Source organism: Pinus tabuliformis, chromosome Q (assembly GCF_031772625.1).
Source record: "Pinus tabuliformis cultivar Carrire ecotype Pingquan chromosome Q, CPIR1, whole genome shotgun sequence".
Classification (NCBI taxonomy): domain Eukaryota; kingdom Viridiplantae; phylum Streptophyta; class Pinopsida; order Pinales; family Pinaceae; genus Pinus; species Pinus tabuliformis.
Genome location: NC_142296.1, coordinates 6,157,095 through 6,297,362, shown reverse-complemented (window position 1 = coordinate 6,297,362; position 140,268 = coordinate 6,157,095). Strand labels below are relative to the sequence as shown.

Here is a 140,268-nt window from a genome sequence, read left to right as displayed (position 1 = left end):
TGTTTTTGATTATCTAAGGAACCTCCTTATTGTTTTTCCCAAGACAAATATGGGGATAAGAGGCAAGGGAAATACTTGGTGAAAGAATTCCAATACCATCAAGAAGAAGAAAATGAAACGGTGGTAGAATTTAAGAAGAGGTTCAACAAATTCTAAGGGACATCACTCAAGATTACAAGCCCCTTGAAAATATTGTATTGGAAACATATCTTGAGGCTTACTATGTAGGAGTCCAATGTGAGATAAGGTAGGCTCAACCCTGCACTTTTTTAGTGTTGTCCAAAAAAAACAATAGAAGAGTTAGAAAAATATAAAAGGGCTTCAGGTAACTTGAGATCCCTGGTTATGAAAAATCTCCAGTCAAAATTAAAGACGAATCAGATACAGTGAAAGAATTTAAAAAATTGGTTAGGGATATGGAAATTAAACACGCCAAATAGATAAGTGACATGCAAAATCAGATAATACAAATGGAAAGGAATGTCAGGATGCTAACACAGAGTATGCCTCCCCGAACAACAACAACAACAGAGGGAGCGATAAAAACCAGTAGCCAAAAAGGAATTCCGCAAATGATCAAAGGACCTCCTACACCGCTCGAGTCTGCCAACGTAGTTGATGAATCTGTTCCTTTTTGCAAACCTTGTGATAGTTTTCACGAAGAAAGTACATGTGCTTTGGCATGAAGAATCTTGGAAGAAAGAATATATCAACGAAGTAATAACGCAAGTCAAGGCGAATCAACTAAAAGCTTGTGCGCCAATATGATTTCTTCAACTTTTGCAATAAACACCTTCAATGAAGAAAATGACCCCATTACTCAGGCATAAGGTGATAAACCAAACAGGAATAAGTTCTATAACTTGCAAAAAGTAAGGGTTACACATATCAAAGGAAGGGCAAAGGTCAAAGTCAGAACAAGCAGGTTCCCGCTGAAAGATACAAATCTGGTTTGAACATGGATTAGGCCCTCTGCATCATCTTTTCGGCCCACCTAGTCTGGCCATTAGCCCTTCCTATGCCTGTGTAGGCCTCTCTCTTCCTTTTCAGCCCTCCGTCCAACCTTCTCCTCCTCCTCACCCTCTCCTTTATCCCCTTGGCCCTCCTCCCTTGGCCTCCTCTCCTCCTACCCTAAGTCGAAACACACTAAGGGCATGCGGCCCTTCTTTTTGTGGCCTTTAGGCCCTAGGCCTTAGGCCTTAGCCTTAGCCCCATAGCTCTATTTTCCCAAATGCTAGCCTTTTTGGGCAAAGCGTTGGTCCTTCTTGGCCTTTTCCAGCCTCCTTGAGGCTCGATCCTTATAATTCTCCAAATTTTGGCCTCTTCTACCCCAAAATTGACCTAAAACTCTAATCTGAAGATTTAAGGCTAAATACTTGCCGCTTTTGCAGGATTAAGGTCCCAAAATTCATATCTAACTAGCGGCAAGGTAATTCCAAAGTTTCAATGATTTTCAATGGTGGGATCTTCAAGGCCTTGAGCCTAGGGTTTGACCTCCAAACCCTCATTTTGCTTTAGTTTCATTACAACAGTAAAATCATTAATTTCTAGGCTCTAAAATCATACTCTAATTGGTCAAAATCAATTTAAATTACAAAATCTAAGTTTTCACAAGTTTTGGCCACTTGGGCATCTTTAATTTGACCTAGATCTAACATTTTAGCTTGCTGGAATTTACTGTGAAATTCAAATCTGAAATATTTCTTAAGCATATACTTAATTAGGACTAAAATTTTGAATTTTTAGTTCCCCAACAAAAACTTACTATTTTTAGACATTGGGGGCAACATATTCAGTATTTTTAGCTTGCTGATTTGTAACTAACTTATTGTTGTAATTAGTTTATCAGTTCTGAATTTTATGAATCATATTCACTAAAAACTCAAAAAAATAATTTTTTCAATTTTGGTGAAAAGTTTCTATTTTTAGAAAGTATTGGGCAACGATTGTTGGCTGAATTAATTGGCTGATCTGTGGTTAATTCACTGTTGTAACAATCATATCAGAGCTAAAAATTGCTAAGGCAAACTCACCTAGAGCCCTAAATTTGAAATTTTCAAGTTCTGGTGCATTTTGTTATTTTTGGGCATATTGGATATCTAGTTTGGGAAGTTTTTATCTTGCTGATCTATCTTTACTTACTGTTGTAATCTTAAAATCAGATCTGAAATATTGTTGAATACTCCATTGTAAAGTGTGCTAAAGAAGTTAATTTACATTGCTGGTTAATTTGGAAATTTAATGCTTCAATGTGTTGAGTAATTTTCATTATTTTGGAGTGGTTTATGCATTGTTGTTATACATTGGTAAATCTGAATTTTCTGAAGTAGTAGTGTTGATATAAACTGTCATCAACATCTTGATTAACTCTTGTTATCATTTGGCATCTTGGGTTATTTGATATCTTGTGAAATTTGCACTTGTATCCATAAGCAATGTATCTTGTTTAAGATTTGCATTTCGCTATTGTTAAGTACCATTAAGAGGTCTCTAATCAACGTACTTAAACAACTCAAGGGAATCTTAACTCAAGATAAACCTCACTCATAATCTCTTGCATAAGCATCTCACATAGGTAGCGGGTGTCCATCCGGTCATTTGGTTCCAATTCATAAGAAGCAAGAATTTGTGACTCCATTAAGGCACTGGTCTCATAATAGAAAATCTAATTAAATCATAATCTTGCTTGATTTCAACCAAGTGGCTAGGCCACTCATCTGCGTCTCCGAAGCGAGTTGATTCTCAACATGTTTCCTTCACTTCATTCCTTAGGGACTACCCCCAATAGGCTGTTATTGGGAGAAATCTAGAATAGAGTGGGTGGAGATCAAAGTGATAGCCCTCGTCCTAAGCGTTGTCGCAGTGCCTGTACAATCCGGGCGACAACATTTTTTGGCACCGTTGCTGGGGATAAGTTTGACTTGTTCTTGGCGCTTCAACGACATCCTCTTTCATCATATCATCTTGTGATCTTTCATTCTTCATTCATTGTCTCCTCAACGCCACAACATTTGTTGGCACCTATCTCTCATCATTTTTCATCTTCTCATCACCTTATCATTTTTTCTTTCACTAATCTTCTCATCTTGTTCATTTTCACATTTAGCACCTGGACATTTAGGTTGGTTTCCGGTTTGGGTGGCAACTCCAATTATTCATCCATTCACTAGAACGTACTCTAAATGGAATCCTGGTAGCCTGGTTAAACCCGCTCCCGATCCTAAAAGGTTCTAAGAGCTCAGTTAAACAAGTTAGATTCTAAAGATTGTTTAAATTTTCTCAGACAAGAAGCTCTCCTTGATCTCAATTTGCTTTTCATCAATCCTCCAAATCAAAACATCATGGGTGACTATTATGATCCTTGCAATTTCATCAACATCCAGGGGTATCTGCATAATTTGCCAAATGAGTCAACTATGAACAAATTACCAATCTTTGATGGGAATAATGCTATGAATGTTGAAGAGCATATAAAGAAGTTTAATTCATTTCTCCATAGATATGCTCATGCTACAGACTATAATCAAGAAGAAGTCAAGATGAAACTCTTTGTCATATCATTCGAAGGTAGTGCAATTCATTGGTTTCATGACAAGGCTAATAATGCTTTTGATTCTCTAATGACCCTTCTTGATGCTTTTCGAGACAACTACAGGGTTAAGAGGGAAGGGAAATACTTGGTGAAAGAATTCAATACCATCAAGAAGAAAGAAAATCGAGATCACTCACCCAATTTTGGGTAGCATCGGATGTGCTCTAGCCATTAAAATTGGTGGAGAGGCTAAAGCACATGAGGTCTCCAAGACCCAGAAATGGTTTGGGAAAATTCTTCCTGGTTTAGGAGATATTAAAATAATTAATATTTTAATCGAGTTTCTAAGTCTAAACTTAGGAAAAATAAAATATTAATGGGTATTAATATAAAACAGGGTTAGAAAGTTCCAAAAGACATGGATCAAGCCAAATCTAATCTTAGCCGTTGATTAGCGACTTAATCTCGGTTGTTGAAGACTCAACAGAAAAAGTATAAGAGGAGGCTTGAGGGTCAGTTGGAGATACACCAAGATTGATCAGTCAGTTCGATTTTCTAGAGCGGAATTTGCTATGTAAAGTCGAATCAGTGATCAGCAGTGAGGGGCAATGAGTATTGGACAGAGAGGTAGAGATAGTTTCAAGAGACCAGCGCAGAGGCAGAGAGGCAGACGCAGAAGCCAAAGTAGGCCACGCAGAGCCCAGTTGAGACAACGCAGAGGCAGAAGGGCATGCATTATCCACGCAGAGAGCAGCAAGAGTGACGTAGAAGGTCGTAGAGGCTGCGCAGTGCTCAGAGGGCTGACACAGAGGCCAGGAGGGCTAATGCAGTGCTTCAGTGGTGCTGGAGAGGGTTTCGCGAGGCAGATTTTCTGAATATCTGCTTTCGAATAGAGAGGTATTATTGTCAGTTATTTTTCTCTGTTGGGTGAGCCAGTTTAGCACCCAATTGTACTCAAGGACAGATTGCATAATAAAATAAACCCTCAGAATTGTTGCATCAGTTTGCTCGCATTGTGTTTTTCCGGGGATGAGTTGTCCAAAAATAACGGTGTCACTTGTGTGTTTGCTATTTCTTTCAACTGTTGATCTGTAGATGGTTGAGACTGTATTGTGTGTATTTCGATGTTTATATGTTTAAATAACTTGTTTGTAATTAACAAGTAGGAGAAATAAACCAGAAGAATACAGATAAAATTTCTAACGGATAGACTTAGAGATTTCAACAAATTGTACCAAGACCAGAGAACAGGTCAGTTGTGGGTTCAAGATGGATCTACAAGACCAAGTATGCTGTAAATGGCAGCATAGACAAGTACAAGGCTAGGTTCGTCGCAAAAGGTTATGCTCAAAAGAAAGGAATAGACTATGAGGAAACCTTTGCCCCAGTAGCTCAGTATACCTCTATCAAATCCATTATATCTCTTGCAGCACAGATGGGATGGGAAATTCACCAAATGGATGTCAAGACAGCATTCTTGAATGGGGTGATAGAAGAAGACGTATATATCGAACAGCTAGAAGGTTTCGAAACACATGAAAAGAGAACTCGTGTGTGTAGGTTGAAGAAAGCCTTGTATGCACTAAAACAAGCACCTAGAGCTTGGTATGGTCGAATTGACAGCTACTTACAGCAGTTGGGATTCATCAAGAGCGATGTCAATCCTATTTTTATTATCTACTGGTAGAAGGTGAGCCGCTAATTCTGGTATTGTTTGTGGATGATCTATTTTTGACAGGATCATCCAGACTCTGAAGATTGCAACAAGAACCTGGAAACAGAATTTGACATGAAGAATTTGGGGCTGATGCACTATTTTCCGAGATTGGAAGTTTGGCAGCAGGATGGTGAGATCTTCCTTGCCCAAGGTAGATATGCATTAGAAATTCTAAAAGCATTCAGAATGCAGGATTGTAGACCTATGGCTACGCCTATGATTACCAATTGGAAGAAAATAGATGATTCTGGAGACAACAAAGTGGACCCCACCTTATACAGACAGCTCATTGGTTCGCATATGTATCTGGTCAACACTGGGCCAGAGATATGTTATGCTATCAACACACTTAGTCAATTCATTGTGGAACCAAAAGGGTGCACTAGGCAGCAACAAAGCACATTCTCAGGTATGTGTGGGGAACAATCAATTTTGGATTAAGATACACCAAGGGCGATGATATCGAATTGAGTGGATTCACTAATGCAGATTGGGCAGGAAGTTTAGTAGACAAGAAAAGTACCACTGGGTATTGCTTCGGTATTGGATTTGGGATGACCTCCTAGTGCAGTAAGAAGCAAAAATCTATAGCATTGAGCTCTGTTGACACTGAGTATATGATAGCTACCAAAGCAACATGTGAAGCTATATGGATCAGGAAACTGCTTGTAAATATATTCAGGAAAAGGATGGAAGCAACAAATATTTTCTATGATAATCAGAGTCGTATCAAGCTCTCTGAAAATCCAGTGTTTCATGATCGCTCCAAATACATTGATATTCAGTGTCACTTTACAAGGACTACGTTCAGTGTGGGGCGATACAGTTGGACTATACTCCCTAAGGATATCAGGTAGCATATGTACTCACCAAGGCTCTAGGACGAACAAAGTTTGTTCAATTTCGGGAACAAATGGGTATGTTGGAAAATCCCTTTCAAATTTCAATAGCGTGATGCAGCACTTGAGAGGGAGCTCTAGTACAGATGCAACAATGGCAGTGGCAGCGTCATGGGCAACAATACAGTAGCAGCAGCAGCACAGTGTTGGTGGAAGCAACAGTGCGAAAACAGGATGCTTCAAAGACAAAGTAGCATGCAGTTGGACATTGTTGCTGGAGCACTTTCGTGCTAAGAGGGAGTGTTAGTTTTGGGTAGCATCAAATGTGCTCTAGCCATGAAAATTGGTGGAGAGACTAAGGCACATGAGTTCTAAAGAACCCAGAAACCGTTTGGTGAAATTGCACTCGGATTGTATTTTATTAAAATAATTAACATTTTTAATGGGGTTCCTAAGTCTAAACTTAGGAAAATTAAAATATTAATGGGTATTAATCAAAATATGGGTGAGAATAATCTAGAAGGGGGATCAAGTCAAGTTTTAATCTTAGCCATTGATTAGAGACTTAATCTTGGTCGTTGAAGTCTCAATGAGAAAAGTATAAAAAGGAGGCTTGGGGTTCAGTTAGAAACACACACAGAGTTGATCAGTCAGTTCGATTTTTCTAAGGCAGGGTCGCTAAGGAATTTGAATCAGTGATCAAGTAGTAGTGAGGATCAGAGGCAGTACTGGAAGGAAGTGATTTCCAGTTCTAGTGAATATACGTCAGAGAAGACAGTGAAGAGTAATAGAGCCAGCGTTGAGCCAAGGAGGGACAGCGCAACAACTGGAGGAGATTGACGCAGAGGGACAACGCAGAAACTAGAGGAGGTTGACGCAAAAGTGTTGGGGGTAAGCAGAGATCAGTGCCAGGAATCACTGTGAGTGATTGGCAAGAGAAATCTCGATTTCTCAGCAGCAAAAGCCCAAGTTGACGCAGTCAGAGGGAGTCTCCATGCAGAAGTCATGTAGTGGCTGCATAGGCTCACATAGAGACTGTGTAGTGGGTCATCCAGGAGTTGCGGACAGGATAAAATCTCCAGAATCAGTGTGAGAAAATTCTCAGTTATCTTCTTTGAGTGGATTGCCATTTTCTTTGGGGCATCCAAATTGTATTCAGATATTTACTGCCAATAAAAGAAACCCTCAGATTTGCTGCACCAGTAATCCCACATTGGGTTTTTTTCCGAGGACGATTGTCCAAAAACAAGTGTCAATGTGATTGTTCATATGCTGACGTTTCTCTTGCCTTTTAATTTTAAGTTCGTAATTTGTGAAGTCTGCAGCTGAATTTATTTTGACATTTACTGAAGCATTGGTGAATAACTTATTATAAATAAGTAGGAGAAATAAATCAATTACTACAACAAATTTTCACTGTCGGAATTAATTGATAAATTCGAAAATTCATCAAAAATAAAAAATCAAAGGCCAAAATTAGAAGATCTTGAAGTATTTATCAACAGCCAAGATTATTTTGACAAGGATCAAAGAAACTAGCCGTTATTTTTCCATTTGGAGGATTTATCTATAAATTAGAGATTCATTTAAGGCATTAGTCATCTTGATCTCTAGCTAGAATTGTTGTTGAAGCATTGTGTAAACTATTGTCCCGCTGGGAACTATTTTTTTTACCATAATAAAAGACTTTGGGGCGCAATTCAAAGTGTTATTGCTTATTGATTTGTGATATGTGCTAACTACGGACATCTCTATATGGTGTTGAATATTGGTAAGATTTGTTTTTATCATTAGATGGATATAGAACCATAGTATTGATAGTTTTGTGCTAATCTTAGGTGGTTTTATTCCTCACGTGATCTAACAAATTATTTTGAGATAAATTCATAGTGCTTGCAGGTACTTCAGTCCTTGGCCTCCAAGTTCACAAACTTGGGCAAGAATCATTGTTGCTTGGATCTCTAGTTTTTATATGGTGGATTTAATCTTCGCTTGGGCTATAGTGAATCATTAATTTTTCTGAAGCATTTTAGTCATTCTTTCAAGTAAAAATTATTGAAAATTTTATTTTCTCAAAATCCATTTAAAAACCCATGTATATTTTGTAAATTAAATTGTAAATTTAAATTGTAATTTATTTTTCTAACTTGGGTTGGGGTTTTAGATTTATTTTGTATATATTTGGAGTTTGAGTGTTTCTATTTTTATTTTTGCAAGTTAGGTCAAGGAGTTAAGTGGAAGAAGAGCTAGATGTAGTCCCTTAGGGTAAGATTCTTGGATTTTTTTGCAAGTTTCCCACAGAAGAATTTTCAGAAAATGAAAGAGCAAAAGTATTAAAAAATTTCAGAGCAAGGGATTTTAGTTTTTAGCTCGCCCGGGGCCAGATCTACCCCCTCCAGGCCCAGCGTCTCTCTCTCTTGGCCTGCGTCAACCATCCTTGCCCTCTGCGTCATCTTTTCGGCCCTCCTTGGCAAGTCATTAGCCCTTCCCAGGTTTTGCGCAGGCCTCTCTTCCTTTTTGGCCCTCCGTCCAGCCTTCTCCTCCTCCTCTCCCTCTCCTTTATCACCTCAGCCTCCTCTCTCCTACTCTAAGTCGCAGCCCTATAAGGGCCTACGGCCCTCCTTTTTGTGGCCTTTAGGCCCTAGGCCTTAGCCTTAGCCCCATAACCCTATTTTCCCAAATGCTAGCCTTTTTGGGCAAAGCGTTGGCCCTTCTTGGCCTTTTCCAGCCTCCTTGTGGCCTGATCTATCATCCTAGCCCACTTATCCCCGCAAATTCGCTTCCCTTGTCCTAGTTCTCCAAATTTTGGCCTCTTTTGCCCCAAAATTGACCTGAAACCCTAATCTAAAGATTTAAGGCTAAATACTTGGCAGTTTTGCAGGATTAAGGTCCCAAAATTCATATCTAGCAAGCGGAAACATAATTGTAATGTCCCAAATGAAAAAAAATTGGAACAACCCCTACACATAAAATTTCTACTCATAAATAGAAGATTGCCATCTAAAATATAACATATAAAATGCATTCAATTCTATAACACGATAAGTAGAAACAAATTCAGCTTTATCATAATATAAGAACTAAGGGTTTTACATGCTAGAATAACAAAAGAGTTGAGATAGCTGGCCTCAACAGATCTACAATAATACCACAATGTGCCTCCCAAAACAAATTGAAAATCAAATCACTGCAACTTGTCAACCCTGAATGGATCCACCAAAGGAAGAGATGGGTACTCACCACTCTCACTGAATCACCCGAGGGTTTCCATCCTGGGGCTACTGTTGAAGTAGAGAACCACGTTCTCAAACCTCTCCAAAAAAACAATACTCAAATCCAAGATGTCTCCAAATGATCTTCTCCTCCTCTTTTATAGATCTGATGGATAGATCTCCAAGCCTCTAGAAGCATCTTATTTTATTATTTTATTATTATTTTAGAAGCTCCTCCATTGACTTTATCAAGTGACCTTTTAATTTTATTTTATTTCACTTAAGTCACTTTTGGCCCTTTTTCTCCAATTAATTATTTTTCCTTAATTAAATGACTAATTAAAATCATTTTTAACTAAGGAAAATGGCAAATCGCCCACCATATTCTCTTCAGCCAATGGAAGTCTCTTCTAAGCATCTCATCCTGTAGATCTTCTCATACTGGTTCCAACGAGCTATTACACTAAGGTGTTCCATCAATTAATCTCCCTGAAATGCCACCTCGAGCATAATTAATTAAGTTATGCCCAATAATAATGTTGATTTTTGAAAGTTGGGGGAATGTGATGGAACGAAAGGCAAACTGTGCGGATGATGGAATATGCCAAGCGAATGCCATCCAATTCCATAAAAACTCTTCAAAACTCCATCGAGACCCCTGATGACATAAACTTGCTCCATTGACTTAGCCATCTCCTACCCTAGAAATCCTCCTTTCTATACTATGAAGAAGAATAAAAATGGGAACATAACAGTAATCCCAAAGTTTCAACGTTGAGAACTTCAAGGCCTTCAGCTAGGGTTTGACCCAGTGTTTTAAAAACCGGTCAGTCTAAACCGGTAACCAGTCAAACTGGCCGGTTAGCAAGCCCACCGGGTCAAACCGGCTTAAAAACCCGGTTTACCTCCTCATTTCGCCTTTTTTTTGCCCTAACCGGTCGGTTTGTGGTCAAACCGGTCGGTTTTGTCCTAAACCAGCCGGTTTATTGCCAGGGCAACTATAACCCCCACAAAATGCATTTTTGTGAGTTTTGAAGCTGGTTTGAGGGAAATTTGGGGTTGTTTTCCTCCAAAAATAGTCCCTCCAAGAAAAACATGCCTACCCTCTCATTTTCCTAACACATCTCAACCCTAACAATGTTGGCAATTAATGGTAATGTTAAATTTTTAAAGTAAAAGTGACATTTCCTTTAATTTTCGTTTTCATCCTTAAATTTTTAACATTACCATGAAATGAATCAGGATGTTTGAGAGTGGTTTCAACCTTGTTGGATTTCATATGCAGAAACTAGAATTTTAGATTTCACTCAAAATTCAACAGACTTAATGGTTTTCAGGATTTCATGGTTTGGGGGTTTCAACTCAGCCTCCAAGCTCATCCTTTTTCAACTCGGCCTCCAAGCTCAGCTCCTCGACCCTCTAACAGCAGCTCGGTTAGCCCTTATCTCCCTCGCTGTCCTAGCCTTCTTGCTGCGGCTTCCATATAGTTACCTTTCTCCCTTAGCCAAGTTCCTTGGGCTCCTTTGATGAGCTCTTGTGATGCTTGTTTGGGCTGCGGCTAGGGCTACCTTCTTAGGACTGCGTTAGTGTTGCCTTAGGATAGCGTTAGCACTGCCTTAGGATAGCGTTAGGGCTGCCTTCTAGGACTGCGTTAGGGCTGCCTTCTTTTCCTCCATCGTCTAGGGCTTCCACTCCTAGATTTCTCTTCCACTAAAACCCAAGACAAGTGGAGAGAAATCAAGATGGAAGTGTGTGTGAAATGACTCTCAAATCATCTCCTTTTATACTAAAACATTGAGCACATGTAGGGTTTATTTGGTGGTCAGCCGACCTTGACGAATTTTCTTATAAGTTATAACACAAATAAATTCATAACTCCATGAATACTTATTGGAATCGGATGATCTTTAGATCAATCCTACACCTCTCGAGGAGAGGGATCCAAGAAAAATATCAGCTACCATAAATAAGATGACCCACATGGATTTTGGCCCTAGTTGCCAATTTTAACACAGTAATACCTCTCTTCGGAAGCAGATATTCAGCAAGTTTGCTCCACGAAAATCTCTCCAATGCTTCCCTCAGGCTCTGTGTCAACCCTTCTGGCCTCTACGTCAACCTGGAACCCTCTGCGTCAGCCTTCTGATACTTTGCGTTGGCTCTCTGGCCCTCTAGGTCACTCACGCAAGCCCTGGTAGCCTCTACGCAATCCCTTTGGCCCTTTGTGTGGTTCTTGTTGGCTCTACATAGCCTCTCTAGTCTCTGCGCTGGTCTTCCGGCACTATCTCTGCCTCTCTACTATGCACTCACTGCCCCTCGCTGCAACTCTGATCACTGGTTCGATTTCTCTCAGCAAACCCCACTCTAGAAAATCAAACTGACCCTCAAGCCTCCTCTTATACTTTTTTCTGTTGAGTCTTCAACGGCCAAGATTAAATCCCTAAGCAACCGCTAAGATTAGATTTGGCTTGATCCATGTCATTTAGAACATTCTCACCCAATTTTATATTAATATCCATTAATATTTTAATTTTCCGAAGTTTAGACTTAGGAACTCCATTAAAAATATTAATTATTTTAATATCTCTCTAACCGGGTGTATTTCCCCAAAACATTTCTGGATCTTGGAGATCTCATGTGCTTTAGCTTCTCCACCAATTTTCATGGCTAGAGCACATTTGATGCTATCCCAAATCAACAAATATAAGATTGGTGTCCTTGGAGTTGGTGCTCCTGAACACAAGGTTGGTGCCTTGGATAAGATAGGGTTGGAGCCCTAGAGGATTTGAGTCCTCAAGAAACCAGATCAGAGTTTGTACCATAGAAGGGTTCATGCCCTAGGGGTTGGAGCCTCTAAACGCAAGGTCGGTGCCTTAAGAAGATAGGGTTGGAGCCTCACAAAAGTCCAAGTTGGTGCTTGGCAACAGGTTGGAGCCTGGGAGATTGAAGATCGATGTCTTCATCTAGGGTTGGAGCCCTATATACATTGTACTTGATTTATTGTGAAAAAGAAATTAATAAAAGAATTTATTCTTATTGTTCATTTTGTGTTCTAAATATAAATGATCTAACTGGTAAAAGTAACAATTGAAAAGAAATACTGATTCACCCCCCTCTCAGTATTTCCAACAATTGGAATCAGAGCTAGTACCTTCACTCAATGCCTAACTGCTTGAAGGTTGATCATTAAAACACAAATGGCAAAGCCAAGGAAGAATGTTTGCAATCCTCCTAAAGATGTGTCTCCCTCAACCACCGAAATTGAAGTCAATCAATTTGTGAAGGCTCCATTGTTCAATGGAAACTTTGATATATGGGAGGCAAGAATGAGGAATTTCTTAAAGACTCAAGGCATTGAAGTTTGGAAATCGGTGATTGTTGATAGCATGATGGATGGAGAATCCAAGGAACATAATACAAGAGCAATGAAAGCAATCTTGAATGGGCTACCTGATTCTATGAAGGCCAATTTTGAAAAATGTTCGTCAGCAAAAGGCATATGGGATAAACTTCATGATCTTCACTCAAAAGGAGCGTTGACAATGATCTCTAGTCAAGAAAATGATGGAAAACAAGAAGGAAATCCAGAGCCCATCAAGGACGCTGAAGATAAGAGTGATAACATGAAGGTTAAAGAAGACCTAGAAGATGAAGAGAATGAAGAATATTTTGAAGAAGATCTCCTCACTAAATATCCTCACTCAAAGATCTCCATAGAAGAGATTGATAATTTGAAAAATGAAAATGTGGAGCTTAAGAAGAAAGCGCAAGTTGGTGACTAGAACAAGACAAGGAAGGAAGTTGACCTTATCAAGCTTCAAGTGCAAGAAAGAGATGAGGAGCTCGCCAAGATTAGGAATAATTTCATCAAAACAAGAGAAAGCATCATGAAGAAGTCATATCCATGATAAATCAATTGGATAAGGCAAAGAAACGAGAAGATACCTTGTCAAGCCACGTTGAACAAAGGCACAAGAGCTTGAAAAAATTTGAAGCAGAGATTGGTCAATACAAGGAAGAGGTCTCCTCCCTTAGATCACAACTAGAAGAAGCAAGGAAACAAGCACAGGGAACTAAGAAGGCAATGGAAGCATTGGCATTCATAGAAGGACAAGTTGATAAAATATAAAAGGAGAGAAACACCATGACATGCCAACTAGAAGAGAAGAATGATGACATCACCAAGTTAAGATCAGAAATCACTTCTCTTAAGGCCCAATCATGTGAAGCAACCAAGATGAAGGAAGAAATGGAGATCATACTATCAAAGAAGGATGAAGAATGCAAGAACATGAAAGAAGAAATTGTCTTTCTTAAAAAGGAAGTTGACTTGCTGAATAAGAACTTGAAGAGTTCTCAAACCCTAGATGACATCCTAAGTCATCAAAGGTCTCCCCTTGATAAATCAGGTCTCGGCTATGTAGGTGAATCCTCAAGCAAGAATGATGCAAACCCTAATGCTTCAAACAACAAGGATGTGAGGAAGCCTGGAAGAAATGTTGATGCTCCCAGTTCCAGCAAAGGCAAGGAGAAGAATCAAGAACACATTGAAAGAAATCCTACTCCAAGAAGACTTGCAAATGGTGTCAAGAATACAAAAGGCAATGAATATCATCAAAGAATCCCAAGGCAAAAAGACTTCAGAAGTACATCAAGGAAACCTTCTTCTCCCAGGTACCAAAGTATATTTCTTGGTTATTGCTATTCTTGTACAAACTTTGGGCACATGGCAAAAGATTGTAGGGCATATCACAAAGACATATTTAATGGTCCCCGTCAATCTTTGAGAAGCAATTTTGCGAGAAGTCGTGAATTACTATTCATGAACAACATAGAGTGCTTCAAGTGTCACAACATTGGACATATGGCACGTGATTGTAACCTGACTTGGGCCCCTACACAAGCTAGAACTGTGCCAAAGAAGAAAGTTACACAAATATGGAGAAAGAAGCAAATTGGATCCGAATGTCTCTTGGACACTCTAGCCAACAACACATGTTGTTGATTTGATGAAGACATCAAGATGTGATATCCCAAGTGTTTGATGATGAGACTCTGAAAAAAAAGAGACCATGCATTAAGTTAGAGGGAGTTCTTGATCATTCTTGTCTAAAGAAGCTAGAGGAGTTTATGCAGGCAGGGGGAATTGGTTCATGAAAACATATCTATCATGGATCACATTGCCAGAAGGAAGAGCACCATGACAGGGGGAGTAACATACCTATGAAGAACTACTATTGATGAAGAAAAGAAGTAGCCTTACAGGGTGAGAAATTGAGTACCCCATTTGCCATTGATGTCAAAGGGGGTGAAAATGTTGGAAGGACAAGAATATTGCCATCAATAACAAAGGGGGAGATTGTTAATCAAAGTTGTCATTGATGTCAATATGGCATTGTTCGTGATGGAAAATTCTTGTGAGCTATGATGTTGCCTAGATTCCCTTTGATCATAGTGCCCTAGATGTCCTTCAACTAACCATGAAGATGCCATAACCTCATGCATATTATGATATCCTTGCTCATCAAGACAAGCTCTTCTTGATTGATAAGGATGCCTAATCCTAACGACATTGTATGGAGCCCTAATCCTTACATACGAGCCCTAATCCTTACATACAAGCCCTTGCCCTAACTAGCTCTATTGAAGAACAATGACAACACATTACATTTGATGACATGGACAATGATTGGAGACATGACATGAAGGACTTGGAAATCACTTGATGGCAAATTGATGGATGCTGCACTATGACATATGGATGACATATCACTGCACTATTATTGGATACATGATGCTACACTATCAAGATGACATATATGATGACACATTATGATGAAGAGCTTGGAGTCATAACAATAAAGAAGCCCTAATGACCTTGCTGTCCTAATCACCTTCTGCACATAAAAATTTAAGGACAGTCACAAAGAAAAATTATTTTGGACACCTTGGAGGCATCCTTTCAAAATGGATCCTAGACCATCTTAAAGAGGATTTTTTCCTCTTTCTAACAAGCCTTTATTTGTCCCGAAACTCCCAGTAGTTTGTGAGATATTGAATTTTTAAGCTATGAAAAATATAATTAATGTTGAGCCAACCTATGCTCAAAGACACAAGTCAGCCTACCTCCAGAGACGTGTCCCTTCAATCAAGCAACAAAATGTGTATAAATAGAGACCGCAGACCCTCATTTCTAACACAAATTTCGGTCAAGAAAACAGAGAACACGTCAAGAAAAAGGTGAAGAATTCAGATCTGAGATAAGAAGTTGATTAATGAAGGAAGACGTCAACTGTGATTGGTTCTTTTTTTTGGACGAATTTTTTTATTTGCAGCCTGAAATTTGTGCAGATTTGTGGCAAGTAATACAGACCTGCGGTTCTGAAACCTTGGACCTGTAACATTTCTGCAATTTTGGGTCTGTATAAGGTCTGTAGCATCTGAAATTGCGGGCCTGTGGAGTTCCTGCTTCAATACTGTGCAGACCTTTATTTCAGCCATTTTCTAGAACTGTGCAGAGCTTGAATTTTGGCTTTGTTTGTGCCTCAGTCCAGAAACAAATCTGCGTATTTGTGCAGCACCTTGGAACAGTCATCTCTATATAGTATAATCTTTTCATGGAAATTTGAGCAGTTGGAGCAGACCTTTCAAGCAGCCCTTGGACCAGAACTTGGTAACACTCATCAACAGATCTGTGGAGCATTTCTTCTTGGCTTGAATAGCTCAGTTTGAAAGCCTTTGGTGAAGACTGTTTGCCTCAGCCGTTGGATAGCAGACCTTGTAATTTGTTGTGCTTGTTGGAGTCAGATTTGTTGTGCTTGTTGGAGTCAAATTTGTTGAGCTTGATTGGGCATATTTGTTGGGCTTGGACAGACAGAGCTTGCTGGAGTCTCCTCCTGTGAACATAATAAGGACTTGTTGACTTGAAGAGTTGTTGAAGACTTGGTGAAGCACACTTGAAGATCAGCTGAAGCACTTTTGGAGATCAGTCAAAGCATTTTTGGAGACTTCTTGAAGTATCATCCTGAAGCTTGTTGAGGACAATCTGAAGCAGGCTTGAACAACCTTATTGAAAATTTCTTGGGCAGACAACCTTGGCTACTTGTGGAGCATTTGTTGAAAACTTATTGGAACACCATTGAAACATTTATTGAAGCACCATTGGAGATTTGTTGAAGCATCTTGAAGGCTCTTGTAGCAGTATATTGAAGATCTTTTGAAGAATTGATGCAGACATGTTAAAGCTGATTTTGGAGACACCCTTGAAGACCATGATCAATAAACCATCATGAGGTGACTTGGAGAATCTGATTGGGTACCATGAAGGACAGCGGAGACACCTTCATGTGAAGAGATCAAGGTTGTCATTAATGACATACCATGTTAGACTAGAGTGAAGCTGAAGATTGACAAGGCTCAGTGAAGAAGACCTTGGGAGCCGTGAAGTACAACCAAACATACTTTGACAAAATGAAGCGATAGGGTTGGAGCCCTTGGGGTTGGTGCCTCAGAATTGACAAGGTTGGTGCCTTGGAAAGTCCAAGTTGGTGCTTCACAAATATAAGATTGGTGTCCTTGGAGTTGGTGCTCCTAAACTCAAGGTTGGTGCCTTGGATAAGATAGGGTTGGAGCCCTAGAGGATCAGAGTCCTCAAGAAACCAGATCGGAGTCTGTACTAGAGAAGGGTTGGTGCCCTAGGGGTTGGAGCCTCTAAATGCAAGGTCGGTGCCTTGAGAAGATAGGGTCGGTGCCCTAGAGGTTGGAGCCTCACAAAAGTCCAAGATGGTGCTTGGCAACAGGTTGGAGCTTGGGAGATTGAAGATCGGTGTCTTCATCTAGGTTGGAGCCTTATATACATTGTACTTGATTTATTGTAAAAAAGAAATTAATAAAAGCATTTATTCTTACTGTTCATTTTGTGTTCTAAATATAAATGATCTAACTGGTAAAAGTAACAATTGAAAAGAAACACTGATTCACCCCCCTCTCAGTATTTCCAACGAAGTTACCCACTTTTTTTGGTGGGTTAACAGTCACCAAGATTGCTCTTATTGCAAACAACTTAAATCCAAGCCTTCCAGAGCAATCCATAAAGCAAAGTCCAAAATAGAAGACATTGCAGAGCCTTTGACTACTTCTGCCTGTCCAAACAACCCAAATAGCTCAATTTACCATTACAGTGTACACAGCATACTTCTTGTGTTTACTGTGCAGATATTGTAAATAGTAATCCTATAAATCCATTTGACATGAACATGATTCGCCCCACCTTGCCTGCAGAAAAGCCCACTCAGGTTTCTCCTATTCCAAAAAGGGCCCTGACACAGTAACTTCCAGCCTAAGTTTAAAGATGGAAATGTTATATCAGATCTAGACTTTATGCAAAATAGAAAAGTGGATGAAGATAAACCTATTTGTCTGAGATTAGGCTGATGAATTATTCAAAGTATCAATCAGTCTGCCTTCTGCAAAATGTGGATGATGTCACACACAATGGCTTGCAAACTACAGCTCTTGTCCTGAAACTTCATAGTGATCTTGTTAGAGTAACAGATCATAGAACAGAATAAGAAAAGGAAAAGCCAATATGCTCTATTCCAGATCCTCGACGATAAATTAGCTTAGACAATAAATGTAAGATTGGTGAATCCAAACCATATACATGCTCTATTCCAGATCCTCGACAATAAATTAGCTGAGACAATAAATGTAAGATTGGTAAATCCAAACCATATATGCTCTGTTCCAGATCCTCGACAATAAACTAGCTGAGACAATAAATGTAAGATTGGTAAATCCAAACCATATATATATCGGTGAAAAAGAGAGAGAGAGAGAGACAGAGAGACGAACATTCATTTACATAAAATGGATTTACGTTGACATATGTGTGTGTGTCTGTCAATGTAAATCAATTAGATTTACTTGTGTGCGTGTACATTGGATTGACATCTACATACATGAACATTCATTTTCGTCAATATAAATCCAATTTATATATACATTGGACTTACATTGTACATGAATGAATGAGTGTGTGTGTCTATCTATATATATATATATATATATTGGATTTACATTGACATATGAAAATATATATGTAAGTGTGTGTGCACACTCCTGTACATCATTGTAAATCCAAAACATTTGACACCAGATATGCAAATTTTGCTCAAGTATATAGCATATAATGTGTCTGTCTGTGTGCACTTGGCAGGTGGAAACCTAGAGGCCTCGTGTTTACATGAGGAGGAGCAAAAGCTAAGGCCAAGCGAAGATGACCTGCAACTACTGGGAGGGGATGAGGACACTCTGAGTAAGGAGGTTGATCTGCCAGCCTCAACACCACCTTCTAGACAACGTAAGACACACACCAGAGTGAGAAGCCTGTCAAGGACAAGCCATTACCTTTTCCTGTAAAAGGGGCAGAGGGAATTGGTAGATAGCTGCTAGATTTATCACTGTATATGGCTCATGATCATGCAATACATTTTTTATATATTTGATATAATTTTCTACTTAGTTTTGAGCCTTAAATAGACAGCTATCAGGATTCAGTATCTCAATCAGATCTCCGAACAGCCTTAACAGTCAATAAAATCAATTCTCATGCTACAGTCTAAAAATCATGAGCCTTACCACACTAATAGATTGAGGATGGAGAATCTTGACAAAAACAGTTCCCAAAATTACTGCTGTAAGAGGCCCCGCCACTCGCAAGAATCTCAGCTTTTTATGTTTTTTCCCCTGAAAGTAAATTAAGGAACATAATATTTAATAAACATCTGTTTGAACTTATGTAGTAAAGCCCATTTATACCAACTTATCAACCAAACCGAAAATAGCAAGATATGATGAAATATTCACGAATCAAACAACTCTAAGAGACCATCGTTGATTCTATATATTATTGAAGAATTAGTAACTACTCTAAGCCCGGAAAGCATTATAGCAACAGGCCCTACCAGCTGCTTCATTGTCAGAAGAATGGCCAGCATTATGGAACCCATAACAAATGGAGGCCATGAAAACTGCAAAAACAAAGCAATGTTAGAAAGCAATAATTAGAGAAAGGGTAGTTTACAAGTACATATGAAGCAAACATATACTTTTCCAATTGAATTTGCAATAGCAGAACACTACTGCCCAAGCATTCTTGCATTTCATAAATGAATTAGAAGCAATATAAAACAAAGTAAATCATCAATCCTTTCTCATAATAAGATAGTAAAGAGAAACTCTGGTTTCTTTGCCTTCAAAAACTGATATGTAACTAGGATTGTTATTTGCCAAATTACGAGATTGGTAAATGATTTTCATCAAGATTCTCCAGAAACATTACATGTCTCCTCACTACTATTATGCACCCCTGTGAATCTCTAGAGGGTCATTTCCACACAACACATGGTTTATCATAGTTTATAAAGAGTACCATCGGGGTGAAGCAGGGAAGTCGGGGTGTGAGACCGGAAGTCCTGAAATTTGAATCTCCAGTCAGCAGGAGATCCGGGAGAGGTGATGTAGATCCCCGGAGAGGCTGACGCAGCTAGAGCAAGCATGGGGCCAGCAATCCAAGGCTTGGATCAGTGTCGGATCGCGAGTGATAGTGTGAGGTATTTCTCACTGATATTCTACCAGTCAAATTCTCTGTATTGGATATCCAGCAAGGCATCCAAAGATTGTATTCAGAAAACTACCACTTAATAATACAAACCCTCAGTTGTTGCACCGGTTTTCCCACACTGGGTTTTTTCGGGGACATTTGTCCAAAAATAACTATGTAGATGTGTGTGATGATTATTTCTCTCTTGTGTTGTATTTAGGTTCCGCGGTTTTTGTTTTTGTAGGTTGCAGTGTATTTAATTCGATATTTGTCGTAGCACATAGCAAGTAAATTGCTTAATCAAAATAACAATTAGAAGAATTAACATCAATTACTGCAATAGGAATCGGGTAACCGATTCTTCACATGGTATCAGAGCACAAACCGTGAGCAGAAGAGCTCAAAAGCAGAAAGGAAGAAGAGTTTGAAATTACTACAAAGGCAGCGATTCGAAATCCCAGAGGCATCGCAATTCGTGGGCCAAGGAGGTTGAAGTTTTGAGGGGAATTTGATTTCATTGAGTCAATCGACAAAGAAATTCGATCTCCATATCAAAGCTTTCTAGAGGCAGAGGTGAGCAGCGTATTTTCCTTACAGAGCAGATCTTCAACTGGGATGCAGTTATTTTGCAACAATTGCTAGCAGAATAGCGTCAGAAGGAGAGGGGAGCACATTCTAAGGGAATTTCTTCCTCGAAGGACTTCTAGCCAAGAAGTCTTAATTCTCCTTTGCTAAGTAGCAACAAGGAGCCGCTGATCTACTAACACCAGTAGGGAGTGCGTAGGCCAACCTAGTAGCAGCGTAGAGGAGAGAGGAGGTAGTTCGACATTTCACTGGCAGAGATGGCAGCATCAAGATCGGTTGGAGGGTGCATCCAACTACGTGATCTGGAAGGCAAGGATCTCATGCCTTTTGGATGAGCACAATCTCAAAATCTATGTCAATAGTGTGGTAGTTGTACCCGCGGATCCAGATCCGCTCAAGAATTACAAGGTCGAGATGGCAAAGGCCAAGAGGTTGATCCTCGACGGAGTGAGGGATCACGCAGTGTGTCACATTGTCGACAAGGATACTGCCCGACAGATGTGGGAAGCATTGCCCATGTTATACAAAGGATCTTCTGAGTAATGGAAGATGTACTTGGAGCAGAATATGTGATCCACACAGGATGCAAAAGGGGGAATGCATTGATTTGTCCCTTACAAAGCTTCAGGAGATCCGAGACTCGTTGGCAGTTGTCAGGTCAACACCTCAACCTACCGAGATGGTGAGGTTGGCCCTGAACTCAGTCTTAAGAGACTGGCAAGTGTTTGTCTAGAGTATCCTAGGCAAAGAGAGATTGCCAGATTGGGAAGGAATGTGGGTCGCTTTTCAGCAGGAAGAGATGAGGAGAGACTTAGTCAAGTGCAAACTTGATAGTAGTAGCAACAACAATGGGACAAAGCCAAAGGAGGAGGAAGAGAATGCAGCCCTTGCATCTAAGGGGAAGCAGGAGCAGCGGAAGAAAAAGAAAGATGTTTCGAAGATCAAGTGCTTCCTATGTGGTGAACTTGGTCACTACGCTACACAGTGTCTTCTCAAGAAGAAGGACAAGGACAAGAAGCATGATCCAAAGGCTGCATCCGCAAAGATCGAGGAGGAAGAGTTTGCCATGGTTGCCCTGATACCTCCAGGGGAGAGGTCGGGTGATCTAGAACTGTAGTTCGAAAGAACTGCAAATGGGCAAGATTCTTGAGGAGTCCACCTGTTGGATCAATACCCTGCTATAGAAGCCCAAATCAAAAGTAGCAGGATGGACCAGTGTTAGTCGGTGCAGAGGAGTGTCGAAGTGACAGTTGTAGTGGCTAGAAACCCCAGAGACTGAGCAGCGCAGAGCAGAGTTGGCAGCAGTGTAGTTGGCACAGTGCAGAGTTAGCAGCAATGCAGAGGCTTATGAGGGTCAGCGCACAGACTAGCGGCAATCAAAACACTAGCAACATATGCATCATGCTGAACACCTGTTCAGTAATTTTGGGTGCTTTTCCGTTGCTGATGCAGTAGCAGCAGCAATTGGAGAAGGTTGCAGTGCAGATGCAGTGTTGGCAGTGGCAGTGCCAGCAGCAGCACAGATGCAAAACTTATGAGGATTGCAATACAGATGCAATGTTGGCAGTGGCAGTGTCAGCAGCTGTACAGATGTAGCATTTGCGCAGTAGTTGGTGGGCATCGATATTAGGCATCAATAGCACAGAGGAAGATGTTACAGAGAAGGGTGATGCTTCAGCAAGTTGCATTACTAGAGCACATTCCTCGCTAAGAGGGAGTTTTGATTTTTGGTAGCATCGGATGTGCTCTAAGCCTCAAAATTTGCGGGGAGGCAGGGAACGACCCCAGTAGCGCACTCCAGGCGGGAGCACATTGGAAGCAACCCCAGGAGCACGCTCCCTAAAAAAAATCGCTCCCTGCCAATTCAGGAGTGATGGAGGGAGCTATTGAGGATTGGAAACAAGAATTTGGCCCTAGTGTTGATATGTAGTTCATGGTAATGTTAAATTCTTAAAGTAAAAGTCACATTCTCCTTTATATTTCATTTTCATCCTTTTTAAATTTTTAACACTACCATGAAATGACTCAAGATGTTTGAGAGTGGTTTTGACCTCATTAGATTTCATATGGAGAAAGTAGAATTTTAGATCTCACTCAAAATACAACAGACTTATCATTTTTTCAAGATTTCAGGATTGGGGGGATTGCAATGTTGTCAGTGGATTTTGAAGTTGGCATTTATAACTCATTGGCAACGAATTATGAATATAATGCTTCATGAAAGTGGAAAGTTGAAACATTTCATTTCATGTTAGATCCTTTGTTATAATTTGGTTACTTGGTAATGATAATGGTTACAAGTAGAAGTTACAACTTTTGTGATCGATGATGATAAATGTTATATATCGAATTTTGAAAGCTTGAAACTTTTGAGATTGATGAATCATGAGACTTGATATGTTGTATGTTACTAACTTAAGATTATAACTTCTAGATGATTGATGTTATATGGTTCAATTCATGTTTTTATGCTTTTTATATCTAATTCATCATTTTGCATGCTTTTGTTGACATATATGCATCAAAATATATATTATATAAAAAATTGCTCCTGATTTGCTCCTAAACTGGAAGCTTTTGAAAATGTCGCTCCCGCTCCCAAGTAACCTTGGACTGTCCCCTAGAACATCATCCAAGCCAAGTTCGTTGCCCACCTTTCCAAGTCAAGGCCATTTTTGCTTCACTTTCACTACTTCACTGAGTCTTGAGCTTTGCTGATTCAACAGTCAGTAGAGATTGATGCCCTTTACCTTCTATACTGCTCCTTAAAGCCTTTGGCCATTGCCTCAACTGGCTCCTCCCAACAAGTCCATTGTCGATTTGTTCGAGCTTACGCACATATGCCAATAAATAGGCATCTCAATGGACAACCTTCCCCTGTTTGGATACTCCCTGAACACCGTACGCCATCTTCTGTTGAACAACCAAGAACTAAACAGGATCATTAGGGAAGATGTCTATAGACAATACATTCAAGTCAGCTACAGGTAGATCCACCTTGTAGACTCAAGTTCAAGATGGCTTTCTATGCATAGCATCATGGAGATAAAAGATGGCCTCATATCAGACCAGCTTATACTCTTCACCACTAGATGCAAGCCATCAAAGTCCCTCTTGGCCAGTTCCGAGTTCGTTCACATTGGCTTCAGGTGGAAACCAGTCACCATATTTCACAAGCGGACAAAACTTGTCAACTTTGCTATATATATAAGACTGACAAAAACAAGCATTTCATTTTCTGATGCCACATCTATTATGAGATCCATAGTCGATCTCCACCGCCTTTTCAGGGAGACCCAACACTCCCTCTCCATCTTCCTCCGATATCCAGACCAGTGGTGCTTGTCATTCTACACAAGGGAGGCCTTTCAGGTTCTGATCATCTATGCTTTGGACCACTCACACTACCAGACACTACCAGGATGATCATGGAGGCCCCAAGAGGCATGCAGACAGCAGTTTCACCACCTCAGTTCCCACATCCAGATGACATCAGGAATATCCTTGCCCTCCACCCATCAGACCTTTACAACAGTGTTGGGTATTGGCCAGAGACAACTCTTCTGTTCACAGCAAACACCCTCTGTCCCATTATTCCATATCTCAGCAAAGAGCAGCCTGGGGAGAAGCCTCTTCCCGGCAGCACATTGTATCCAGATTCCACATCTTCCAGTACTTCTAGATCATCAAGTTCATCAGGACAGTCCTCCAGTCAGATTTAATGCATAACGAAATAGCAAGCAGAGTTTACAATTAAATTAGTTCTTCATTTTAATATCCATGTTGGTGACATAGACATGCCATAAGCCTACAGTCTACCATTTACAGATTTCATTCAGTCAACATTCATCAGCCATACTTTCCAGAATATGCAGCAATTCATGAGACATTATATGATTTGGAAGTAAAAGATCATTTGAAGATCTGTTTAGAATACTCTTGTCAGTTAGACAACAATTGGTATACAGAATTGCAAAATGCAAATAAAATTTAGTTTCAGACTTCAGTAATAAATTCTGACAGAATGATAATGTACAAGTGCACAGATATTTCTATGTAACAAATATTTTAGGTTATATACACTCTACTTGCAGTTATGTTATGAAAGGTGATTCCTTGAGGAATATGACTGAATGCCTGTCAAAGGGATTGGCCTAACAGGAAAAATAGTGACATGACCATAATTTCTTTGTTGGACTTATATTCCTATGGTACTCATCTCAATCTGTATAAATGAGGAACGTCCCAAATTTTTGGATGGTAGCCTTTCAAAACAACATAATTACAGAAAAATATTGATTGTATTTAAACATCAGTTTTAACCAGTGTTATTGGAACTGGACCAGAACCAGATGAACCAGCTGGTCCAACAATTTTGAGGCCATAACCAGTCCAACCAGTGGCACAGCACCAGAAAAGGCTGGTTCAGTACCAAACCAGCCCTTTTTCACCAAACTAGCTGGTTCAGTACGGAACTGGCCAGTTCCGTACAATGCAACTAAGGACGCTTGAAACACAAAATCTTTTTTTTAAAAACAATCATTTATGAGTGCTGCAAACTAATATTCAACCCTAGGACCCTACATTACCATTAATTGTTTCACGATGTTTGAGAGTGGTTCCAACCTAATTGGATTTCATATGGAGAAAGTAAAATTTTAGATCCCACTCAAAATTCAGCAGACTCAACAATTTTCAGGATGGGGATTGCAACGTTTCCATTGGACACTGTCATGCATGAGGGTTCGGAACTAGCATTTAATCAAAAGCACCAAGCCCTCTATGTATCTTGATGTTGGTGGTATTGATTGTTGAACTCCTCAGTCATGACCAGAGACAAAATGTACCCATCACTCAAACAAAATCTCGATTCGACATGCTAAGCATTTTCGATCTTAATTGTATACTTCGAGGGTGATATTAATGATGAGAATCCCAATATAGACAATGATTTTAATGATATTTAGGTATTTGTTATAGCATGATTTTTTTTAGACTATAGAGGCCATTGAGATCCTCTTTGTTGATGTATTTTTGGTTTAGAGAAGGTATGCACTTGATGCTACTTTGGTTATATATATATATATATGAACTTTGCATATTTGTGTATAATGGTTTGGATTCATATGGATGCACATGAATATATATGAATTTTTTCAAAATTTGCATATTTATGTATTTTTTGGTAGACCGGTTATTTTCTGGTTCCCAGTTTTGGGGTCAACCAGTTCCATGACTGGTCCAGTTCTGATAACATTTGTTTTAGCACACCTCTTTCCCAAAAAACAAACTTCATACACAACATAATTTTTATTGGGAACTGAAAAAATCTCCAGTTCAAAAAGAATTCAAACAGAAAGCATTGACCAAATCAATAAATACCTTGTCAGCACCAGCAATTATGCTTTTAACAAGCGGTATTATTTTGCTGCTGCGAGTGATACTATATCCGAGGAAATATTTTGCCTGTGACAGGGCAATGACTATAGCTGAAGATGTGGTGAAACCTGAAATGACAGAATGGCTTATAAAACGAATAAGCCATCCAAGCCTAAAACAATATAGGTAAACATTGCTGTTAGAATCTCTTGTTTGCATTTTTCTCTTAACAATCTTAAAGCTTTTAACCAGAATGGAAACATGAGATGAGAGTTTCTATTAATTTAACTAACAAATCATTTTCAAGATTTCAAATTTGATTTCATATTGCACCGAGCATTGATCATTCTAGATCAATTCACCAATGTATTTTCAAAATACTCCATACCTGAGAATTCCCATTAAACACTCCAAGATGCCAACTAGAAGAGCCAACAGTATTGCAAGCTCTGTGTATAGGTCATCAGTTGAATCCACAATACTGGATAAGGTGTTAGAAACCAAAAGTGAAACCAACGCTACGGGTCCAATGGCAAGTTGCCTCGATGAGCCAAAGATTGCATACGCAAATACAGGAACAAAACCAGAATCTGCATAACCAGAACAATAACCACATAACTTAAGGTGCATTTTTAGCAGCAACACGCATTACTTCATGAGAACATATTTTGTTCTGAAGTATTATGAGCACAAAAAACATTAATATCATTAATTTTCTTGAAGCATATGCCTTGATAAAAAGGATGATTTAGGACAAATTAACTTGCAGGGGTTGACTTCAATTGATTACTCACAAAGTCCATAAATTGGGTGAAGTCCAGCTAACTTTGCATATGACATTGCCTGCTCCCAAATAATTTTATATCAGTCACTAGCATTTTAATGCAACAATTAATTCATACGCATATACCAATACAGTGCACTGGAAAAATATATACAAATACGTTGCACCTAATGTTTAACACTTTCACTGAAAAATAAGCAACGGTGTTCATTAATGAAGAGAATATGAAAAAAGAATCTACAGAACCCACAACAACAAAACAATTGCATTATCTATGTGCATAAGCTGTATTATAATTTTAGCATAGTTTTAAAAATCATCAGAACCAGTCTTCAAACCAGCCACCTATCAAACTGGTCTTCAAACAGAATTTGAACTGGTTTTTTAAAAAAATCATGAAATAGGTAATTTTTAATGACAAAATTATTTTTAAGATTCCAAACCAATAGAGACAAAATATGTAAATTTTCCTCATCTATATACCATGTAAGTGTGAATATATCAAAATGCCACCAAGTGCAATACACCTCAGCAACCAAATACATAATAAATGAAGCTCTAAATGGCCTCTAGAGTCCAAAACCATGCTACAAGCTACTGGGTTACTAGCCTCCTACAAACAACTGATCAACATGACCTCTCATCAAACTCATCACCATACTAGCAATGGGATCATCAACATCATCTGGCTCAAAGTCTTCAGACTCCTTGGATTCCTCAACCTTATAATATGGTAAAAAAAATTGAACATGCCTAACCAATGATTTTGGTTTGAGTGAAGAGTTCATCTCCTCCACCTTATAATATGGTCGAAAAAGTTTAACATGCCTAACCAATTATTGTGGTTTGAGTGAAGGATAAATTTTTGTTAAGGCCATGGCAAAGGAGTTCAACAATCACCACCAATATCAGAGGAATCGAACAATCAATACCACCAATGTCAAGGTACATAGAGGCCTTCATGTTCTTGATTAAATACCAATCCCATGCCCTCATACATGAGAGAACTCAATGAATATGTTGTAATCCTACCAAACCTAAAATCCTGAAAACTGTTCAAGTCTACTGAATTTTGAGTGGGATATGAAAGTATTTTTTCTCCATATGGAGTCCAATAAGGTTGGAACCACTCTCAAACATCCTCAAACAATTAATGGTAATGTTAAAAATCCAAGTAAAAGTTGACATTTCCTTTATGTTTCCTTCAAAAACTTAAGTAAAAGGATAAAAGGGAAGATAAAGGAAATGTCAAAAGGAAACATAAATGTCAACTTTTACTTGAAGAATTTAACAATACCATTGCTTGCTAGCATTGCTAGGGTCGAGTTAGGTTTTTTGTTTAGGTTTAGGGATTACGAGAGGGGGGGTTGGTTTTATATCCAAGGGGGGTTCTTTTGGATGGAAAACAGCCCCTAGTCTATAACCACCTTAAAAACTGCTATCATGGGCATTGGACTCCTCCCACATGTGTGGGATCTAACTAGCCGGTTAGGGTCAAAACTGGTCATATGCCAAACCAGTTAATTTGTCCCTAACTAAATACAAACTAGCCCTTTAGTCCAATCACTTGGCAGTTCAATACTGCACCCGGTCTAACCAATCGATTTACCACTTCTAGTCCGCACCATACCAATTTTGAAAACTATGAACTTTAATAAACAACCCCTAAGCAGGGGAGAGCTTGGTTTAAAATAAATTCTAAAAAAATATCATGTAGTAGTGAGTTTGTTTCCAAAATGGTTAATCATGCATTTTATTGTCTTTGTGTTCGAAAGCTTAAAAGAATTGCTCACGAATCAAGTATTCAAACAAAAATTTACTTTGAGATTGTTGGATGGCCCTACAAGGTTTGTCTCGGCTCATTGTTACATGCCAAGTAAGAAGAGTTTTCTTTTGTGTTATTTTACCAAAGTTTATTTAACCATTGTGATGGTATAGTTGTTTGATGAAATTCTTTGTCATGAAGATAATGGAAAAAGGAAAGAAACCACCACCTTTGAATCCAAATGCATGGTTCACAGATTTAGTGCTTTCACCACATATTTCTTCAAATCCATAATTTTCGCATTATATTGTTGTATATATATATAGATGTTGCTCACCCACCCAAGAAGGTAGTTAGATGCCTAATCCAAAAAGGTTATGGGAAGGAACGTGAATTGTCATTGGGAGTCCAAGTGACCTTGGAATATGAATCCAATGGTCATAAAATGTATCTATATGTCTCATTTTTATGGTAATGCAATCCACACTTATCTTACATTCCAACTTGCAATTCAACAATGGTATCAAAGAAGGCCATTCATTCAACTCCATGATTCCTACTACTAAAAAATGCAAGTTGCTATTCTCTATCCTCTACCATTCTCTGTGCTTATTCTCTATCATATCTCCAAGAAGATTTCATTTGGTATTTGTGTTGGTACTATTAGTCAATTCCTTGGTCCCTGTCTTGCTCTACCTGCATGAAGTTCATTAAGGTGTTAGAAACTATTGTTGTGGCATGTTACCCACCAAAATGGTTAACCCCATAGGAGAATTTTTTTCTCTTACACTTGATAGCCAATAGTCCCTAAAGGCCACCACTAGCTGATGATATGCCATATATCTCCACCACTTGCATCAGCCATTTGCCTCAAACCCACCTGGCATGAGCACATGAACAAAGGTGGGTTTCCACTCAAAAGGTAATTTGGTCATTTTGCAATCGGGTGTGTTGACCACTCAAGTGTCAACTACATAAATTGCCAAATAATCCATGCCAAAGCATATTTTAAAGTTTTCCATCGAGGTTAGAAAGTTATAATTTTAGAACTTCATCATCATCATGTAGCTTCTAGTCATCATGCTGTAATCCAAATTTTGTTACCTTGTGGGGATGATGTAAAATGATTATAGTATGATGAATATAAAGCCATGTAACACATCTAGGTAGCTTAGGATTTTGCTAGAGAGTTTTCACTCTAGTGAGTTTTTTTTTTCCTTAACTAATTATCTGTGATTATCAACACTAAATAATTGGTTAAGTTTTTCTCCCACACATCCCCCAAAGCTAGAGTGAGGCTTCACGATAAAGTCTTAGGTGAGTCATAGTGTATAGAGTCGATGTAAATTGTCATACTAGATCATGTCTAAAGTTTCGAGGAATTTGGTTGTGTCTAGGGGTCAGTTTTTAATAGTCGAAATTTTAGGTTGATCGGAATTTTTTTATGTAATTTTGATGTAATATGTAATACGTGTTGTGCAAAGAAGTTGTAGGGGGTATGAGTACTCAAAATTAGACTTCAACACCTCAACTTTCTAAAATGAGAAAAAAATAAAAATTCTCCTCAAGTGAAAATTGTAAAAAAATAAGATGGAAATTCCCAAATATTAAAAAATTGTGGAAATTTCATTTTCCAAAAAAGCAGTGGTCCAAGAAAAATTTTGATGGTCCCGAAAAAAGGCCCATGACCCAACAAAACTCGATTTTTCAAAGGAATGGTCCATGGAGGTTATTTTGAATGAGGGATTTTCGAAGAGAAAACTGAGAAAAATATTTTTGTGGTCCGGGATCAAACCTTTGGTCGATCCAGCGCATTCCATAAGGCGAATCGAACTCTTTCCTAGAGATCTACGCAGGCAATCAAGGGATATGAATTACTGGAAGGATCTAGCCATTTTTCTTTGTGGGATCTGTTGACCACTGGAATGGCACCAAGAGACTTTTTTGAATTCTCCATGCCCAAGGATATGTCAAAGGCCTCAATGTAGCATCAAAGTTCTTATTATCATCAAAGTTTTTAAACTCTAGCTTCTTCTTATCTTTTTCTGTTGTACTCAAATTCCACAAGCCCTATGAGGACAATGTAAAAGTGGTACTGGTATGAAGAGTCGAGTCATGTAATAGAGTAGGTAACTTGGGACTTTGTCATCAAGTGAGTTAATTATCGTATCCTTATGAGGACTTAATAATTAATAGAGTTTTTTCCTCCAAGCATAACTCCAAAGCCGGAGTGCAGCTTGATGGTGAGGTCTTGGGTAAGTCCTAGTGTCTAGAGTCGTTATATATTACCATAGAAGATCACACAAAAAAATTTGTGGAATTTGGTTAGGTCTAAGGGATCACTTTTTAATTTTTAAAATTTCTCATAGGGTGGAAATTGGAATAAATTTTGTATATGAAATGTAAAAAGTGATGTCTAGAGAAGTTGTATGGGGTATTTGTGATCAAAATTACACCTCTCACCCTCAACTTTTTACTATGACACACTTTGACGGGTTAAAAACCTGTTCTAGACCCTCAAAACTCACTTTTCCTAAGTTTAGTGGAAAATTTGGCAATAAATTAGATGGAGAAAAATAAATAACTCCATGTAACAAAATGACATGGAAATGACTTGGAAATTATCTCAAGTCAAAAAAATGAGTCAAAGGACAAGTGGAAGATGATTTTGCACCTTGCATCATAAATACATGGCCCACTCAAGAAAATCGAATTTCTGGCAATAAATGAGGAAGTTGCTTACTTGGAAAATTCGAATTTGTGAAGTTAATGCACATTTGGGTGGATTGGGAGAATATTTAGAAAAGATTTTTGTGAGAAATTGTCCCCACATGGGTCCCTACCCTTCTACACTTGTCATTTTATCATGGAATTTGATTTTGCTTGAGGGATTCTTGATGCCACTTGGGAAATTCGAATTTGCATGAAGGAGCATTGGGATTGTCACCCATTTGCTTTGGGATTGTCACAATTTGCCTTGAGATTGGCTCCCAAACTTTTATATAATAGAGACATGGACTCTCACTATTTATCCATTGAAAACGAGCTATTGTGCTTGGGAAAGCTCTGCTCTTATGTACACTCATAATCTATTGCAATGAAAGACTTTGGAGTTCACATATGAAGTGTTCTTCTTGAGTATGGTAATATCTTGATCATTGTGTTTCATTTTCTACTGACACTATTGTGTTCATTAGTTTCCATTATGTTTTTTACATATTTGTTAATGTGTAGCTATCTCATATTGGAATTTGGTTTTGAGAGTTTGCTCTGGATAGAGAAAGTTTTAGTTGATGTTCCACTAAATCTATAAGATCTCTTTATCATTGTATTTCTTTTAACCCATGTGGATCTAATGTGTATTTGAAGTTGTGTACAGAAATATCTTGGATCAAGCCTCAAGTGGGAGGAGAAATTATGGGAGGAATCATCCCACTCTTGAGCAAGTTCATTGAAGAACACGCATTTGTCATCTCCCAAGGCCGCATCTTATGATTTTGTGTTGCAGAGATCTTTGCCCTTTAGCTTGTATTTCAAAATCCAATTTCATTTAAAATCATTTGTCTCAAATTCAATGTCTTGTTACTTGTATTTCAAAATCCAATTTCATTTAAAATAATTTGTCTCAAATTCAATGTCTTGTGCTAATAACAATTTTATTTTGCTATTGAAGAGCATGTTGAAAATAAGGCAAGAATTGGAGTTTTCCTCCAATTCCTTAGTCAAAATTTGTAAAATATTTGTAGATTATATTTGCTAACATTTCTCTCTCCTTTCCACTAAGCTTGAGTGTTCGTTTTGCAAAGAAAATTCAGATTTATTTATGGACTATGCTCACCCTTTGTGTTAACAGGATTGAGGAAGCTAAAACTTGAAGCATTAACTATTTGTTGTAGGACCCCAAGAGCACATGAGCATCAATTTTAAGGATGCTTGGGCAATCTTGGACAGCAACAAATTAGCTTGGCCATTGTGGTTGCCACTTTTTGAAAGGAGATATTGGTTCCTATAGACTCCTATTTTGCAATTTTCCCTTCTATCTTTTGGGCAGCCATTAAGGGGCCCTCTACTCATTGTAAAAAGCTAATAAAAGATCTATTTTTCTTGTGGGAGCTTAGGTTTTACCCATGGCATTCCTTCTCTCCATTTAGGGAGAGAAATATGTGGAAGGATTAACTTTTTCATTTTCTTGGTTTCCATTTTAATTGTATGCTTAAAATTTACACAACCTCACTCATCACATTTCTATTTTGTTTAGATAAGTTTGCTACAGTTCAACTTAAGGCTTTGCATTCTCTATTTTATCTATCAATTTGAACTACAAGCATTTTACTTTGAGCAATCTACTCTTCACATGCAAGCATTTCAATTTCTAGCAAACTTTAATTTTGTTTACTAATTCATTTCCATTTAGTGTAGCAAATTGTTTCATGTATACTTGAATTTTTGCTTCATTTCTAAATGCTACATTGTTATCTTGAGTATTGGAGCATTCTATTGTCTACTTGAAACAACTTTGTTTCTCAATCAAATTGATTGCATCATTCTAATTTACTTACAAGTTAATCTCCATTTGAAAGTTATGTTTGCAATATATTCTCGAGCACCACCTTCCTTACGTTGAAGCATTGCAAATTTCATATATTTCTTTGGGAGAACTTACTTGCATTTCATTTAATGAAATTTAGATTAGCTTACATTTCTAATTTACCTCCAAGCATAAGCTTAGTTGATAGACATTATAGGGAAAAACTTTCTTGGAAAATTCTTCCAACTAGTACGAAGTAAGGTAAAGAGTGTGTGACCCTGCAGTTATGGAGGTGGCTTGTCCCCCTGTAGGAACAAAGGTACATGCTGGCTTGTAAGACTGAGGGGAAGGGTATCGTCAATGACACCGTCGTGTCCTCACCCCCTCTTCCTTACAGTCACCCCAATTTTTACTCTTTGGCAAGAGTTCAAAAGGAAGATCTCTCACTTAGATTAGGCATCTAGCTTAAAATTAACCAAGATAATTGCATCTAACCTTAGTTAAGTGCATTTAATATTAACACATTTTACTTTTCAAGCTATTTTACATGCAAATTATTTATATACTTGTTATGATGAAAATGTTTTGAATTGATTATCTCACTTGGGCAAGTACCATATTGTTCATTTTGCAAAGTGAAGTTTTAGCTTGTTTCATGTTGCAACTTATTTTATTTGCCTCCTTACATGCTCTAACTTGTGAATGATTATATTTTGAAAGCGTTTCTTTGGAAGCAATTTTAAATCTTGCTAACATCTTCTTGATTTACAGGGTTACTTGTGTTTCACTTTGAAACATTTCATTTTAGAGCAAGTGTTATTTATTTTAAAGCAATATTAAAGGCACTAGTCTTATATGCTCATCTTTGATTTATGTGTTGATAGTTATTGAAGTATATTTCATTTCATATTGTTCATCATATTTGTTCATAATCTCAAGTAATCCAAATCAACCTTGACATCTCCTAGAAACCTTACATCACTTTTTTAACTTAGATTTTCATTTGTTGAAAAGTGTAACTAGATTCAGTTTTCATAATGACCTATAAATATGATTTGATGTAATGAGATGTAAATAAGAAAAATAAAATTATAAAATTATTTTATTGACTTGCTTCATGGGTTTCATGAGCAAGGGATTTTGTTTTTGAGTCAAGACTCCCATTGAGAGTCTTTAGGATTTATTTGTCATCTAGTCATAAAATGTAAAAGTCATTGTCATGTAATGAAGTCATGTTAGACTTTGTAAAAGAGTCAGTCTTGTCTATGTAAAGTATCCTCCAAGACCTTGTCACCTATCCTCTTCAAGTCGGCCTACAACAATGGGAGAAATTGCTAAATGAAGTCGGCCTAACCTCAAGTGAACATGTCAGTCTAAAGGACATGTGTGGAGGTGTATAAATAGCCCAACTCGGCCTCACTTGAAGACACACAATTTTGATCAAGAAACTAGACTTGATTTCGACAAGCAGAAGTGTGAAGTAAAGGGCTAAACAGAAGTGTAAAGTAGAGGTCGAAAAGAAGTGCGAAGAAGTAAGGGAAGGTTTCTTCTGGGGCAGTGCGAAGGAAGTTTCTTCTGGGCAGTGCGAAGATAGGTTTCTTCTGAGGTAGAGAAGTTTCTTCTGGGCAAGGATTCTTCTGGGAGGCCGAGATAGAAATCTAGAGACTGAGTTTCTCTAGAGGAGACCAATGAAGACCTAGAGACCGAGATTCTCTAGAGGAAGTCAAGGAGCAATGTGAAGGATAGAGACCAAGTTTCTCTAGAAGGAGCTGAGGAGAGCATTTCTAAATCAAGAAGAAAGTTGAGGAAGGGAAGAGGCAAAGCATCAAGGTTAGTGACAAGATTCTTGGGAGAATACTAGAGTCAAGGGATTATGTCATGGTCTTAGTACTTATCAATTGAAGATCTAGAAAAAGAATTTTGATCGGGTTTTCCTCTCTGTTAGCACTCGAAATTTCACCTCAGGCTGAAAAGGCAAATCTCAAAGCTACATCAAACCATTCAGCCTCGTAGCTAGCCCTACGGGGCAGGAGAAGGCTCTCTCCGGTCAATCTCGGTAAATTTTCAATAGGAAGAGATGACCAATCAAGGTAACACTGATATTAGGCTAGTAAACTGATTTAAAGATCGATTTGGGGGTTTTTGGGGTTTTTGGTGGCAAATTGAGGAGCTGCAATTTAGGGTGCGGGGATTGGACACAGTTTCTGCAGGGGGGTCTTTGGGGCAAGGTAGGAACCTGTATTGATGTCTTTAGCTGAAGTGGATGATTAGGAAGAAAGATAAGAAGGCTAAAGAGAGCAAACAATGGATTTGAATTCTCTTTAGACAGCAGAAAACATAGAAATTAAACAAATTTAAAAGTAGAGCATGGCAAGCATGAATTCTAACTTTATCACTTCATTTGTTTAATATGCAGCAGTATAGAAAGGAAATGAATCACATAACAAAGCTTACAATAACATGAAGAAACACACCATCAACACATGAGTCCACAAGAATCCCAAAGATGACTGCAAAACCCTGGTCTTCCTTAGCCAAAAATTGCAGAGATACAAGTGATAATATACAATGATAGCTTCTCCCTCAAGAGTCCAACCATGAAAATGAGCATGAAAGTACATAATATAGATGATCTAACCTCTTTCCCTGCCTCCATGGGTCGAGCTCACTATCCTAGGAGCTGTTTGAACAACTTCTAAACTAAGCACTACAAAATAGGCAGTCAAAACAACTTGCCTCTAAAAACTTGGAAACCAGTTCATACAGTCAATTTTACCCTTTTACATGAGAGAAACTTCTAGAAGAGTAAAACAAGGGTAAAAGTATCCAAAAAGTACCACAAGTACAATCAAAAGGACCACCATCGACCTCAGAAAGTCAAACTGGAGCTAAACTGCAAATTCTGGGCTGAACTGGTCAAATCTGGCACAAATTCCTCAACGGGTCGTGCACATCCTCCTCAACGGGTCGCGCACTTTGGAGCCCTATTTGGAGGCCTTCCCGGTGTCAGAATGAGGTGCAGGATAGCTCGTTGGAAAGGTCTCTGAGTCTACTTTCCAACCCAACCGGAATTTTTGGATTTGGATGTCATTTGCCCAGTCAAAAGTCAATTCTCCCAAGACTACTTCTGCAGCTCAAAAAAGGGGCAGAAAGTCAAAATTTGGCTGTATTTTGACCTTTTGGAGGCCCAAAACTCCATGAAAACTCAAATCCATCCATAGGCATGTGTAACTTTGCATGACAAATCTAGCAATGCTGAGTTTTCGCAAAACGGAGCTACGATGACAAAGGGTCTCACCGGGGGTGAGACCCGTTGAGAAGCCAAAACCTGTAAATTTCCCAAAAATGCCAAAAATGAGCCAAAACTTCCAAAAAATTTTGTGCTTGGTGCTGTGAAGAGGCTAGTGGGTGTCATGATGAGTGAGAGAAGCCTCGGACAAGATGCGGAGGGGGTTGGTCTTCTTCTTCCTCTTAAGAGCCTCAGTCAACCTTCTTTGGAACATTTTCATCTTTGCTTTACAAACGTGCATCCTAGCCCAATAGTGGTTTTTCATGTTCCTTAGCAGCTTTTTCTCTTGGTTGGCCTTAGCCAACAGCCTCTCCAAGTGGGCATTCTCCTGAATAAGCAATGACTCCCGGTCAACAGGCAATGGGTCACCGGGCCTCCTACGGTTTAGGACTCGGTCACTACGAATCCTCCAAATCTCATCAAGTGCCTTCTCCTCCTCCAGCTGTGTGTTCCGCTGCTCTAGATATGTGATGGTCCATTGGGCACCCTCAAGTCTCCGCTGCAAAACATCATTCTCGGCCCTGAGCTGCTGAATGATCTCCTTTGCCTCTTGGCTAGGAGAACTGACCTCAAGATCAATCACCGGATCCTCATGAACCATGGGCTCTTTGCCCCTCTGCAATACCTGTGCTGGCGAAGAAAACGAGGCCCCTTCCACCTGCTGTGGAGATAACACTCGCTGCTCTGAAGATGAAGGCGAGACCCCTTCCACCCGCTGTGGAGATAATACTTGCCTAGCTGCTGCAAATAAGGCCCTTGGGCCTTTCTGATAGGTGACCATAGGAGTGGAGCTGACATGTCGGGTGATGGGAGCATCAGGCTGCTGAGATGGTCCTCCCTCCTCATGAATAGCCTCCTGATGTGGCTGAGGTGGCACTGTGAAAAACTCACGGGAGATGAACTCATCCCATGAGATACCCTGCTGAATCAACTGATGAGAGACTATAAGCTGGATCAAACCATAGTGACAAAGGCTCCTGTACTGCTGGGCCGGGGTCTTCCTCTGCAACATGGGCACCATCCTCTGAATGTTCTGAAACAGGAAGACCGGGAGGTTCATCATCCTCACCCGGGTGAAATGCATCAACAGGCGAATGTGATATGAATACACCTGTAAAAATCTGCCCTCACATGTAAAATAATGCATGATAAGTCTCATGAGGGGGGCATACTCATTCCGAAGAAATCTGAATGGGAAAACACCCGTCAACAGTCTCACGAATGATGGCCGGACATAAGGCTCAAAGTGAACAAAATCAAGTAATCTGCGCTTAGGCCACACCTCACCCACATTTGGTATCCCTGTAGCCTCTGAGATCACCTCGGGTGTCAATATGAAATTCACCCCTGCAAGAGTGACATGTCCATCATGGAGGTGTAAGACAAACAAGCGGGCCAACTCTCTATGATGCTGAATCTGAGAGAGCCTCTCACAAAATTGATAGCATGACATGTACCGGAAACAATTCACTGCCAAAGGACAAGCCTGTAATTCTGCCAAAGAAGTAGGCTCCTCCCTCTTATGATGGCCTCCCTTACCTCCTCTACGAGGCCTCCTCTGTTCCTCAATCTCTGTAGATGATGAATGGTCATCACCTTGCTCATAAGTCTCGGTATCTGACATGGTTTTGGAGCAAGGTGGGCAAACTGAAGGACAAATTGAACTGCTGCCTCTGCCTGCAAAAGTACTGAACTCTATGCTGTTTCAAGGGGAAAAAACATGAGGAGAATGTTAGGGGAGGGAACTTCTTAACGAGGAATGGGAATATATGAAAATAACAGGGAATTTTCAAGGGAAACTTTACAAATTGTCATGCATATAGGAACACATTTTAACATTGGGAAATCATTTGCAAAGAACATCTCATATGGGACAAAAACATGTATGATAATGAACATGGAAGGGGCATACATGTATCAATAGGGACATAGGGACACCATACACCAAATTTGCTTATAGGAGTTCATGTGTGTCATAAGGCAAATTTTTGCTCTTTTTGTTCTTAAGGAGTACATGCACATTGTTTTCACATAGAGGGAAGGTTTTCATGTACAAGGGGATGTCAAGGGTATATAGGGGTTATGTACATGCCTCTAGATATACAGCAGCATTTATTTTCACATGACTCTTTCTTTATTTACAAATGTATCTTTTCTTTTTGTTTTATTTTTTTGCATGTGTATGGTAGAGGGAATTAGAGTTTTGTGTGCTTGTGAGAGGGGTAGGGTTTATAGCTTAGGGATGGGGGAAAAAGTCAACATTTTATGTACAAATAGTATGGGACAGAGATGCAAGCATGACTATGAATGAAAGAGGAAAAGAGGGAAGGGACCAAATGGGACGAAAACACTTGAAACAGTCACAAAACCCTAGCATTTTACAAACATTAGCAAGCAGCCATATTAATCCATTCATTTGCAAATTTAGAAGATGAAATCATAGCATACATCCTTATTTTCAACACCAATATCAACAACCATGCATGAAGAGCCTACCTCGACCGATTGAGCAAATTTGAAGTGGAATGAAGGAATTTGATTGAAGTTTAGGTGGCAGACAGTTGAACGGGTCGCGCACGCTCCCCAACGGTTCGCGCACAGCCCAACGGGTCGCGCCCGTTATAATTTTACACTGCCGGAGTGCGCTGGACGGGTCGCGCACCGCCCAACAGGTCGCGCACAAGCCTGGACGGGTCACGCACCTGCAAACTGCCCGAAACCGTTGCAATTTCGCCTCCTTCGCCTATCACTCTCTCACAATCTCTTTTGCAAGCTTGAAATGCACAATGAGAGTGAAAGGAGGGAACATTACCTTTTATAATCTCATTTGAAAAAAATTTCATCCATAAACCCACTTTATAAAGTCTATTTTGACACTTTTTAAAACACTGATTTTCTTGGTTTCCTTTATCCTGAAGTTGACTTTTTGAGTGCTTTGACCTGATTCTTTTTGCAGGTAGATCATCTGAAGGACTGTGGCAAGGGGACTAGGGTTGTTGCTGCCTTTTTGAAAACATTTTGGAAAATTATTCTTTTTACAAAAATTATCATGACCTTGGCTTTAAAAACAGGGTTTTTAAATCCAAGGTTAAAAATGAACTGTACATGATGAAAATTTCAAAGGAACATGTTTACCATCCTCCCTCTGGCTTGCTGGTCACTCAAGGACTTTCAGAGACATGACCTTGCTAAGACAACTGACCAAAACCCTAGACCTAGAATTTTGACATTAAGACCAAACAAGAGCAGCTTGACAAACTCAATGACTGATATGACCTGATTCAGCAAAGCCAAGAGGGGTATGAATAGACCAGCTCCTCCATCAGGGTTATGGCATGCCTAACGGGATGCAAACTTTGACACTGATGAGACACCTACTAATGCAAATGCAAAGAGCTTTGATCACTGATGGAGGGCTTTCAAGACCGACACTAACACTCTCAAGAGGTCAGATGTTTTGACCTTGGCTGACAAGCCTACATACTGTGTCACTTGCCTTTATTGCGCGTATTGGTAATTGTCTTGATGAGAAGAACAAATTAATAAGCTAACAAAGAGAAGACTATAAGTTAAGAAGTAAAAGTATATCACAAGCAATTATCAAGCAAAGAAATCTTGTAACTCTAAATGCCCTAGATTTCTCAACATCATTTAGGGACGACCCCCCTTAGCTTGCCTAGGAGAGAGCTTAAACGAAGAGAGTTAGGAATAGGTGACAACCCCATCTCTTAGTTTTGCCACCAACCACACCCTGTGGGGTTAAGGGCTTTTATCACTAACTTAGGTGTGTGTGACAGGAGGCAACAACATTCTTTTCGCGTCGTTGTCACGGACAGGCCTTCTTGCACCTAGAAAATCGACTAATTTTTTGCTTTTTGCATATTGGGCTTTAGGATTAGATTTTTGCTCAAGTGGCGATTCCACTCAATTCAAATTCTGCAAGAGTTTCTACTAGGAGGCATCCAAGTGGTCTAGTTAGCCCCACTCTTGAGCCTGAAAGGGTTTTTAGAGAGGAGTTAAATAGACTCTCTCATAGTAAAACTCTTGTTAAGCTTAGGCAAGAGGCTATTTCTGATATCCATTTGTTCTTTCAAGAACAAGTAGAGCCAAGCATCATGAATGATTTTTTTGCTCCTTGTAACTTTGCTAACATAAATGGCTATCCTAACAATATCCCTGACAATGCTATTGAGAAGTTGCCTTCCTTTCAAGGTAACAATGCCATTAGTGCTACATCACATGTTAAGAATTTCAATGTTTGCATTTTCAAGTGGTGTAACACTACTAACCATAAGGATGTAAAGATGAGACTTTTTGTTCTCTCTTTAAAAGAGGATGCTCTTGATTGGTTCACTGAGCAACCTGCTAACTCTTATGACTCCTTATAGGCTATCATTACTACTTTTATGGGAAAGTTTGGAGAGAAGAAGGAAAATAGGCACTTGATCAATGCTATTAGCTTTATGAAGAAGAATGAAAATGAAACCATGGAGGAATTTAATAAGAGATTTAATGATTTGGTGAAAAGCATGTCTGCTACTATTAAGCCTCCTGACGAGTTTCTTTTGTGCTCATATTTGGATGTTTTTTGTGTTGACACTGCCTATGAGATAAGAAGAAAAGAGCCTGCAAATTTGGGTGCAGCTCAAACTGAAGCTTTGAAGATGGAAAAGGCTAGGCAGAAATCAGGAAAATATGAAATTCCTGGTTTTAATAGAGGGTCATCAAAGTCTCATGACTCCAAAGGGAAGGCCAAGGAAGAAAATGCACATGATCCTATCAAAGAATTAACCCAACTCATTAAGACTATGGAAGCAAATCACACTACTCAAATGAATGCCATCCAAAATAGATTGGTGGCCATGGAAAGGAATCAAGCTAGGAAATTCCAAAATTGAGGAAATTATATATGGCCAAAGAATAACGGCACTCCACAATATTATAGGCCTCCAAATCCATTAGAACCCACCAACATGGTAGATCAAGTTCCCCCTTATTGTAGGTCATGTGATGAGTTTCATGAGGAGGCCACATGCCCATATGTGAAAAGAATCGTGGAAAGTGGCATGTTAGGAGGTGAACATGTAGGAACACGGGTTCAAATCAATATGTTCTCCATGGAGGATCAAGTTAACACCAATGAAAGAAATCAAGAAATTGACTCCATGAAGAAGTCCCAAAAGATGAAGACTCCATGACAAAGAATAAATTCATAACATCAAAGGAAGGAGCTCTTTAAAGCGGCTAGTTATTCCATGATCTCCACATGAGGAGCTGTTGTAGGTCCCTAGTTAAGAGGGAGCCTGAAAAGAAGTTTCTTACTTGGAAGAAACTTGGAAATTCCTAAGGCAAGAGGGAGCTTAGGTACATTCATTTTGTAGGAATGAGTACATTCCTTTATTGGAATATGTCCTCCCTATCTGAGAGGGAGATATAGACACATAATTCTGATCCTCACCTGGGAAGACGGAATGGAGGATTGGGTAATTATTTTGCATCCGATACTCTTTGAGGATGAGATAGGGCATCCAATAGAAGAGTAGTTGTGGAGGACCGATATTCTTTGAGGACTAGGGAGTCCAAGATAAGAATAGTCCTCATGGAACACACCCTGAGTACTCGGGTAGGGGATGTTCTGAGAGAGACAATGATGAGAGTGTCTATAAATCATTGGTCTCGCCAACATTGAGCTCAGATCTTGTGGAGAGATGGAGTTGTTAGTCAAGGCCTTGCTATGTGACAATGCTAGTTGATATGATGCTATACAAATGAGTTACCAATCCGAATTCTTCTTATGAGAAATTCTTCAGATTGAGAAAGTCCAAGTACCATTATGAATACCTCCCTAGTTAAGAGGGAGTGTTGAAAAATGAAACTAGGTTCGGTCTTCATAATGACATGTAATTATGAATTTATGTAACAAGATGTTAAGAAGAAAAATAAAAATCATTGTATTGCTTGCTTCATGGGTTTCATGTGCAAGAGGTTTTATTTTTGAGTCAAGACTCCCATTGAAAGTCTTTAGGAATTATTTGTCATTTAGTTATAAAATGATAGATTCATTGTCATGTAATGAAGTCATGTTACAATTTGTAAAAGGTCAAACTTGTCTATGTAAAGTATCCTCCAAGACCTTGTCACTTATCCTCTTCAAGTCGGCCTACAACGATGGAAGAACTTGCTAGAAGAAGTCGGCCTAACTACTTGTGATCATGTTGGCCTAAGGGACATGTGATGAAGTGTATAAATAGCCACACTTGGCCTCACTTAGAGGCAAGAAACTCAACAAGCGTTCAGTGAAGAAGAAGTACGAAGAAGAGGCCACAAAGAAGAATTGCGAAGAAGTGGTAAGGAGAATTTCTTCTGGGCAAGCGAAGGAGAGTTTCTTCTGGGCATAACAAAGGAGAAGTTTCTTCTGGGGTTAGTGAAGGAAAGTTTCTTCTGCGGTCAGTGAAGGAAGTATTCTTCTGGGATACTTGTTCTGGGTGACCGAGCTAGAGATCGAGATCATAAAGATCGAGATTCACTAGGAGAAGTAGAGAAGAAGCAGTGTGAAGGATAGAGACCGAGTTTCTCTAGAAGGAGTCGAGGAGAGCAGTTTGAGATCAAGAAGAAAGTCGAGAAAGGGAAGAGGCAGAGCATCAAGGCTAGTGACAAGGTTTTTGAGAGGATACTAGAGTCAAGGGTCTTTGTCATGGTCCTGATACTCATCAATTGAAGATCTAGAAGAAGAATTTTGATCGGGTTTTCCTCTAAAGAGGTGAGAGGTTTTGGCCCTCACTGACAAGCCTACATACTGTGTCACTTGTCTTTTATTGTGCATATTGGTAATTGCCTTGATGAAGAGAACACAATAATAACATAACGAAGAAAAGACTATAAGTTAAGAAATAAAAGTATATCACAGGCAATTATCAAGCAAAGAAATATTTTAACTATTCATGCCCTAGATTTCTCAACACTCTCAACTAGGGAGAATTCCACCTGCCAATCATCATTAATCATCATAACATCCTGTTGCCATGAACCATCTCTGAGTCTCATCTCATTTCTGCTCTGTTGAATACTGATATGAATAATGAAGAAGAATCGATCAAGAGTGAGTCAAAAGACCTTACCACTCTTAGCCCAGAGGTAAAACCTCAATCATACTTGATCCCATATCAAGTTGTTGAACACCATGCATCCTAAACATAGGGAATACGGCAATACACGATGTGCCCATCGGTAGTGCTATGGTCCCTATTGAATTTTCCCAAACTCATTGGCCAGATGAGAGGTACTTCCCATGTCTTCTAAACTACATGGGTAGGATGATGAAAGAACATCAACAAGGCAAGAATATATCATATCTTGCTCAGAACCACTTGTAGGGAAAGGAGAAACCACAGCCTACAAACTCATGTCATAATCACACATAGGGAAAGGATGAACCACATCCTACAAACACATGTTGCAATCGCACGTAGGGAAAGCATGAACCACATCCTACACGCATACAAAACACCCAGAGTAGGGAAAGGATAAACCACGTCCTACATGCATGCAAATCAACAATTGTAGGAAGGATCCTACACGTGGGGAAAGGATGAACCACATCCCACTAACATGTCTACCACAAATCATAAGGAATGATCTTACACGTGGGGAAAGGATGAACCACGTCCCACCAACATGTCCATAGATGCCTATTTGCATTTCTCGCTGGAGTATCCACGGGAGAAGGTGAACAACTCATCCTGCTCATATGCCATAGGAGAAAGTGAACCACTCATCCTATGTATATGTCATCAATAGTAGGGGAAGGTGAACCACTCACCCTACATACATGTGTCTGCAATCATAGGAAAAGGTGAACCATTTACCCTACACACCTGTCATTCATCACAAGGGAAGGTTGATGCAGGAGCATGTGACTTGGAGGGAAAATCTTCAAACTTATTGCAAAAATCAAAAAAAATCTACAGGCAAAGGAGTGGGGTCCTTTAGCCAGAAGTTTCCATGCTTTTCTAGTTTAAGATAGGGATAGAATTAAGAATAAAAGGATTCTGTAATAATCGCTTATGGATGAGCGATAATAAGTTTTTATGCATGATTGTTTTAAATCACTCTATGTAAAAGGCATGCTTTTGTATGGATAAGGACCGAGAGGGCTTATCTATTATTTATAAAATGAAATAATGGGACGCTCAGGTGAAGGTGTGCCCGGAAGCATTATCATTGACAAAAACTCTTTCTGTGCATCTGATTGATGGTTCTCTGTTAAACTGTTATTTTTATGCGTGTATCAGTTCCGGTTCTATTATTCCCTGTGTTTCATTAATGGTGATTCAATCTTTGTTTCCCAACTAACACTTAAGCTTAGGCCTGTTGGGTTGTTTTCCATATATCGGCGCATCTATTTCCTCTTACACACATTGTTGAGCTTCCAAGCAGAAACTCTGTTTTACACAGAGAATTGGTGAAATTACTTAGTCACGGTAGAATTCTAGACTTAAAATTTTATAAGCTCTGGTTCATTCCCGTATCGGGTCCGAACCAATATCGCATCGCATAGTCACAAGTGGACTAGAAAGGGTCGTTCGAACTGCTGAAGTCCAAAACTCCAACTGTGCGGACCCGAAACACTATAGAGAGGAGTGGAAAGGTTGTCGGGTCCATGATTGTTATCGCATCGCTAGATTGGAACAAAAGGAGCCTAGCATTAGAGTGTTGGAATCGCCTGTTGACCACTGGAGTGACACCTGATGATTATATGAAGACTCCATGCCCAAGGATGATCCAGAGGACACTTGTACTATCAGATATCATCAGTCAAAGAAGTTTTTTAGCTCTACTTCTATCTTCTCATCATCTTTCTTGTATCCAGACTCCACACCCTATGGGGAATTGTAATAAGTGATATTAGTAATGATGAGTTTTGATTTTGTAACAGGGCTAGGATGTTGGGACTCGATCAGCAAACAAGTACACCTTTGAGTGTTTTTTTTATCTGGTTAATTATCCCTTCTTTTTTAGAGGCGGATAATTTTCTAAGTTTTTTCACTCACGTTTTACCCCAAAGCCGGGGTGACAGTTTGAAGGTTGAGCCCCTGACACATCTTAGTGTCTAGAATCGATGTATATTACAATACTAGATCACACAAAAAATTTCATGGAATTTGGTTAGGTCTAGGTAGTAATTTCTTAATTTTTTAGATCTCCTGCAGGTCAAAAATTGCAAATAAAATTGTATTTAAATTATAATAAGTGTAGTCTAGAAAAGTTGTATGGGATATGAGTAATCAAACACCTCTCACCTTCAACTTTCTATTATGAAACACTTTGAGGGGTTAATAATGTGTTTTGGACCCTCAAAACCCACTTTTCCTAAGTTTAGTGGGAAATCTGACAATTAATTAAGCCATAAATTAAATAAATGGAGAAAAGTAAATATCCACACATGCTAAATGTTGTGGAAATGAAGTGGAAAATTATGGGGGAGTTAAAGTGAAGTCTCAAGGTGATGTGGACTCCTAAAATCAAGGAATGGACATGTGCTCAAATAAAATCGAATTTCTGACACTAAATGAAAACGCTGCTTGGAAATTCGAAATTGTGAAGTTAATGCACATTTGGGAGGATTTGGGAGAATATTAGGTGGAGATTTTTTGGGAAATTGTCCCCACATGGGTTACCACCCATATACACTTGTCATTCCACCATAAAATTCGAATTTGACACATAAGGGAAGAAGAAATGATGTCCACTTGCCAGAATTCGATTTTTACACTTGGCATTGGAGTTCCATTCAACAAATTTGAATTTCTCTTTGCGATTGTCACCCCATGCCATTTGTCAATGTCATTCTTCATTGGGATTTGCTCCCAACTCTCTATATAAAAGAGCCATGGGCTCTCACATTGTAATAAGATTATTACTAGCTATTGTGCTTGCGGAAGCGCTGCTACCTTGTACACTTTCAGAAATATCAATAAAGACTTTGGGGTTTCATTCATGAGGTGTTCCTCCTTTTCCAGTGTGATGAATTGTTGAGCATTGGTATAATTCATTTTACTCATGCTTTGATCTAATTTGCTTCCATATGCTCTTGTAGATTTGTTAATGTAGAGCTATCTTGCATTAACATTTGATCTAGAAGTATGCTCTAGGTATAGAATGCTCTAGTTGGTTTTAAATAAATCTATAGAGTTCCTTATCATTGTTTATTGCTAAATCTTTATGGAATTAATTCTTGATTGAAGTTTTGTACAAGGAACATCTTGTTGGGATTACAAAATCAAGCGTGAGGGGCAGTCTTTGGAGAGACAAACCCACTCTTGATACATTCTTAAAGGAGCTCTCATTTGTTCTTTGAACCTTCATAGTCTTATCTTACAAAGCAGTTTTGCAGAGATTTCGGCACATAGCTTGTACACAAGCCGAGAACTTCTAAATTTAGATCTCTTTTAAAAAACATTGTACTTCATTTCTTTCACTTGCTATTTAAGAGCTTGAAGATGGTTAAGCAAAGATGAGAGTTTACTCTCACTCTTTAGCTTAGCCTTTTGTAAATTATAATTGTACATATACATTTTATCTTGTTGATTTTTCCATTAATACTTAACTTATTTTGCAGTCATTGTTTGAATTGTTTGCTAACTCTTGTGTGGCAGATTTTCAAGAGCAACTTCCCGCAACATCTAACAAGTGTTTGCAAGACCTTTGACAAGTGTTGGGGGTTCGATTTCCAAGGATGTCATGAGCCATCTTTGAGGCTTATTTTGGCCAAATTGAGTTAATTAGAGGGCTGCCCATTTTCCTCCCTAAGTCGTGGGCATTTGGATGAAACTCACATCTTATTTCCCTTGCATAAGTTTTGTGAGATCTTGTCACTACTTTCTCAAAAAAGGAGGTCTAGTGTCCAAGTTTCAAGCAATTATTGTGAGGACTCTCCTTGAAGTATAGTTGAGAACTTTGAAGGGCCTTCTTTTCATTGTAATATTAATAAAAGATCTAACTTGCTTGTGGGAGCTTGGGATTTCTCCCATGGTATCCTATCTCCCCATTTAGAGGGAGGCTTCTCTTGGGTGGATTGACATTTGCATGGTTTAAGCTTTCATACTTCATTCACTTACATGCATGCTTTAATTGGGAATTAACACAACCTCACTATCACATTTCATTAAGTTAAAGTTTGTTACAATTTCATTTGAGCTTTGCATTCTCTATCTCATTGTTGCTTGAAGCTACAAGCTTACACTTTACTTTGGGCAATTCATCCTTTACATGCAAGCATTTTATATTCTTAACAAACTTTGATTCGTTTCCATTTATCTTCGTAAATTGTTTCATGAGCACTTGAATACATGCTTCAATTTTATGCTACATTGTTATCTTGAATATTGGAGCAATTTATTGTCATTGTCTATTTGAAACAAATTTTACTTTCAAACAAATTACTTGTATCATTTTAATTCATTGATGAAACACATGAAACAATTGTAAACTAATTTTATTCCTCCAGATGAAGTTATAATTGCAACTTATGTTGAACACTATTTCATCCTCAAGCATTGCAAATCAATCTCTTTGAAGCATTTGCATGTATCATTATTTTAATTTGGGGAATTAACACAATTTGCATTTCATCTAAGCATTTTAGTGTAGGAAAGCCCCAAGCCTCATTAAAATTTTACCTCCAACATAAGTTGGTTGAAGTAGACATCTTAGGGATCCTCTACTCCTCTATTGACTCCTCACTGTGAGATCCATATCATTGGACGAGGGTGAAGTATGAGGATTGAAGAGTTAAATTGTAATCTTGTTGTAGAGTTAATTAATAAAATTAACCAAGAGCACTTTCCATTACATTTACTTTACTTGTCTCTTGATGGTTTGAGTTTTCATATGCAAAGTCTATTCCAAAAGCAAGTATTGTAATCCTTTCAAACAAGTGCTTTCTTTTACATTTCCAAGTTAATTACTAATTTTTGGGTTTTGGCAAGATATGTTTCACATGTTTTGATTTATAAAGTTGATTATCTCAAAATCATTTTCTATCTTACATATCTTGTGCTAACAATTCTTTTTTACATTTCAGGGTGACTTTGTTTTCTCTTTTGAGGGCATTGTATTTTACTTTGAGAAAATATATTTTAAAAATGGTTGATCAAATTCCTTATAAGGCAATGGTTTTATGGTTTTTAATCATACTAATGATTGGCATTGTTATCTCAAGTTGTTCACTTCATATTTTCTCATAAATCCTTAAAATTAATCCATTTTCACTATAACACTCTCCTAGAAGCTCACATCTTTTAACTTAACTTTTCATTAGGGATCACCCCCCTTAGCTAACCTAGGAGATAACTCAAATGGAGAGTCGGGATTAGTGTCACAGCCCCTTCTCTGAGTTCCCTGCCACCAACCACATCTTGTGGGGTTGAAGGCTTTTCTCACTGACTTGTTGGTAGGTGTAGGCGGCAGGGTCAACATCTTTAGCGCCGCTATCGGGGACAAGCTTTCTTGTACCTAGGAAATACGACTAACTTTTGGTTTTTGCATGTTGGATTTTAGAGTTAGATTCTTGTTCAAGTGGCGACTCCACTTATTTCATTTTCTGCAAGGATTTCTACTTGAAGCTTGCTTCTTGTAGATTTCTTGCTAATCTTGGATAGGAGCCTCTCTCTGGTATCCATTTGCTCTTTTCAGGGTCAAGTGAGCATGACATCATGAATGATTTGTTTGCCCCTTGTGATTTTACTAACATTTTAGGCTATCCGAATTTCATTCCGGATGAAGCCATTGAGGCTATTGAAGAGTTGCCTAGTTTTCTAGGTGACAATGCCATCAGTACTGAAACTCACCTTAGGAATTTCCACCTTTGTGTGAGCAAATGGTGCCATGATACTAACCATGAGGATGTTAAAATGAGACTTTTCATTTTTTCATTAGATGGCGATGCTATGGATTGGTTCATAGACTTACCTGCTAACAGTTTCGATTCTCTAGAATCAATCATTGACACATGAAAGGAAGATCAAAATGTAAGCTAATGAGAATGATAAGGATCTCATCAAGGGGTTGACTCAAATGATTAAGGATATGCAACTCAACCAAGTTCAACTCATTAAGACTGTTGACCTCTACCGGTCAACTACCCATGCAGTACACCCTCTTTTCTTGGCAGAAAGAGATAGCACCTGAACGACGTGTCCGTGCCAGCCTACAGTCATCAGCAGCTTGATCATTTCAATTGTAAACCCAGTCTGCATGTATGAATTGTAAATAATCTAAGCAGATCAGAGTCATGTATGTAAAATTGCCTAGGTGGACCTAACTTTCTATGATAATCTATGTCCCGGAAGGTTTTTGTCTCACCGATCCATGGATCGGCAGAGTTTTCCTTCAAACCTGACCCCAAAGCCGGGATGCATTTTGTCATTAGAACTTTAGGAGAATCCTAGTGTGTTAATCTGCTAGATTATAGTTGTGTCGCAGAACTGGGTGTTTTGGAGGGTCTGTATTAAGTGGGTTTGTCCCCTTGAGATGTAAATTGTAAGAAGTCATCATGAAATGTGTCTTGAGGGTTGAAAATGTTTTAAATCCCCTCGTGAGTCCTAAGTCCTAGGTCCTAGGTGATGTTTCCAAAGGCTTAGTTCGATGATCCATTTAAAAAAATGAAATAAAATAAATAAAAACTAAGAAATTTAAAAATTTAAAAGAAAAAAAAAAATGAAATAAATAAAAAATAATAAAAAAAATTTAAAAATTTTAAAAATAATAATAAAATAATAAATAATAAAAAATTTAAAAAATTTAAAAATTTAAAAAATAATAATAAAAAATTAATTGAATAAATCGACGGATGAGATCAAGAGATGTCTTGATCCTCATCAACGGTCGAGATCATTTCTACATGGATCATTCGAACTAGCCGTTGGGATCGTTTCCTTTATATAGAGTCTTAGGTGGTCATTTCAGATTCATTGGATCTGTGAGTCAGATACTGAAGAAGCTCTCTTGTAAATCTGTTTCTGGTTAATAAAGAAGACTTTGGGGTCCATATCTTGCTGGTGTTACTCTCTTAAAATGCTGTGAGATTGTTTCATTTTCTGCATATGTTATTTTCAGCCATTAATATTAGCTTCTTATAGAGTATTGTGAGCACAGGTATCTTGTTCACTTGCTAGGGTTTGGGTGCTGTTAGGGTTTCTGAAGTAATGGCAGGTATCTCCATTACTGTTTGAGATCTAGCAGCATTTTTGCCCTCTTTGTTGACGGTTTGTTTGAGCTGTGCAGAAAACATTTTCTGAAGGAATTTTGTGGGCGTCCGGGGAAGTTCTCGGCTGAACCAGCCAACTCCCGCAAGCATTTTTTGCTGAGCCCAATTGGATTTGATCCTGGGTCTATCATTCAGTTTTATTTTTCTGATCTGCATGAGAGATTTTCTTAAGTTTTTCACAGTGACAATCTGAAATTTCTGTTCTTTAAATATTTTCCGTGCTTATTGCCGAATCTGGCTGTTAAGGGGCCAAATCTGTAAATTATTAAGCTGATCTAGGGTTTTAATATTTTTTTTCTTTATGCAGTTTTCATTAGAGTTTTGTTTTCGTGTACAGGGCTTTCATTGCACTGACTAGGGTTTTCATCAAGATCAGATTTTCAGGAGTTCGTGGCTGTCCAGATTACAGCAATCCTGTGCTTACAATCGTGGCCATCTTTCAACTGTTGTACTGGCATTTTCATTCATTCAGTAAACAAGGATCAAATTTCGGCTCAGGGTTATACGCTATTTGATTTGTCTCAGAAATAAAATTTATAGCTGTACATTGGGGTTACGATTCCACTCCGCCGCAAAGATTGCAGTAAGATCTTTTGGATGCATTCACGAGTTTTTTTGGCGTAAGCTCAGGTGAGAAGCCATCTGTTGATATTCAATCAGCTAATCCGAGTCATATCGTAAGAGCCGTAAGAGTCATATTTACCGCCGACCTGTCAAAGACAAGAACGAATCAAGAAATCTGAGAAAGTGCGTGGAGACAACTGGAGCTCTAAAACGATTTTTTGATCAGAGGCATCAACCGTCACTCACTCCGGCAGCTGGTTTCGATTCGATCTGTGGCTCAGATGAGATCCAAACAGTCTCAATCAAAACGCTCCGCTTCCGTGTATCCTTCAGGTAATCTGCTCATCGAAGACAACTGCAAAACTGTGTATGATTGCCGCCGCTGAAGATTTCGTGGCCCTGCATTACATAAAAAATCAGTTGAAGTCTGCGTTGGATGCTTCAGCAGTATGGCATGAGTGAGTTTCTATTTGATTCGCCTTGAAACCTTTCCACGCGGAACCAGGTAAGACTCCTCCTGCGTTTCAATCTCTGGCAGCGTCGGGATTTTCTCTTTAACGCATGACGGAGCAGGTAAAATCGAATTTTTTTTGTGGTTATGTATCCTGCGTTTCTGTATTCAAATGTGTCGAAAAACATTGGCCGTCGTCGGCTGGATGAAACCTGACCTTTTTCCCTGGACGCTTTCGATTCACCATCGTTAGGGTAAGATTTACGTTTTTTTTTATTTCTTGTTGTTTTATGTTTGTTTTCAATCTTCATTTAGATCATAGCTAAATACGTTTAGGTTTTAAATTTCAAAAGTTTTATAAAAAGAAATAAAAATAAAAACATATATATGTAAGGGTTCATTTCAGGTTAGAGTGTTTTGATTTAGATTTTATTTATTTTAAAGTTTTGTATTTTAGATTTATGTTTTGTTTTATATTTAATGTAGATTTTAAATAGTCTTAGTTTTAAGTTTGGTTAGTTTAGGATTTATTTATGATATTTGATTTTTTTTATTTTGATTTGTTTTAGTTAGTTTTTAATGATCAGTATTTTGTTAGATTTTAATTTTTTAGATTTAACTTTAATTAGATTTTAATTTTTGGTTTATTTTGATAAAAAATAAAAAAATAAAAAATATTAAAAATATTAAAAAAGATTTTATTTAAATTTTCTTTAGATTTAGGGTGTTAAAAAAAAAAAAAAAAAAAAAAAAAAAAAAAAAAATTGAAAATAGTATAAAAAAATTTTGTGGAAAATTTTCTTCGTCAGATCCAGTGATTTTCGGGATTTATCATCTTTCATTGCTGAGATCTAAAATTTTCAAGCCGAGATGCGAAATTGATATCTGGTTAATGGTTTATGATTCGTGGTGGTTTAAAGCACTCATCTTTTAAAAAAAAATTTGAAAATGCTCAATTGTTGGATATCGTTTTGGTCATTCTAAGAGCATTGTGATTTAGCTGATGATAGATGATTACTGTTCATGGTCCATATTTTTATATCATTTAACAAGTAATCGTTTTAACCAGAATCTCTTAAGGCACTGGTCTGCTAAATTAATCAAATCCATCGAGTGCTTTTTATATCGTGTCTCGTGTCTCCCCACCAACTGGTCGACAGTTGGTCTCATCATCTCACAGGGACTACCCCCCTTAGCCGCGGGAGACAGGCTTAAACGGAGGGATCGGGGATCAGAGTGACAGCCCCCGGTCTGAGCGTTGTCGTGTCAATCCGCGCGACAACATTTTTTGGCGCCGTTGCCGGGGATACTTTTTCTCGGTGTTTCAAAACGACAAATCATTTTTCTCATTTCTTATCTCTTCATCTGGCCCTGCAACGCCAACATTTTTTGGCGCCGTTGCCGGGGACAGAGTTTTTCTGTTCCTGGAGTTTCATCGACATTCATCTTCTCATCTTTCTCATCTCTCATTTGAGTTGGCAGATTCAACCTTCTTGCTTATCATTTGGATCTTTCATTGCCTTATTTTTCGTCATATCAGCAGTATCTCTTTGGTTTGTTTCTTGTTTGGGTGGCGACTCCATTTTCTCATTTTTCCCAGACAATAAGCCTTCCTCATATCTGCTTGCTGGTTCCTTTTGGAACTTAGAATCAGATTTATTGTTCAAGTGGCAACTCCACTTCTTTCATCTTTTGATTTTCTTGAGCAGAGATCTAGTTCTATCATCCATCTGACCTCTTATTATTTATCATGGATTATTCATTTAAACCATGTCGTTTTATTCACCGTCTCCATGATTTTCCAGAAGAGGCCATTTCTAAATTACCTATTTTTTCAGGTGGTGATCCAATCGTTGTTAGAAGGCATCTAGGCTTGTTTGATCGCATCATGATCATATATTGCAGATCCCCTCAATTTAATCATGAAGATATCAAAATGCGTCTATTTGTCCTTTCTTTAGAAGATGATGCTTTGAATTGGTTTAACAGTTTTCCTAAGGAATCTTTCACTTCTTTAGAAGACATTATTGATGTTTTTAAAGATAAATATGGTTATCCAAACAGCTTGCCTTCTGCCTCTAAAATTGTGCAACAGAATGAAAGTAATTTGATAAAAGTTTCAGCTGATGGTCGAAATGTGTCATCCACCTGTACTATCTCAGAACAAGTCCACGGGAAATCAGGGACAAATGACAATGAAAAAGAAGAGCAAAAGCAAATTATACAAGATCTAATGACGCTGGTAAGAAATATGGAAAGCAATCAAACTAATTACGTCAATGATGTCAAAACTTTATGCACCCATCTGGAAAAACGTAATAGGGAGATTGAGGTCACGAAAAATCAGCATGCTAAGGAAATTGAGGCCATAAAAACTAATTATGAAACAGAAATTAGAATCATGCAAAGCAGGTTGTCAGGATTAGAGGAAAATATGGTGACCATGAAAGCTGATCATGATAGGGAAATTGACTCTATGCAAAACAAGTTACTAACTATGGATGAGGAAATGACTATCATGACGTTCAATCATAATAATCAGTTGGCTGACATGCAAGCGAATCACAAAGAAGAAATAAATTCCATACAGCATTGCTTGATGAACATAAAGGAAGAAAATGTTAAAGTAATAAAAGATATGCAAGAACACCATGCCAGACAAATCAATGCTATGAAGGTTGAACACTCTAGTCAGATGGATGCCATTAGAATACAGGTTCAAAGGTTTCAGCAATTGGAAAATGAGAGAAACCAGGGAACATCAACAGATCAGGAGCCTTCTCATTTGTTGCAACAAGCTCCATCTTATTATGAGGAGGTTATTGATTCGATTGAAAGATGGTTAATTGAAGGTGATCCGGACAGACTTAAGAATGATAAAGATCAGATGCGGGCTAAAGAAAGACATATCATGCATACTTCATCTGATAGTTTTGAAACAGAAAGTTCCAGGTCATCAGTAATTCCACCTGCCAGAAAGAAAAAACGTAAGAGAAAGAATATGAGACGAAGATTTGATACATCAGACGGCCGTGAGCAGCTTGATTTTCGGATAGGAAAAAGTCCTACCATATGCAAAATTGGACATGGCACATCCGACAAGCAGCCGACAGATTTGCCTGAAAGCAGACAAATGCTCAATATGCACTATGTTGAACACATCTGATGCCATGGGGCATCTTTTGTATCGTATTTCTAACCCTACTCCTTGTTTTTTCCGCACTTCTATTTCTGTTTTAGGATTAGATTTGCTTTCCTAGATTAGTTAATAAATGAAGAGCTTTTATCTTTCTTGTGCTTAATGTATATGATGATTTTTGGATGGACGCTACTTATTTTTGTGTTGTATGGATGCAAATTCTGGGTTCTCACATTCCTGCAAGCAGCAACGTGTCCCCAAGTAGAGCCAGATGTTGACCTCTACCGGTCAACTACCCATGCAGTACACCCTCTTTTCTTGGCAGAAAGAGATAGCACCTGAACGACGTGTCCGTGCCAGCCTACAGTGATCAGCAGCTTGATCATTTCAATTGTAAACCCAGTCTGCATGTATGAATTGTAAATAATCTAAGCAGATCAGAGTCATGTATGTAAAATTGCCTAGGTGGACCTAACTTTCTATGATAATCTATGTCCCGGAAGGTTTTTTGTCTCATCGATCCATGGATCGACAGAGTTTTCCTTCAAACCTGACCCCAAAGCCGGGATGCATTTTGTCATTAGAACTTTAGGAGAATCCTAGTGTGTTAATCTGCTAGATTATAGTTGTGTCGCAGAACTGGGTGTTTTGGAGGGTCTGTATTAAGTGGGTTTGTCCCCTTGAGATGTAAATTGTAAAAAGTCATCATGAAATGTGTCTTGAGGGTTGAAAATGTTTTAAATCCCCTCGTGAGTCCTAAGTCCTAGGTCCTAGGTGATGTTTCCAAAGGCTTAGTTCGATGATCCATTTAAAAAAATGAAATAAAATAAATAAAAACTAAGAAATTTAAAAATTAAAAAAAAAAAAAAAAAAAAAAAAAATGAAATAAATAAAAAATAATAAAAAAAAATTAAAAATTTAAAAAATAATAATAAAATAATAAATAATAAAAAATTTAAAAATTTAAAAAATAATAATAAAAAATTAATTGAATAAATCGACGGATGAGATCAAGAGATGTCTTGATCCTCATCAACGGTCGAGATCATTTCTACATGGATCATTCGAACTAGCCGTTGGGATCGTTTCCTTTATATAGAGTCTTAGGTGGTCATTTCAGATTCATTGGATTTGTGAGTCAGATACTGAAGAAGCTCTCTTGTAAATCTGTTTCTGGTTAATAAAGAAGACTTTGGGGTCCATATCTTGCTGGTGTTACTCTCTTAAAATGTTGTGAGATTGTTTCATTTTCTGCATATGTTATTTTCAGCCATTAATATTAGCTTCTTATAGAGTATTGTGAGCACAGGTATCTTGTTCACTTGCTGGGGTTTGGGTGCTGTTAGGGTTTCTGAAGTAATGGCAGGTATCTCCATTACTGTTTGAGATCTAGCAGCATTTTTGCCCTCTTTGTTGACGGTTTGTTTGAGCTGTGCAGAAAACATTTTCTGAAGGAATTTTGTGGGCGTTCGGGGAAGTTCTCGGCTGAACCAGCCAACTCCCGCAAGCATTTTTTGCTGAGCCCAGTTGGATTTGATCCTGGGTCTATCATTCAGTTTTATTTTTCTGATCTGCATGAGAGATTTTCTTAAGTTTTTCACAGTGACAATCTGAAATTTCTGTTCTTTAAATATTTTCCGTGCTTATTGCCGAATCTGGCTGTTAAGGGGCCAAATCTGTAAATTATTAAGCTGATCTAGGGTTTTAATATTTTTTTTCTTTATGCAGTTTTCATTAGAGTTTTGTTTTCGTGTACAGGGCTTTCATTGCACTGACTAGGGTTTTCATTAAGATCAGATTTTCAGGAGTTCGTGGCTGTCCAGATTACAGCAATCCTGTGCTTACAATCGTGGCCATCTTTCAACTGTTGTACTGGCATTTTCATTCATTCAGTAAACAAGGATCAAATTTCGGCTCAGGGTTATACGCTATTTGATTTGTCTCAGAAATAAAATTTATAGCTGTACATTGGGGTTACGATTCCACTCCGCCGCAAAGATTGCAGTAAGATCTTTTGGATGCATTCACGAGTTTTTTTGGCGTAAGCTCAGGTGAGAAGCCATCTGTTGATATTCAATCAGCTAATCCGAGTCATATCGTAAGAGCCGTAAGAGTCATATTTACCGCCGACCTGTCAAAGACAAGAACGAATCAAGAAATCTGAGAAAGTGCGTGGAGACAACTGGAGCTCTAAAACGATTTTTTGATCAGAGGCATCAACCATCACTCACTCCGGCAGCTGGTTTCGATTCGATCTGCGGCTCAGATGAGATCCAAATAGTCTCAATCAAAACGCTCCGCTTCCGTGTATCCTTCAGGTAATCTGCTCATCGAAGACAACTGCAAAACTGTGTATGATTGTCGCTGCTGAAGATTTCGTGGCCCTGCATTACATAAAAAATCAGTTGAAGTCTGCGTTGGATGCTTCAGCAGTATGGCATGAGTGAGTTTCTATTTGATTCGCCTTGAAACCTTTCCACTCGGAACCAGGTAAGACTCCTCCTGCGTTTCAATCTCTGGCAGCGTCGGGATTTTCTCTTTAACGCATGACGGAGCAGGTAAAATCGAATTTTTTTTGTGGTTATGTATCCTGCGTTTCTGTATTCAAATGTGTCGAAAAACATTGGCCGTCGTCGGCTGGATGAAACCTGACCTTTTTCCCTGGACGCTTTCGATTCACCATCGTTAGGGTAAGATTTACGTTTTTTTTTATTTCTTGTTGTTTTATGTTTGTTTTCAATCTTCATTTAGATCATAGCTAAATACGTTTAGGTTTTAAATTTCAAAAGTTTTATAAAAAGAAATAAAAATAAAAACATATATACGGAAGGGTTCATTTCAGGTTAGAGTGTTTTGATTTAGATTTTATTTATTTTAAAGTTTTGTATTTTAGATTTATGTTTTGTTTTATATTTAATGTAGATTTTAAATAGTCTTAGTTTTAAGTTTGGTTAGTTTAGGATTTATTTATGATATTTGATTTTTTTTATTTTGATTTGTTTTAGTTAGTTTTTAATGATCAGTATTTTGTTAGATTTTAATTTTTTAGATTTAACTTTAATTAGATTTTAATTTTTGGTTTATTTTGATAAAAAATAAAAAAATATAAAATATAAAAAATAGTAAAAAAAAATTTATTTAAATTTTCTTTAGATTTAGGGTGTTAAAAAAAAAAAAAAAAAAAAAAAAATTTAAAAAGTACAAAAAAATTTTGTGGAAAATTTTCTTCGTCAGATCCAGTCATTTTCGGGATTTATCATCTTTCATTGCTGAGATCTAAAATTTTCAAGCCGAGATGCGAAATTGATATCTGGTTAATGGTTTATGATTCGTGATGGTTTAAAGCACTCATCTTTTAAAAAAAAATTTGAAAATGCTCAATTGCTGGATATCGTTTTGGTCATTCTAAGAGCATTGTGATTTAGCTGATGATAGATGATTACTGTTCATGGTCCATATTTTTATATCATTTAACAAGTAATCGTTTTAACCAGAATCTCTTAAGGCACTGGTCTGCTAAATTAATCAAATCCATCGAGTGCTTTTTATATCGTGTCTCGTGTCTCCCCACCAACTGGTCGACAGTTGGTCTCATCATCTCACAGGGACTACCCCCTTTAGCCGCGGGAGACAGGCTTAAACGGAGGGATCGGGGATCAGAGTGACAGCCCCCGGTCTGAGCGTTGTCGTGTCAATCCGCGCGACAACAAAGACCATGGAGGAAAATCATGCACAAGCAATAAAAGCCATGGAAGTCAATCATTCTAATCAAATGGCTAGTTTTCAAAATAGGTTGCTCACCATGGAAGAAAAACAAGTGCAATTAATCAACACCATGGAAACGAATCATGCCAAGGAAATAAGTGTTATTAAGGCTAATCAAGTCACTTTTCAGAATAGGTTAGATGAAATGGAAAGATTACGAGTACAAAAATTCCAACTTAGGTTAAATGACGAATGGGAAGAGAACAAAGAAACAAATCATAAGCCTCCCGGTCCACTGAAGCAATCTTCATCTCATTATGAGGAGGTCATTTACTCCATTGAAAAATGGCTAATTGATGGAGACTTGGATAGCAAGGAAACTAAGGGGAATCGGGTTTATACTTATGAGATTGATCCATCACCCATGTCAGAGCAGAAGCAGAATGGACAAAAGCAGGTCAAAGAAGTCTTGGATACTTCGAATTTTCCATCTAAGCGTCTTCAAGATCAGGCAGAAAGGTCTACTTTGATCACATCAACATCAACATCACAATCTGTTAAGAAGAAAAGAAAAAAGCGGAAAGGATTTGGTAAATCTGATGGCCATGTACAACATAGTGTTGGGATTGATCAAAGTCCTCAAATATTCAGAATTGGACAGGGCACATCAGAAAAGCAGCCCATGGATCTACCTGAAAGTAAGCAGGTTCTCAGCATGAACTTCATTAAGGACATCTGATGCTATGGGGCATCTTTCTGTATCATATTTCTAACCTTATCCCTCGTCATTTTATTTCATGAATAAATTGTCATTTATGCTTTTAGAATAAATTTTCATTTCTTCGTTTCTGTAATTGATTTCTTTTCATGATATTTTTGAATGGATACTGCTGATATATGTCTTTTGTCGATGGATGCAGATTCCAGGTTCTTGCACACTATCACATTGTATCTAGCGTGCATCCCCATATGGAGCCAAATGTTGACCACTGGAGTGGCACCTGATGATTATATGAAAACTCCATGCCCAAGGATGATCCAGCAGACACTTGTACCATCAGATATCATCAGTCAACAAAGTTTAATTATCTGGTTAATTATCCCTTCTTTTTCAGAGGCGGATAATTTTCTAAGTTTTTTCACTCACATTTTACCCCAAAGCCGGGGTGACGGTTTGAAAGTTGAGCCCCTGACACATCTTAGTGTCTAAAATCGATGTATATTACCATACTAGATCACACAAAAAATTTCGTGGAATTTGGTTAGGTCTAAGTAATCATTTTAAAAATTTTAGATTTCCCGCAGGTCAAAAATTGCAAATAAAATTGTATTTAAATTGTAATAAGTGTAGTCTAGAGAAGTTGTATGGGGTATGAGTGTTTTTTTTATCTGGTTAATTATCCCTTCTTTTTCAGAGGCGGATAATTTTCTAAGTTTTTTCACTCACATTTTACCCCAAAGCCGGGGTGACGGTTTGAAAGTTGAGCCCCTGACACATCTTAGTGTCTAAAATCGATGTATATTACCATACTAGATCACACAAAAAATTTCGTGGAATTTGGTTAGGTCTAAGTAATCATTTTAAAATTTTAAGATTTCCCGCAGGTCAAAAATTGCAAATAAAATTGTATTTAAATTGTAATAAGTGTAGTCTAGAGAAGTTGTATGGGGTATGAGTAATCAAATTTACACCTCTCACCCTCAACTTTCTACCATGACACGCTTTGAGGGGTTACTAATGTGTTTTGGACCCTCAAAACCCACTTTTCCTAAGTTTAGTGGGAAATCTGGGAATTAATTAAACCATAAATTAAATAAATGGGGAAAAGTAAATATCCACACATGCTAAATGTTGTGGAAATGAAGTGGAAAATTATAGGGGAGTTAAAGTGAAGTCCCAAGGTGATGTGGACTCCTAAAATCAAGGAAAGGACATGTGCTCAAATAAAATTGAATTTCTGGCATTAAATGAAAACGCTACTTGGAAATTCGAATTTGTGAAGTTAATGCACATTTGGGAGGATTTGGGAGAATATTTAGTGGAGATTTTTGTGGGAAATTGTCCTTACATGAGTTACCACCCATATACACTTGTCATTCCACCATAAAATTCGAATTTGGCACATAAGGGAAGAAGAAAATGATGTCACTTGCTAGAATTCGATTTTTACACTTGGCATTGGAGCTCCATTCAACAAATTCGAATTTCTCTTTGGGATTGTCACCTCATGCCATTTGTCATTGTCATTCTTCATTGGGATTTGCTCCCAACTCTCTATATAATAGAGCCATGGGCTCTCACATTGTAATAAGATTGTTACTAGCTATTGTGCTTGCGGAAGCGCTACTGCCTTCTACATTTCAGAAATATCAATAAAGATTTGGGGTTTCATTCATAAGGTGTTCCTCCTTTTTGAGTGTGATGAATTGTTGAGCATTGGTATAATTCCTTTTACTCATGCTTTGATCTAATTTGCTTCCATATGCTCTTGTAAATTTGTTAATGTAGAGCTATCTTGCATTGACATTTGATCTAGAAGAATGCTCTAGGTATAGAATGCTCTAGTTGGTTTTAAATAAAACTATAGAGTTTCTTATCATTGTTTATTGCTAAATCTATATGGAACTAATTCTTGATTGAAGTTTTGTAGAGGGAACATCTTGTTGGGATTACATAATCAAGCGTGAGGGTAACTTTTTAGAGAGACCAACCCACTCTTGGTACATTCTTAAAGGAGCTCTCATTTGTTCTTTGAACCTTCATAGTCTTATCTTACAAAGTGGTTTTGCAGAGATTTCTGCACATAGCTTGTGCACAAGCCAAGAACTTTTAAATTTAGATCTCTTTTAAAAAACATTGTACTTCATTTCTTTCATTTGCTATCTAAGAGCTTGAAGATGGGTAATCAAAAACAAGAGTTTACTCTCACTCTTTAGCTTAGCCTTTTGTAAATTATAATTGTACATATACATTTTATCTCGCTGATTTTTCCATTAATACTTAACTTATTTTGCAGTGATTGTTTGCTAACTCTTGTGTCGCAGATTTTGAAGAGCAACTTCCTGCAACATCTAACAAGTGTTTGCAGGACCTTTGACAAGTGTTGGGGGTTCGATTTCCAAGGATGTCGTGAGCCCTTTTGAGGCTTATTTTGGCCAAGTCGAGTTAACTAGAGGGCTGCCCATTTTTCTCTTTAAGTCGTGGGCATTTGGAGGAAACTCACACCTTGTTTCCCTTGCATAAGTTTTGTGAGATCTTGTCACTACTTTCTCAAGAAAGGAGGTCTAGTGTCCAAGTTTCAAGCAATTATTGTGAGGACTCTCCTTGAAGTATAGTTGAGAATTTTGAAGGGCCCTCTTCTCATTGTAATATTAATAAAAGATCTAACTTGCTTGTGGGAGCTTGGGATTTCTCTGATGGTATCCTATCTCCCCATTTAGAGGGAGGCTTCTCTTGAGTGGATTGACATTTGCATGGTTTAAGCTTTCATACGTCATTCACTTACATGCATGCTTTAATTGGGAATTAACACAACCTCACTATCACATTTCATTAAGTTAAAGTTTGTTACAATTTCATTTGAGTTTTGCATTATCTATCTCATTGTTGCTTGAAGCTACAAGCTTACACTTTACTTTGGGCAATTCATCCTTTACATGCAAGCATTTTATATTCTTAACAAACTTTGATTCGTTTCCATTTATCTTCGTAAATTGTTTCATGAGCACTTGAATACATGCTTCAATTTTATGCCACATTGTTATCTTGAATATTAGAGCAATTTATTGTCATTGTCTATTTGAAACAAATTTTACTTTCAAGCAAATTACTTGTATCATTTTAATTCATTGATGAAACACATGCAACAATTATAAGCTAATTTTATTCCTCCAGTTGAAGTTATAATTGCAACTTATATTGAACACTATTTCATTCTCAAGCATTGCAAATCAATCTCTTTGAAGCATTTGCATGTATCATTATTTTAATTTGGGGAATCAACACAATTTGCATTTCATCTAAGCATTTTAGTGTAGGAAGGCCCTAAGACTCATTAAAATTTTACCTCCAACATAAATTGGTTGAAGTAGACATCTTAGAGATCGTCTACTCCTCTATTGACTCCTCACTGTGAAATCCATATCATTGGGCGAGGGTGAGGTCTGAAGATTGAAGAGTTAAATTGTAATCTTGTTGTAGAGCTAATTAATAAAATTAACCAAGAGCACTTTCCATTACATTGTAATATTCCTAATTAGCCATGCTAATTGGAATATTTGATTTTGCCCAATTTTTGCCTTCTATAGTTATTTATAAATAAAAAAGTGAGGATGAGGGACATAACTCACTTCAAGAATAAAAAGTCACTTCCTAATAGCACAACGTTGTGACTTAAGGAGGAGCCAAGGGGGCCAAAGGGGGACGCAGAAATGGGGCCCACGCAGACACATGGAGGGACTGCGCAGAAGGGAAGAACACATGGCAAGAGGGGAATCACGCAGGAGGAGGTGAGCCTAGGAATTGTGAAAGGCAAAGGCTATAAAATAGAGAGAAGCCCCCTCATTTTGGATCATTCAGTTATGTGCATTTTGAGCTAGTCGTTTCGACTTCTGAGCACGCTGGCCGTTTAGCTGGTCTACAGCACTGTTTAGTGCATTGAGTGTCTCCGTTCGAAGATCTCACCCTTAGCCCCGAGGGACTTCGAGTGCCTGCCCAAGCAAGGTATTTCCATCGGTATTCCAGCAGTAGTTTTATCAGCATTTCAGCAGCAATTTCATCAGCATTTTGGAGGACTGCGCAGCACTTGCAGAGGGACGCAGTTCTTTTTGGTTGTAGTGCTAGACTGGGGTTTGCAGGTGGAGTTATGCTGGGAGATTGAGCAGGGGTCCAACTCTTGTCTCATTGGAGGATTTTTGGAAGGGTTTCAGGTAGTGTTTCAGGCAGGGTTTAGAGGGTTTTTCTTCAGTGGCAGCGCAGGGCATTGAGGAACTGCGCAAGACCCCAAGAGGGTGTTTTTCGGGGGTCGGCGATTCCAGGAAAGCTTTATGGGTTTCTTGAGTAGAGCCTGAATCCAGAGTTTCAACTTTTTCCGAGGAGGGAAGCAGCCTCAAACCATCATTTGTTTCTAGCGGCAGCAGTAGCATCCACGCAGAGAGGCCATTCTTGTCATTCTGAGAGTATTTCTTCACTTGCCTTGTGCAAGTCGAGGTGCCATCTGTCTAATCACTTCTTGTACTCATTTTATTGCTCAGTATAATAAAATGGCTTAGCATTTCCCGCTGCATTTCTTGTGTATCTGCTTATATTTCTGGTTTACATTATTATATGTTGTTCCACTGTTATTTTATCACTTCTAGGTTATTATATCATTTGCACATATTTGGTTGGAGTTTTTGCTGGGGTTTGAAGAATATTCTGGGTTAGGAATATTATAGTGGTATCAAAGCATAGATCTGGCTCAGCCTGTGGAGCTAGCAATCTATGACACCAGAGGAAAAACCCTACATTTGTTACAGAGGTAGGAGGTATAGAAACACTGGACGTAGGTTGGAGAATACCTACAGGGAGGGAGACTGTGTTCCTGTGGTGGACGCAGAACAGGGGGAGCCTGTGGTAGATGCAGAACAGAGAGAACCAGTAGTGGACGCAGAACAGATGGTCGACGAGGACGGGAAGAGATTTGCGGATATGCTCCTCAAATCAGTGCAGGATTTGTCGAGGCAGATTAAGGTGATGGGGCAGAGATTCACGACAGTAGAGGCCAGACAGCATGACAGCCCATGAGTTTTTCAGATTGGTGAGGGATCAGGTGCATCCCATCACTTGCCAGAGCAGCGTAATACTGCGCAAAGATGGCCTCACATGCCCCTACACGCTCTACCATGCCCACTTTCTTAGGAGCAGACACGGGGACTGTAGCCCAGCAGGAGGCAGAGCTCGGACATATGGGCGATTATTTTGCAAAGTACCAGGCCTATGGGCGGGAGATCAAGGAAGCCCTCTCATTCAGAGATTTTGTTTAGCTCCAACAGGATAGTAGACCCCGCGACCATCACAGAGGGTACCAGCATTACCATGATGGCGACACCCACCGTGAAGCGAGTAGATTCCACTTGCCTATGTTTGATGGCTCATCAAACAGTTCGGCAAAGTCTTGGGTGGAGAAGCTAGACATTTATTTCCAGCTTAACCAGATGTCAGAGGCAGAGGCCATCAAGGTGGCAACATTGCATTTGGATGGCAAGGCCCAGGATTGGTGGTTTCATGGGATGGTTACACTGGGGCACTCCATAGTGACGACATATGCCAAGTTTACCGGGAGACTGATGGAGCGACTTGATCAGAGGGATCCAAAGCAACATTTCGTTGAGCTGACGAGGCTCAAACAGACAGGGAGCCTAGAGACCTACATTGCAGATTTCTTGAGGGTCTCCGTGATGGTGCCAGACCTATCCACGGCACAGAGGGTCTATATGTATGTTGAGGGGTTAGCAGAGCCACTTCGGGGTTTAGTCCGATCCACTAAACCAGCCACACTCCAGGACACTATCAGCAGGACCCGGGACTTACAGGATGTCTTACCCAGGACCCGGACACCTTACCCCCAGAGACAGACTTTTCAGTCTAAGGGGAAGGATGTGAGAATTCCTCCTCCAAAGGGGAAACCAGGACGAGTACAGCTTGACGATGATGCAAGGAGGGAGCTGAAGAAGAAGCGGTTGTGCTTCACCTGTCAGGAGCCATAGGCAACAGGACATAGATGTGTTTCTGGCAAAGCACATTTTATTGAGGTCTTCTCGAAGAGCAGTGGAGAAAAGGATGACGAGGAGGATGTGGAGGCAGGAGATAGCCATGCCATACAGGGACCTTTGCCACCTCCACCACCAGCAACAGGTGGTGCATCTTTTGCACCCACCGGAGGGGCCCTTGCAGTGTTGTGAGGAGTTCCCAAGTATCTGACGCTACGCGTACGAGGGACAGTACGTGGTCAGTGCGTATCAGTTTTGGTTGACAGTGGGGCAACCCACAACTTCATCGATGCACAAATGGTTGAGCGGAGAGGTATTCAGACAGAGCTTCGATGGGTTTTCAACTTTTCAGTATTGGTCCCAGGAGATCAAACCATAACGTGTGCTCGTTATGTCCTAGAGCTTTCAGTGACGATGGGCACCTACACATTGACTGACCATTTTTTCGTGGTCGATATTCCGGACACCAACATGATACTGGGTGTTCAGTGGCTTATTACTCTAGGGAAGGTCACGACGGATTGGAAGACCCTAGAGATGGAGTGGGATGATGAGAAGACAGGGAGGCATGAGAAGATACGGGGACAGCACACATATCCGCCTCAGACTGTGTCGGCTCATCAGATGGAGGCAGTCTTCCGGAAGGGAGACATAGAGTGGGCAGTGGAGCTGCGTGCATCAGAGGCAGGGACTACAGGGCAGACGGTACATCCAGAGATCCAATCCATCCTTGATCGGTATGCCATAGTGTTTGGAGAGATTCCACCAGGACAGCCACCAGATCGGGGGTTTGAGCACACTATCGAGCTTGAGCAGGGCATCCAGGCAGTGATCACCACCCCCTATAGGCACCCCAAGGCCTATCGGGACGAGATTGAGCAGACTATCAAGGAGTTGTTGGCTCTTGGGCACATTCGACCGAGCACGAGTCCTTTTGCTTCTTCTGTGGTGTTGGTGAAAAAGAAGGACGGTACATTAACGATGTGCATTGACTACAGGGCCCTAAACAAGAAGACCTTGAAGAATAGGTACCCCATACCCAGGATCGATGAGTTGATGGACGAGTTGAGGGGAGCATGATTCTTCTCAAAGATTGATTTGAGATCTGGGTACCATCAAATTCGCGTGAGGGAGTAGGACATTTCCAAGACCGCCTTCAGGTGTCACTATGGGCACTTTGAGTTCTTGGTGATGCCTTTTGGGCTAACCAACGCCCCCTCTACATTTCAGTCCTGCATGAATCACATCTTCCTTAGTCACCTAAGGAAGTTTGTGTTGGTATTCTTTGATGACATTCTCATCTACAGCAGGACTTGGGAGGAGCATCTCCAGCACATTGAGACAATATTGCATATCTTACAGGAGCAGCAGTTCTATGCCAAACTCTCCAAGTGTGAGTTTGGGTTGACAGAGATGTTGTATCTGGGACACATCATAGGAGTGGACGGAGTGAGAGTCCACGGGGAGAAGATCAGGGCCATCAGAGAATGGCCGGAGCCGAGAAATGTGACGGAACTTCGAGGATTCATTGGCATTTGTACTTACTACCGGAAGTTCGTCAAAGGTTTCTCACAGCTTGCTGCACCCTTGACAGATTTGACGAGGAAGGGGGCTTTCAGTTGGTCAGATACAGCGCAGCGAGCCTTTGACAGGCTCAAGGAGGTTATGAGCAGCTGCCCAGTGCTTGCGTTGCCAGATTTTACGCAGCCTTTTGTTTTGGAGTGTGATGCGTCGAGAGAGGGGATCGACGCAGTGTTGATGCAGGGAGGTCACCCTATAGCCTTTGAGAGCCGGAAGCTCCTTCCGCACGAGAGGTTTTATTCTATATACGACAAGGAGATGCTGGCCATCATGCATGCATTAGCTAAGTACTGGCAATATCTGGTGGGTAACAGGGTCAGGGTGAGGACTGATCACAACAGCCTCAAGTTCTTTTTAGAGCAGAAGCAGCTACAGGAGAGGCAGCAGAAGTTGATCAGCAAGATCCAAGCATATGACTTTGACATTGAGTATGTCAAGGGTAAGAACAATTTGGTAGCAGATGCCCTTTCACGTAGACCAGCCACGTTGTCTCTTATGAGCTTGGATACAGACTGGAGGGCTTGACTCTTAGTAGAGTACTCCAAGGACAGGTTTGCATGTGAGGTTCTGGATGGGCAGGTGACAGATGATAGGTACAGGGTGGTCGATGAGATCATCTATTACAAGGACCGGATCTTCTTGACTGAGGGGTCTCAGCTCAAGAAGAAGATACTCCAGGCATCACATGATTCACCGTTGGCAGGACATCCGGGGTTTACCAAAACCTACATGGCCATTAGGGAGAGGTTCTCATGGAAGGGCCTCAAGGAGGACGTACTCCGGCACATCTGGGAGTGCGATGTTTGCCAGAGAAACAAGGGAGAGATGAGCCATCCCGCGGGATTATTGCAGCCTGTTCCCATTCCGGAGGGGAAATGGGAGAGTATTTCGATGGACTTCATCACAGGGTTGCCCATGGTACCGGGCAAGGATTGCATCTTTGTCGTCATTGGCCGACTGACAAAGTACGCACACTTTTTTGCCATATCCGCACACTATACAGCAGCACAGGTGGCCGAGTTGTTCTTTAGAGAGATCTTCAGGCTACATGGTTTTCCTAAGACCATCGTCAGTGATAGGGACAACTGTTTCATGGGCGGGTTTTGGCAAGAGCTTTTCCGGTTGGTGGGGACGAAGTTGACACCGAGTACCAGTTATCACCCACAGACGTATGGGCAAACAGAGATAGTTAACAAGTGGCTAGAGGGCTACTTGCGTAACTATGTCAGTGGACAGCAGCGCGCATGGTTGAGGTGGTTGCATCTAGGGGAGTATTGCTACAATACTTCACATCACATGTCCATTGGTATGTCACCATTCTATGCTTTATATGGGTATCATCCTTTATCTTTTGTTGACGTGATGTTTGGTGATAGCAAGGCTCCCAGAGCCAAGATATGGATCCAAGAGAGTCAGGATATTCTCCAAGCTCTCAAGGATAACATGGCTACAGCACAGAACCAGCAGAAGCTGTATGCCGACAAGGGTCGGGTGGAGAGACAGTTCGAGGTAGGGGACATGGTCTACCTACGATTACAGCCATACCGACAGTTGTCACTAAAACAGAAGGGGGCTGAGAAGCTTAAGCCCCGCTTTTATGGGCCATACAGGGTGATACGCAGGGTTGGACAGGTTGCATATGAGTTGGAGCTGCCCCAAGGCAGCAAGATTCATAACGTTTTCCATGTATCATGCCTGAAAAAGGCATTGGGGCAGCAGGTGACAGTGACAGATGAGCTACCACCCATGGATGACGAGGGGCATTTGGTATTGCAGCCGAAGGCTATCATTGATACCAGGGAGAGGCAGCTACGGAGCAGGACGGTCCGGGAATTCTTGGTGAGGTGGAAGAATTTGCCGGATGAGGATGCCACTTGGGAGAGTGAGAAGATCTTGCAGCATCCATCACTTCAGTTGCTTGAGGACAAGCAACATTTTGCCGGGGGAGACTGTAATATTCCTAATTAGCCATGGCTAATTGGAATATTCGATTTTGCCCAATTTTTGCCTTCTATAGTTATTTATAAATAAAAAAGTGAGGACGGGGGACATAACTCACTTTAAGAATAAAAAGTCACTTCCTAGTAGCACAACGTTGTGACTTAAGGAGGAGCCAAGGGGGCCAAAGGGGGATGCAAAAATGGGGCCCACGCAAACACATGGAGGGACTGCGCAGGAGGGAAGAACACATGGCAAGAGGGGAATCATGCAGGAGGAGGTGAGCCTAGGGATTGTGAGAGGCAGAGGCTATAAAATAGAGAGGAGCCCCCTCATTTTGGATCATTCAGTTATGTGCATTTTGAGCTAGTCGTTTCGACTTCTGAGCACGCTGGCTGTTTAGCTAGTTTGCAGCATTGTTTAGTGCATTGAGTGTCTCCGTTCAGAGATCTCACCCTTAGCCCCGGGGGACTTCGAGTGCCTGCTCGGGCAAGGTATTTCCATCGGTATTTCAGCAGTAGTTTTATCAGCATTTCAACAGCAGTTTCATCAGCATTTTGGAGGACTGCGCAGCACTTGGAGAGGGACGTAGTTCTTTTTGGTTGTAGTGCTGGATTGGGGTTTGCAGGTGGAGTTACGCTGGGAGATTGAGCAAGGGTCCAGCTCTTGTCTCATTGGAGGATTTTTGCAAGGTTTCAGGCAGTGTTTCAGGCAGAGTTTAGAGGGGTTTTCTTCAGTGGCAGCACAGGGCATTGAGGAACTGCGCAGAACCCCAAGAGGGTGTTTTTCGGGGGTCGGCCATTCCAGGAAAGCTTTCTGGGTTTTTCTGGGTTTCTTGAGTAGAACCCGAATCCAGATTTTCAGCTTTTTCCGAGAAGAGGAGCAGCCCCAAATCATTATTTGTTTCTAGCAGCAATAGCATCCACGCAGAGAGGCCATTCTTGTCATTCTGAGAGTATTTCTTCACTTGCCTTGTGCAAGTCGAGGTGCCATCTATCTAATCACCTCTTGTACTCATTTTATTGCTCAGTATAATAAAATGGCTTAGCATTTCTCGCTGCATTTCTTGTGTATCTGCTTATATTTCCGGTTTACATTATTATATGATGTTCCACTATTATTTTATCACTTCAGGGTTATTATATCATTTGCACATATTTGTTTGGAGTTTTTGCTGGGGTTTGAGGAATATTCTGGGTTAGGAATATTACATACATTTACTTTACTTGTCTCTTGATGGTTTGAGTTTTCATATGCAAAGTCTATTCCAAAAGCAAGTATTGTAATCCTTTCAAACAAGTGTTTTCTTTTACATTTCCAAGTTAATTACTAATTTTTGGGTTTTGGCAAGATATGTTTCACATGTTTTGATTTATAAAGTTGATTATCTCAAAAGCATTTTCTATCTTACATATCTTGTGCTAACAATTCTTATTTACATTTCAGGGTGACTTTGTTTTCTCTTTTGAGAGCATTTCGTTTTACTTTGAGCAAATATATCTTAAAATTGTTGATCAAATTCCTTATAAGGCACTGATTTTATGGTTTTTAATCATATTAATGATTGGCATTGTTATTTCAAGTTGCTCACTTCATATTTGCTCATAAATCCTTAAAAGTAATCCATTTTCACTATAACACTCTCCTAGAAACTCACATCTTTTAACTTAATTTTTCATTAGGGACCACCCCCCTTAGCTAACTTAGGAGATAGCTCAAACAGAGCGAGTCGGGATTAGTGTGACAGCCCCTTCTCTGAGTTCCCTACCACCAACCACACCTTGTGGGGTTGAAGGCTTTTCTCACTAACTTGTAGGTAGGTGTAGGCAGCAAGGTCAACATCGCCGATAGCAATTTCCGATAGTCCACGTACTATCGCATCGAGGTTATCGGAGCATTATGTTATTGCTCTATTCCATGTGAATTTGCCGACAACGATTGCCGATAGTGCTTTTGCATATAGCACAATCCCGTGGAAAATCAGCGCCGATAGTGTAATTCTTTGGAATTAACACTATAGAGGTTTTAAAAATGTCGATAGTGTTGCTCTGTTCCTTTGGAACGAAAAAGCCGCGACTGTGTATTGTGTTGCTTTGTTCCTATGGAACGAAGAAAACGTCGCGACTGTGTATATTGCATTTTAAATGCATTATCACTTGTTTTAAAGCAATGATAGTCTGTCTTTGGAATTATAGTCCCGACAGAAGGAAACAGGCCTATGATATGTTTTGCGCCGATAACAAAGGTTGGAGAAAATCAGAGAAAAACTCATGAAGCTGCCAATAGATGACAAATACACCTATTGAAGCGGAAAGAGGAATTCAGCCTGAAATTGAAGAAATTATATCAAGCTTCAGTCGTTTGTCCATATCACCTACACCCAGGCCACCATTAGTGGTATCAGAGCAACCAGCTGACATTGAATTGAATCTCAGAAGCAGGAGAAGGAAAGTTACTATGGCTTTCAAATTTGGAAGAGGACGAGGATGTGGTGGAAGAGGACGGCCTGTTGCAAACGCTGAAGTAATGGAAGCTGTGCAACAGATGCAAGCTAGATTGGATGCATTAACAACAGGCAGAAACATAGATGATGGAGATGTTAGTGAACCTGAGGTTGAAGTTGCAGAGGAGGAAGTTGTAGCAGTTACCCCTGAGATGAGATTCTTCCAGTCAGTGTTGAGATCCACAGCTAGGCCAAAGACCGAGGTTTCAATATATGAAGGAGGATTGAATCCAGAAGAATTGATAGATTGGATTAATGGCATGGAGAAATTCTTCGCCTATGAAGAAACAAAAGATGAGAAGAAAGTAAAGTTTGTTGTCACCAAGCTAAAGGCCATGCAGCGCTTTGGTGGGATGGTGTGCAGGAAAAAAGAAAGAGACTTGGCAAGCAACCTATCAACAATTGGACCAGGATGATAGCAAAGCTAAGAGGTAAGTTTCTACCAAGTAATTATCAGCAAACCTTGTTCAGACAGATGCAGAATCTTAGACAGAAGTCTTTGACAATGAAAGAATACACAGAAGAATTTTACAAGGTAAGCATAAGAGCTGGAGAAACCTAGGATACAAATGAGAAGATGGCTAGATATATGAATGACCTTAGGATGGACATTCAAGATGAGATAAGTTTACTGTCTCCTAAAACAGTAGAGGAAACTTATCAGACAGCACTGAAAGCTGAAGAAAAACTCATGAGGAAGCAATCTAACAGAGGGAGAGGTACTTTCTGAGGAAGGGGAAGTCAAGGTGGTAGAAGAAGATCTACAGCACCTAAAGATGGAGCTAGCAGCAGCTCAACCCAGCATGCACCCACAGGAAGTGATGCAAGAGGTAGAGGGATTCTTTCTAAAGGAAGAGGAGGCAGAGGAAGAGGAAGAGAAGTAAGATATTACAGATGTAACAAACTGGGACACAGAGCCTTTGAGTGCCCAGAGAAAGCATAAACAAATCAGAGGAATGCTATTGTTGCTCAAGCTGAGGGAGAAGCAACAACAACAGTGACAGAAGAAGAAAATATACTAGAGAGAGGATAATCTTTGGTAGTTAATAAAGTTTTACTCAAGCCAGCAAAAGAGATAGCTGAACCATCACAAAGAAAGACTTTATTCAAAATAGTGTGTAAAGTTCAAGGGAAATGTTGTCAAATGATCATTGATAGTGGCAGCCCTGATAATTTGGTCTCTACAGAAGTGGTGGAGAAATTGAAGCTGAAGACAATGAAGCATCCAACACCGTACAAGGTGTCATGGTTACAAAAGGGACATCAACTGTTAGTGAATGAATAGTGTGAAGTAGAATTTCAGGTGGGCAAGTATAAAGACAAAATTGTTTGTGATGTGATGCCAATGGATGTGTGTCACATATTGCTTGGAAGACCTTGGCAATATGACAGAGGAGCCATGCATGATGGGAAAAGAAACACCTACAAGTTTGGAAAGGATGGTGTCAATCATACGTTGCTGCCTCTGCAAGAAGAAGATGTACCAGGAAAGAAGACTGATCCAAAAACTCTGTTATTAGGAGGAAAGGAATACTTGAAGCAGATTGAAGAGAATGAGGTAAATTTTGCTGTAATTTGCAAGCCCAAGGTAATAATGACTTCTACTAAAATTTCTAATTTACCCATTGAAATTCAAGAAATGTTGGAGAAATATTGTGATATTATTGTTGATGATTTGCCAAATGAGTTGCCACCCATTAGAAGAATTAGCCATCATATAGATTTGATTCCTGGAGCAAGTCTACCTAACAAAGCAGCTTACAGAATGACTCCTACAGAAAATGAAGAGGTTAGGAAGCAGGTGCAAGAATTGCTTGATAAAGGGTTGATCAGAGAAAGCTTGAGTCCTTGTGCAGTGCCAACAGTGTTGAGTCCAAAGAAAGATGGAGGCTGGAGAATGTGTACAAATTCAAGAGCCATCAATAAAATCACAATCAGGTACAAATTTCCTTTACCTAGAATTGAAGATTTAATGGATTGCTTAAGTGGAGCAAAGTATTTTTCAAAACTAGATCTTAAAAGTGGGTATCATCAGATAAGGATAAAAGAAGGGGATCAGTGGAAAACCGCTTTTAAGACAAATGAGGGATTGTATGAGTGGAGAGTAATGCCTTTTGGGTTGTCAAATGCACCAAGTACGTTTATGAGACTCGTGAATGAATTTTTTAAAGATTTCATTGGTAAATTTGTAATAGTATATCTGGACGATATATTAGTTTACAGCAGGTCTAAGGAGGAACACGTGAGACATCTGAATTATGTCTTACAAAGGTTACAACAAGAGAAATTATTGCTGAATTTGAAGAAGTGTTCATTCATGAAAGAAGAGCTAGTGTACTTGGGTTTCGTAATTTCTGCTGAAGGGCTGAAGATGGATTCGGAGAAGATCAAGGCAATCATGGAGTGGCCTTCACCGAAGAGTGTTTTGAGGTAAGAATTTTTCATGGTCTTGCTAGCTTTTATAGAAAAATCATTAAGAATTTTAGTAAGATCAATGCACCTATTATTGAGACCATAAAGAAGGATAAACAGCCATTTAGATGGACAGCTGAAGCAGAAAAGTTTTCAGCTTTTAAAGAAGAAAATCAATGAAAAGCCTATTTTGGTTCCTCTGATTTTAATAAGCCATTCCAAGTGAAGTGTGATGCCATCGGAGAAGTAATTGGAGGTGTTTTAAGCCAGGAAGATAGACCAATAGCCTATTTTAGTGAAAAGCTAAATGATTCCAAAAAGAAGTATTCTTCTTATGACAAGGAGTTCTACGCAGTTATACATTGATTCAAGAAATGGAGGCATTATCTAATGTCAAAAGAATTTATCTTTTACTCAAATAATCATGCACTACAGTATATTATGCAGCAACCAAAGCTTAGCCAGAAACATGCCAAATGGGTAGAGTATCTTCAAGGTTTCCATTTTGTTTTGAAGCATATAAATGGCCAATCAAACAAAGTTGCAGATGCCTTAAGTAGGAGGAATGTATTATTTCAAGAGAGTCAAATCCAAGTGTTGGGTTTTGATTTTCTTAAAGAATTGTATGAAATAGATCCAGATTTTAAAGAGGCATTTGAAGCTTGTAAAAATCCTGTTTTGATGGATAGGAGTAAATGGTTGGATTACTTCTTACAAGATGGACTGTTGTTTAAGAAAAATCAGCTGTGCATACCAAACTGTTCAATGAGGGAGAATTTAATCAAAGAAAAACATAGTGGAGGACTTGCAGGACATTTTTGTGTAGAGAAGACTTTTGAACAGTTGAACAGATTTTATTTCTAGCCAAAAATGAGATCTGAAGTGGAGAAGTATGTGAAAACTTGCAAAGTCTGTCAATATGCAAAGGGAAGGAGCCAAAACACAGGTTTGTATATTCCATTACCAATTCCAGATAGACCTTGGGATATGGTAAGTATGGATTTTGTTTTGGGCTTACCAAAGACTCAAAGAAGTAATGATTCAATTTTTGTTGTAGTGGACAGATTTTCAAAAATGGCACACTTTATTCCATGTTATAAGACTAGTGATGCTTCTCACATTGCTAATTTGTTTTTTAAGGAGGTTGTAAGATTGCATGGGTTGCCTAAGAGTATTGTCTCAGACAGGGATTCCAAATTTGTTGGACATTTCTAGAGGACACTATGGAAGAAATTGGGAACTAAATTAAGTTTCAACTCTGCCTATCATCCACAAACTGATGGACAGACTGAAGTTGTGAACAGGAGTTTGGGCAATCTTTTAAGGAGCCTTACTGCAGAACATCCAAAGCAATGGGATCAAGTGTTGGCACAAGCTAAATATGCATATAATGACTCACCTAATAGGAGTACAGGACAGAGTCCATTCCATATTGTTTATGGAATGCATCCAAGAGGAGTAGTTGAGTTAAGAAACTTGGGAAAAGATGAGATGAGAAGTGCAGAGGGTGAATATTTTGCTTCAGAAATGCAAGCAATACATGAACAAGTGAAACAGCAGCTGCAGGATAGCAACATCAAGTACAAGACCAGAGCAGACATGAGAAGAAGAGAGGTGAACTTTGAAGTTGGAGATCTGGTTTTAGCACATCTCAAAAAGGAGAGGTTTCCAAAGAGGGAGTATAACAAATTGAAGTTCAAAAAAATTGGACTGTGCAGAGTGTTGAGAAAATTTTCTGCAAATGCCTATGAGATTGAGTTACCCCCTGATGTTGGAATATCACCAATTTTTAATGTTGCAAACCTGTACAAGTATGAAGGTGAAACTGTAGGTGAAAGAATTCTGGACAAAAAGGTGTTTAAGAAACAAGAGGACGAGAGTACTTCCAGTATTTGGTAAAATGGAAGGATACGCCAACCACTGAAGCTACTTGGATTACAGAAGACATCCTACAGAAACTGGGTAGTTCTGTAGATGAACTCATGGACAGGAACCCATGAGGAATTTTGTCCTCAAGAGTCTGATGCAGGAGCATGTGACTTGGAGGGAAAATCTTCAAACTTATTCCAAAAATTGAAAAAAAATCTACAAGCAAAGGAGTGGGGTCCTTTAGCCAGCAATTTCCATGCTTTTCTAGTTTAAGATAGGGATAGAATTAAGAATAAAAGCATTCTGTAATAATCGCTTATGGATAAGTGATAATGAGTTTTTATGCATGATTGCTTTAAATCAATCTATGTAAAAGGCATGATTTTGTATGGATAAGGACCGAGAGGGCTTATCTATTATTTATAAAATGAAATAACGGGACGCTCGGGTGAAGGTGTGCCCGGAAGCATTATCATTGACAAAAACTCTTTCTGTGCATCAGATCGATAGTTCTCTGTTAAACTGTTACTTTTATGCGTGTATCAGTTCCGGATCTGTTATTCCCTGCGTTTCATTAATGGTGATTCAATCTTTGTTTCCCAACTAACACTTAAGCTTAGGCCTGTTGGGTTCTTTTCCATATATCGGCGCATCTATTTCCTCTTACACGCATTGTTGATCTTCTAAGCGGAAACTCTATTTTACACAAAGAATTCGTGAAATTACTTACTTTCAATAGAATTCTAGACTTAAAATTTTATAAGCTCTGGTTCATTCCCGTATCGGGTCTGAACCAATATCGCATCGCATAGTCACAAGTGGACTAGAAAGGGTCGTTGGAACGACCGAAGTCCGAAACTCCGACTGTCCGGACCCAAAACACTATAGAGAGGAGTGGAAAGGTTGTCGGGTCCGCGAATGCTATCGCATCACCAGATTGGAACAGAAAGAGCCTAGCATTGGAGTGTTAGAATTGCCGATAGCGATTTCCGATAGTCCACGTACTATCGCATTGGGGTTATCGGAGCAGTATGTTATTGCTCCGTTCCATGTGAATTTGCCAACAGTGATTGCCGATAGTGCTTTTGCATATAGCACAATCCCGTGGAAAATCAGCGTCAATAGTGTAATTCTTTGGAATTAACACTATAGAGGTTTTAAAAGTGTCGATAGTGTTGCTCTGTTCCTTTGGAACAAAAAAGCCGCGCCTGTGTATTGTGTTGCTCTATTCCTTTGGAATGAAGAAAAAGCTGCCACTGTGTATATTGCATTTTAAATGAATTATCACTTGTTTTAAAGCAACGATAATCTGTCTTTATAATTCCTATGGAATTATAGTCCCGACAGAAGAAAACAGGCCTGTGATATGTTTTGCGCCAATAACAAAGGTTGGAGCAAATCAGAGAAAAACTCATGAAGCTGTCAATAGATGACTGATACACCTGTTGAAGCAGAAAGAGAAATTCAGCCTGAAATTGAAGAAATTATATCAGGCTTCGGCCGTTTGTCCATATCGCCTGCACCCAGGCCACCAAAGGTGAACCACCCACCCTGTACGTCGCGCACCTATACGGGAAGGTGAACCACTCACCCTATGGCCGCTCATAGCATCAAGAAGTACTTCAAACTCCCAGGAGCTCCCAGAGCTCAATGTTCAACCAGGACCCTCATAGTAGGGTCTATCCATGACTCCAACCTTCTTCTGAGAAAACTTCATCTTATCAAGAGGCTTTGCAAGGATGACAGTCATATGAGCATCCATCCTGGAATGATGGAACTTGAATACTTTCTGTTATACCATAAATAAAGTGGTACCTGGAGTCAATTTCTCTTCAATATACAACAATGGTGATGAGCATAAATGGCTGTTGAAGAGTCTCCTTAAATGGCTTCATGCTTGTTGCCTGGAAAATTCTGCTTTAATGCGGCTTTCAGACTTCAGACTTTAATTTGATTAAGTAATAAAGGTTGACCTTAAGAGACACAGCACTTAGGTGTGCTTCTAAGTTCTACCATTTATTATACTGTCAAATCAGCAACTCTCAGCAGTGTTCTTCAGATCATACTATCTTAATGAGCCGCTATCCAGAAATTGTCTTGGTAAAAGAGAGGATCATCATCTGTTGGATAGATATTATCACATCTCCCTCTGAATATAAGCATCGAGCGCTTTGACACCTATTGTTAATCCTTTGGTTCATGAGCTAGAATTATTCAGCTATCATGGCAATCATCGGAAATTTTATAGCTCCCTCTGAAGCCTTGCTTTAGGTGATCATGAATCCTTTAATCATGAGCTTTATTTACAAGGCAACAACTTCAGGTAAAGGAGGAAAGTTTTGAAGGATCATCAAGGTCTTTGATCACACAGTTGCGTTTCTAGAAGACAGCTACCAACACTTCAAATTTCCCAATCCATGATGAGAACGAGTCTTTCTTATTCATGCATTCATATCTGTAGGTCCATTCTTCATAAGATCTAAGATATCTAACTGAGAATCTTCTTGCTTATGGAATCTGTCAATCATTTCTTCTCCTAGCCATTCTACAAGAATGAAAGCTTCAGGTGAGTTGCATCTCTTATCAAAGGTGCTATAATTTCCTTTTTGGCAGATCCCTGTAGCTTATAATAGGTAACCTTTCAAAAGATAAGTTGTCCAAGATTTACATGTGTCTTGTTCACAACTTCGATTGCGAACAAGACTATCAATTTACTGGAGTTACAAATCATCCTAGCTACTGGACTGTAACGATATTGTACATAATGTTGGACTGAAAGGAGAGCATAAATGATGTTGATGTCGTACAAAGGATAGGAGCTGCACAAAGTAGAACTGATGCCACATGTAATGATGAAGTTCCCGAGAATCTTTACAGAGTTCTATCCTGGACTGATAGCTTCAGATGAATATTTCTTATTGGGAGATTCAGGTCAATTTTGACCTTGAATTTATTATGTTCTCTCTCTGCTGCTTTCTATTTCGCTTTACCAAGATGTTATGTCAACTATGCTTCACGTTACAAGAATACTGTCAAGTAGATCATTGTAAGACTACAACCTAAGTTCAATCTCAAGTCACAATTTACTAGGTCACTTCCGTTATCAACAATATCACTTTCATTGTTAGGAAGGTCTGACTATAGACCACACAAGGTATGCAGGCACACTGTCTCACTGACCATAACCATCACTGGAATATTGTTCAGATAGATTATTATTATCCTTCATCAAAGAACCTTAACATGAATATAGTCCAATTACATGATTTCAACCATCTCTTATCATGATTACAGTGTAGGTCACTACTTGCAACAACAAAATTGCAAGACAAGGTTTGTCACAGTTACAACAATTCAACAGAAGGTTCAGCAGGGTCACTGTCATACAAATGATAACCATGCCTTCAAAGCACTATCATGATCTGCAAAGTCAAACTCAATACACAGGTATATAAATGCTTCATGCTTCGCATTAGTTGAAACTTGAAAGGGACGAGGTGGATAAGAGGATGAACATTCTCTCATGGAATAATGCTAAGAAGTTAAATGCCCTCAGAACATTGCCATGGCCAAAACAATCAAATATAAATCAAACTCAGTTTACTTGACCTGAGCTAAAGTGAGAACCCGACAACACCCTACATAAATACTTAGAAAACAGGAGGGATTGTCTAATAGTGTCCAGGTTTAGGTTTTACCATTTTCAATGTCACAATCTATTTCTGCATTTCAGCCTCCATAAAGGAGTATTTTACAACAGGTCGACTTCTAAAAGAGTCCATCTCCAGATGTCTTACAGCTACTAGAGTGCGAAGGAAGAAGTTGCCCTAATTTGAGTAGCTTATGAGATTCCAACCTTATTTGTGAATTCTTGAGCTCAAGACTAAATTCAAGTGGTATTAGTGCCTTTAAGCAACAAACCTACCTCTCGAAGTTGTATGGAGATGCTTTTCAGATCAGGTTCTTTTGATTGAGACTGAAATTTCAGATTTAAGCCTCTGAAGCAATTTTCAGGCCCATTGTTAACAAAAAGTAGCACGTGATTTCTAATGTCGTACATTCATAAATCTCGATTTTCGAACATTGAAGATATTCCAGCCATTTGTATTTCTCTTGCGTCCTCCACATTTAATTGATAAACCACTATTTTCGCTCAGCTGAATAGCTGAGCTACCTCTCAATTCAACTCAGTCGAAAACTAAATTGGGCTCGGTAACAATTTGCAGTACATAAGTGAGAAGTATCCACTGCGTATGATTATGAAAACATGTTGAGGGTTGCAGGCATTTCTCCTCGAAAATAAAAATGAGCAAACATACTTGGATTGCTTCTGCATTGCTTTATTGATGACTGCCTCTATCTAAGAATCCTTGCTAGCCATGTCTGTTGCTTCGTTCTTTGCTGCTTTCAATGCCCACTCCAACTGTAATCTGTCTTCCAGCCTCTTTCGATCGTTCAAAAGTATGGAAATGCACACTGAAAATGGATGCCCATAACAGTTCTTATATAGACAAAATATGCCATGAATCAAGAAAGATAACTTGACTGGTCTTTTACCCCTTTGTTGATCTGAAACAGTGACCCAACTAAACCAAAAAAAAATGCTTGTATCCTGCTCAATAATTGTGCCGCAGAGGATTGATATTCAATGCCGCAGAGATGGGGACTTAAGCCTTTATCTGGATGTGATCATGCTTTAGAAGAATATCAAGCCTGCAGGATTTATCCCAAACAAATCCAGACAATGTACCTACAAGCTCTCGCTGATCAACGAATAAGGCAATCAAATACTTATGGCTTATCAAATCTTGACTGATCCTCAGAATTAGAGCCAAAACTTGAGATGGAGGAAGACAAGTTGCTTGGAGATTGTGTTCTTTCTGACTTGGGCTTGTCCTCACCTAGCTCTGATTCCATATTAATGTTTAGTTAACATGTTCTTAGCTTAGGTCAGTTACTTCAGTGAGACATATTAGCCCAATTCACCATTTTATTGCAATCATATAAACCATTATTATGTTGACAGTAACTGAGGAAAGAACATAAACCATAATCACAGAGGACAAGCCAAGACAAGAGAACACAAATTTGGCTCAAGCCAGGGAAAAACCCCAAGATGGGGAAAACCCTTGATCAAATCTTCTTATTATTAAAATCAAATGTTCAACAGAGAGAGAGAGAGAGAGAGAGTACAATGATTTAGAGTCAGAATGACTTGCCAATATTAAGATCCGATAACACTGCTCTTGGACCCAATCAATCCTGAGGTTAGGGCAACTGCAGATCACTGAAGAAAGTGGATCTGATTAGGGCAACAGTTGATCACAGTAATCAAGGTTCAAAATTCATTCTATCTCCTGCGACCTTCCTTATTCTTCATGATGTTGTCATTCGCTGGCTCTAATAGCTGCTACATGATCATATTAAAGCAATTGATTGCTTTATCATGGTGAATTTTGGATAGGGCTTCAGAGGCATGCTGCTTCAGCCCTGCTTTAGTTCTGGCCTCCTTTAAGGTATCCAAATCACCTCCAACAGTCGCCAAATTACTAGAAGATTATGACTGTGGTTTGCTACAGCAGCTCGGTCATCTGAACAGGTGATTCTAGGCCTGCGGCCCAACTCTAGGAGAGTCTCCTAGCTGCAACCTTCTTGCTGAGAGAGAAACCCACACAAAACAAGCCATAACCCTTCACAAACATGCCCTTAAACCATAGTGCAGTTCTGCACCTGAACTTGGACCTGTTGAGACCAAAACCCAAACCAAAACAGTCCCATTCATACTCAAATTCGTCCTCCTTAAGCCTCGTTGCCTCAGAGATATCTTTTGCCAAGGTGCACATGAGATAAATGATGGAGGACACCTCTATATATATACAAAATGGCGAGGGCAAGAGACATGACGTTTGGGTTTTATGAGCCTACATTAAAATGAGGCTGACCTTGACAATTTACATATAAAAGGTCATAAATTCAAAAACACATTTTTCCTTACAAAAATTTGATGATCTTTAGGTCAATTTTAGTCCTCTCAAAAAGAGGAATTCAATGCCGCAATTATCTTCCTCAAAGGAGTTGTCCAAAGTGGAATTTGGTCCTAGTTGCCAATTTTAACACTCACCCTTTGTGTTGAAAATATTGAGGAAGTTAAAGCTTGAAACACTAATTATTTGTCGTAGGACCCCAAGAGCACTTGAGCATCAACTTTACGGAGACCGTAGGCAATCTTGGAAAGCAGCAAATTAGCTTGGCCGTGGGCCTTTGGGCACTTGAAATTTTTAGATTTCAAGAGGTGTTCATTGGCCATTGTGGTTGCCACTTCTTGGAAGGAGATCTTGGTTCCTATAGACTCCTATTTTGTAATTTTCTCTTCTATCTTTTGGGAAGCCCATTAAGGGGCCCTCTACTCATTGTAAAAAGCTAATAAAAGATCTATTTTTCTTGTGTGAGCTTGGATTTTACCCATGGCATCCCTTCTCTCCATTTCGAGAGAGAAATATGTGGGTGGATTAACTTTTGCATTTTCTTAGTTTCTATTTTAATTGCATGCTTAAAATTTACACAACCTCACTCATCACATTTCTATTTTGTTTAGATAAGTTTGCTACAATTCAACTTAAGGATTTGCATTCTCTATTTTATATATCGCTTTGAGCTATGAACACTTTCCTTTGAGCAATCTACTTTTGACATGCAAGCATTTCAATTTCTAGCAAACTTTAATTTTGTTTACTAATTCATTTCCATTTAATGTAACAAATTGTTTCATGTATACTTGAGTTCATGCTTCATTTCTAAATGCTACATTGTTATCTTGAGTATTGGAGCATTCTATTGTCTACTTGAAACAATTTTGTTTCTCAAGCAAATTGATTGCATCATTCTAATTTACTTACAAGCTAATCTCCATTTGAAAGTTATATTTGCAATATATTGTTGAGCACCATTTCCTTACTTTGAAGCATTGCAAATTTAATATTTCTTTGGGAGAACTTACTTGCATTTCATTTAAGCATTTTAGATTAGCTTGCATTTCTAATTTACCTCCAAGCATAAGCTTGGTTGATAGACATTATAGGGAAAAGACTTTCTTGGAAAATTCTTCCAACTGGTACAAAGTAAGGTAAAGAGTGTGTGACCCTGCAGTTATGGAGGTGGCTTGTCCCCTTGTAGGAATGAAGGCACATGCTGGCTCATAAGACTGAGGGGAAGGGTATCGTTAACGACACCGCCGTGTCCTCAGCCCCTCTTTCTTACAGTCACCCCAATTTTTACCCTTTGGCAAGAGTTCAAAAGGAAAATCTCTCACTTAGATTATGCATCTACCGTAAAATTAACCAAAATAATTGCATTTAACCTTAGTTAAGTGCATTTCATATTAACACACTTTACTTTTCAAGCTATTTTACTTGCAAATTATTTATATACTTGTCATGATGAAAATGTTTTGAATTGATTATCTCACTTGGGAAAGTACCATATTGTTAATTTTGCAAAGTGAAGTTTTAGTTTGTTTCATGTTGCAACTTATTTTATTTGCCTCCTTACATGCTCTAGCATTGTGAATGATTATATTTTGAAAGCATTTCTTTCGAAGCAATTTTAAATCTTGCTAGCATCTTCTTGATTGACAGGGTTACTTGCGTTTCACTTTGAAACATTTCATTTTAGAGCAAGTGTTATTTATTTTAAAGCAATATTGAAGGCACTAGTCTTGTGTTGATGGTTATTGAAGTATATTTCATTTCTATAATGACCCACCTATAGCTATAAATAAAATACAAGTATTAGCATACATACGGGGCCTTCATACGATAGCTACGTATGCATGGACCCGTATGTAATGCACTATATATATGATAAACCCTCAAACGAACAGAAAATGTTAGTTTTAATGTTAAATTTTAATTTGTAAATTAAAATTTATGAAATTAATTAAATTAATTAAATTAAATTAATTCATTAAATAATAAATAAACTTTATCAAATCAAATTTATATATTCGAATAAAAACACAAAATCAAATCAGATTTTGTTTTATAAAATCAACACGTATCAAATTTGGACACAGAGATGGAGGGAGGCGGTGAATGGAGATTTAAAAGAAGGAAGGTTATCTTGAGAGTGGGGGGGGAGAAACGAATAATCAGAGGGCGGTTGGAGGAAGTACAGTTGAGAGGAGGAAAATTTGTAACACGAAGTTATCAACAGTAAGGACTGAGCCTTGTTTGTTCTGAAGTTTTTGGGCACGGGGGAACAGATTGCAGCAATTGAGAAGCATTTTGGACTGAGTACCTAGGTTGTACTTAGTTTGGCTAGGAGGTTATGGTCTTTTGGTAACAGGAGCGAGAGCTGGAGCAATTCTGAAGCCTCTTCATCTGCAGGAAACCAAGTAGGTACTTCTTATCAAATCAATCAATTTGAGATATGAAATTTTGTTAAATTTTGAAGCAGGTTCATGAAGATTTCATATTTTGTTTAGAGTAAATAGCTATTTAAATTTTTTTTATAGTCATTACATTTGGTATCAGAAGTGGTTTCGAACTCTTCCGGACCTTCTAGGCTCTCCTTATAGTATAGAATTAGTATGAAACTCAACTGTAACCTCTGTTAAAAATCTCAGTGAATTACAGAAGAAAATTGTAGTAGAGTCGACATAACCAACATGGTTATCATCTCATGCCCACTCTGCATAAATTCTTAATCCCCGTTGCCGAGAGTCGTATCACATTTCCACTCTAGGGCCTGCATTAGACTAACCTATACATTGCATCCTTAATTGCAAGCGAGTTGCATGTGATATGTGGAGTGTCTGTACCGAATATGCGATTCGCCTCTGGGGAAAACCATTCCCGACACCGTCTACGCGAGCTCATTCCTTGATGCTAACTCGACCCACAGACATGAATAATTTTGCCCACTGGCCACAACAAACATTAAATAGTACACGGCCCAGGCAAACATTCCAGTCAATGTCTTTAAAGATGAGCCGCAACTGGTCGAGAGGGATTCCCTCCTTATCCTGTATCTTCGCCTTGACATTGTCGATGGTATCGGCCTCTTGCAAAAAGGGAGTGCCCAATTTCAAGACTGATATCAAGTATCTCCACAACACGTCTTCTTCGAAGCCCATAACTTCGACCAGTTCCCCTTCATTACTGCTGAGTATGATCATTATTGTGGGCTCTTGCTATTTATCAAAACCGATATAGCCATGGCCCATCATTGATGGTTCACAAAATTAAAATAAAAATAAAATTCCAAATGAGAACATATAAATAAAATGAAAGGAGTAGTACGATTTGGTTATAAACCGACAGCACGGTATTAGTTGTGACAACCAGGCATTAGTCGTGTCCATTTAAACTTAAATCCATACATATATCTAGCGCCACGCAAAGCCTTCCACTTATTTTTATATTATTATAGTGATAGCGGGGTATTCATGCAGAGGGATATATTAGGTAATAGGCGTGGGTGGGTTTTGGACTTCATGACATTAGCCAATGGCTTACTATGTTCAAATACATCTAAACCAAAATTTTATATTTATTTATGAAGTTGGTAGGCCCATCTCATATATTATTTAACAAATCTTTTGATTGACGGAATTTATTATGAACAAATTCCAGCAAACACAATGTATTTGTCATGAACCCTTATCCCATATTAAAGTTATATTTGTGAAATTAATAATCAATTAGAATAGAAAGCACAGATTTTCTTTCCACTACAATTCAAATCTGATTTCCTCCAACCATCACATTTATTTAAACCGGCACAAATCCTCGATTGCCCTTGTCCTGTTGTATATCTTCGCTTCCAATAATAGCTTTATGGCAACCACAGATCAGACAACCTTCTCTTCTAAATCATGACAGAAAGTAGTGGGTAATAGGGTCGTCTTTCACTGGTATTTCACGTTCCTCTAAATGTTAGAATGGTTGATAGCCTGTAGTGGCCTAATAGGAACAGATATCGCAATGACTTTGTAATGCACACTAGCCAGTCCAGAAGGTTAATAGGCTGTTTCCTTGGAATCGTCAACAATGTTTGCTGGCCACTGCCAATTCATGACAGATTCTTTTGCTGGTTCGCGATTGCCCTTTATCGTGGTTGTTCCTTTACGTCGGGTTTGCTGAGCCAATAAAATAAATAAATAAATAAATATATATGTCGGTATAAATAAATTTCTTTATAATAAGCTTTTATGTTTATTTTATTGTTTTGGGTATTTTATTTATTTGCCGTATGTTGGAACTTATTTTGATTTATAAGTTTCATTTAAATTTATTAAATATTTTTTTACATATTTTAATTATTGATTTGATAAAGATTAAAATGGAATTATTAAATTCATCAATAAAATGTATTTTAAAATAATAATCATCCTAGGTCATGATGTTAATATCCAATTAAGTTAGAAAAAAAAAATCATCATCAATTCAAATAATTATTCTCAATAATTATGTTATGTAAATGTAGGAGCATTATATTCAAATTAGATTATTATAATCATTATGACATAGCATAATTTCGAATTGATTAATAAATGCTAGTTGAAGGAAATTTAGTTTATTATATAGATTGAAGCGTCTATTTAAAAGACCCATGCATTAGAATGAGTATTATTGTGCATAAAGATAGAAAACCCTGCATTAGGACAAGAAGGTCGCGAGACCACCCTCCTTGACCTCGGTACCAATAAGACCTGCCTAGCAAGTAAAAATAGCAAAAAAACTACACCCGTTTATAAGCTTGAATTTGCAAAACTATACATGTTAAATCTAAAAGTATACCTCAGATTCTCATAATTATAATTATCTATACATGAAACACTACGATGGTAAGAACATATCAGCGACGACGACGTGATCGAGCAGCATCACGGTCATTAATGCCACCACCGTCGTCATCACCATCTCCATCGCCACCACCATCATCATCGCCTCCATCGGGACCATCATCAACACCAATTGCTCCAGCACCAGAGTTGACCGTGATAATGCACTCATTAGAAGCCTTATTGGAAACATTACAAGGGTCAACAATGGCTAAGACCAAAAAAGAACCTCAACCCTTAGCAACCACTTCAGCGGAACCAAAGAATTTTGAGTATAAAAGATCAAAGGAAGATATTTCTATGGAGCTACAAAAAATTAAACTCCCAGAATTTTCAGGAGGACGAGCTAGAGAACGTGTTGAGGCATGGTTAGAAGGAATGTACAGATGTTTTAAATTAAGAGAGTACTCTTCTTCTTCAAAAACAAAAATTGGGTATTTCAACTAAAGGAAAGTGCCTTGATTTGGTGGGGAAATTTGGAAAAACAACTACACCTCACAACAAATAATGTTCCTTGGGAATTGTTCGAGGAAAGATTGTGTGCTAAGTATTTACCTCCATATTTTCAAGGACAACAAGCCGAAGCCTTTCATACATTAATTCAAGGTAATAAATCAATGGAAGAATATGAAATAAGGTTTATGGAGCTTGTGAAATACATTCACTACTTAGATTCTGATGAACGTCAAGTTGAACGCTTCATATTTGGGTTAAACCCTCGCATTAGGGCCTTGGTTAGGATGTGGAAACCATCATCAGTAGCCGAGGCAGTAGAATGTGGCCGCTATGCAAAAGAACATCTAGGAATCAAAAAGGATGTCGGGCCAGCAGAACCTCCACAATCAGGATTTTCAGGAAAGACTCCACGAAATTTCTTCAAGGGAAGTAGCTCAAGACCACCTTATGGTAATAGATTTACCCCAAGAAGTGTAGGAGCAAGAGCTCCCATGGCAGTTAATACTATAGCCGCTGAATCATCAAACACAAGTCCATGGAAATCTCGTGGAACTGCTTATAGAGGAAGAAATTCGAGAGGAAGCAACATGAGAGGGCGAAGCTCTTTATCTAGAAATTCACGTTCTGATTCAAGAGGACCAACCCAGGTTAATTGTTGGGGATGTGGAGGACCGCATTTTCAACGTGATTGTCCAGAAGCTTCATCAAGTATATTGCATGGGACAGGAAAGGAACCAATACCAAATACCCAAGGCAATCATAGAATCCATGCAATAGTCAACAACAATCAAGCAACACACCAATTCACTATAGTGGAATATTCAGGTATTATTAATGGTATAAAATTCAAAATCTTATTTGATACTAGTGCCACAGATAGTTTCATTTCATCATATGCATTAAATAAATGTGGGCTGGCAGCTCGCAGGCAAAATGATTTCAGACAGGTAGAAATGGCCTCAGAAGAACTCCAATCCGTAGACTTAAGTGTGGATCAATGCAAAATCGATCTAAGGGTCAGTTCAACTAAATTGAAAGTTTATGTCACAACCCTAGGAACTTATGATCTTGTCATAGGTATGGATTGATTAGAAGCTCATCAAGCTTGGGTACACTGTTATGGGAAAATAACTCTCGGTATAAATGATGAAAGAGAGGCGATTCAAATTCAAGGTATCAAGAGAAAAGTATTTTTATGCTACATATCAGCAATAAAAATGAAGCGTTGCTTAAGGAAAGGTTGTCAGGCATATGTAATTCAAAAAGTAAGTATTGGAAAAGGACCATCCTTAGAACAATATCCGGTGTTAGCCGAATTTCCAGATGTATTTCCAAAGGAACTACCAGGGTTACCCCCCGAAAGAGAGCTAGACCTCACAATAGAATTGAAACCTGGTACTCAACCAATTTCTAAAACACCTTATAAAATGACAGCTCCGAAACTTCAAGAATTACAAATTCAATTGAAGGAATTATTGGATATAGGACATATTCAACCCAGTATATCACCTTGGGGTGCTCCTGTAATTTTTGTCAAGAAGAAAGATGGATCCTTAAGATTATGCATAGATTATCGAGACTTGAATCGAGCTACAGTAAAGAATCGATATCCTATGCCTCGAATTGATGACCTCTTCGATCAAATGAAAGGAGTTGTTGTCTTTTCAAAAATTGATCTTCGATCAGGCTATCATCAGCTAAGAATTTCTGAAAGTGATATTTCTAAGACTACATTCCGAATACGCTTCGGGCATTATGAATTTACTATCGTACCATTTGGATTAACTAATGCTCCAGCAGAATTCATGAATCTTATGAACAGTGTTTTCCGCAAATATCTTGATCAATTTGTACAAGTCTTTTTAGATGATATTCTCATCTACTCCAAGAATGAGAAAGAGCATGAAGACCATTTACGGATAGTATTATCCTGCCTCAGAAAACACCAGTTATATGGAAAGTTATCCAAGTGTTCGTTCTTTCAGGAAAAGATTCATTACTTAGGTCATATCATATCAAGTGAAGGGATCTCAGTAGACCCTGAGAAGGTAAAAGCAATCATGGAATGGCCAATACCGAAAAATGCACATGAAGTATGAAGCTTTATGGGTTTAGCCAGTTACTACCAAAGATTTGTGGAAGGATTCTCCAAAATTGCAAAGCCGATTACAACTCTTCAACGTAAAGGTGTTAAGTATGAATGGACTGAGGAATGTAATAAAGCATTCTCTGAACTCAAAAGACTACTGACCAGTGCACCAATCTTAAGAGTCCCTGATATGGACAAAGATTTTACGGTATGTACTGATGCATCCAAACATGGGTTAGGTGCAATATTAATGCAGGATAGAGGAGTAATAGCGTATGTCTCAAGAAAATTAAAGCCTCATGAGGAACGCTACGCTACTCACGATTTAGAGTTAGCCGTTGTAGTACTGGCTTTAAAGATTTGGAGACACTATCTAGTGGGGCGAAGTTTTACACTTAAAAGCAACCATCAAAGTCTACAATATTTGTTCACCCAAGAGACTTGAATGTTAGACAAAGACAATGGAGTGAATTCCTAAGTGAATATGACTTTGCAATATCATATATTAAAGGAAAAGAAAATGTAGTGGCAGATGCTTTAAGCAGAAGACCCCGGATATTTTCTCTCATACCTATCAAAGTAGACTTAAGGCAGCGAGTACTAGAACATCTCATAAAAGATAGCTGGTATTTAAAGGTAAGATCTAGTCTTGAAAGTAAAAAGCCAAAAGAATCTAAGGTTGAAGGATATGAACTAGAAGATGATAGAATCTTACGATTTTATGGAAGGATGTATATTCCTGATAATAGGGATCTTCGAGACACCATCCTTAAGGAAGCCCACAGAACAGTGTATTGTGCACATCCTGGAGTAAAGAAAATGTATATTGATACCAAGAAACTCTTTTTTTGGTCGGGCATGAAACATGATATCGTTCAATTCGTTGCAAGATGTTTGGAATGTCAACAAGTAAAAGTTGATCATTGTCATCCAGCAGGTCTCTTACAACCTCACGACATTCTTATGACCGAATGGGAGATCATTTCTATGGATTTTATTACTGGGCTACCTTTTACTTCTCAAAGACACAATGCTATTCTGGTGGTAGTGGATAAATTAACGAAAAGTGCCCATTTCATTCCCATAAGAGATACTTACAAAGTCGCTGGCGTAGCTCGAGTATTCATAAATGAAATTATCGATTTCATGGAGTATCTAAGAAGATCATATCATATAGAGATTCACGATTCACTTCAAGATTTTGGATTTGCATGCAGTCGGCCTTAAGAACTCAACTAAATTTAAGTACAGCTTATCATCCTGAAACTGATGGGCAAACAGAAAGGGTAAATCAAGTAATTGAAGATATGTCGAGGATGTATGTTATGGATCAGCAATCGCACTGGGAAAGGTACTTATCCTTAGTCGAATTTGCATACAATAACAGTTACCACAGCTCAATCAGAATGCCTCCATTTGAAGAATTAAACGGCAGACCTTGCAGAACACCGTTAAGTTGGGACAGGTTAGAAGATTGGGTGATAGTTGGGCAAGAATTAATCCAAGAAATGGAGGAGCAAGTAAAACAAATTAGACTTTACCCAAAATGATGCCCAAAATGTCTAAAATGGTAAGTTTTTACCACAAACTGAAAAATCAAATTTTTTATACTTATCAAGTATATGCTTCAGAAATATTTCAGACTTGAATTTCACAATTATGCAGTGAATTCCAACAAGCTAAAATGTTAGATCAAGGTCAAATTAGAGATATTAGAGATGCCCAAGTGGCCAAAACTTGTGAAAATTTAAATTTTGCAATTCTAATTGATTTTGACCAATTAAAATGTGGTTTTAGGGCTTAGATACTAGTGATTTGACTATTGTAATAAAACTGAAGCAGAACAAACATTTAGAAGTCAAACCCTAGGCCCAAAGCCTTGAGGATCCCACAGTTGAAATTCGTTGAAATTTTGGCATCACGTTGCCACTTGAAAAACATGAATTTTGAGACCTTAAACCTGCAAAACCACCAAGTGTTTAGCCTTAAAACTTCAGATTTGGGTTTTAGGTCAATTTAGGGCAAAAGAGGCCATGAAAATGGAGAACAAGGCTAAGGGAGGTGAATTTGCAGGGATAAAAAGGCTAGGTTGATAGATCGGGGCCCAAGAATGAAAAAATTTAGAGCTGATTTCCACAACATGTCCTTTCATGTGCACCACAATGGTCACTTAGCTCAAATGTTCTTCCACAACATGTGTCAAAGTCCATCAATGACCTCCATGTATTATGCTCGTCAAATCAAGCATCCTCAAGTGAAGTGTCCAACCTCCATAGTGTATATCACAAGGTCCCAAGTTTCTAGGAATAAGTGTCCTCCTCAAGTGCCCACCAATCTACCTCCTTAGTAGGTACCTCCTAATCAAGATAACAACCTCCTAGGTAAGGACACTATGCTAGTATTGTAACCAAGGTTGAGCATTCACCCAAACTAAGCCATCTATATATCCATGAAGCATTGCCAAGGAGCTAATAGACCTAGCACTCTCATAGCAAAGTGAAAACTTTTTGGCAATAATCCCAAAAGCTAACAAAATGGCATTTGAGTAATCATTAGCCTAAAGTTAGAATCAGATCCTCTATAGGGATTTGGCCTTGTCAAAATTGCTTAGGCTTGAATCCTTGTATCATATCAGCAATCATTAAATATCAAAATATCTTCAAATCTAAATTTCATATTACTTCCTATGTTGTTCCGATCTATTTATGCTTATGTTCTTTTATGTTTGAATAGAACTATCTCAGTTAATTTTGGTTCTTTTAAGACTGAGTATATGGAATAATTTTTCCAATTCTGCTCAATTTATTCCTACAATTCACATTCAACTCTTGGTGGCTATGCTAAGTATATGGGCAAAATTGTTTGAGATGGTGAGATATTGGCAAAATTCTGATACAAAGAGATATCGGTAGGAAAGACTGTATTTCAATTTTTGGTTGCGCTATTATTCTCCCTTTTGTTACAAGGCATGCTGTTAAAATTGGCAACTAGGGCCAAACTCCATGCGGATCACCTTATTTATGGCCTCTGATATTTTTCCTAGATTCCTCTCATCGAGAGGCGTAGGATTGATCTAAAGATCATCCGATTCCGATTAGTATTTATGGAGATATGAATTAATTTTGATTATGGACAAATTGTCAAGGTCGGCGAGCAAACTTATGTAGGCTCAGAAGCCCAACAGTCACGTCTATTCATCCTCAACGTTTGCATATAAATACAAGGAGCATTCTCCTCATTTGGACAATTCATTCACTCATCTTCTCTCTCTCTCCTACGCATAAAAGGAGCCTCTCTCTCTCACACGTGTGGCTGAAAGGAAGACGTCCTAGGGCAAGGAAGATGCAGAAAGAAGGATGTTAGGGCAGCAAGTCATCTCTTTGACCAACGTTGACCAAGCGTTGACCATCCAGAAGTGCGGATTGGGTGTGGTTGCCTTTCCTAGGCAGGCCGCAATTTTTGGCACAGAAACCGAGGTGATCTGACCTCTGGTTTGACCGGTGTTGACTGCCCTAGTTTAGGGCTGCAAGTTGACTTCAGAAATCTGCAAATTCACTGTACTTTTGGGGCTGTTCAAGGGCTGTTCAAAGACAAATTGACCGGAAATTGACCAAGCATTTTAGAGGTCAATTTCAGCTAGTTTGACCAAGTTTGACTTTGCTGATCTAGGGTTTGCTACTGCTAATATAAAATTACAGAATTCAGATTTTGTACTATCTCTCTGCTGAACTACTGAAGATAAAAGAAGATTTGATCAAAGGGTTTCCCTGCATTGGGGTTTGTCCCTAGCTAGCCGCCACATCTTGTGTCTCTTGTCTTGGCTTGTTTTCTCTTGATCATTTAATGTTCTATCTACACTTTACTTAATGTATATGTCATTGCTAATCTGTGGGTAATAAGAAGAAAAATAAGTAAACTGCTCTAAGCATAGAACATAACTAAAATTAACACATGCAAATTATTGAATCTAATTAATAGCCTTAAAATAGGAAATTGAAACCATTGGGCCCATGAAATTGGAGCTCCTAATACAAATCTGCAACACCACCGTCAAGCATTTTAATTAGGGTTAACAGCTTCCAAATCAGATGCCTCTTTACATACACCTAGCTAACCCCTATTATTTCTCATGATTTCTTAAATCCTCACCATAAATTCGATTAAATTCTAATTATGAAGCAAATACTATGCTGTCATGCATTCTAATTAAGGTCATATATGACTATTTTAGACCTCTTAACATACACCTAGCCATCCATCCATTAGTTCTCATGTTTTTTTTAATTCTAGCTGTAAATTCCAATAAGGTGTGGGTGTATTTGTAAAGCAAAAAGTCAATTGGATCTAGCCCGAGCAGTTGAGAGGAGTGTTATCATCCCCACTCGAACAATTCCCACGAGTGATATGTTGAACTCTTAAGAAGTATAATGTTCTATTGGCCTTGAGTATAATAGCAATTAGATTCAGAATTTATTCAACTTTACAACAAGAATTAAAGAACACATGAGAATTAATGGAAGGACAGCCATGTGTTTGTCAAGCGGTTTAAAATAGTGAAATATGTGATCATTTGCTTGTGAATCGGAAGCTGCTAACCCGAATTAGAATGCTTGATAGCCTGTGTTACAAATTTGCTTACACATGCTGTCAAGCATTCTAATTCAGGTTATCACGTATCTGCCTATTTTGGGCCTCTTAACATACACATGGTCATCCTTCCATTACATCTCATGATTTCTTGAATTCTCGTCGTAAAATCGAATAGCATAGTCTAAATGTTCTACCTTCTGGACATTTTCTGCATATATTTTCCGGCCAATTTTGCCCAAAATCCAGCCAAACATTGTTGGAATTGCAGATTTGAGTTGTTGAGTCCGCACAATCTGAGTGCTGCATAGGTTTTTCAGGGCACTGAATCCATTTATATGTTCAAAAATTCAGATTAAACAACAGAAAATTGTGATTTTATCAACCACTGTATAGCCAGTTAGCAGTGATGGTTGCCAGAAAAGTCCAAAAGGTGGAATGTTTAGACTCGTCCATTTCTAATCAATTCTGACTCTAATTGTGCTATATGTTTGCCATTCATGTCAAGCATTCAAATTAAGGTTAGCAGCTTCCCATTCACAAGTAAATTATCACATATTCCACCATTTTGAACCTTTTAACATACGTGGCCGTCCTTTAATTTTCACGTTTTTCTTTAATTCTCGCTGTAAGTTTGAACAAATTCTGAGTGTAATTTAATTAGCTTTATCAGATTCCCTCTGTAAGACAATTCCAAGACTATCGGCCGGTCTTGTAGAAGCTGGAGAATTAATTAATCCTTAAGTTTTCTATCAATTTCACGGGATTGTAAAGTGAAATGCATCAAAGGAGAATCAATGAAAGAAGGAACACCTGAGGAACAAGCATTGTGCCGACCGTGACCCCGGCCATAATGTCGGCCTGCAGGTATTCCCTCCATTTATAGGTTCGAATCCAACGAGTGCAGGGCAGCAACAGCAACAGCCATTCCATGGCTGACATTCTTTGGATCCTGGAAAGCCATTTGGCAAAAGAGCTCGGACGAGGACGAATTAACGATGACGATGAAGAATATGGAGGATAATGTTGCAGAGGAATGACCTTTGGCGTCTGTCGGATTCCAACGGGGGTTGCAGGAGTGCTTGAGGATGGATAAGAGGACGGCCTCCACTCCATTCTTCGTCACGCTCTCTCCCGTTCGTCCCGCCCGGCAATTGGTACAAGTACGGATATCCTTGCATTTAGTTAAATTGCAATACTTTATTATTTATGACTTTTTATTATCAAATCAAAGGTGCGTGCTTTTTTATTTCTTTTATACGGGAAGGTCGATCAAATTGTGTGACGAAGTAAAGATACGGGACCCTGCCAACCAATGGTGTGGCTGTACGCACCATACTTTTTTATTATCGGGCATTTCTTATAAATCTTTGAGTTACACGTTTTTAAATAAGGAGACCGAAGGGATTTTCTAAGGTGCAGCACACCGCCAGCACACGTCTAAGCTTGTCAATGGAACCTTTTGCCCAAATTCGCTTACCATTCGTAGTTACGTTTCGTTCGTTTTGCCATGTGTCGTCACAGACAGCCGCCTTGATCTCTGCAAACTCCCACCCCCGCCACAATTCTCTTTACCCGGCACCGCGGGCCTGTAATGTTCTGGGTGTATCCCTTCATTAGCAAACATTATGGTCGTTCCATTTCTCCAGGGATTATGCAAACACTTTACAAATATGTTGAATGTTTTGCGCCAAAGCAAGGAGAAAGGCGAGTGGCACCATATCTGTGAGTGAATAGTTAACGACAACAATTTGAAAGAAGAATTTGGGTTGATTATGGTAACGATCGATGTTCGAGGAGCCCAGGGCTTCGAATATCTGCATGGTTATTCTTGCCCGACGCCTTTACATAAAGACCTCCAACATCGTCATGGCCCTGTGGGCCCAAATATCATTGACTCCATTACCTGAGCAACAGAACTAATGTCTCCAGCATCGATGTTATGTAAACCATTTCAACCCTGGAGTTTCTATTCATCAAGATCGGTGAGTTGAGAGCTTTCGAGAGATATAATTTTCTGTTAATTCTGGCATTGTATAATTAAATTTCGAAGTCTAAGAAACCCTAAAACAATCTACAACAATATCTAATCGAAGCTCCTTTATTTCATGCCATGGTCTTAGTTTTTTTTTTTTTTGCTTTGTGGCCAAATTTATTTCAATGGCTTCATAAATGAAAGCAATGGGCCGTAAAAGCCACTAATTTAAACATATTATCAGAAATCATTTCCAATGTGATCATAGTAATTTATCATTGTTCGTTTCTCCATCCTATGTCGTGCAAAACTTCCGAAAATTCAACTCGTTGTGGGGCAAAACAAGAAGCCAAAGCATATGGAGTAGTTTTTTCTTGTTTAAATATTTTAGTCCATTAATTTGTCAACAAACCCAACTTTTTTGGTGATTCACTGTTCTGTCTGCAATCGCTCACTTTTTGGAGTTTTGAAGTATAGGTCATGTTAGAATAGGCTAAATTCTCTGATAAAGAGTTATATGGGACAAGTGTCACTGAACCGAAATGGAACTTTGATTTTAAGAAAGAGGTCTATTTCGAAACGGAATCCATGCTAATCACACATTTCTCGAGTTTCAATGTTCTGTGTTGTTTTGAAATAGGCTAAAAACCCTCGGTGCCTCCCTGGATCACTCTCAATGTTAACATGTGGCAGGCAGGCATTCCTCAAAAATATGAATGAAATGATATTTTAACATGCATAAGACTAAAAATAGCCTATGGGACCATTAGTTCCTTGCTTTTCGCCTTTTGCAATTCAATCGCTTTCTTAAATGATGCTAACATCGCTAACAATGCCAAGAAACTGATGCTAACATATTCCCATAGCTTTTTATGATGTCTTTGAATGCATCACATTCCAAAATGAAATGTTTTTCCGATTCCATTGCCCTAAACGTTCAAAATGTTCACACTTGTTCTTCCCAAGCTTCTTTAGGCCTTTTCCACCGTTCTATTTCACACCAAAGTCGATGCGAGTTGGTTCTTAATTGAGCAATAAGAACCTTTGCCCTCCATGGAATGCTAACTCTTTTTGTTGTAGATTACATGTAGGGTTGTATTCTTCACTCGTTCTTCCCAAGCTTCTTTAGGCCTTTTCCACCGTTATATTTCACACCAAAGTTGATGCGAGTTGGTTCTTAATTGAGCAATAAGAACCTTTGCCCTCCATGGAATGCTAACTCTTTTTGTTGTAGATTACATGTAGGGTTGTATTCTTCAATGTAGTATTTCTTCTTTCTACCAAACTCTTTTCCCCATACCTGTTTACGGAACTTCTCCATAACAAAATTCTTTAACTCCTTACTATTTGTGGGACAAGCATTGAAGTAGATATTGCATTTTTGCATACATGTATAGTTTTGTTTCATCTAAGTTTTCTTTCTTTCAGTCATGCCTTCATTGAAGATAACATTAGGCCATCTACCTACTCCCATTTGCTCAATTCTTTTTAGATATCTTATGAGCCGCACCATGGCAATTACTTCGATGGGAGTTGCTCTTGTTTCACTCAACATTATCTCATAAGGTATTGAACTTTTTATTTTGAACTTGCTCATGATCAAGCGTTTTTGGATTTTCTCAATTTGCTTCCATTTTGAGATGGGGGTGCTGCTAGCCCACAATTCACATCCATATAGCTAGTTGTCCAGTCTCTTGGGAATCCTTGTTGAATATTTCCATGATGTGCAGCGCAAGAGTGTTCATTCTCCATTTTAGATACTCTGTTTGAAGTTCAACCAAGTCCCTTGCCTTTCATGTTTTCAACTTTTTAATTCCAATCTCCACCTCTTGTAATGTGAAGAGCTTTGTAGTCGTGTTGATCCTAGGGGGAGGCTCTGCTTCTTATTCTTTTTCATAGAGTTGTCTTGCATATTCAAACCATTGATTGGTTGTAATATTATTTTTTATTTGCTTCTTCCTTGGTTGAGGTTCCAACCAGAAAAGCTTTGGGTTATTCTTGCTTTAGATATATTAACTCTTCTCGCCTTGTTTTCATGAACTCATCTTTTTTTCCCTTTTAGTATTTGCTTATATAACTTTACATTCACCTTCTCTTTGCCTGCATTTTTCAAGGTTCTCCTTGCCATTTTGCATTCCTGATCAAATCTATTATCACTTAAGGAAAACCCTAGCTACTGGAAGAAACCTAAGGTAACCTCAAACCTCTTTTAGGCTGAAAGTTGGCCCTTCAACTCAGAAAAGAATCTATCCCTAAAACACAACTACCTAAAGGTCACTATAGTAGAAGGTTTCGTCTTTAAAATTCTATGGCCAGATTTAGTTCATAGGATAAAATTTGGTTGGGTTGTTTACAAAACACACCATTGGGCATGGAGTCCAGTTCTAACAAGTAATGCTACAGATCTAATGAGCGGGATACAAAAAGCAGGGTAGAAATAACTCCTTTGACAATTTGAGGAATTTCGAAGAAGAGAATTAAAGAAAACAGTATTATAACTGATAGAAGCAACAAGTATTAATCACTGAGAAATAATGAAACCAAAGCATAAATACTTTTCATAAATAGAGAAATAACGGACAAGGAACTACAAGACATGAGTTTTTTGCAAATGCTCATCAAACTATAATATATTTAAGATCTGCTCAAATACACCAGAGTGCTAATGTTTTTCACAATAAAAGCCAACCTTTACTTCCTCTACCGTCTCTGTCTTTATAGAAAAGAGAAAATAACTAAAACAAGTTTCTAATAAAACTTAATTACAAAATTTAAAAATAATAACAGCGTACATCTCGAATACATGCATATAAAACTTTCTAATCCTATCTGCATCTAAAAATCATGTTGTTACTGGAGTCATGGCTGGAGATTGTTGGAATTTCTAAGTTTATCCATCATAAATTCTTCCTGTACTATCTGATTTATTTCTCCCTAATTGTTCATTTACTTCACAAGTTATTTACCATGTAAATACTGAAAATAAATACAAGTACAATATCAACACATACAATTCATCAACTGAAAGAAATAGGAACAAAAGTGACATTTATTTTTGGAGTAATGTCCCCAGAAAAACCCAATGCGGGAAAACCGATGCAGCAATCAGAGGGTTTATTATTAAGCAGTTTCAGAATACAATCTGGGTGCCAGAAAAGGCTCACCCAATAGAGAATGCCCTCTGCAGTAGTACCTCTCTGTCGGAGAGGGCTATCAGCTCCAATCTGCCCCACGAAATCTCCTAGCGTCAGCCTCTAGGGTCTACGTCAACCTCTCTCGCCCAGCGTCAGCCTCTAGGGTCTGCGTCAACCTCTCTAGCCCAGTGTCAGCCTTTAGGGTCTGCGTCAGCCTCTCTGGACCTACGTCAGCCTCTCGGGGCTCTGCGTCAACCTCTGGAGCCTTTGCGTCTCCCATGCTGGCCCTCCTCAGGCTCTGCGTAGCTCCTAGCTACCTCTACGTGGCCTCTAGTTGGCTCTGCGTCAACCCTCTCCCGGCTTCTGCGCTGATGCTCCCAGTACTATCTCTATCTCTCTGTTACTACATTTGTTGCCCCTCAGCTGTAACTCTGATCAATCCTTCGATTTCCTCAGCAAGCCCTGCCACAGAAAATCGAATTTCTAATCAACTCAATGTGTTCTCCAACTGACCATCAAGTTTCTTCTTATACTTTTCTCGTTGACAATTCAATGGCTAAGATTAAGTCGCTAATCAACAGCTAAGATTAGATCTGGCTTGATCCATGACTTTTGGACCATTCTAACTCAGTTTTATATTAATTCACATTAATATTTTATTTTACCTAAGTTTAGACTTAGGGACTCCGTTAAAATATTAATTATTTTAATATCTCCCAAATTGGTAAGATTCCGCCCAAACCATTTCTGGGTCTTGGAGATCTCATGTGCTTTAGCCTCTCCACCAATTTTCAAGGATAGAGCACCTCTGATGCTATCCCAAATCAACACTCCTTAGCGAGCACTATTCTCTAGTAATACTCACTGAGTATCACTTTGATCATCCGGCGTTAGTCCCTGTGTTAATGCTAGGCCTGTTGCCCAACATCCTCTGCACTGTTGTATCATGTATTGTTATCCATGGCCCTACCACTGCCATTGCTGCATCTATACGACAGCGATCCGAGTTTACTCAACTACCGGATTTAACCAAGATCTTTTACTTCCGTGATGTTGTTTAGAATTGCATTTAAACGAGCATAAAGGAACATCTATGCATGTTGTAGAGAAGAGGGAACATGACCAGAATTAGCAACATAAAACACAAGACGTTAATAATGGAGTTCGTCCAGGAGGGACTATGTCTCCGGGCTTCGATGTCAAGATGGTGTAGGTCGCTGCATTAAGTGCCGGAAAGAGTGATGATGTACATGCATGTGTTTTCTCTATCATACAAGAATATGCCCTCACGTAGGAGTGGCTCCAAGAGATGTTCCGCTACAAGAACTCTCATTCAAAAAAGGACTCCTATCAGCATGACATAATTTCACGTATGTTAATAATGAGCATCCCACCAACATGGCATCAAAGGGATCTCAATTCAAACATACATGGCGACACATGAGTATCCCGTCAACATGGCGACAAAGGAATCTCAATCAAAACATGACAATAAATACATCTCACATCAAGAACAAAACAACTTCCCACATCAAACATCAAACATCAAACAGGGATCTATACAGCACAGTGCATCTCAAGCAAAGAAACAAAGAAGTACATGATCACACTGCATTACGTTACATCAAGGAGTTATCTAAAAAGAGGATGATAAACTGCTAGATCTGGTTGTACCATTAATCTCGTGGTGTTGAATATCATGGAAATGACTCATCACACATTGAATGTTGACACCGCATTCCACTTTGAAAAGTGGCCGAAAAATGGAATGATTAAATGGAAAATCTGATTACACCATCAGATTCGTGGTGTCGAATAGTGTAAAATCGACTATCAAATTTCTGAATTCTGACGAAGTGAAAATCTAGAGCTACAGGGATCTTTTAGATTCCCCTACATTCCTCAAAGATTACTCCTTTGGGTCATTTGAAGATCTGCTGCTCAGATCAAAATTCTATCTGCGCCATCAAGATCCTTGCAAAATTCTGAGAAGAATGAAAATGAAGTTGACTGCATTCTGACTCTGGCGAATTTCAGCCTCCAAGGAATCTGGAAGATTCTCAAAGATTCTTCGTTGTTGGGAATCTGCAAATCTGCTGCTCAAAAGGCAAATCCAACATCGCCATAGTGTCCCCTAAAAAAATCTGAGAATCACTGTAAACTTGATTACATTCTGATAAAAAGAATTTTTACTTCCCATGGAATCTTAAAGATTCCTCAAAGAATCCGCATGAAAATATTCCCTCGAATATTCTGGGCATCTACCTTGTTTTCCGTGCCCAAGGTGGACCCCCTCTGCATTGCCACACCTCCGTTTTGTCGCTCTCCTGTGCGATGTTCCATGAAATGGTCGTTTTAATGAACCATCGTAACATATTACATAACCGTTGTCACATTATATGTGTCATGGTTATAACCGTCTTAATGGGCGCAGATTTTTTTGTTTATTAAATGGTTGTGAGGTGTTAAATGGAGGAGTTTGGTACATGGGTTGGGTTGCCCGTGGAGCGGGCCAGCCACATGGCCAGGCGGGTTCAATTACAGCCGGCCCATAATTATTTATAGCACATGTTTTATATATATGGTAAAATGGGTTGGGGTATGGGTCGGGTCCACCAAAGGTGGCCCGCCCACTCCGTTTCATTTTAATTGTGTTTGGTTACAATGGTTGGGGCTGGCGGGGGTCATGGCCCGTCGACCATTTTTTTAATTAAAAGCTTTTTTTAATATATGTTTTGGAAGGTCTGATGGAGGTGGCGACAGTCATGGCCTGCCACTTGTTTAATATTTATTTTATTTTTTATTTTTATAATAAGGCCATTTTTTTTTATTTTGTCTAATATAAGGGATATTAGACAAATTAAGTATCCAACAAGCTCGCCCGCTTTTGAGAGCTAGTTTTCATGCCCTAGGGTCAATCAAATTGAAGGACACTTAAACTTGGCCTCTAACTTTCGCATACAAGCTCGGTTTGATGAACCGTTCACACTGTTGCGATCAGGACGACGAAATCTACGCTCTGGCCTTGGTCCGACAACATTTTGATCACTTTATTTTTTACCCTAAGTCCTCTTGGACTTTTGCATATTTCTGGAGCCACTTGCATCAATCCTCCCCACTTTCATGCTTTTGGTCCTCCAAAAGCATGAAAAATAATCTGCCACTTCTTTGTACCATGTCTGCACTTACAAGTATGTGATATGTCACTCTTCCCTCTCCTTCACCTTTGTCCCTCGGAGCCATAAGCGATGAGCCGACACTTATAACCTCTGCAAACCTGTAGTACATTAATTTTGCAAATTACATGCTTGACTTACATGACCAACTAATGACCCAAGTATCCCATACTTGCCACCAGTTTATAACACATACTTGGTGGTCAAGTTTACATCAAAATGGAAACAATACCCCAGCTATGAAAACAATGCTAAAATATCATTGTTTCTTCAACAAGTAATGGAAAACACATCATTACTGCAACACATGATTTACAAAAATAAGGCCAAACAATATTGTTGCTTTAACAAGTGATGGAAAACACATCATAACCAGTGTTCCACGGGGACGTGTCCCCCAAGGTCGGGTGCGCGCACCCCTCGCACCCCACGCACCCGGGACGGGGGGATGTCTGGGGAAACGTTTCCCCACGTCCCCCTTTTGGTGAGACGTGGTGAGACACAAGGGGGGACGTTTCCCCGGTGTGGGGGATGCGACTCCCCAAAAGGGGGACACCTGAGCATCCCCCCTCAAAATGGGCTATGCGTTCCCCCTTAAATTTTCTTGTAATCAATAATTTATGATAGGAGAAACCTGGTATTTGACCATATTGCCCTACTAATGCTATACAATTCATAGTAATGTTAAATTCTTAAAGTAACTTTCATTTTCATCCTTTTACTTAAATTTTTAACATTACCATGAAATGACTCAGGATGTTTGAGAGTGGTTTCGACCTCATTGGATTTCATATGGAGAAAATAGAATTTTAGATCTCACTCAAAATCCATCACACTTGACAGTTTTTTAGGAATTCAATATTCGATGGATTGCAATGTTTCCATTGCATTTTGTCATGTAAAGGGTATGGAATTAGTACTTAATCAAGATTACCAAGCCCTCAATGTACTTTAGAGTGACTTTTAGACTCATCACCCCACTGTTTTTGAGTTTTAGTTATATCAATTTACTATCCCAGCGTTCAGATCAGTATCTATTATAGTCTATTTTGCTTAGCGCTAATTAGATTCTAGAATGATGAATGGTGAATTTTAATTTTAAATCAATTTAGAATCTAGAATGATGAATGATGAATTTAATTTTTAAATCAATGTAGATTTTAGAATGGTGAATAATGAATGATGAATATGGATCAAAATATTTCATTATTGAATCTCGTGGTCTATGGATGAATCATGTATGTATTAGTAAGGATGATGAATATGGATCAATGTATTTCATTATTTAATTCAATTATGTATGTATCATTGTATTTATGCTTTCATTATTGAATATGAGTTTGAAATATATATATATATATATATTAAAAAAGAAAAAAATTATATACTTCGACGTTCCCCCGTACCCCATAAAGTTCCCTAAAATTTGAGGGTACTCCCACACATCCCCCTTGTGCGTCTCCCCACACCCGCATCTCTCCACCCCGGAGTCTTGGTGGAACATTGACCATAACTTTCACAGTTTAAAATACAACATAAAATAAGACCAGACATCATTGTTGCTTAACAAGTGATGGAAAACACATCATCACTTTTACATTTTAAAATGCAACAAATGATTTACAAAAGCACGACCATGACAAACTAACATATCTAGAAACCATTTTTCACTTATCAATGTGAATGGGTCATCCCCTTGTGGTGGTTTTGCTTGTCGAATGATTTTTTCAACTAGCTTATGCACTGACTCTTTGTATTTAAGGCGCTGCTCTAGATGGAGCCTCCAACATGTGGCCCTTTGGTGACCACTTCTGTCGCAATCACTGCAACGGGTCTTCTTCCTCCAGAGCTGCGTTACCTTCTTCTTTGCCTGCTATTGAGAGGGTCTTTCACACCTCCTTTTGTGAGCTACTATTCTTTTCCAGCACTCATGTTTGTCCCTGTAATTGGTATCTCCACATTTCCAACAGAAATCATACTATGTGAAGATGAACCTGAAGGGAAATCAACATCTTTTACCTCCACTGTCGAGTTGAAAAGAACTGATGAGGGCTTCTCATCATCTGTTGTTGGTGGTTCGTTGTCTGTCATGGCGCATTCCCCAACTTTCTTCCCGACATACCCAAGTCCTACCTGATGGAGTAATTCCTCTACTTTGATGGAATTGACAATGCCTTGGCCATTAATGCCTAAGCCTTTTCTTTCATACCCCATTTTCCTCAACAATTTGGAGCCAATTCATGTGGTATGATTTTCAAAAACAGCAAAATCATCATCAGGACACATACATGAATTCGGAGAATTACATTTTACCTCACAGGGATCACGCTGCAGCTTTTCCAAGGCCTCGTCCTTGGCTTGCAGTTGTTGTAGCAAGCTTTGTTTCTCCTCTTTCTCTTCATATAGAAGCATCTTCAATTTAGCGTTCTTTGTTTGAAGATTTTGGTTGTGGTGCTTCAGTTCTTCCAGGGCCTCTTCCGTGGCTCGCCACTGACGCTGCCATCGCTGCTTTTCCTTTGTCTCTTTTTATAGAGCTTCATACATTATTTCCACCTTTTGGGACACTCTAAGCATGGTTTCGTATATCGCTTTGTCATTCTCCATCATTGCACGTTCCATTGTTCACGGTCGCAATCCACAACGTTGACCACTAGAGTGGCACTTGATGATTACATGAAGACTCCATGCCCAAGGATAATCCAGAGGACACTTGTACCATCAGATATCGTCAGTCAATAGAATTTTTTAACTCTACTTTTATCTTCTCATCATCTTTCTTGTACCCAGATTCCACACCCTACGGAGAATTGTAAAAAGCGATACTAGAAATGATGAGTTTTGAGTCTGTAATAGGCCTAGGATGTTGGGACTTGATCAGCGAATGAATACACCTTGGAGTGTTTTTTTTATATGGTTAATTATCCATTCTTTTTTAGAGGTGGATAATTTTCTGGGTTTTTTCACTCACGTTTTACCCCAAAGCCAGGGTGACAGTTTGAAGGTTGAGCCCCTGACACATATTAGTGTCTAGAGTCAATGTATACTACCATACTAGATCACACAAAAAAAATCGTGGAATTTGGTTAAATCTAGGTAGTCATTTTTTAATTTTTTAGATTTCCCGCAAGTCAAAAATTGCAAATAAAATTGTATTTAAATTGTAATAAGTGTAGTCTAGAGAAGTTGTATGGGGTATGAGTAATCAAAATTACACTTCTCACCCTCAACTTTATACTATGACACACTTTGAGGGGTTAATAATGTGTTTTGGACCCTCAAAACCCAATTTTCCTAAGTTTAGTGGGAACTCTGACAATTAATTAAGTCATAAATTAAATAAATGGAGAAAAATAAATATCCACACATGCTAAATGTTGTGGAAATGAGATGGAAAATTATGGGGGAGTTAAAGTGAAAACCCAAGGTGATGTGGACTCCTAAAATCAAGGAAATGACAATTGCTCAAATAAAATCGAATTTCTGGCATTAAATGAAAAAACTGTTTGGAAATTCGAATTTGTGAAGTTAATGCACATTTGGGAGGATTTGGGAGAATATTTAGTGGAGCTTTTTGTGGGTTATTGTCCCCACATGAGTTACCGCCCATATACACTTGTCATTCCACAATAAAATTTGAATTTGGCACATGAGGGAAGAAGAAAATGATGTCCACTTGCTAGAATTCGATTTTTACACTTGGCATTGGAGCTCCATTCAACAAATTCGAATTTCTCTTTGGGATTGTCACCTCATGCCACTTGTTTAATCACTTCTACATTGGCATTGGCTCCAAACTCTCTATATAATAGAGCCATGGGCTTTCACATTGTAGAATATTGTTACTAGCTATTGTGCTTGTGGAAACGTTGCTGCCTTGTACACTTTCAGAAATATCAATAAAGACTTTGGGGTTTCATTCATGAGGTGTTCTTCCTTTTCGAGTGCAATGAATTGTTGAGCATTGGTATAATTCCTTTTACTCATGCTTTGATCTAATTTGCTTCCATATACTCTTGTAGATTTGTTAATGTAGAACTATCTTGCATTGACATTTGATTTAGAAGTATGCTCTAGGTATAGAATGCTCTAGTTAGTTTTAAATAAATCTTTAGAGTTTCTTATCATTGTTTATTGTTAAATCTATATGGAACTAATCCTTAATTGAAGTTTTGTAGAGGGAACATCTTGTTGGGATTACAGAATCAAGCGTGAGGGGAAGTCTTTGGAAGGACCAACCCACTCTTGATACATTCTTAAAGGAGATCTCATTTCTTCTTTGAACCTTCATAGTCTTATCTTACAAAGTGGTTTTGCAGGGATTTCGACACATAGCTTGTACACAAGCTGAGAACTTCTAAATTTAAATCTCTTTTAAAAAACAGTGTACTTCATTTCTTTCATTTGCTATCTAAGAGCTTGAAGATGGCTAAGCAAAGATGAGATTTTACTCACTCTTTAGCTTAGCATTTTGTAAATTATAATTGTACATATACATTTTATCTTGTTGATTTTTCCATTAATACTTAACTTATTTTGAAGCCATTGTTTGGATTGTTTGCTAACTCTTGTGTGGCAGATTTTGAAGAGCAACTTCTCGCAACATCTAACAAGTGTTTGCAGGACCTTTGGCAAGTGTTGGGGGTTCAATTTCCAAGGATGTCGTGAGTCCTTTTGAGGCTTATTTTGGCCAAATCAAGTTCACTAGAGAGCTGCTCATTTTCCTCTTTAATATGTGCGGATTTGGAAGAAACTCACACCTTGTTTGCCTTGCATAAGTTTTATGAGATCTTGTCACTACTTTCTCAAAAAAGGGGGTCTAGTGTCCAAGTTTCAAGCAATTATTGTGAAGACTCTCCTTGAAGTATAGTTGAGAAATTTGAAGGGCCCTCTTCTCGTTGTAATATTAATAAAAGATCTAACTTGCTTGTGGGAGCTTGGGATTTCTCCCATGGTATCCTATCTCCCCATTTAGAGGGAGGCCTCTCTTGGGTGGATTGACATTTGCATAGTTTAAGTTTTCATACTTCATTCACTTACATGCATGCTTTAATTGGGAATTAAAGCAACCTCACTATCACATTTCATTAAGTTAAAGTTTGTTACAAGCTCATTTGAGCTTTGCATTTTTTTTCTCATTGTTGTTTGGAGCTACAAGCTTACACTTTACTTTGGGCAATTCATTATTTACATGCAAGCATTTTATATTCTTAACAAACTTTGATTCATTTCCATTTACCTTGGTAAATTATTTCATGAACACTTGAATACATACTTCAATTTTATGCTACATTGTTATCTTGAATATTGGAGTAATTTATTGTCATTGTCTATTTGAAACAAATTTTACTTTCAAGCAAATTACATGTATCATTTTAATTTATTGACGAAACACATGCAATACTTGTAAGCTAATTTTATTCCTTCAATTGAAGTTATAATTGCAACTTATGTTGAACACTATTTCATTTTCAAGCATTGCAAATCAATCTCTTTGAAGCATTTGCATGTATCATTATTTTATTTTGGGGAATTAACACAATTTGCATTTCATTTAGGCATTTTAGTGTAGGAAGACCCCAAGCCTCATTAAAATTTTACCTCCAACATAAGTTGGTTGAAGTAGACATCTTAAGGATCCTCTACTCCTCTATTGACTCCTCACTATGAGATCCATATCATTGAAAGAGGGTGAGGTCTGGGGACTGAAGAGTTAAATTGTAATCTTGTTGTAGAGCTAATTAATAAAATTAACCAAGAGCACTTTCCATTACATTTACTTTACTTGTCTCTTGATGGTTTGAGTTTCCATATGTAAAGTCTATTCCAAAAGCAAGTATTGTAATCATTTCAAACAAGTGCTTTCTTTTCATGTTTCAAGTCTAATTGTGTATTGATGTCTTGGTTTAGCACTTCCTTTGTTTTACATTTCCAAGTTAATTACTAATTTTAGGTTTTGGCAAGATATGTTTCACATGTTTTGATTTATAAAGTTGATTATCTCAAAAGCATTTTGTATCTTACATATCTTGTGCTAACAATTCTTATTTACATTTCAAGGTTACTTTGTTTTCTCTTTTGAGAGCATTACATTTTACTTTGAGCAAATATATTTTTAAATTGTTGAGCAAATTCCTTATAAGGCATTGGTTTTATGGTTTTTAATCATATTAATGATTGGCATTGTTATTTCAAGTTGCTCGCTTCATATTTGCCCATAAATCCTTAAAAGTAATCAATTTCCACTATAACACTCTCCTAAAAACTGACATCTTTTATCTTAACTTTTCATTAGGGACCACCCCCCTTAGCTAACCTAGGAGATAGCTCAAACAGAGAGAGTCGGGATTAGTGCGACAGCGCCTTCTTTGAGTTCCCTGCCACCAACCACACCTTGTGAGGTTGAAGGCTTTTCTCACTGACTTGTAGGTAGGTGTAGGCGGCAAGGTCAACATCTTTAGCGTCGTTGCCGAGGACAAGTCTTCTTGTACCTGGGAAAAATCGACTAACTTTTTGTTTTTAGTGTTTTCAACTTTAGATTTAGATTCTTGCTCAAGTGGCGACTCCACTCAATCCAAATTTTGCAAGAGTCTCTACTAAGAGAAATTCAAGTGGTCTAGTTAGCCCATCTCCTGATCCTAAAAGGGTTTTTAGAGAGGTTGAATAGGCTTTTTCGTAGTAGAGCTCTTGCTAGTCTTGGGCAAGAGGCTATTTCTGATATTCATTTGCCTTTTCAAGAACAAGTAGAGCCTAGCATCATGAATGATCTTTTTGCTCCTTGTGACTTCACTAACATAAATGGCTATCCTCACAATATCCTTGACAAGGCTATTGAAAAGTTGCCTTCTTTTCAAAGTAACAATGCCATTAGTGCTACATCACATGTGAAAAACTTTAATGTTTGTATCTTTAAATGGTGTAACACTGCGAATTATGAGGATGTGAATATGAGGCTTTTTGTTTTATCTTTAGAAGAGGATGCTCTTGATTGGCTCACTGAGCAACCTGCTAACTCATATAACTCTTTACAAGCCATTCTGACTGCATTTTTAAATAAGTTTGGAGAGGAGGAAAATAGGCATTTGATTCAAATTTAAAAGACAAAGATCTCAAAATTTTCTCAACTAAAGTAACTTCATTTATCTCTTCACCCAAATTTTTCATACAATTAACAATCTCATCTATACGTAAAAAGTGACTAGCAACACTTTCATCACTATGCATCTTAAGAGTTTCATACTAAATTCTGAGAGTTTGAAGCTTAGCACGTTTTACCTGAGAGTCTCCTTCGTAGCTCTGAATGATTTTGTCTCATGTCTCTTTGGTTGTTTTGAACTGCATGACTTTGACAAATTCTGATTTTGACAGACTTCTCAATAACGTATTGACAGCTTTGGCATTGCGTTCGTATAACTTCTTACCTGCAGAGTCTGTAGGAATTTCTGCTGGAAATTGATATCCTCCTTCCACAATTTCCCAAACATCGGCTCCAAGCGATTGTAGATAGTCTCTGGTTTTTATTTTCCAATATACTAAGTTGCTCCCATTGAAGATTGGTGGTCTGATGGATCCTATGCCTTCGTGATTATTCATCTTGAAAGATCTTCTTTCAAGCGAGATCTTTCAAGCGATCAAGCTTCTTCTGAAGGACCTACTTTGATACCAATTGTTGGAAATAGCACTGAAAGGGGGGGTGAATTAGTTTTATCAGATCAATAATTTTTCATTTCCCAAACAGATTTATATACGCTACTTCTGTAAAGTGAACTAGTGTGTACACACTACTGTGATTAGAGAAACCAGCGTATACCTAAAAAACTTGCGATTTAGTTAATTTATCATGTGTTGATCTATAACCAATGCATCAGTGACTTATTAAATAGTGCAGTAAATAAAGAATAAATCATCACACATAAGCAACACACATGAACACCAAGATTTAAGGTGGAAACCCAATGTGGGTAAAAACCACCTATTGCTGTCGTCTCTGTCTTCTTTTAATAATAAGAAAATATGTTTACAATCTTGTACTAGTGCAGACCTATACCAGTACGCAGGCACCCACCTTCTCTCGTTTTCCAGCTTCTACTGAAAGGGAGCTACAACCCCCTAACTCTTGTACTAGCCAATGTGTTTTCTAGTATGCAGGCATCGGCCTACAAAAGGCTACGACCTTCTCTCTTCCTCCAAGGACCGCGTTTCATAAATTTTCAGACTGGAAGCATCAAAAGTTTCAAACTGCATCAACCAATAATCAGTTAATCTGATCAGTCAGATCACTGTCACCAGAACACTGTGTTGAACCCAGAAACTTGCATCATCATTCAAAACCAGTTGCAACCTCAAAAATCATGCATCAAAATGTGTACACTACTTTACTGAACCCAACTTGCGTGTATATGTTACTTCCTTCAATAAAACCTGCGTATACCTTCAAAACTACTGAAACCTAAAACTTCTTAATCAAGTCTGTACCAACCAACAATATATTGAACATCTATTGTCAATTTATAGAGCTTCACACAATAAGTAGCAGAGATCACCCTACTTATACAATCAATCAATCAGATATCAAACTCTTTATGCATTCAGTTTTACTTTCAGATCTAAAAAGACTTCATTGACAGATAACAGTAAAACAACAGAACTGATCTGATAGATCAGTCAAACCTGAAGACAAGGCTTTTCTTTTGTATACACTACTTGGAAGAGTATAACCTGCGTGTACACGCGCTTTTACCGAGATGAACCAGCGTACAGATCTGTAAATATTAACTCATAACTTCGTTGTTATTCCAGACTTCAGACAAACCCATATCATGACCTTTAAAGAATAAAATAGGTGTACACAATTAGATCTAGCCCAACCAATATCAGATCATTCAATGATAAGTCATTTCAGGTTTCATGATCCTGATCCAACATTGAATTCAAGGTGCACAAAATATTTCAAATCAAATCACCAACATAGCCCCTGCAACATAAAATATACTTCAAATAAAAGTATTCATTAGAAACCCATTCACTTACACACCTTGGCCTAATGATCTTCTCCTCCTTATATAGTTTTAAGCATTTCTCAATACCTCGGACCAAAACCACTTAGGACCAATACCTTGGACCAAATACCTCGGATCAATACCTTGGACCAAAACCTTGATTTTCCAACCTATACGTGTTTTTCCTCTCGTGAGAGTGCGTGTATACGTATACGCTCTTTTTGTTCTGTGTATCAGCGTGTATACGTCATTTTGACTAATTGGGCCTGCGTATACTTCTTAAACTGCTTTACATCAACCTTTTCCTTCACCTTCTTTATTCTGATCAGTAGACCTTAGTTCCATCTTCCTGTTCTTCTGTACCATTGCCCTGATACCTCTTAATATTCCTATTGTACTGTGAGTTTCCTTTTATCAAAACTGAATTGACCTGTGAGTGAATTGCCATCAAGGACAACACTTATATCATAATGCCAACAGTTTTCCCGCATTGGGTTTTTCCGGGGACGTTAGTCCAAAAATAACGGTGTTACTTGTGTGCTTGTTTTTTTCTTTAGTTGATGATCTTTATGTGTTGAGACTGTACTTGTATTTATTTTCAGTATTTACATGGTAAATAACTTGTTAATTAACAAAACAAGTAGGAAAAAATAAATTAGAAAGTACAAGAAGGATTTCCAACAGTTAGACTTAGAAATTCCAACATGGTATCAGAGCATGGTTGCAGATCACAGAATCACTGAGGACATCGGGCGAACAGAGCAGCAACAGCAAAAACAGCTGTCCCGAGTGAGAGAAGTTGTTCCTAGCGGAAAAGCAGCGAGAAAGGGGTGACACAGTGCTTGCGTCGTCAATTCAAGCCAGGAAGAGGATCAACGCAGTGGCAGAGAGGAGCAGACCTGACCTATGCAGTGCTCGATCATCTTTCTTAGTGAGGAAGGATTGACACCCGTGGCTAGGAGGTGCGGATTTTGCTAGTGTCGGAATTGCACAAAGCCTAAAGGCTCTAACATTCAGTTTGCTGGGGCATAGGAGGTTGTGGGTAAGTTGCAGAGTAAAGTTGGTGGGGTACTGTGGTCAGAACAGTACCTAACAAGGCAAGACCAAGGAGGAGGGAGTTGCTGCCAAAGATTTTTAGCCAAGAAATCCAAATTAATGGTGCAGCTGCACTAACAATCGAAGTGGGGGCATCTCGACATTGGCAAAGGGGTTTGCAAGAGGGAAATCGAGGCTCAGAGGGAGTCACACCGAGAACTTCCAGGAGGGAAGTAGAGAGACTCGAAAGAGTTGAAAGAGGAATAACAAAATTGCAGTGAACGGGGTAAGAGATCATGATAGACTAGACGGAGCCTCAAACTTCATTGTCTGGAAGGCCAGGATCTTGTTCATTCTATACAAGAATCGTCTCAAGCACTTCGCCTTGAACACGATAGCGATCCCAGTTAACCCAGATCAGAACGAAAAGTACCAAGAGGTAATGGCGAGGGCCAAGAGTATCATCCTTGACGGGGTCAAGGACCATGTAGTACCACATATCGCCGAAAAGGACACGGCAAATGCGATGTGGGAGGCCCTGATGAAATTGTAGCAGCATACTTCCGCAGAGGAAGATGCTACTAGAAAATCAGCTACGGTCATACCAGATGCAAAAGGGGGAACAGATAGACACCTTTCTCGGTCGATTGAAGGAGATTCGAGATCAGCTGACTTCCATAGGGGCCACGCCGGATGAGGAGATGATGGTGAGGACCACATTGAACGCAGTCTCAGAGGATTGGGAGCTATTTGTCCAGAGCATACTGGGCAAATCGACCCTTCTAGATTGGGAGGAACTGTGGGTGGCTCTTTGTCAAGAAGAGATCAAAAGGCTAACCAAGGCGAAAAGCAGTGGCAAGGGGGCCAGAATTAAGGAGGAAGAGGAGGATGCAGCCCTAGCATCTGAGGGAAAGCAGGAGAAACGAAAGAAGAAGGACCTCTCCAAGGTCAAATGCTTCCACTGTGGGGAACTCGGTCACTATGCGAGCCAGTGTCTGAGGAAGAAGACCAAGGGAGAGATTTCTGAGACCAAGGCTGTGCCAGCAAGGGCAGAGAAAGAAGTGGAGACAGATGATGACTGTGCCATGAATTCTCATACGCCACTTGAGAGGAAGTGGGGAGACATCGAGTTGTAGTCAAACAGACTACAAGCGATGAGGGGTAGGATCCTTGAGGTACCCAACCTCTTGGATTATACCTTGCTACGGGAGCCCCGAAAAGGAGTAGTACGACTAGTGGATGTCAGTAGAGACAGATGCGGATGGAGCGACAAAGGGAGCACTTGTAAGTGATAGAGGGAGCTTCAACATCGGAAGTGCTTCTAGCCTAACGGAGATGTCAGAATTGGGAGATCAATAAATTACTTCTCAGTAACTGAGTTGCAGTGCAGCAGTTAGTAGTGGCAGTGCTATGGGCAGCACGATGCAGCGTGATGAGAAGGGTTGCAGTGCAGATGCAGCAGTGGCAGTGGCAATGGCAGGGCCATGGGCAGCAGCACAGATGCAGAGGGAGTTGTCATACAGATGCAACAGTGGCAGTGGCAGGACCATGGGTAGCAGTACATGATGCAACAGTGCAAAGGATGTTGGGCAGCAGGCCTAGCATCAGCACAGGGACCGACGCCAAATGATCAGGGTGATGCTCCGTGAGGAGTATTACTAGAGCACAATCCTCGCTAAGAGGGAGTGTTGATTTGGGGTAGCATTGGATGTGATCTAGCCACGAAAATTAATAGAGAGGCTAAAGCACATGAGATCTCCAATGCCCAGAAATGGTTTAGGCAGAATCTAACCAGTTTGGGAGATATTAAAATAATTATTATTTTTAATGGAGTCCCTAAGTCTAAACTTAGGGAAAATAAAATATTAATGTGAATTAATACATTTTTGAACCTACTTCTTTTCTCTAAGCTTCTCTTAAGGCTAGTGAAACCACACACTATATGGTTCCGGAATCTTTCTTTCTATGCATGCTTTTATTTGTGCCTGGCCTGACTCTATATGCATGCATTAGGCCTTTCTGTACCGGGCGCTATATGGTGCATGGTCTGACTCTATCTATCCCGGAATCTTTCTTGTCTGTACCGCAACCTAATCTATATAGTGTTTATCGTTTCACAAACTTTATATGAGTGATTGAGTGAAACTTCCAACTCTATGGCTCTAAGAAGTAGTGATTGAGTTCCCACTTTCTTTGCATGCTATATAAAACTGAGTTAGAATGGTCCAAAAGTCATGGATCAAGCAAGAGCTAATCTTAGTCGTTGATTAGGGACTTATTCTCGGTCGTTGAATTGTCAATGAGAAAAGTATAAGAGGGGACTTGAGGGTCACTTGGAGAATACATCGAGTTGATCAAGAATTCGATTTTCTGGGGCAGGGCTTGCTGAGGAAATCGAAGGAGTGATCAGAGTTGCAGCTGAGGGGCAGTGAATGCAGTAGCAGAGAGACAGAGATAGTACCATGAGCATAAGTGAAGAAGTCGGGAGGGTTGACGCAGAGCCAGCTAGAGGCCACACAAAAGCAGCCAAAGGCCACGCAAAGGTAGCCAAGAGTTGCGCAGAGCCTGAGGAGGGCCAGCGTGGGAGACGCAAAGGCTCCAGAGGCTGACGCAGAGCCCCGAGAGGCTGACGCTGGGCCAAATAGGCTGACGTTGGGCCAGAGAGGTTGACACAGACCCTAGAGGCTGACGCTGGGAGATTTCGTGGGGCAGATTGGGGCTGATATCTGTCTCTGACTGAGAGGTACTACTGCCGAGGGCATTCTCTGTTGGGTGAGCCATTTCTAGCACCCAGATTGTATTCTGAAACTGCTTAATAATAAAACCCTCAGATAGCTGCACCGGTTTCCCGCATTGGGTTTTTCCGGGGACATTAGTCCAAAAATAACGGTATCACTTGTGTGCTTGTTTTTTTCTTCAGTGGATGATCTGTATGTGTTGAGACTGTACTTGTATTTATTTTCAGTATTTACATGGTAAATAACTTGTTAACTAACAGAACAAGTGGGAAGAAACAAATCAAAAAGTACAGGAAGGATTTCCAACAGTTAGACTTAGAAATTCCAACATGTTTGTGGCAAGAGATTTCTCCAAAAAAAAGATAGTGGAATATGTGGAGCCGTTCTCTCACTTATATTAGAAGTTTTGGATATGGGATGGAGGATACATCAAAAGGATGTAAAGACATATTTCATCAATGGGATCATTGAGGAAGAAGTGTACATAGAGAAGCCCCAGGGATTTGGGTAAAATGGCAAAGATTTCCATGTTTACAAACCTAAGAAGGCCTTATATGGACTCAAGCAAGTAGTGAGAGCATGATATTTTAGGATGGATGTTTGTGAAATACGGGCTTCACCAAAGGCAAAGCAAATCCTAGATTATATTGTATAATTGTTTGGATTGATCAATTTGTTTTGCTGGATGTTTGTGAAATACGGGCTTCACCAAAGGCAAAGCAAATCCTAGATTATATTGTATAATTGTTTGGATTGATCAATTTGTTTTGGTGTTGTAATGTAGATTACTTGTTTCTTACAGGTTCAAAGAAGCTCATTATAAGGGTGAGGTAGATATCGATGCTAAGTTTGAGATGGACGATACTGGCATGATGCATTACTTCTTGGGTTTGGAGGTTTGGCAAAGACTAAGAGAGATCTTCCTTGGGCATAGTAAGTATGCAGTAGAGATCTTAAAAAGGTTATGGATTGAGGACTATAAACCTATGGCCATGCCCATGATCACTAATCTAAAAAAGGTGACAACTACATATTCAAAGTTGTTGAACCTTACATTGCACAAGCAATTGATAGGTTTTTTGATGTATTTGGTCAAAACTATGCCAAATATATGTTTTAAAGTGAACACCTTAAGTCAATTCATGGTGTAGCTAAGGCAAGAGCATTTGGTAGCAACAGAACATGTGCTTAGAGACTTGAGAGGCACAGTGGAGTATGGTTGAGCAATCTGAAAAGAGAAAGAATCAATAGGAAGAAGAGAATCGATTAACAATCAAGTAGGTTGAAGAAGGGCCACACAACAACAATCATATAACAAGTTTGTAAAGTGTCATACAACAGGTTGTCCAACTCATACAGTTTTTGTTCCTCAATTGAGGTACAGGTCATACCCTTTGTGATAGTTGTAGAGCCCAATTCTTGAGTGATTTGACCAAGTTGTCCAACTATTAGGTTTAAGCACTGTGAGGAGACTAAGGAATGAAAAGTTGATTAAGAAGGAAAAATCATCTATGCATGTGCGTATTAATCTACGCTTCCACCATTTACTATTTTCCAACTGTTGTATGATTGTAGCAGCGTTCATATTTTATATTTCTATGTTAAATAACTTGTGCAATTGAGTTATAAGATTGAGAATACATGGACAATAATCACTAACACTACATTAAAAAAAAATCTTAAAAGTATGGAATAAATGGGGTGGTAGGGGGGAAGGGATTTTAATCAATCCCGATGGAATAACTGAAGCAAAGTTTTCATGGGACCTAGGAAGAAGATCGAACAATCAAGCTGAGGTGTAAGGGCTCCTGCAAGGCTTATACATTGCTAAGGACAAGGGTGTGGAAGAATTAATCATCTTAGGTGACTCTTTAATTACGATCTAGTATCTTAATACGAAAAAAATCCAAAAGATAGCTCTCTTGCCAGGATTCTACAAAGAATCAGAAGTTTGATGGCATCCTTCCACTCTAGGGACTCTTATTATCCTCAGAACCAATAATTTGGAAGTTGATACGATGGAAAACCAGGCTTGCTCTATGGACGAATTTGAGCTCAAGATCAATGAACAAAGGATCAAAGGTTTGATTCCTTAATTGCACTAATGACATTAAAAGATTGGATCCTCCTTAGTCATCATTATTATTGGAATTTGGAAATGGAAATAATTAATTTTAATTACTTTCCTCTTCCTATATATTCCCCTTCTCGATTACCCCCTGCTCCATGTATGATGGCTCATATTTTATTTCTGCGTATGTAAGGATAATTGTTGGTGCATTCTTTCATCAAACATGTCACATTATATCATCTATTGTCATGCAATTGCATTTTCTCCTGCCTCGCATGCTCGAGACATCAAAGCTCACCTGCTTAGGCATTGGAATCATCCTTCACTTATGGTAATGATGAACATTCTTGATCGATGTGCAACGAATTTAATGTTTTGGAGATGAAATTTGTGTGGATCAGCAAGGTTTGTAGAGTTAAATTGGCAAGATGCCTCTCTTCATAGTCATTCCATTTTGTGCTCCTTCCCCCGAGTGGGCTATCTCCCCAGGCGTATGTGAATTTGGTTCCAGTTCGGCTCCCAGCGTCAATTGTGGCGTCAAGATAGTTTCGCTATTGACAACTCTACGAAGAGCTCCAATTCAAGCTTCAATTGTTCATCAAGATTGTGTCAGGATGGGTGAGGCATTCCTGTTCATGCGAATTCTAGCACTCGGGGCTAGCTGGTTCAGAGACCAATCAAAAAGATATGGGACAGTCATGCCCTGCGAATCTCAGTCCGAAGGGAATTTCTTTCAAGAAAGTTCTCTTGTGTGGTTGACAAAGTCGATGCCCTGAGGAGTATTGTTATGGATCTAAAACTAAGTAAAGAAGCTTCGGCAGATTTTGTCAAACACCAGGAGGATATGGGCAAGTGTGAGATCGATCTCAACAGGCCAGCTACAGACAACGACTAATATCTCCTGCTCGAACTTTATGGGGAGTTTTGACATTTTGTATTTATGCAAATGCGAGATTGTTTAGTGTTTTGTTGGATGTGGTCCTATGATTTGTGTAATCATGTAGATATAATATTAGTCTGTCTTTTACTAGTTGTTTTGAGTCTTAGGGTTTTATTATGTAATCTTGCAATAAGTGTTAAGAGTCTACCTTTTGTCAGTCTGTTTGGGTATATAGGTGTAGAAGGCCAATGTTGTCTATGTCATACAATCAGATCTGAATATTTAATGTGTTAAAATTGGCAACTAGGGCCAAACTCCATATGGGTCACCTTATTTATGACCGCAGATATTTTTCTTGGATTCCTCTCTGCAAGATGTGTAGGATTGATCTAAAGATCATCCGATTCTTACATGTAAAAATGAAGATATGAATTTATTTGTATTATTGACAAATTGTCGAGGTCGGCCAGCAATCAAAACAGGATTATTACCCCTAGTTCATCTTCAACGTTGCATATAAAAGGAGGAGACCTCAAGTCATTATTCCATCATCTCATCCTCACATCTCTCTCTCCTCACTTGATTGGGTACGTAGATAAGGGCAACTTTCTCTCACACGTGCGAAGGAAGGAGGGCATTTTCTGTTTGGGCAGCGTTGACTAGTTTGACCGAATTTCAATTTGTTGTTTTGGGCTGTGTTGACCAACGTTGACCTCCGCTTGACTGCGGATTTGGGTGAGGGTCTTCTCCTAGGCAGGCCGCAATTCTGGGCACGAATTTTGAGGTTGCTTTGACCTTGCGTTGACCAACGTTGACTGTCCTAGGGCTGGCCACAAGGTTGACTTCAATTGACCAGACTTTGACTGAGTATTTTCGAACTGTTTTGGGCTTATTCATCTTGCTATTGGAGGCTGAGTTGACTAGGCTTTGACCAAGCTGATTTGGAGGTCAAATCTAACTTGTTTGACCAGCATTGACTTTTTTGGTTACGGCTTTAGTGCTGTTGTCATAAATTATCAAATTTGTAAATTTTGTACTATCTTTCTCTGTTGAACTATTGAAGAATATAAGAAGAATTGATCAAGGGTTTCCCCACATTGGGGTTTGTCCCTGGTTGGTGCCACATCTTGTGTCCTCTTGTCTTGGCTTGTCTTCCACTGTTTATGCTTATGTTCTCTCTGCATTTTACTAGCATGTTGATGTGATTGTTAAACTGGATATTGATATTGGGCTAATTAAGAAATTGAAGTAAATTGCTCTTATGCATAGAACATACCAAAATCAACATGGTATCAGAGCTGAGGTGAAGACAAAGCCCAAGCAAGAGTGAAAGAGCAATCACCGAAGACAGTTGGACAAGGACAAAGGCTCAATGGGTTCCTCATCCTACTTCCCGACTGAAGACAAGCTCCGTGAAAAGTCTAACTATGATGGATGGAAGATGTCTCCTAATCTGACTTTGGAAGAACAAGAAGTGTTGGACTATGTGAGAGGTAAAATCCCAGAGCCTCCTTCAAATGCATTGGCTGCTACAAAGAACAAGTACAACAAGGTTGAAGTCAAAGCGAAGAAGATTATCAGAGATTCCATTGACAAGCGTCTGGTGGCCTACATCTCCGATCTAAACACCTCCAAGGAAATCTATGACAGGTTGGTCAGCATGTTCAAGGTTAGTGATGCAAATCAAATTTTATTTCTCAAAAATAAATTGAAGGACATTAAGAAGGGCAAGGACAAGGATATTCAATCCTACTTCTTAAGGATCACAGAGATCAAGAATGATCTTCTATCGATTGGAGAGGTCATTCCTGACCGGGAACTTACTATCACTACACTTGGAGGACTCCCACCCGAGTGGTATATATTTAGAACCACTATTCTCAATAATGATCGAATTTCGGCATTAGAAGAATTGATGTCGAGATGCATTCAAGAAGAGACAAGAATGGTGGAGCAAGAATTGCCTTCTAATAGAGACAACCCCACTACTTTCTCCGCTCATGCCAAAAGGAGAAATAATGCAGGGTCTAAAGGTCATTTCAATGGAAAGCCCGAATCTAAGGGTGGAAGGAAGGGCATGTGCTTTGTTTGCAATAAGTTTTGCCACTATGCAAGGGAGTGTCCAAATAGAAGGGACACATCACATGATGATGATCACAATCACTCCAGGGGCAACTTCAACAACAACAATCAAAGGAATGGCAGGTTCAATGGCAAAGGAAAAAGGAATGTGGGACATCAAGGAAATGGTCAACCCTCCAAGAAAGAAAGGAACTCCAGGTATGAAACCCTCCAAGAAAGCAAGGAACTCCAGGTATGAAGAATCAAATGTCGTTAACAATAAGCAAAAGGAATACTATCTTATATGGGCCCTCTCCACTACCTCTCCTCCAGACTCTTTGGGTAATTGGTTAATTGATAGTGGTGTCTCAAGGCACTTCACCGGGTACAAGGAAGCTCTCTCTAATCTGATAGAGAAGGAGACAAACTTGGAGATTATTCTTGGAGACGATGCCACCTATCCCGTGAAGGGAGTAGGGAATGTTACCCTTCAATTGAATCAGGGTAACACGATTTATTTACAAGAAGTTCTATATGTACCTGATCTCAAGAAGGACCTAGTGTCCATTTCGACAATGGAAGACAAAGGATACAAGGTGGAATTCATCGATGGAAAGGTACATGCTTGGAAAAAGAATTTTAAAGATGCTTTTACTCTTGGGTTCTAGGTTGACACTTTGTATCAAGTTGGAGGAAGTCCATTGGGAGCCATGTCTTGTGACACATCTCTACAATCCAAACTATGGGTCTGGAGGTTTGCCCATCTTCATTATAAGGCTCTTCCCGATGTGAGGCAAATGGTGATAGGTATGTCGAAGTTCAAAGTAGAGCATGAAGGTATATCTTCGAGATGTGCTGAAGGAAAAATTACAAGGGGACCATTCCCCTCAAGTAATAGCAAGACCATCGATATATTGCAGTTGATCCACTCCGACATATCTGGTATGATGCCCGTAAACTCTTTGGGAGGATACTTATATTATCTCACTTTTACGAATGACTATTCTCGCAAGACTTGGATCTACTTCTTGAAAAAGAAGGATGAAGTGTTCACTTGGTTCTGTCACTTCAAAGCCATGATCGAAAATCAATCCGAGAAGAGAATCAAGATACTGAGCACTAATAATGGGACTGAGCATGAATCAAATGAATTCCATGAGTGTTGTAGAGAAGTTGGCATTAAGAGGGAGACCACAAACATCATACACTCCCGATCAGAATGGTGTGGCTGAAAGGAATAATTGTACTATTATGGAAGTTGTTCGTGCCATGCTTCATGATCATGAGCTTCCGAAGTTTCTATGGGCCGAAGCTGCGAATACCTCCGTGTATGTTCAAAACCGATGCCCTCGTCAAGCATTTGACTCCAAGACTACCGAAGAAATGTTCACTGGTAAGAAGCCCGATGTCTCTCATTTTAGAATTTTTGGAAGTCCAATATATTTTCATGTGCCAAAAGAGAAAAGAAGCAAATTGGGTGCATCTGGGAAGAAAGGAATCTTTGTGGGCTATAGCGAAAATTTTAAGGGCTATAGAATTTATGTGGCTAGTCAAAGGGAAGTTGAGATAAGTCATGATGTCACCTTTGATGAAGATATGGCTCTTAGTAAAATCAACAACCTTCCTATCCCAAGGAAGGACAAAGAAGCAGACACTGGAAGACAAGGTGAAAAAGGAGACGAAACGATGCTGAATGTTGATGAACCTATGGATCCTATTGATCCTCCTCCCCAAGAGCCCTCCTCCTCCAAGAGGAAGCCCCTCATGGCTTAGGGAGACTCTCAAAGATGCCGAGAGACATTGCACGGAGGGGGACTTTTCGTGAGAGCAAGAAGCTGAACAGGTATCAAGGATACTTGACCACCATGAGCACTATCATTCAAAATGAACCTTCATCATTTGAAGAAGTCGTGAAGCAACAAGTTTGGAAGGATGCTATGAATGAAGAGTACAAGTCTATTATGAAGAATGATGTATGGGATGTGGTCCCTAGACCCCAGGACAAATCGGTTGTCACCTCTAAATGGCTCTATAAAATCAAGCATGGCGCTGATGGAAGTGCAGAAAAATTCAAGGCTCGCTTTGTTGCCCGAGGCTTCTCTCAAAAGGAAGGTGTAGATTACGATGAGATATTTGCACTTGTTGCCCGATACACCACCATCCGCTCTATCATAGCTCTTGCTACCTCGCAAGGATGGAACCTACATCAAATGGATGTCAAGACTGCTTTCTTGCATGGTTTGATCAAAGAGGAAACCTATGTGGAACAACACGAGGGGTTTGAGGTTCATGACTGGGAATCTCATGTATGAAGTTGAAAAAGGCTCTCTATGGCTTGAAGCAAGCACCCCGGGCTTGGTATGAGAGGATTGATAGCTATCTGATGATGCTGAGATTCACTAGGAGTGAAGTCGATCCAAACCTTTACTTTAAGGTTGAAGATTATAAACCTCTCATACTAGTACTTTATGTGGATGACCTCTTTCTAACAGGTGCAGACCCTCTCATTCACAAATGTAAGAGGGAGTCGGCTTTCGAATTTGAAATGAAGGACCTAGAACTGATGCACTACTTCCTAGGGTTGGAGGTCCGACAAAAGCCAGGAGAAATTTTCCTATCTCAAAGAAAATATGTTGTAAAGGTTTTGGAAAGATTCGGGATGGTGGACTGCAAGCATGTGACTACCCCGATGGAACATAACTTCAAGAAGTTATGTGGTAGTGTTGTCGGACCTATATTGGGAAATGCTTCTGAGTATTGTCAACTCATAGGAGTGTTGATGTTCTTGGTGAACTCCTGTCCGGATATATTTTTTGCAGTTAATACGTTGAGCCAATATATGGTTGAGCCTCATCACACATATTGGATTGGTGCCAAGAATCTTCTGAGATATCTTCGGGGCAGAATCACTCATGGACTGAGATACATTGCCTAGAGATGTGAGGCTGCATGGTTATTTGGATGTTGATTGGGTCAGCAGTGTGGTGGACCGTAAGAGCACTTCTGGGTGTTGCTTTTCTTTAGGTTCTGCTTCGATATCCTGGATGAGCAAGAAGCAGAAATGGGTTGCCTTGAGCACCGCTGAGGCCGAATACATAACTGCGAGTATGGCCTCCTGTGAAGCTATCTGGTTGAGGAAGCTCTTCAGTGCGTTGTTTGTACATGTGTTGGACACCACCGTGATCCTCTGCGACAACCAGAGTGGGATCCGATTATCAGAGAATTTCATATTCCATGATCACTCCAAACACATCGATATCATGTACCACTTTATCCGGGATATGGTACAATGAGGAGCAATAAGGCTCCATCACATTGGGACTGATGAGCAGGTCACCGACATTCTAACAAAGCCCCTGGGAAAGGTCAAATTCTTGACTTTCCGAAAACAACTAGGAGTCGTGGAAAGACCCTCTTATGAGGGTCTTGTATGATATAAACATTGAATTCTGGGAGCTCCTAGGAGCTTGGGGTACTTCTTGGAGTGATGAGCAACCATAGGGTGAGTGGTTCAGCTTTCCCATAGTGGTTTATTGTGTACAGGGTGAGTGGTTCAGCCTTCCGCTGTGATACCCCATGGCAACATGTAGGCAGGAAGAATGGTTCATCCTTCTCCCGCTGAGACATCCTACCCATGCAGTCTGGGACTCATGGGAAGTACCTCTCATCTAGCCAATGAGTAGGGAAATGAGGATAGGGACCATAGTACTACTGATGGACACATCGTGTACTACCGTACTCCCTATGCTAGGATGATATTGATCTGAGATCAATTGGAACTGACTTTGGGTCAGTAAAAGTGGGGTATGACAGACTCTCTTTATTGGAGCTGACTTCGAGTCAGTAAGAGTGGTATGAGACACTCTCTTTTATCTGGGACTAACTTCGGGTCATTAAAGAATGGTATGATACATTCTCAATCACTTCTTCTTCTTCATAGCTCAACAGAGCAGAGTAGAGCAGTGCAGAGTAGTGCATTGATGGCAGAGATTGTACCGACTAGCAGATGGATTAACAGATGGAGTTCTCCCTAGTTGAGAGGAAGTGTTAAAATTGGCCACTAGGGCCAAACTCCATATGGGTCACCTTATTTATGATAGCTGATATTTTTCTTGTATTCCTCTCTCCAAGAAGTGTAGGATTGATCTAAAGATCATCCGATTCCGACATGTAAAAATGAAGATATGAATTTATCTGTATTATTGATAAATTGTCAAGGTCGGCCAGCAATCAAAATAGGGATTTTTACCCCTAGTTCATCCTCAATGTTGCATATAAAAGGAGGAGACCTCAAGTCGTTATTCCATCATCTCATCCTCACATCTCTCTCTCTCCTCACTTGATTGGGTACACAAATAAGGGCAACTTTCTCTCACGCGTGCAAAGGAAGCAGGGCATTTTCTATTTGGGTAGCGTTGACCAATTTGACTGAGTTTCAGTTTGCTATTTTGGGCTGCATTGACCAGCGTTGACCAATTTGACTGAATTTCAGTTTGCTATTTTGGGCTGCATTGACCAGCGTTGACCTCTGTTTGACTGCGGATTTGGGTGAGGGTCTTCTCCTCAGCAGGCCGCAGTTTTGGGCACAAATTCCGAGGTTGCTTTGACACTGCATTGACCAGTGTTGAGTGTCCTAGGGATGGCCGCAGAGTTGACTTCAGTTGACCAAACTTTGACTGAGTATTTTTGGACTGTTTTGGGCTGATTCATCTTGCTGTTGGAGGCCAAGTTGACTGGGCTTTGACCGAGCTGCTTTGGAGGTCAAATCTGACATGTTTGACCAGCGTTGACTTTTCTGGTTAGGGCTTTATCGCTGTTGTCATAAATTATCAGATTTGTAAATTGTGTACTATCTCTATTAGATATCATTTTTGGGATTCAACTGCGTTAAGTAAGTCATTCAAACGTATGACCATTTCCATGAGAGGTAGTCGTAACTGACTAATTTCTCATGATTTGTAAATTGTGTACTATCTCTCTCTGCTGAACTATTGAAGAATATAAGAATAATTGATCGAGCGTTTCCCCACATTGGGGTTTGTCCCTGGCTAGTGCCACATCTTGTGTCCTCTTGTCTTGGCTTGTCTTCCACTGTTTATGTTTATGTTCTATCTGCATTTTACTATCATGTTGATGTGATTGCTAAACTGAATATTGATATTGGGCTAATTAAGAAATTGAAGTAAATTGCTCTTAAGTAAAATTAACAACATGTAACTCCCGTGTATTTTGCTGCAACCCTTTTTAAATATATTCTTAGCATTTTTCTATTTTATTATTTTATCTTTATTTTTATTTTATTCAATAATTTTAACCAGCGCCTCTCTTTTAGAACATTTTACTATCTTCCCATTCACAGCATACTCTTATACCTGATATACAGATGGACTCTCCTTGAGCTTTCTTTGACGGCGCAGCTCAAGGGTCCCCCCCTTGATGGGTGGAGTGGGTGGAATTCTAAATCTTTCTAAAAATGCCTGCATCTCTTTTTCTGCAAACATTGGTCCTGCATCAAACAACTCCGCTGAACTTTTTGAACTAAAATTACTACTTTGGATTGACATCTCTCAGAATATTTTCACTTTATATGTATATTGGAATTCTCAAAATGTTATAAATTGGGTAAATGGAACTGCAAGAATTCTCAATTGCACCCTCTCCACTATTTGGAAAAATACAATAGCAGATCACTCATTTTTCTCAAATCTCTTTTCATCACACTTTCAGGCACCAGAACACAGAAGCAGACGCCTTGTCAAAGGCTGAATTGGATCTGGACGGAGGCTCATTTGAAGTCTCAGAAAATAAAGAAGACCAACAGCAAAAAAATCTTCTTGACCCTTGGATCTAAGGGAATATCTCTTTATTGTTTTTTGTTTTAATAGTCTGTTAGTCAACTGTTTTACTTGATGTAACTAGCTGCAAAATATGTTTATCTAAAATGTTATTATGGTATGAAACATGCAAACTCCATAATGGAGGAAAAGGAAGAACTCTACTATGCTGGTTTTTGTAAAACACATAAAGCTACCAACATTCCTCATGCTGAAAGTGACTCCAAAGCCATCGGAAATTCCGAATACCAAAGGCATATGCAGATGTAATTTTGTTTATCATATAATAAAATTACAGATTTTTTCCTCAGAGAAAAAAAAGAACGTTTTACTATCTTCAAATTAAACTATTATAATTTATTTATTAAGTTTGTCTAAATCCCACGTTATGAACATATTATTATTATTATCATTTCATTTTAATTTCTTTGTAAATCTCTCTGTTCTTCTCGATCATTTAGAGTTACATTTGATCTATTAGATGGAGTGTCCATTTGTTGGAATCATTTCAAAACTTATATTTTAATCTAAAAACTTTTACTATAATCATGATATATACATACTTCAATATTTATCTAATTTATCTAATTGTCAAATTTTAATTGTTAAAGTGATATCTTAGTGTTATGGATCTACATCGACCTAGATTCATCTTAGTGAGCATTTCAAAAGTCTACAAGTCACTTGTGGGACACACCCATATCTGTGTCCCGTATCCTGATTCCTAATGTTGTGTGATTTAGGTGGCCATCAATACTCCAAAAGATGAGGAGAGGGATAGGATCACTAGTATCATAAAGGGATTTGTATATCAAATATATGTTAAGTTAAAGACCCATCAAAGATGTCAAAGCCAGCTTAATATGCTGTGATGATGTGGGTAAAGAGGATGGAAAAATCATAGGTTTCCCTGCTATGTCCACAAGAACAACCTTCTTTGCTTGGCACCAGAGTGAGGTTTGACTAAATGGACATCTTTGATGAGAAATGGTTCACACATGAGAATTCAAAACTCTAATGCATTCTTTTGAAAGGGGTCAATTGGTCAAGCCCTTCTTGGAATGGATTGAAAGTTTTAAAAAGGGGCCATTATAACCCTTTAACAATAGGATTCTTTCTTTTATAAATTATTGGCTAAGGTGTTTTTTCCCTATTTGGCTTGGCCTCTATTCTTTTAAGATGTAAATCCCCCATATCAAACAGATTCATCTTGGTAAATTCATAAGTGAGACATGTTGAATTTGAATCTGAATTACTACCATGTGCTAATTGATGTCATCAGTGTTACCAAACTATGAATTGCAAAAGAAAGTTTAAAAATAATCAGAAGTAAAATTAAGTGATTTAGTCGATTGGATCAATGTCATCAGTGTTTACCAAAAAATAAATTGCAAAAAAAAGTTCAAAAATAACCAGAAGAAAAATTAAGCCATTTAATGGACTGGATCGATCACAATAGCAGACCCTTTATTACTATACAGGTAGAAATGAGAGACCCAGAAGGATAACTAAGACAACGAGAAGACTTTTGAAACCATACTGTTCATCATATGCCTTTATATAGAGAATACTTTTACAAAACTGTGGTTGCCCTGATACCATGGGCATGAAAGCATTGGTATTGAGAAATATGATATATTATTCACGGACGACCAAGTTAACTATGGTAAAACAAGTTTTATCCTGGTCCCTATAAGCATGCATGTGAATGACAAGAACAAAAGCATTAACAGAAGCATAAGCAGAGATGAAAGAGAGAAACAAGCTCACACTGTGGGCTTGATAATTTCCCATGATATGGAGTGAACTTATAAGCTAAACAAGGAGGGTATGATATTCCCACTTCGTAATATTGCTAAAGAAAATATCAATTTTGCCCAATTTTGTCTTATTTCATGTTTGCACTTAGGAGGTGTGGATTCAAAGGTTCCACATGAATTTTGGGATTAAGTGGGGGCTCAAACATTAGGAAGGAAGGGAAATATTGTGGCTCTAGTGGAGCGTGGGGACCACCCCATGGAGAATTATGGCCCACATGTAGAAGACACTCGTTGGAGCGAAGTTGGTGGAGAAAGTCGAGCTAGGCCCACATGGGCATCTTGGAGGCTCTTTTTGATAAATAGAGAAAGAAGCACTCATTTTGGTCATTCATTTATCTATCATTTCAAAATTTGTCTCTTGACATAGCACGCTTGCGCAATGAGCCAAGTCTACATGGGTTGTTCAGCACATGCATGTTTCTGAGTGGAGATCACAGCCCTTGCTTCGGTGGACTTCGAGTGTCAACCCAAGGAGAGAGTTCTACTTAGTCCCAAACCATACCAGCAGTTGTGAGACCGTACTATAGCAAAGAGGAAGCTACAACAACGCAGGGACTGCGCAGTATTGGGTAGAGACAATCTGGGAGGTTGAGGAGTGAGTGGAGTTTGAGGTGGAAACTTGGAGGGAAGGCATGGGGAGCCTTCTAACAGGGATTGCAAGAATTTTGGAGCATTTAGTAGCAGATTCTACAGGTGGATTGATTTTCCAGCAGCAGAGCCACTCAAGCCGAAGAGGGTCAAATTTTCGGAGTCAAGCTTTGGCCAAACCCTTCATGGGTATTCTGGGTTTATTGAGGAGAGGCCGGGATTAATTTCCCGGAATTTTCTGAGCAGTGGAGAGGGCCCTAGCAGCATTGGGCATCTACAGCACAGTACTTGGGCAACATAGCAGCAGTTTTGTTGGAGGGTGTCTCATTTGGTTTTTGGGCTTTGCTAGCTTGCCTAGAGAAAGTCAAGGTGCACTCATTCCAGCGCCTATTTGTACACCTCTTTCCATTAATAAAAAGAGTACACGGCATAGTTTTTGGGTGTCAATTTGTGGTCTAATTGCTTGTTATTGTTTCATGGTGTTTTTGTCTATTTTGTTTTGCATATTTACTGTTAATTTTCCTTAGCGATATTACAGTGGTATCAGAGCCATAATCTTGGCTCAGCCTATGGGAAACTCTTCATCCTATGACAAGACCATAATAAAAAGCTAAGAAATCATGGGATCCAAAGAAAGATTAGAATCAAACAACATGACAGTAACCTTAAATGAGATGATTAGGATGCAACAAATGATGATTGATGTGGGGGATAAGTTGGTTCATTCCACCATTGGGAATCTGGACATGATTGCAACTAAAGTGGAGTTGTTGGAAGCAAACTGGAAAGCATACCAATCATTTGCTCATAGAGTTCAGGCATCCCTCTCTTTTTGGGAGTTCTGTGAACTAAGAGACATGCACAAACCAATGGAGATTCAATGAAATTTTGTTGGGATGATGAGGAGGATTAAGGAAGAAGACGAGAGAGTAGTTCAAGGGGCCATGGTTGGCAAGGAGACAGTTGAGCATACACCCGTTGATGAGATGCCATCCATTGTTGAGGTATCCATTGATGAGGTACCTCGGGTTGTGACCAAGTTCTCAAGTGATAGTAGCGCACAACAGGGTGATGAGGTGTCAGGAGACATTTCCACTGTTGATGAGGACCCAATAGGTACAGAGGCATCCAAATCTATGACAGATTTGTCAGACGACAGTCACCTACAACTAACTGGTGAGCATGTCTTGCATGTTGGGTTGTCTATGGAGGAGCAGTTGGAGGCTCATGTCGAGCCCATGATGGAGGAGGATGTGCAGCCATCCTTTGGGCTAGCCATTGATGAGGGTCAGCTTGGAGACCACACGTTGGGATCCCAGCACAGTTCGCTTCAGAGGCACATTGATAGGATCTACAGCGTTGTCTAGACATATCAGAGGGGATGACCACGTTAGCAGCACTATTGGGTCACCTTTGCCCATTGGAGAGAGGGAGACAAAGCTACCTAGTCAGATCTCATGTGTTGACCTGGATAGCGGGATGAGACGATCAGATTTGCACAAGGTGCAACATCCGCATGTCGAGGTTGTTCTATGTGTGGGGGTTCGTGCATTCCATCCATCTCCTGGGGTTGGATGGCAAAAGATTCTGAGTTGGTACCCGGTGGAGTGGACTAGACTCATGGAGATGGTCATAGGCAGGAGCAAAGCTCAATGGGAGCTCTTAGACACCAAGGGCACTAAAGGCCCAAGTTGGCATTGGGATCCAGATGGGGCTCCCTATCCAATATCAGACATGCAAGATGGCTATGGCATTGATGAAGTAATCGACCTAGTGACTGGGCACATACATTTCCTAGGGGAATTCCAATCGGCATTAGCGGACAAGCGGTTTGTGAGCAAGCTCCATGGATTATATTGGCATGTTGGTTGCGCATGGGGTCGCAAGATGATTAGCATTCTCTGGCAGGAGTTGGTGGGGGGAGGTGGCATGGGTAGGCCACTGGGCCGAGCATTGTATGGAGATGATGTTCTCCCATTGGGGTATTGGGAACATGAGTCACCAAGGATTGACACAGTAGAGATATCCCCTCTAGCAGGTGTGGAGTTAGGTCGCTCAGGTCTACCAAGGCAGATGAGGAGGTGTAGATCACTTCGTGGCAAGTGTACTTGCAGCATGGTGGTTGCATGGGCACATATGGGATTCCCTATGGTACATGGGGGCATGGCATTAAGCATTGGTATCCAGGGGTGCATGGAGTTGTGCCACGGAGTTCAGTGCTATGTAGAGGAGTGTAGGGGTACGTACTTGTGTGCAGCCGAGCAAGATGATGCACAACAGGTTGTCAGAGTGTTGCCGCCAGAGAGATATCTTGACGAGGGCATCAGGCACACCATTGGGTTTGGCACACTCAGATTTGGAGAGCGAGTTGATCACAGGGCCAACCGTGAGCTTCCATTTATCACTCTCCAGCATTGCACACTGACACAGGGGACTTGGATATCATCTCTTGATGCTCTCATCACGAGCAACAGGACCCATGAGGTTCATCTGAGACAGTTGGACGTGACACAGTGCATTGGGAGAGAGGTTTTCCAATTTGTGGCATATGGTCAGGGCGCGAGTTGGTGGATGCAAGCTTAGGGGTAGTCCGATTTCCTGCAGAGGTAGCACTTGCACCACACTTGAGCCCACGCTTAGGGTGATACATGATCCCCTTTTGGTGATACATTCTAAGGTGTCTCTAGAGCATCTACAACATTTGGTGGACCTTGCTTACAGGTGGATGTTTAGACTCCAGGCAACATTGGGACTCCATAGATGTTTTGCCCTCAGGTCCCAGGAGAGGTGGATACAACTTGAGCATGAGGGGCAAACTGTCATGATCAGAGTTGCATAGCGATAGCATAGTGGCACCCTTTTTAGACTAGCATGGGATCCGGGCATCATAGGACTTGGCAGTACAGCTACCCTTGGGGATGAGCTGATTTCTACAGTGGAAGATCATTTAGATCTTCCTTTGGTGACTCGCTGATGGCATGGGGGACTTCATTAGCATGGCAGGTGGGCCAGCAGGATGATATCAGGAGAAGCTCACGTGAGTGAGACGCTATCTCTGTAGGGATTGGGTGGTATCTTCGAGAGTATACTCCTGGAGTGCATGGGATGGCCTACGTGGTAGGACAGCTTCACGAGGAGTTGAGCATAGTGCCACATTATCATGATCCTCTACACATTGATGGTATACAAGAGACTTCTTATACTTATATCGAGCAGGATAGTGATTGGAGCGAGGGGAGCTTCATGTGGGACAGGATGGCTTGGGATCTTGGTGTTGAGGGATTCTCTCATGTCAGGACAATGAAGAGGTCAGGGACGAATTAGTGGCGCATCTGGGACCCTGGCACATTTTTGCAGTGACAATGGGGAGCAACAACTAGAGAGAGCGTTGTTCGGCAGTTGCTTGAGGACAAGCAACGTTTTGGTAGGGAGGACTGTGATATTCCCACTTAGCAATATTGCTAAGGGAAATATCAATCTTGCCCAATTTTGTCTTATTTCATGTTTGCACTTAGGAGATGTTGATTCAAAGGTCCCACGTGAATTTTGGGATTAAGTGGGGGCCCAAACATTAGGAAGGGAAATATTGTGGCTCTAGTGGAGCATGGGGGCCACCCCATGGAGAATTACAGCCCACATGTGGAAGACACTCTCATTGGAGCGAAGTTGGTGGGGAAATTCGAGTTGGCCCACATGGGCATCTTGGAGGCTATTTGATAAATAGAGCAAGAGGCACTCATTTTGGTCATTCATTCATCCATCATTTCATAATTTGTCTCTTGACATAGCACGCTTGAGCAGTGAGCCAAGTTTGCATGTGTTGTTCAGCACACGGGTGTTTCCGAGCAGAGATCCTAGCCCTTGCTTCAGTGGACTTCGAGTGCCAGCCCAAGGAGGGAGTTCTACTTAGTCCCAAATCATAACAGCAGTGAGGTCGTACTACAGCAGAGAGGAAGCTACAACAGCGCAGGGACTGCACAGTCTTGGGTAGAGACACTCCAAGAGGTTGAGGAGTGAGTGGATTTTGAGGTGGAAACTTGGAGGGAATGCCTGGGGAGCCTTCTAACAAGGATTGCAGGCATTTTTGGAGCATTTGACAGCAGATTCTACAAGTGGGTCTTGCCAGCAGCAGAGCCACTCAAGCCAAAGAGGGTCAAATTTTCGGGGTCAAGCTTTGGCCAAACCCTTCATGGGTTATTCTGGGTTTTATTGAAGAGAGGCCGGGATTAATTTCCCATTATTTTCTTAGCAGTGGAGAGGGCCCTAGCCGCAGATTCTTTCAGGCAACAACACATTTTTGGGCATCTACAGCGCAGTACTTAGGCAGCGTAGCAGCAGTTTTGAAGGAGGGTGTCTCATTTGCCTTTTTGGGCTTTGCTAGCTTGCCTAGAGCAAGCCCAGGTGCACTCATTCCAGCACCTATTTGTACACCTCTTTCCATTAATAAAAAGAGTACACAACGCAGTTTTTTGGTGTCAATTTGTGGTCTGATTGCTTGTTATTGTTTCATGGTGTTTTTGTCTATTTCGATTTGCATATTTACTGTTAATTTTCCTTAGGGATATTACAGACAGTAGTGATGGGTGTGATGAGTTTGGACTCATTGATGATGTTTCTTTGTTGTTGATTGAAATGTGATTTAGTGGTAAATTGATAAGAGTTTTTCATTTTTAACGGAAGTTCAATTTTTTGAGTGAGAATGTTGTAGTGAAATTATAGTCAACCATATTATTCATTGATGACCAAGTCAACTATAGTAAAACAAGTATCAACACGGTCCCTATAAGCATGCATGTGAATGACAAGAACAAAAGCATTAATAGAGGCATAGGCAGAGAGGAAAGGAAGAGAAGAGAGAAAGAAGCTCACATTGTAGGGCTTGATAATTTCCCTTGATACAGACTGGACTTACGAGGTAAACAAGGAGGCTAATGATGGGTGTGATGAGTTTGAACTCATTGATGATGTTTTTTGATGTTGATTGAAATGTGAATAGTGGTAAATTGGTAAGAGTTTTTCACCATTAACTGAAGTTCAATTTTTTTAGCGAGAACGCTGTAGTAAAACTATAGTCAACTATATTATTCGCTGACAAAGTCAACTATAGTAAAACAAGTATCATCACGGTCCCTACGAGCATGCATGTGAATGACAAGAACAAAAGCATTAATAGAAGCATAAACAGAGAAGAAAGAGAGAAAGAAGCTCACACTGTAGGGCTTGATAATTTCCCTTGATATGGAGTAGACTTACAAGATAAACAAGGACAGTAGTGATGGGTGTGATGAGTTTGAACTCATTGATGATGATATTTTTGTTGTTGATTGAGATGTGATTTAGTGGTACATTGGTAAGAGTCTCTCATCATTAACTCAAGTTCAATTTTTTGAGGGAAAATTCTGTATTTGAGACTGAGAATCCTTAGAGTGACATGTTCTAAGAGTAATAATCCATTAAACACTAAATGTCAAAACTTAATAGAATATTGAAGGAGAAATAAGTCCGAACTCCAACCATTATTTGAAAAGAATCACTTTAAATAAATGCATTTTGTGAACATGGTAAAGGTGGCATGTGCACTATCTGTATACCCGTTTGTTCATTGTTAAAAGGCAATTGTGTAATTGTTATCCTAAAAATTTGCATCGGATCCACTGTGTTTGCCCTGGTCAACATAACTAAGGTTTGTAATCCCTGTATCACGTCAGCAATTATTGAATATCCTGAGATCTTCTGATGTGAGGTTCATGTTACTTCCTATGGCGTTCCATTGTATTTATGCTTGTGTTCTTTTATGTTTGACTTGAGTTTTTAGTTAATTCTGATTCTGTTAAGACTTGAGTATTTGGAATAATCTTCCCAATTCTGCTCAATTTGTTCAGGCAGTTCACGTTCAGCTCTTGGCGCCCATTGTAAACTATTTTAGCAAAATTGTGTGGGAAGGTGGGATATTAATTTTGCACTGTGATTTTTTGTGGTGGTATTGTTCTCCCTTTTGTTTTGGAGCATGCCATCTTTTGAATCTAATTAAATACCCTTAAAATGGAAAAGTGGAGCCATTTGATTCGGGTGGAGAGTTTGAGGGGGCGGAGAAGGAGTGGCTTCTTTTGCTGCTCTCTTCCTCATTTCGTGCCTCTCCTTCCATATTGGGCGGACAGATCTTGTTGCTCTTTCTTCAAATGCTTGTCTGCTTGGTTTTTTGGTGCCTCTTCTGCACCTTATAGATGGGTTGCCTTGTCTGGGGGGCAATATTGGCCTTTCGGGGCTTTATTTGGGATCTGTTTTAGCAGATTTGCATGTGGCTCGGTCCACGTTTCTGCATATGCTTCATGCATTTGCTCTATGTAATCTTCTTATATGAATGTTTCTGCATATGCTTCTTGCATTTGCTCTATGTAATCTTCTTATATGAATATATTACGCTTTTTCTTCTGAAAAAAAAATGCAAATTTGCACACCCTGCTGTCAAGCATTCTAATTAGAGTTAGCAGCTTCCGAATCACAAGCCTCTGTAACATACACCTGACCGTCGTTCCATTAATTCTCATGCTTTCTTAAATTGTCGCCGTAAATTCGAATAATTCTAATTGTGAAGCAAATTTGCAATCCATGTTGTCAAGCATTCTGATTAAAGTTAGCAGGTTCCATTTCACAAAGCAAACTATCACATATTCAAATATTTTGATCCTCTTCATATATACTTGCCGTTCTTCCATTAATTCTCATGTTTTCTTGAATTATTGCCTTCTATTCGAATAAATTTCGAGTATAAGTGTGAAGCAAATTTACAATCCAGATCGTCAAGCATTCTAATTAGTGTTAGTAGCTACCGAATCTCAAGCAGATTATCATATATTCGACTATTTTGAGCCCCTCTGAACATACACCTGCCCATCCTTCCATAATATTTTTTGAGTTCTCGCAATAAATTAGAATAAATTCCGACTTTAATTGTGAAATTTGCAATCCAGGATGTCGAGCATTCTTCTGAATCACAATCAAATTATTACATATTCGCTATTTCGAGTTTCTTAACATATGCGTGGCCGTGCTCCCTTTATCTTTCATGTTTGCTTGAATTCTCGCCATTATTTCGAAAAAGAGTATAATTTAATTCATTTTCTCAGGTTCTCGCTGTAATTTAATTCCAAGATTCTATCAGCCTGTCTTTCAGAAGCTTAGGGTGGAGAATTAATTAATCCTGGAGTTTTCTATCTATTTTACGGAATTGTCAAGGAAAATGCATGAGAATGAATGAAAGAAAGAATACCTGAGGAACGAGCATTGTGCCGACTGTGATCCCGGCCATAATGTCGGCCTGCAGGTATTCTCTCCATTTGTAGGTTCGAATCCAGCGGGTGCAGGGCAGCAACAGCTCCAGCCATTCCATGGCAGACTTTCTTTGTATCCTGGAAAGCCATTTGGCAAAATGACTAGGACTGGGACGAATTAAAGATGATGCAGAAGATGGAGGAGGATGTTGCAGAAGAATGACCTTCGGCATCTGCCGACTTCCACTGGGGGCTGCAGGGTCACCTGAGAACGAATAAGAGGTAGACGGCCTCCCCTCCATGCTTCCGCACAGCCACTCCCTTGTCCCGACATGCCATTGTTATAAGGTTGAACCATCCTACATTTGGTCAAATTGGAATATTTTATATTTACATAATGGCTTTTATTGTGTATATAGAGGTGATTCCGCTATTATGTGTTTTATTGGTGATGTACTTAGACGGGATTTCGATCAAACCGTGTATCCAAGTACAGCACGTGGGTTATGGCAACCAATGGAGTGGCTGTACGTGGCCTACCATGTTTATTGTCTTTTCTGTTTGATTGCCTTGACGGACGGCCTCAAAATAATTTAATGTACATTTTCATGTGACCTGGCAATACCGTGAGTCTCTCGATTTGATTAAGCTTTCTGACAATATTGTTAAAAATATACTTCAAAAAATGGTTAATTCTTCAAAATTTACCACAATGATTTATATCTTTATTTGTAAAGTATATCAAATTAACATTTATCTTGTTTTCAAATCAAATTAAAAAATTTAGTGGTGAAAGCGATATAAATTTTTTAAGCATCGTCTAAAGAGATATAAATCTTGCCCGGAAAATTATGAAAATTGGTGATAATATCTAATATAAATTTTTAGAAAGTAGGGTTATGGTTGGTAAGTTTTCAATAAAGTGTAAATTTTTAGAAATTAAGGTTATAGTTGTCAAGTTTCAAGATTTTGGGTGCAGGGAAAGTTATTGATGGTGTTGAATCTATTTCCATCATAAAAACAATTCAAGCACTCTTATTGTTAGATTTTTGGTTTAAAAAATGGTTGGAATCTTGTGATTTTTGGCTCTCAAGACAAATTTGATTTTTGGTTGTGAAAGTTGTTTCTTATATTTGATTTTTTTTTTAAACAATTAAATGATTTTGATTTAATTTTATAATTAAACATAATTTTGTTTAAAAAGTGGGTTTATTATTTAATTTAATATGATAAAGATGCATTCTGTGATGGGGTGTTAATGCAAATAACATGATGTATATTTAGGGGTGTGCCTGCCACCCTCGGACATGATGTATATTTATGACAAAGGGGTGTGGCCAACCCCTTGCATTCACATGCAAGACCCCAGATAGTCTCATCTCATTATAAACCTATCCAAATGATGTCTTGCGAAGCAGTTAGTGGTGGATTGAGAGGAGGAGGCGAGGCTAGGTCCTCAACCTCCCTATGGGTGCTTTATGTTTCAATCGGCGATGAATGGTGGTTTGCATTATGGTTTGGGTTTGTCGTAGTGATAGCGAAGACAAGGCTCGTTGTCTTGCGACGGTGTTGGTGGCAAGAGTGGAGTATCTTTAGCAATGAGGTCTCTTGTTTGGAGCTTGGAACCCTGGCACGTGGCGGGCTAGTGTGGGCTTCACTTTCAACCCCCTGCGTTGGAATTCATGTTGATTCCTTCCATTATCTGGCATTTTATTTTGACTTAAGTATTGGGGTAGGGTTTGAGGTTGTAGGTCTAATTTCTTTGTGATGGGGGGTTTGGTTTAAGTCTATTTATCTGGATTGGGAAGTTTTGGCAGCCTATCTGCATCTTTCACTTGGGGGTCTCCTTGCATTTGTAATGTCTAGGTCTGTTGCTAAATTTTATGTTAATCTTAATGACCATCATCTAGTGAATTATAAGGTTTGGGCTAGAGGGTTGCTTTGGTCTTGGCTTCCTAGGTGTCTGAGAGTTTTTCGTGACCTGGGTTCATTGTACTATGTGTGTTTTGGAATATGTTTAATGGTGTTGGGGAAGGGGTCCTTTTTAGAGGCTTCTATGACTATTATACAACACCCAGGTGATTCCCTAGGGTTCGAGGTCTGTGTCACGAGTTTTGGGGATGATTTAGTGGGTTGGAGCTATGGCTTTGTTGTAGATATGTTTGGTTTCATTTCTTTTTTTTGCAAGCAAAGGTATTTATAGTAGCTGCTCCATATGTGCCCTCATGGTTTCAGACATGTCACCTATGTAGCGAATGAGTTGTAGGAGTGGGGGAGGGGCCAATGATCTGCAGGGGCGGAGAGGAGTGAGGCTTTTCACTCATGACTCGGTTGCTACATACTTTAATTCAATTCCGCCAAAAACAAGGAAAGAGATACATAAATTGGAAACTCGAGCTGGGGTGGAGAGACAATCTCACACCGATTCAAAATTTTTGGAGGATATGTCTACTTGGGTTCCTAACCTTGGGCACATTAGGGGAAGGAAGAAGCAATATTTGAACTTTGTGGCCTTGCTTTGGCAAATGAAAACCTTGTTGGGGCTTGTCCTAAAGAACAAGTAGGCGGAGTGGTATAATGTCTTCACCCGGGAAGATATCAAGGGAATGCTCAGAAATCAACATTTTTACTTGGACAGAATTGATGCTCGTATTGTTCATGTTGAGGGGCGTATTATATCTGAATCTGATAGTGACGATCGACCAAACCCACTAGGTTCGAGCGCAAGGGCTCTCGCACCGATTTTTTCCTCTAAAAATGATTAAAAGACACTCTATTAGCTTTCTTGCTTTTTGTTTTTTCAATTTTGGTTCAGCCTAGTGAAGAGGGCTTATGTTTTGACAACCTATTCAGGTCTTAGTTTTCTTTATGTTTTTACGATCTATTCAGGTCTTAGTTTTCTTTATGTTTTTACAATCTATTCAGGTCTTAGTTTTCTTTATGTTTTTACAATGTATTCAGGTCTTAGTTTTCTATATGTCGGAGCTAGTGTAGCTTTGTGTTTTGTGAATTTTTATAACCATGAATATCTAGAGAAAATGTTGGTCGATTAGTTTTATGGTAAATAGTTTGAGGAAGAATAAAATACTCGAGGGCAATCTAGCACAACTATATAATCTTGCTTTTTTTATAATCATGTCCAACTTCTCACCCCCATATTTGAACCCAAGACTTCTAGGTGAGACTTCATTTCCACAACCATTGCCAATTGAGCTACCCCAAGCGAAAGATACAATATAAGAAAGATACATAATATTTTATATGTTTAACATGGAAGTTAATGTGAAGTTAACACCTAGTATTTAAAATAGATTAATAATTTGTAATATTAAATTATAGAAGTATTCAAAATTTATTTAAAATTTTTTATATTTTACTATTAAAAAATTTGAGATATATATATTTCACATTTAAAAAGTATATATTATTTCACATTTAAAAAGTAACGATGATGAATTCTAAATAAATTTAAAAAGTATATATTATCTCAATATGAGTAAAATATGTTTATCTCGCTTTTATTTATATATTAAAAAAATATTTAGAATAATTGAAAATAATAAAATTATATATAAAATATATATTTTTTAATTCCAAATTTATTAGATTTTAAAAAATAAAATAAGTAACCTCCAATCAGGGTGAGTGCTCGAGAATGCAGGACAGATATGGTTGTCAGGGTAACTGAATGTTGGGTACAGCCCACCACAGCCCACACGCTCATGGCGATGGGTGCGGTGGCCTCCCACATGATAATGTACAAAGGGGCATGGAGAAGTGGCAGCTAGTGCCAGGGTAGTGACGGAGGTGGGAAGGACAGGATAGGAGGATGGATGGGACAGAGAGGGAAGGATGGGGATTATGAAGGTATGAAGGGTGACGGGGAGAGCATGGCCGCAGAGGAGAGATGGAGAACCGACGACGATTATCAACCCAGAGACCTGCAACGACACCTTCAAAGCGGCACCGGGTTCACATAATAGGAGATATGGCAAGACCAGCTCGTGGAAGAGGACGAGGTAGAAGGGGAAGGGAGCTGCCTTGTGCCGCTGACTTGGGCACCTCAAAGCCCAGACGTGGAAGGAAGCCAATAGAAATGCTTATCAATGAAGCGGCCATAGCGTACAGGGTAGGGACGAATGCAGGTATTGGGAAGATCTTAGAAGATTGGGAGGCACAAATAAAAGAGGAGGCAGATTCAAAAGAGGAAATGGAGGCCTGACGTGAGGTAATCCCGGACCCAAGGAACACAAGGGGGAGACTCATACAATTCAAGCAGACTCTATACTTGTAATGGTTCATGAAGAGCCTCATGGGGAAGGCAATGGAGCAGCTATCAATGGGGATGGCACTGACCCTTTAGGATGCCAAACTACAAGAAAGACCTGCAGGCCATCCAGTTCCAGTTGTGCAAGCAGGACATTTGCCTAGATCGTATTCAAAGGCATATCCCTTGTATTATCGAGCTGGCAGAAGCACCAGGAGACTCAGCTGAAGACCCGACCCCGGTTGACTCAGCCTCAGAGGATCAAAAGGAATAGTCAGGTTCCTGAATGTTTTTTTGGTTTTTAGTGGATAACATTTACTTTTATTAATGTATGCTTATGATAGACAAAAACTCAGACTCTTATCATGATATAGATGTATATATAGCTTGGGTAGATCGCCTTAAACTATATTACTTTTGGATGGCATATAACGAGGATAGGTGGCCAACAGACTTGGTTTCCCATTGGGCAAGTTGAGGCCACCTATCTCATCTATGTGGTGTAAACTTGTCTTTTATAAATAGAAAACAGAAGGTCCTACCAAGCTTTACAACCAAAAAAGAAAAAAACAATTTTTCATATATATATAATCTAAATTTATTATCTATAAAAAAAAAAGATACATAATATTTTATGTGTTTAACATAGAACATTGATTCACATCAATACGATGATACGATGCTTATCTTAACTCAAAGCCAAATTGTTCCATATGCCTTAATGCCTATCTCACGTGTGAGTCTGTGGTGCAAGCCTGCGAAGACATTTGATTACTCTATGGTCCAAAGGCATTCGATTTCTCCACACAGTTTGATTTTCAAAAATATCTCTCTGCGACTCACTCATAATATATCTATACAACTTCTCTGCGGCTCGCTCGTAATATATCTATACAACTTCTTTGCGGCTTGCTCGTAATATATTTTCTGCAGTGGAGTTCCTAGTCTATGGCACATATAGTGATCCTATCTCACGTGTGAGTCTGCGGTGCAAGCCTGCGAAGGCATTTGATTACTCTACGGTCCAAAGGCATTC

General features: G+C 39.2%; 1 protein-coding gene across 4 annotated transcripts; it reads right to left on the bottom strand.

Moving 5' to 3' along the window:
• Positions 1 to 18,895: 18,895 nt before the first annotated feature.
• Positions 18,896 to 135,354, bottom strand: LOC149218001 (sulfate transporter 4.1, chloroplastic-like). Of its 4 annotated transcripts, XM_089383723.1 has the most exons (7): positions 135,190 to 135,354; positions 134,965 to 135,103; positions 26,662 to 26,710; positions 26,256 to 26,457; positions 25,871 to 26,039; positions 19,266 to 19,331; positions 18,896 to 19,047 (listed from the first exon to the last, which is right to left on the bottom strand). In XM_089383723.1, exons 1-7 carry the CDS (start codon positions 135,321 to 135,323, stop codon positions 18,913 to 18,915), a joined length of 894 nt encoding a protein of 297 aa, XP_089239849.1. In that variant the 5' UTR covers positions 135,324 to 135,354; the 3' UTR covers positions 18,896 to 18,912. The 4 variants fall into 4 exon arrangements, with proteins under 4 accessions (XP_089239849.1, XP_089239850.1, XP_089239848.1 ...); XM_089383724.1 differs by lacking the exon at positions 26,662 to 26,710 and having other exon boundaries at positions 135,190 to 135,337; XM_089383722.1 differs by lacking the exons at positions 134,965 to 135,103; positions 135,190 to 135,354 and adding an exon at positions 94,200 to 94,562.
• Positions 135,355 to 140,268: the final 4,914 nt, after the last annotated feature.

Coding starts and splice junctions, on each gene's coding strand:
- LOC149218001 (XM_089383721.1), bottom strand. CDS start 135,267: ATGGAGGGGAGGCCGTCTACCTCTTATTCGTTCTCAGGTGACCCTGCA. Junction 26,458..26,661: donor TCACCCAATTTATGGACTTT/GTGAGTAATCAA, acceptor CTGGTTATGCAG/ATTCTGGTTTTGTTCCTGTA. Junction 19,048..19,265: donor TTCTGACAATGAAGCAGCTG/GTAGGGCCTGTT, acceptor ATTTACTTTCAG/GGGAAAAAACATAAAAAGCT.